The sequence below is a fragment of the Elgaria multicarinata genome, chromosome 1, assembly GCF_023053635.1.
Source record: "Elgaria multicarinata webbii isolate HBS135686 ecotype San Diego chromosome 1, rElgMul1.1.pri, whole genome shotgun sequence".
In the NCBI taxonomy this organism is placed as follows: Eukaryota; Metazoa; Chordata; class Lepidosauria; order Squamata; family Anguidae; genus Elgaria; species Elgaria multicarinata.
Genome location: NC_086171.1, coordinates 68,313,350 through 68,429,180, shown reverse-complemented (window position 1 = coordinate 68,429,180; position 115,831 = coordinate 68,313,350). Strand labels below are relative to the sequence as shown.

General features: G+C 43.4%; 1 protein-coding gene across 1 annotated transcript; it reads left to right on the top strand.

The window, feature by feature from the left end:
• The first annotated feature begins 12,390 nt into the window (after window positions 1-12,390).
• Window positions 12,391-79,782, top strand: NPSR1 (neuropeptide S receptor 1). The gene is made up of 10 exons (XM_063123543.1): window positions 12,391-12,420; window positions 12,934-13,188; window positions 27,421-27,553; window positions 61,455-61,558; window positions 63,423-63,516; window positions 64,943-65,144; window positions 65,728-65,804; window positions 67,539-67,628; window positions 74,180-74,360; window positions 79,695-79,782. Exons 1-10 carry the CDS (start codon window positions 12,391-12,393, stop codon window positions 79,780-79,782), a joined length of 1,254 nt encoding a protein of 417 aa, XP_062979613.1.
• The last annotated feature ends 36,049 nt before the right edge of the window (window positions 79,783-115,831 follow it).

The following is a 115,831-nucleotide window of genomic DNA, read 5'->3' as shown; positions in this document are numbered from 1 at the left end:
TCAAAGTGGTATCATCTGCATATCTGAGATTGTTAATGTTTCTTCCTGCGATTTTAACTCCAGCCTTGGATTCGTCAAGCCCAGCACGTCGCATGATGTGTTCTGCATACAAGTTGAATAGGTAAGGTGAAAGTATACAACCCTGCTGTACTCCTTTCCCAATCTTAAACCAGTCCGTTGTTCCGTGGTCTGTTCTTACCGTTGCTGCTTGGTCGCTATACAGATTCCTCAGGAGGCAGACAAGATGACTTGGTATCCCCATACCACCAAGAACTTGCCACAGTTTGTTATGATCAGCATAAAGAGCCCCCCCACCCCACCCCCAGACGTAGCTATGTACTTTACAACTAGATGTTGTAAGACTAACCCATGGCCCACTGTAGACGCTCGCCCCTGAATCTGGCCTGCTCATCATTAATAATATTTTCCTGTTCCAGCCAATTCTGCAGTTTTTCCAATAAATGGCTACCATACAGCTTACTGATAATATTTAGTAAGCTAATGGGTCTATAATTTGCAGGATCAGATCTTTTCCCTTTTTTGTAGATTGGAATAATGATGGCAAGTCCCAGTCTTCTGGAATACATGCTGAGTGGTCAATACTTGTAAATAATGCCGCCAGCACGGGAGCCCACAAATCTATATTGGATTTCAATACTTCAGCTGGAATATTATCATTCCCTGGTGCCTTGCCGACTTTAAGTTTGGAAATAAGATTCTTAATTTCCACAGCAGTTACAGGAGGCCATCCAGGGAAGTTGCATATATTATCCCATTTGATCTGATGCCCATTTTGCCCTATTGCATATATGGTGCTAAAGTGAGATTCCCAGGAGCTCACAGGAATATGATATTCCATACTGGCTGAAGAGTTTGGCCACCCCCTAGCAACCATCTTTCAAAAAGTAGCTGCATCCTTTTCCCTGGATGCTTTTATTAAATTCCTCCAGGACTCTTTCTGACCTTGGCTCTTTTTCACCTTAATTAATTTTTTATATCTCTTCTTCAACTCAAACCATTCTGAAAGTATTGTTAGTAAAAAAAAAAAAAAAATCCCTGTATGCGCTATATTTTTCAACCAGAGCTTGTTTCATGATAATGCATTCCTTGTCAAATCAATGTTTAGACTTGCTAAAAGGGGTGTATTTTCTAGCCAAGCGCTTTTGATTCAAGCAACTTTGTAAAGCCAGACGCAGCTCTTGAAACGTTTCAAAAACAGTTTCTATGGAATTTGCTGACAGCAGAACATTGTGTTGGCGAAGACAATTATCTGAATAGAATAGCACTTTTACATTATTTTCCAGCTTCAGTGACCATCTAATACGAGAGGCTCTTATTTCAACCTCTCCATTTAACATTGGCTTTTGTTATGTACAAGTCATTTGAATGCCACAATGTAAGAATAGAACCAAGGGGAGGTGATCAATTTCAATACATTTTTCTACAGTACAACTAGCTCAAGCTTTGATCACACTGTGTCCATATCTAGATGGAGCTTTATCCTGGGGCGAACCCCGGGATTGTCCCTGTGCATCCACATGATGCACAGGGGATCCCAAGATCAGGGAGGGATGATCCCTCCCTTGCCCCAGGATCTCACCCTCCCCTTTGGCCCCAGTTTTTCCGCAGTCCGGGGCTGAGCTTGAGATCGTGGAATGTGTGGCTGGGTACCACAGGTTGACCAGGCTCTGTGCGATTCCTCACGTGGAGCCAGGAACGCTGTGCCCATCAGGGGTAGTGTGGGGGTAGTGGGGGAAGGGATTTAAATTTTAAAAATTACCTTTTACGCACGAGCGTTTGTGTGCTGCTGCTCCTTTAAAAAATTTAAAATGGTGGGCGTGACACCTCTCCTTCTGAGGTCGTCGCGCATCGCGTGTAAACAGAGGAGTTATATTGCGTTAAACACAATGCGAGATATTCCCTCCTCCATCGCGGGATAAAAGGTAGGTCTAGCTAAGGCCTGTGTCTCCAGTGATAACAACGTACGGCAACTTCTGAAGCCTATAAACGTATTTCGCTACCTTTGGTTTATGGAATCACGAAGCAGCAAGCCTGATTCTGAGGGTGATAATGAAAATGACATCACCAAAGTGTTTGAGCATCTGTCACAGACCCTGGTGTGTCTTTCTGCTGTGCGTCTCTTGAGTTTTCTGTCAAAAACCTCTCTACCTGATGTGCTTTTTATGAGCAGGTGTTCCAAAAACCTGGAACACCATCAGAAGAACTGTTCGTTAAATGCAGCAATGTGCTGAATGCCAAGAAGTTAAATGAGTGTTTTCATGATCAAGCAGAGTACTTGAACATACAGCATTACCTCTAATTATTTTATTTTCAACAAGGAGATATTAAAGGTGGCTGCACTTTAGAAAGCAAAGTCATATTATAAAGCAATACTGAACTCGTTCTCTGAGTGTGGGTTGTTTTGTAGCCAAAACCAGCCCATCTACAAGGAAGTGGGAGGTTTCAGCCGGCTCAGGAGACCCAAAAGGCATAGAAAACCTAAGAACTTTGCGAATGACTGACAATTCTGAGTCACAGAGGCAATGCTCAGAAATTCAAAGTTTAGTACATTACAAGGAAATGGGGAGAAACATCAAAAGGTAGGCCGCAATCCATGCTGGCTCCAGGTTTTGTGGGACTCTTGGGAAAGATACCCTCAGCAGAGGGCCTCCCTCAGTGAGTCGACCTACTGCCCACCATAGTCACCAGCTGCTATTTCTCTTTATCCTCTTTCTCACCATTTTTACCAGTTGTTTGCTTGGCAGGCAGCAAGCCAGTGAGCAAGCAGGCAATTTCATCTTGTGCTGTTGCTCTTCCTCACTATCCCCATTGTGAGAGGCAGGTAAACAAGCAGGTAACAATGGTGAAGAGAACAAGCAACTCAGAGGGCTGTGGTCAGTGTGCCCCTGCTAGGATGTGGGCCTTTGGCAGGTGCCTGAGCATGCCTACCCTTGATCCTGGTGCTGGCCACAATTCCTTGGAGTATTGTGGTTGGCGCACATGAGTGGCCTAACCTTTGACTGATGGTTTTTCTCCCTCCCTCCCCTTTCTAGATGTCTGGTTTGCTGCTTGCTGTAATTTCATGCTAGGACAATGGTACAAGTTTGCAGATATAAATGAATGCAGGGCTAGTCCAAAACATTTTGCTGCTTGAAGAAGAGAAGCATCTGGCCTGCATAGGGTGACCATATGAAAAGGAGGACAGGGCCCCTGTATCTTTAACAGTTGCATAGAAAAGGGAATTTCAGCAGGTGTCATTTGTATATATGGAGAACCTGGTGAAATTCCCTCTTCATCACCACAGTTAAAGCTGCAGGTGCCCTGCCCTCTTTTAAATCTGGTCACTCTAGTATAGCTCCTGCACTTTTAACTGTTGTGTTCTCCGTATATACAAATGACACCTGCTGAAATTCCCTTTTCTATGCAGCTGTTAAAGATACAGGAGCCCTGTCCTCCTTTTCATATGGTCACCCTAGGCCTGCAGGACCTACCACTGGTTCCCCATCTGGCCTGCAGAGGCCATTAATACTCTTGATCTGAACCAGGTACCCACGTAGCACTTTATTGGCTTTAGGTGACATCTGTCTTTGGAAGACACTGGTCTTTTCTTTTTGGAATTCACTGAATTTGATATATTGGGCAAAATGCATAAAATAATAATAATAATAATAATAATAATAATAATAATAATAATTTCAGCTGTGTATTTTCAGACTTACGGTTTCCGGCGTTATGAGCAGCAGCGTCTTCCAAGAGCTCCGTGTCTATTCTGATTATTTTTTGTTTGTGGTTTTGTCCTTGAGGAGAGTTTTCAAGATGAGTCTTATTATCTTTACCTCCTCCAGTGGACACTCAAGTTTCTTCTTTGAACTTCTGATCTGTTCGCCCACAAACCTTGGATTCTTTCCTCCTGGTTTGTCGCTGTAGAACCGGCACTGACATTGAAACCAACAGCAGCATCCAAATGTGAGTCTACCTCTCAACTCAAGGAGTTTGTTTGCTGTTTGCTTCTCAAGGAGTTTGTTTGCTGTTTGCTGTTCCACCTCTGCCGTGTTGTTTGACTCCAGCCATATCAGGCTGCTGGGTTGCTCTCCTTTGTGGGTGGTGATGGTGGCCTGTTGTTTTCTCCTTGAATCTCCACCTACATAGTTTATTGTCCAGAGACCAAGCTGCAGATTTATTCTTCTGGAAGCCATGTTGCCAATATATACTTTCTTCTGAATCTGTGTGGGTCAGCCTCCGGCTCCTCCAGTGCAAGTTAGCAGCGCCTGGGACAGAATGGGTGGGATTTCGTAGCCTTCCTCTTGCTAGATTTTCTCTCTTGGAAAAGCCTCTACAGCTAAGGGAAGAGGGAAGAGAACCAAGCCAAGGATTGTGCCTTAAACCTGTTAAGGAGTCTCTTTACACTCCAGTTATTAGAGGAAAGAATAATTACCAAAGGCTTTATCTTGGCAGAAGGAAGTGGGAGATAAGCTGAGATCTGTCTGACTGTCTAAGGGGAAGAAGAGTGGCCACTTGTGGTTCCAGCATTTACTATTACTCCTTCCATTCCAGCCGTCAGAGATAAGTACTGAACTGATAGAATTCCCACAGAGGCAAGAAACAGTCCGCATACTTGTTGGGCAGCTGTGCCTGTTTGTAAAGGTGGATATAAGGTCCTTACACTCTCAGAAATGTACTAATAGTAATCCTTGAAAATTATAATTTAATTTAAGAACTCCCAGAGAGTTTACTCATCTTAAGTTTCATATCAATTAGGGTTTTTGGGGGGTGGGTGGGGTTATTTTATATGACATATTTTTAATTTTAGAATTTTGTGAGCCTACCTGTTTTAAGATTTATTTATCATCATCATCATCATCATCATCATCATCATCATCATCGCTTTTACTCTTAGGGTCTATTTATATGCTATATCTTTAATTTAGAATTTTAGTGAGGTTGTTGCTTCAAGGTTTATAAAATTGTTGTTCCCCCTGCCTTTAATTCTTGGAGTTTATTTTACATGCTGCTTTTTTCTTTTTAATTTAATTTAAGTTGCTTTGGTAACTTTGTATACTATTAATATACTACCCTATATCATCGTAGTAATAGTATATTTATCACTCGGGCCCAGCTTCAGAAAGCTTCAAGCAAAAAATCACTACCCAACTTAGTTCAGAAATCAATATTGGACTCCGTGACTCTGTGGTAGGAGAAATAGATTTAGTAGAAAATTAGTATTGGATGGATCAAGGAACTGCAGATTTACTCTCAAATTAAAATTTTGGATCATTAAATGATGTCTGTGGAGAGCTAATAGCAGGAGACACCATCTTTCAGGAGGGAGATCCATCCACATACTCTTTAATGAGTTTCCAGCAGCCGTAGACATACAAACCACCTCATATAAAGAAACATTAAATACCCTCAGAAAGAAACTAGGTAAAGTTGATCCAGTAGAGATACAGAGACTGAAACCACTACACTGTGTGGTTTATTAAGGGACCAATGCTTTTTATCTAAGCAAACAGCAGAGAAACTATTTCATGAAATGGATGTGCTGCAACAGGAGGTTTCGGGCCTGAAAGCCATTATTGGAACACTGGTTGGGTTAGTAGAGCTCAGGATTTTGACAGTGGCACCCCAGGCGGGCTTGCTGACCCAAGGAAGGGAGAATCGACCACCATGTTAAGGGCAAGTCAAAGGGTGATAAGCTGTCTACAGATTCAGTATTTAAAGTATTAAATTATCTCTCAAGATTGGAAAACCAACTCAGAAACATGTCCTCACTCTAGCCAAATTGAGCATGAGGCTAGATTTGATAGCTCCGTTTTCATCCTTAATCTCACCTTCATCTGATCCAAGGCTGTTGCTAATTGATGAGTACTCTGACTTTGCCCCTGACATCGCCCAAGTGAAAGACAGTAGTACTCTGTTAAATTCTACACAATTAGGCCCGGATCTTATAGATAGATCAATCATTGGATATTTCATGGCAGTCCTCTCCCCTTCCAGTTGAGAGTGCTGGGCAATCAGTTGCATCCCAAACCATAGAGAATAGGGGGATAAAATCTATTTTGAAAAATGGCTCTCTTTGGGAGAGAATTTCAGATCATCTGCGGGTCATTATACACAACTGGCCAGTTAAGAAACTTGGGGGGATAATAAGATCAGAGCAAGAACTCTTAGCAGGAATTCAGTCCATCCTGGGGGCATCCCTGGATTTAGAAAGCGACAAGCATTGTAAATGCCTGTCACAAAATGGGAAAAGAGGTAGTATTGAACTAACTTTTTTGGATTCAGACACACAGAGCAAATTTTGGTCCTTACTGTACATGTTCATTGATAGAGAGCTATTGTTTGAAGTAAAACAACCCCAAAATGAACGATGTATTTTAAATGTGAATTCCACACTACCTTTACAAGAGAGGGGAAGAGAAACGCAGCTTAGAGATGGTAATTGGGGTGGCAGGAGTTGGGAGAATCATAGGCCTTAGCTAGACCTATCTGAAAGTCTGGGGGAGAGGAGAGGAGACTTCGCATTGTGAATAATGCGAGATCTCACCCCTGTTTACACGTAAGGCCGACGACCTCAGGAAGAGAGGTGTTGCGCCCGTTATTTTTTTTAAAGTGACAGGAGCGCAGGAGTGCTCGAGCGACTGACGGTAAGTTTTCTTTAAAAAAAAATTGATTTCCCCCGCTCCCCCCACCCTACCCCCGATGGGCGCAGCTCCCGGCTCCACGCGAGTAATTGTGTGGAGCCCTGGTAAACCTGCAGAAATGGGCCAAAGGGTAGGGCTGTATCCCGGGACAAGGGAGGGATGATCCCTCCCTGATCCCGGGATCCCCTGTGTGTCATGTGGACGCACAGGGACGATCCCGGGTATCACCCCAGGATATAGCCAGGAAATATAAGACCCCTCTGTTTATTAACTACCCAAACAATATTCAAATACATCACCATAGAAATGATAGGAAGAACAAACACCCTAGCTCTAACATAAGATATGGGATATATCCCAATAGACTAGAGGATCAAAATCCCCATTTCACAAACAAACCACTTCATAGAGATTGGACAGACCTTCACAGGCCAACGGCTGAAGAAAATACTAGACTTTGGGGGCAATTATAAAAGAACAAATTTCAAAAACCCAGAGACCTGCAAATCATTTTGTAGACATCAGTACTGACTAGGTACCAACCAGAAAGGGCTGGGTATAATTTCCTGGAACCTGGCAGGCTGGGGAAACAAATTGGTGGATAAGGAATTTGTTAGAATGCTCCAACAATATGATATAGTCTGCTTGCAAGAGACATGGTGCTGTGAACACAATCCATCATACCTCCAGGGCTATACATGATTTAGTCAGCCATCCATAAAGAAATGTTAAAAAGGCCGAGGAATTGGGTTTTTTAGTAACCTTTATTTCAATATAATTGGCAGGAGAACCCCAGATGGTGGACTTTGGACTACAAAATAACTACCATTTACCCCTACAAATTAAAATTGAAGATGGAAATATCCTTTTTTTGGTATCTAGATATTTGATCCTTCCTGTGCTTTTGTATTAAAAGTGAATTCTGGGACAGGATGGGGGCAGAGAATTCTGAAAGCATCCCCACCCACCCACACACACTTAGGGTAGCTTTTTGTGAATCGCCAACAAATTTGCACAAAATTTGCATGTGCTAGTTGATATGTATATATGCAAATTAAGAAAGTATCATCATCATTATCATCATCTAAATAGATGTATAGTACATCACAGGTGTATGTGTGCCTGCTCAGTCTGCTGCGCTATTGATGGGCAACTTGTGGTTCCTTACCTTTATACCAGGCTAGACAAACAGAGGACACCTTCAAAATAGAGGTGTATCTTCTGTCCTTGAATGGGGCCTGCAATTCAGTATAAACTAACTTAAAACGAAATCACAAAACTTAACGGGTGTTGAGATTAAACAGCAAAGGAACAAATTCAAAGGTTTGAAACTTTGAAGAACTTTTAAAAAGTTAAACAATAATATTTCAGTGTTAGTTTAGGAATGTGCTTGTGTGAGGTGACCTGGGACAGCAACAGGCCTTGGGGCCTACCTGCCTCATCTACTCCCAGCATAAATGCTGCGGAGGTGGTAACTTGGACAAACCTACTTCCTTTGGCTTATTGTCTGATGCGATTGGAGTGGGGGAGCTAAGAATGGTACAGGGGTTTCAGGGTGGGGGTGCCCAGAGAGAGAAATAAGGTTTCTCTCTTGAATTGCATCCAAAGTAATTTAGTTACATCCACTGATAAAGACTGGATGACAGGTAAGTAGGGCTCAATTGGATGCACTTTCAAGTAAACATACAAAGGATTGTGCTGTGTGTTTTGTACGTATTTTGCTCATGGCAATCATTTTGATTTACAGACTCATGTCTGGTCTGAGACATTTTGCTGCCTGAGATGGCAGCAAATGGCACCCCTATGCACAAGTTAAGGTGCATTGCCAAGTATCCATGGCCAATACGTTATTTTGGTTCCTAAGGCAGAAAATCCCACAAGCACTACTCTCTGGAAGTAAACCCCCTGCCCCCAATAATAATGAATTAAATGACAATTGGTTGCCTTTTCATGACACCGCAAATCAGCTGCCTTTGGCAGCTGCCTCACCCTACGTTATGATAGAGTTGGTACAAATCGTTGACTGCTCTGTCTCACATCTTCCTTCCAATGTCTGGTTTTCCAATGCGAACTCATCTAATTTGGATTGTAAATCATTGTAGTTGCACTGAAAATACATAATAAAGGAGCTAATGGAATTCTAGGTTTCCATTCTCAAGAACAGGATGCTTTTGAATATAAAAGACTGCTTTAAAAGACAAGTGAAGCAAAGATGAGTAATTAATCCATATTTTACAACCTAGAACCAGTTAAAATGATTAACCCAGTTAAGTTAAGGTGCTTCAGTTCCATTTATTTCAGAGAGTTTTAGATTAGACTGCCTGAAGTCAATAAATGGATTGCAGTTCTTTTCTTAGTTAACTGGACAGATTGGGCAATATTGTAAGGGCACATGAATGCATTCCCGGTGGTCCTAATTTACAATAGAAAGTCAGCCATGTGTCCTAATTCACTGTAGAAAGTCCCCTATTTTAATGGCTGTCCAGTCCAAACCCAATCTAAAGGTCACCTGGTCATGGTCTTCTGCACTATAGTGAGATGTATTATATTTCTGCTTTAATTATAGAAGTCATTTCTACATTTGATCTATACATGAACAATAGCGTCCTCTTTTGCCCCCTTTTATGGTGACACATTTCCTTTTCTCAGTGATATTTAAGGGGTCTCCACACATTGCATGTTAAATTAAATTAAATTAACCATATACATCTGCTTTTTTTTATTTCTGACTGAAAATGCAGTTAAATATTTGATGCCAGGCATAAATTGAAAAAAATATATGAATTGCACCCAGAGAAATGCTTCTGAAGATGATCTTAGCAATTGGGCAGGGGCATACAGGGGAAGGCACTCCTTCAAGTACTGTAAGGGCATTTTCAGATGGGGCGGGATCGCATTTCCCTACCATCACTTTGCCTCCTGTTTCTGTCCCACAACAGGGACGAGCAGCTTCCTCTTTCTTCACACGGGAAGAAAGAGGAAGCAATTAGTGACCACATGGCCCACTCAGTGGGTGTTTTTGTAGCACAGCTTCTCCTGCACACAGAGGAAATGGCGGCAATTATTGTCAAGTCCAAGAAGAAAGGATTTTCCGGGTAGCATTTCGTAGCGGAAAAAACTACAGAAGAAGCAGGAGATGTGCAGGATGATTGCTGCATCATCAAAATGATCCGTGAGTGGCCAGTCATGAGCGTGCAATAAAACTCTCATCTGAAGACATTCTTAGAGTGCAATCCTATCCATGTTTACAAAAAAAGCCCTAAAACTCCCTAAACATTAATTGTATTATTGTATTATTCAGCTAAGTGTTGAATGTGCAATATTAGCCAGCCAGTGTTGCACACTACTGGGTCACACCGATCCCTGCATCCTAAAATAGTTCAAAATGCTATTGCCAGACTCTTGTGTGGTGTTTCTTCTGCATTGGTTGCCTATTTAGTTCAGGGTTCAATTTAAAGTACTGGTATTAGCCATTAAAGCCCTAAATGGTTTAGGACCAGATTACATAAAAAAAATCACCTGCTCCTATAGATTGGACTCAAAGACCCTGCTCTCTGTCCTGTCACAAGAGGCAGGGCCTTCTCAGTGGTGATGCTACAATTTACTCAAACTGGTTTTTGATAAGTGACCTGGTGTTTTTATGATATATATTTTTGTTGGCGTTTTAATATTGCTGCTTTTTGATATTTTAATTGTTACGTTTTTAATTGCTTGGTTTGTTTGTTTTTACCATGTTATATTCCCTTTTTATTGTAAGACCCTTGGGTTATTGCTAACAGAAAAGTGGGATACATATAATAAAATCAAATAAAAATAAAACCTAAAGATTACATGTGTTGGAGCCCCCAGCACACAAAACCCTGAATGGACAGGGAATTGGCTTTTCCAACTGTCTGCAGCCAGGAGGAAATCACATAAGCCAGCAACACATAGGCCCAGTTCTGATTAGGAATAAGCAAATCAGTGTTTCATATGTCGTAAGCCCATTTGCGTGTACTCTAAGATAAGTCTGTTTCATCCAATTTCTGCATCAATCTGCAATTTTAAGAAGAAAAGCACATGGTCCATTTATCTTCGTACACAATTTCCCCTAACACACACATTTTGTATGAAATCTTCCTCCAATATAACATTTTATATGCACATGAAATATATGTATTTTTGTATACACCTTGCTCTAATATGTACATTCTCATATGCAATGTTTGAGCCAAGAACAAAATTCAGAGAAACACACAATCAAAAGGAAAACTGCCTTCCAGTCTACATATGAGTCTGGGAAATGCAAATTATCACTTTTCCTAAAAATGCAGACTGTAGGAAATGAAAGGGTTAATTGAGTTTTAAGATGCCCTTTGTGCTTTCTGTAGACCCTGCAAGAAGAAGTAGCTGATTCACACATCCCAGAGAGATGTGGAATGGCAGGGAAGGGGGATGGGACTAGGTAAAGGTATCCTGTTTAGAAATGTATCCCACTCCTCTCGTACACAGGTTGTGTAAATGTATCCCACCCCCTTTATCCCACCCCTTTTCTGTTTGTTGTCAGCTGACCTCATGTGAATAAAAGTTGTGTGCAAGCTCTGATCAGGGTCCGACCCTGTTCGAGTCGCACCTCAGTATACTGATACGTGGTGTCTTCTGCAGTGTTTTCTACGCTCGTCTTTCGTACCTAAGGTCAGGGACAAGAACCTGCCATATTTCTAACACAGACCAAATGAACGTCTCTCCCAACCCTAGTACAAAACCAGTGGCTCTCCCCGCTACCAGCACAAGGATGCAGGTTCATCAGGAGCTCGTGGACAGCAGCACTCCTCTGGAGGCACCATTTGCAAAAACTGGCATTTCCAGGGGTCCCTGAAATGAGGCTGCTGCAATCCTGTGAATCATAGTGGCTGCAGAGTGCTGTGAGGACTTGAAGCATTCACCTAACGTTACTCCAATTGGGAAAGCAGTTCAAATGTTTTTACCTTGCGACATGCAGTTTGATCATCAAAATATTGTGCAATCAGGAAAAGTATTTCAACTACTTTTGGGGGTGGGTGGGGGAAATGCCATGCCTTTCCCAAAGGAAAGAAAATGGTATACTTCAAAATTCTCGCAGCCATGCCAAAACTGAAGACTTTGACCTTCTGCTATTGCCTTAGCTTTCAAACCATTTTTGACTGGGGCTTTTGGACCTTTGAGAAGGTGCAGTGGAGATGCCAATGTGGGTGAGTGAAACTGAACCAATCAAAGGAGCGGATGAGTCTGAGTAGAATAGATTTCTCTGGCAGGTGGGTGGCCTTCTTTCTTGATCTATGGCTGTGGAGCGCTTGTATGGAGGAAATGTGCTGGGTTAGTCCAAGTAGGAATAGCATGTAAAGGAGAACTGATAGACTGCGCTGGGTAGAGGACAAATGGATGATGTAATTGGCTTGATATTGATATGTACAAATTCTAAATGACAAAGAACTTTGGCCGGGTCACCTGGAGGCCAAGGGAGGGGTGAAGCAGAGGTCAGAAAGGTAGTTCTATTCTAGTATTATTATGCACCAAGTCTGAATGACAAAGAGTCCTGGCTGAATCACCCCAAGGGGAAAGGAAGGTCAGACCTTGGTCAGCTGTTCACATCCGAGGACAAAGGGGGTATGAAATAAAGGTACCACCTGGAAGGGGGCGGGCAAAATGAAACTAGGAAAAAAGTTTATAGCTGAGAACCCACCTCAAATGGCTAGTCTTGTTTTTGCCAAAGCATGCAGAGAGAACCATGGCAGAAGGGGCAAGGCCCTACCTGCAAGTAGGTAGCATCAGTTAAGATTTTATTGTTTTATACGTTACTGGGTTTTTAATGCTATGCATGTTTTCAAGTTACTCTTAACTATTCTTCCCATGTATTTACCCTACCCTTAGTCTTAATACAGTCCTCTGCTTCACAATCTGTGAGCCCTCTTTGTCTTGGCTTGGGTCCGTGCTAAATCGGGTGTTAACAGGTCACAGGAAAACCTGCTCAATCTTTACACTGCACACTTCTGTTTGGCTAGCTGCGACGCATGCTGCCCCCCACCCCCACGAGCATCTGAAATAGCCGTGCTCTTTTGCAAAGAAGCTTTGCCAGTTGACCCCTTAGATGGGCGGCGATCTAGCACTCGCACGGGTACAAAGACGACGCGGCTTATTGGCTCCAGATGCTGAAGAGAAACACCTGGACAGCAAGTTCTGTTGGCAATCAGAGTTCTTTGGGGGAGCGGGGGAAGGCTTTCCAGCTGGGATGGTGCCACTCAGTTGCTTTGAAGCCTGATGCCTCCGGTAGCCAGCGGTGGAGCAGCCTGCACCACCGTGCTTCTCCGAAGAGAGCTTGGCTGCACCGAACTGTCACAAGGAGAACTGGAGCAGTTCACAAAGGAGCAAGAAAGCCATGCAAGCCGGGGTCGCGGCAGCCAGCAGGAGTTCCAATGGCAGCGGCACAGACAGTTCCGACGTTGCTCTCGGTGTTTGCACAGAAGCCATGACTTTTGCTGAAGTGTTGGAGGAAGAGGATTGGGAATCCTTTTATTATTCCTTCAAGGTGTGTAACGCTAAGCTTCCTCGCTGCCGCGTGCCTTTGTATGTTCCTTCGGCTTGGCAGGCAAGCAAAAGGTCACTGGGGAGAAACGGAAAGCTTTTCTCTTTGAATTGACAGCTGGTTGGGTGAGTGGGGAGTTGGGGGGGGGGGTGTTCCCTTCATGATTTGTTTCAGCAGGGACTTCCAGGCAAGAGTGTCAGTTTCTCAGCTGCTGCTTAGTGTCAATGTATGGGAGGAAATTACAGCTTTCAGCAGAAAGTACGGAAATGTTCTTTGTATGTTCTGAGGAGTGTGTGTGTGTGTGTGTGTGTAAAAAAATAGGCAAGTCGTTTTCCTCCCTTTGGCAACAATCTTTCAGTTGATTTTTCTAGCTCAGTAGCAACAAACCCAAACCCACGGATCCCTGGGCTGAAATTTAAATGATTAGCTTGTCTTATCTTTCCATGTAACTGTCATTGTTCATTCCTTTTGCACTTCATGCCTCTCCGACCATTGCTCCTCTCCATTCCCCCACCGCTAGCAACCGTACGTATCTATGCCAGTCAATTTAGCATCATGAATTGATTTTATTTAAAGCATTTTTACCTTGTTCACTAGCAAAAAAAAAAAAAAGGGCTCCCAGAACAGTTTACAAATATCAGTAGAAGGACAGTCTTAGGGTGACAGCCAAAGGACATGACACGCAAGGAAAAAGGGCTGAGAAAGGAAGAAGAAATAAGCATGGTCTGAAGGCACATGAGAGAAGGGGATACCTCCTGGGAACCACATGTAGCCACCTTGAGTTCTACAATGGAAGAAAGGTGGGAAATAAATAAATAAATAAATAAATATAAATACAAATACATTAATAATAAACAACAGCCGGCACCAGTTTTTGAAGTTACTGCTCTTGTAACCATGGAAGGATTGCTGGTTAGGTGTCAGTTGTAGAGAGCTAAAGACAGATGGTCTCTTGGTAGAGGTGATAGAAAAGGTGCTTCTTTTTTCTTCTTCTCCTGTTACTTCATGCATCTGACCAAGTGGACTTTGCTCCACAAAGGCATATGCAATTTATTTATTTATTTTTAAAAAGTTTATATTTTATCTTTTTCTATTTATTATTTTTAATTTATATTTTTAGGCATTTCAAGACTCTTTTTCTCACTCCTTACATTTCTGTGTAAAGTGTCATATATGTTGATGAAACTATAGAACCATCCCCTGCTCAATGTGTGCGCGCACACACACACACACACACACACACACACACACACCATACTTGACTGTAGTTCCATACCAATTTACTTGGGATTAAGCCCCATTGAACTGAATGGAACTTAGTAGACATGTATAAGGTGTATGTATGTGACATGTTAGCAATGTGCAGCTGAGTTGTGTTGAATGAAAAGAAGTGTTGCCTCTTGGCTATTTGCTTTCCTGTGAGTTTAATTGGTAGTTCTAAAGCTTCTTGAGCTCTAGTTCTTAAGATGTCATGAGAAAAGAAGTTCTGTGAAGGCAAACGATTCAATTCAGTTTTCTCCGTGGGGGGGTGCTTTGCTGTTTTCATGACTTAGCAGGCGAAGGAGGGAAAGGTGGGAATGCAATCACCTGGGCCATTGTTAGTTCACAATGTGAAGTGATGGGCGTTTAATTTGGGGCAATGTGTATCGGCAGGCAGGCAGGCTGCTTCCATTCATTCAAATGCACTCTCGAAAAAGTGAAGATGGAAAAATGTATTTCCTCCCTGTGTGGAAGTGGCATGGATGCTAACAAAACAAGGCCGTTTCTACACCAGCCTTCCCCTCCCCCCCCCCCCGGATCATCCCTGTGCATTCAAATGACACACAGGGGATCCCGGAAGCAGGCAGGGATGATCCCTCCATTTTCCTGGGATAATCCTTAGGTGTAGAAAGGGCCCAAGTTAACATCAGTTTCCATGCATCAGGCATGCCTGCTGGCTCTTTAGCATGCAAGCAGAATGGGTTCCTGGAAAAGGCAGATGTCTTTCTCCCAGGGTACACCCACGTAATAGGCAGAGCCCTAGTAATAGGAGGAAGAAAGTCCATCAAGTCCAGCATTCTGCTTCTCCCATGGCCAACCAGAAGCCTCAGAGAAGCTCACTAGAAGGGCATAAAGGCAGTAGCCCTTCCACACTTACTCCCCAGCATACTGTCTCCGAATATCGAAGATTGCTCTGGAGACTGCACAGGATACATGTAATAAGTGAAAACTGTAGGTTAAATGTAAATATGTGAAATGAAACCCATGTGGCCACTTCTATTAGCATTAGGGTTTGAAGTGGAGAAACTTTATGAGTGTAGGTATGCGCTTACTTTTCCCTCTAACCTGTTGTTTTCCCACTGCAGCTCTCCCCAGCTGCTTCTCTTCCGTCCTCTCCATGGGTTTGAGACACACGTTTACCTTTGCAAACACATCTCTGTAACATGGGGAGCAGGGGGCATCTGATGAGAAGTTGCAGAGAAACCTTAGGGGTGGGAGAAGGGTTAAGTACACCTGACTCCACTCCAAATCACCCCTCCCAAAACTGCTTGTCCCTAATAGATGTGCTCCATGTACATTGATGGTGCTATATAAATAAATAATAATAATAATAATAATAATAATAATCGTCAGGGTTTTGTCATAAACATTGGCATCTAAATGTTGTTACTCCCCATAGCTGAATCCCTGGTGTGCCTGCATTGTAGGTATCAGGTGTGCTGCAGGTAGATATCTAATTTCCCAAATAAGTATATGTAGATGTGCTTTCAGACAATGCAGAGTGGAGTGCAGTGAAAATAGACACAAACACACTGGGCACAACCTATTTAATGGTAAGCACATTTAAATCTGGTTGGCTCCACATGTATTTATTACGTTTATATGGTGATTTCCCCCCCCCTCCGTAAGGAATTCAAGGCGGTGTACACAATCCTCCTCCTCTCCATTTCTATCCTCACAACAACAACCCTTTGAAGTAGGTTGGGCTGAGAGCCTGTGACTGGCCCAAAGTCACCCAGTGAGCTTTCATGGCTGAATGGGGATTAGAACCCGGGTCTCCCGGGTCCCAGTCCAACACTCTAGCTACTACACCACACTGGCTCTTTAGAGTAAACCCATTGAAACTGATGGGACAAGTTAGTCATGACTAAGTTAAGTCCCGTTGATTTCAGTGGTTCTACTTGTATGACTTCATCTGGATCCAAGCCATTCCCTTCCCCACTTAAATATAAGGGATTTAAAAGCAGAGCTGGCCCTCCCATAAAGCAGGGTGGACACCTCGCTTCAGGTGGTGCTCTGCCCCTGTCAGGAAGGCCTGCCACTTCCCCTGGCATGTGCTCTGAAGAGCCCTGCCAGCTGCTCACCCAATGTAGCAAATGCCATAGTGAGAGAGTGGTGAGCAGGGTTCTCTGGGGCAGCTGCCCACCCTCTGTTTGGTTCTGAGCAAAATAGAGGGCAGGCAGCTGCTCTCAGCCAGCCAACCTCTGGCTCACGCTGAGAATCCTCTCAGCACAAGCCAGAGGGCAGGCAGGTAGAGCTGCATTGGCCAGAGGAAGTGGCTGTTGAAGTTCTTCAGAGAAGCAGGTAGGCCCAAATGCCAGGCTCTGAGAGGGTTTTTTCCACAGAGCCAGGCATTGTGGGAAGGGATTTCCCAGGAGATTGCCTCTACCGTGGCTCTCTGAAGAACCAGGTGATTTTACAGTGAGCACAGCTCTTCAGAGAGCAGTAGCAGTGGTGGGAATGGGTGGGTAAAGAGGAGGTATGGTGGGGGAGATGGGGTGGGGGACTGGGAATTTCAGTGGGGAGAGGGCAGAGGTGGAGGTGTGTGCAATGCTGTCCTGCCTCAGGCACTGGCCCTGTTTAAGAGGTCTTAAATTTGTCTAGATTGTGCCTATAAGGTGGGAACACATCCCTTTCAAGTTAAAGGAACTTACCTCCACACAATGGGCACAAGCCCATCATCTGTTGTGGATGTATGCTGCTCCATAGCCTTGAGGTATGAGTAACTGTGTGCAGGATTAGAGGAAATTGGATCTCTCAGCCACACCCTTCTCCCCTGTGGGTGGAAGGAAGAGATATACCTGCTCTCCTTTTGTATCTGGTCAAGAGAGCAGGGCTCCTGCAGCTTTAACTGTTGTGATGAAGAGGGAGTTTCACCAGGTGCTGCAATGACACCTGCTGAAATTCCCTTTTCTCTTCAACTATTAAAGGTACAGAAGCCTGTCCTCCTTTCCATATGGTCACCCTACTCTTACTGGATGAAGCAGCGAGTGTTTTCTCACTGCCTAATCCAGTCACATTTTAAAAATGGAAATCAGATTCCAATTTTGTCTGAAATCCCACTGTATGAAAGAGCACAAATGAATTTTCCAGTGGAACGACATTTTAAAGTCAGCTGTGCTGTAAAGCATCATGGCATTGCTTCCCTCACAATAGGGGTGTGTGTTTCTGAGGTGTGGGCCACTTCCCATGGTTTTCTACTGGATTGTTAGTAACTGAAAATATATATCAAGGGCAACCCATTCTTGCCTTTCTAGTATCAGCATTTGCTAGATGAGAGCAATCTCAAGAAAGGGTTCAGCATACATGTGGTGACTGCTAGCTAATCTTAGCAATTAAAAAGAAATACCCAGGCAGGTTGTACTCCTTAACAACAGAGAAACTCAGTCTAATCGCAAAGCACTACGACATCAGATAAAGAAAAACAAATACAAATTTCTAATGTAACAATGGGCTTGATGGTGCCATGCAGAGCGTCAAGCTGGAATCCATGCAACGCATCAAGCTGGAATCTACTTCAGTTCTTTGACATATCTAATTTGGGCAAGTGTAAAAATATTATCCAGTCATGACTACTTTTATTGCCTAGGATAACAGATGGGAAGCACCATTTTACAATTTGGACTTAAGGCAGGGCAAGACTTCAGTGAGTTGGCACTGATTCAAATCCAAATTCTTCCATTAAAGAAGATCAAAACATCTTATTTATATATATATATTTATTTTATTACATTTTTATATTGCCCAATAGCTGAAGCTCTCTGGGCGGTTCACAAAAATTAAAACCATTAAGAACGTAATAAAACATCCAACAATCTAAAAACCCAAATACAAAATACAACATAAAAAGCACAACCAGGATAAAACCATACAGCAGAAATTGATATAGGATTAAAATACAGAATTAAAACAGCAAAGTTTAAATTTAGGAGTTAAAATACTGAGAAAATAAAAAGGTTTTCAGCTGGCGATGAAAAGAATACAGTGTAGGCGCCAGGCGGACCTCTCTGGGGAGCTCGTTCCACAGCTGGGGTGACACAACAGAGAAGGCCCTCCTCCTAGTAGCCACCTGCCTTACTTCCTTTGGCAGGGGCTCACAGAGAAGGACCCCTGTGGATGATCTTAATGTCTGGGCAGATACATATGGGAGGAGGTGTTCCTTCAAATAACCTGGCCCCAAGCCATTTAGGGCTTTGTATGTTAGTACCAGCACTTTAAATCGGGCCCAGATCTGAACTGGCAGCCAATGAAGTTGTAAAAGGACTGGCATGATGTGATCTCGCCGGCCAGTCCCTGTTAGTAAATGGGCTGCCCTGTTTTGTACCAGCTGAAGTTTCCGGACCGTTTTCAAAGGCAGCCCCACGTATAATGCATTGCAGTAATCCAAACGAGAGGTTATCAGAGCATGGATAACTGTAGCTAGGCTATCTCTGTCCAGATAAGGGCGTAGTTGGTACATCAGCCTAAGCTGATAAAAGGTGCTCTTTGCCACTGAGTTCACCTGTGCCTCAAGTGACAGTTCTGGATCGTCTCTCATCTCACACTATTCCCCCGCTCGTGCTCTTCGCTCCTCTGATGCCATGTTTCTCACCTGCCCAAGGGTCTCTACTTCCCTTGCACGACTTCGTCCATTTTCTTCCGCTGCCCCTTACGCCTGGAACGCTCTTCCAGAACATTTGAGAACTACAAGTTCAATAGCAGTTTTTAAAGCTCAGCTAAAAACTTTTCTTTTTTCTAAAGCTTTTAAAACTTGTTTTTGGTCTTACTTTTATACTGTTAGTTTTACCCTACCCTGTGCCTGTTTAGTGCATTCTCTTCCCTTCCTTATTGTTTTATTATGATTTTATTAGAATGTAAGCCTATGCGGCAGGGTCTTGCTATTTTATTGTTTTACTCTGTACAGCACCATGTACATTGATGGTGCTATATAAATAAATAAATAAATAAATAAATAAATAAATAAATAATAATGGATCCAAGAGCACCCACAAACTACGGACCCGATCCTTTAGGGAGAATGACTCGCCGGACAGATGAACCACCTGCTAACAATACCTCTGTCTTGTCTGGATTGAGTCTCAGTTTGTTAGCCCTCATCCAGTCCATTACCGTGCCCAAGCACTGGTTCAGAACAGCCACTGCCTCACCTGGGTTTGATGAAAAGGAGAGGTAGAGCTGGGTATCATCCACATATTGATGACACCTCAGACCACATCTCCGGATAACCTCCCCCAGTGGTTTCATGTATATGTTAAACAGCATAGGGGATAAAATAGAGCCCTGCGGAACCCCATGGCTTAGGAGCCACGGCACAGAGCAATAATCCCCCAGCACCACCTTCTGGAATCGGCCATCCAAGTAGAAGCGGAACCACTGCAACACAGAACCTCCAACTCCCATCTCAGACAACCTATCCAGAAGGATACCGTGGTTGATGGTATAGAAAGACGCTGAGAGGTCCAGGAGAACCAACAGGGTCGCACTCCCCCTGTCTCTCTCCCAACAAAGGTCATCCCACAGGGCGACCAAGGCAGTTTCCGTTCCAAAACCAGGCCTGAAACCCGATTGAAATGGATCTAGATAATCCGTTTCATTCAAGAGTGCCTGGAGTTGTCCTACAACCACCCGCTCAAGCACCTTGCCCAGGAAGGGGATGTTAGCCTCCGGCCTATAGTTTTTAGCATCTTCCCAGTTCAGGTTTGGCTTTTTCAGGAGTGGTCTGATTACCGCCTCTTTTAAAGAGGCCGGCACCACTCCCTCTCTCAAGGAGGCATTTACAACCTCCTGGACCCAGCCGGCGATCCCCTCCTTATTTGATGTAATAAGCCATGAAGGGCAAGGGTCAAGCACACAGGTGGTTGACTGGACTTGGCCAAGCACCTTGTCCACATTCTCAGGTCTCAATAACTGAAACTCATCCAATAAAACTGGCCCAGATGGTGAATATGAAGAATTTAATGTGCTAACATGGGGTGGGGGAAGTTTCAGTTACAAATGACCAAATAGGCACATGAGAACAAAAAATGTGGATGATCGGAGTATTTAACTGTGCAAGCCCTGTGGATGTGAATTGTATTTATGCATGAGCAGCCCTTGGGAACTACGGAGGCGAATTGCGTATCTCCTCACCCACTGTCCGATGCTCTGTGACTCATTTGCTGGGGGCCTGACATGCTTTTGAAATTCTGCTGACTATAATCCCCTTACAAGCAGGGAGCTTGGGATTTTGTGGCACTTCAGCCAAACCCAATAGAAAAGAAGTTTATGCTTTGGTAGATGGATCACAACCTTGCTATCCTCAGCGATGAGTCATGCTAAACAGCGGCATTTGTATTGACTGTAGTAGCACAGAAATCTAGCTAAACTGGAATGAACCTGGATTAGTGGCTACCATTCTGAACAATCCATCAATGAAATTAGAACTCCTCTAACGGGTTCCACAGGATTTGCCGTGTGTTCTCAGCCTGGATTGAAAGTAGGGTGACCATGTGGAAAGGAAGACAGGGCTCCTGTATCTTTAATTTCAGCAGGTGTTATTTGTATGCAAGCAGCAGCTGGTGAAATTCCCTCTATATCACAACAGCTAAAGCTGTAGGAGTCCTGCCTTCTTTTGTATCTGGTCACTACGGCAGGGCTCCTGCAGCTTTAACTGTTGTGATGAAGAGAGAATTTCACCAGGTGCTGCAGACATACAAATGACACCTGCTGAAATTAAAGTCTTCATCATCAGTGATTGGTTCAGCCTGCATACTTGTGTCACAGAAGCTAGCATTCGAGAGCCCTGAGACTGGAATTTGTGCACAGGATTAGATTACTCTACATACAGTCATGCTTCCATTGAAGGTAAAAAGATGGCAGACCATCACTGTATTTCAAGAATGCACATGGGGACCTGAAAAAACAACTCATTGGATTTAATACATTTGCATATGAATATGTGCACTTTAAAACCTACCACTGTGGGTCCTAGGGTGGCCAGGTATCCTATTTTAAAGAGGGCAGCCCTCTATTTTGGAGATTTGGCCTACTTGAAGGTGTCCTCTATTTGATGGACTGTCCTGTTCAAGTTTGGTTTACAGTCAAAGAACCATTAGAAGGGAGAGCAGAGGCCTTGATGTGTCCCAACAACAGTTAGCACCTAGACAGGAGACTGAGCATACATACAGGTCACCAAGTTACACTATGGACTTGTATTTCTTATTTAAATTAAGAACATAAGAAAAGCCTTGCTGGATCAGACCAAGGCTCCATCTAGCCTAGCATTCTGTTCACACAGTGGCCAACCAGCTGCCCATTGGAAAACCTAAAGCAGGACGTGGGTGCAACAGCACCCTCATACCCATGTTCCCCAGAAATATGCGGCAGGCAGACATTATACTTATTATTTCTAAATTTGCACCTGTACTTATAAATTTGCATATGTACTTGTTATGTAAATCTGTGACTGCTTCTGTCCTCTTCTTTGGTGATGCAATTCCCCCTTTTTTGGCTATGCGTAAGTGCTCAGCATAAGTCCAAATGAAGCCTATGCACACACCACTCTGTATGTGCTTAGCAAGCTCCCTCTCCTTTCCCTGGAAGAGAATTGGTGGCATCTACTGGGGAACTCTGAAACTTGAACCACGAACTTTCAGGTCCTAAGAGAGACACTGTTAACTCGGGGGGGGTGGGGTGGGGAGTGGCAAAGGCGTGGACTTTACATTGCTCCTGTGCCCTCTTTGGCTGTATCCCCCCCACACACACACACACAAAAGGCAGTGTCTTATTGGCTCAGCCCACTGTTACTCAAAAGAAAGAAAAACTCCATTGGGCTTCAGCCTCACGTTGCAGGCTGCTACAGGACATCCTTTCACCAATGAGCCAGGAGGAGGAGCTGCCACCTTCTGTCAGGCGGTTGTCTCAGAGCTCTCCTAGATGTGGGGTGGAGGGTGGAACTGGTCTTCACTGAATTCAATGGCAGTGCCACTGAATTCTAAGGCTAAGATGTAGTGAATAATTTAGGCCTAATCTACACCAACCAGGATATTCCACTATGACAGAGGTATGAAAGCAGGATATAAAAGGCAGGAGCCACACTACTGCTTTATAGCTGTATTGAAGTGCACTGACAACTGTTTATTTATATTTATTTATTTATTACATTTATATACCGCCCCATAGCCGAAGCTCTCTGGGCGGTTTACAAAAGTTAAAAACAGTGGACATTAAAAGTATACAGAATTTAAAACCATCAAAAACAACAGTATAAAAACAACAGTATCCATTTAAAAACAACAGTTCTGGGGTCAGAGAGCCATTGACATATACCATACACCGCTTTCATAGTGCTATATCCTGCTTGGTGTAGATTAGGCCCTAGTGTTATGTGTGTCCTTCTATGGTCACAGCAAATGAATATAGGTACCAAACATGTGGTAGGCAGGAAGTAAAACGTCTCTGGATTGACCAAGCTAGATATACCTAATGAAAGCTCGGCCTTCGGTTTTCCACTGGTCATCAGAGCAAAACTGTCTGGGCTGTTGCACTCAAGGATCCAGCTCTTGTTCCTGCCCAAGCTCTGTCTCACACTTTCAGGAATGGCTGGATGATATTCATGCCATCAGGCTCCCCCTGGCTCTGATAATAGCAGCAGCAGCAGCTGCTGCTGCTCCCCTCTTTGACAAGCCAGAAAGGAGAAAGCAGAAGTCTAGTATGAATGCCTATGGAGGATATGGATTCTGTGTTGAAAATCCAGCCTGAACCTCAGCAGGCAACCTTGGACATATCATTCTCTTTGAGAGCAAATGGCAATAATTATAACAATTTTGCTCATAGACTTATTAAACTGAGACTTGTAAAGGCCCGTGAGTACTACGAGAGCCATATAAATTGTTGCTATCATTTGAAGGATAGCTTGCAATAATAAAAGTTTCCGAGATCATAAATTATTCCCAACTGCCCCTTAATCTCCAGCAGTCAAAAATGAATTAGTGATGGCCATGTAATGATAGCCACCAAATTGGATGGTTTTAAAAGTTGACTAGACAAATTAATGGAGGATAAGGCTATCAATGGTTACTAGTCCTGATGGTTATATAAATGATTTCCAATATCAGAGGTAGAGTGCACAAGTGGCAATGCATTCATGTCCTTCCATGAGCATCTGACTGGCCGCTATGAAAAATAGGATGCTTGGTTAGACAGGCCTTTGGTCTAATCAAGTATGGCTCTTCATCTGTTCTTCATTATAATTGTTTGATTTCAGTATATAGCTGCAAACCCACCAGGGGACACTTACCCAATATTTCTATATGTTGGACATCTCCAGCAGTACCCTTGCGTTTGGAAAATTAATGCTTTGTTTTGAGGTATGGTGTGTGGAGTCCTTTTGATGAGTCCATTGAGTTTTTTATTTGTTGAGCAGACTTGAGAATATTTGATCTCACTGTTTGATTTGAAGATGATGATGATGATGATGATATTATTTTTAATTAGTGCTTTGTTTTGTATTATTGGTTTTATTTGTAAACCAGTTTGAGATTTGTTTATGATGGGTTGTATATTAAATAATAAATAAATAAAATAGCAGTAGTCTACTTCAGGCTTACAATAATGTAGGGTGACCATATGAAAAGGAGGACAGGGCTTCTGTATCTTTAACAGTTGCACAGAAAAGGGAATTTCAGCAGGTATCATTTGTATATATGGAGAACCTGGTGAAATTCCCTCTTCATCACAACAGTGAAAGCTGCAAGAGCTATACTAGAGTGATCAGATTTAAAAGAGAGCAGGGCACATGCAGCTTTCACTGTGGTGATGAAGAGGGAATTTCACCAGGTTCTTCATATATACAAATGACACCTGCTGAAATTCCCTTTTCAATACAACTGTTAAAGATACAGGAGCCCTGTCCTCCTTTTCATATGGTCACCCTAAATAATGGATCAAGTGTGGTGTAGTGGTTAGGCTACTGGACTTGGAGTGGAGAAACACAGGTCCTAATCCCCTGCCACTGAGCTCACTGGGCAACCTTGGGTCAGTCACTATCTCTCAGCTGAATCTACCTCACAGGAGTGTTGTGGGGAGATAGGGGGAGGCGGGGAGAAGAAGCAGGTTCACTACCTTGAGTTCCTTAGAAGAAAGGCAGGCTATAAATGTAGAAAATAAATAAATATAGCAATAAAGGCTATATTAAAAAAGATAAAAAAATAAGGGTCATTCAAATCACCAACATATTCAAATCACAAATGATTATTGTTGCTAGAAACTAGGCATGTGCTCCGCTCCGATTAGGAGCGGAGAAGCAGTAGCGGATTGGCCTGCTCCGCCTTACCCAGAGGCGGAGTAGAAGCGGACCGCGGACCCCTAGAAGCAAGGCGAAGAGAAGCGGCCATTTTTCGGAGCTCCTCTTTCAGGCGGACCGTTCCGGTCGCCATCTTGAAAACATTTCGCCATAGGATTGCATTGCGGGAAATAATCGTGAATAACTAGGTTGTTTTTGAAGCTATCGTTCTGGAAATTCTTGTGCACAGAGAGTTGTGGATGGGGGTCATTTTGAGACTACTCTCACCTCTCTGCGTTGTGCGGGTCACGTGCTAGAATTTTTTAAAAATCGGGTCAACAAACAGGGACAGCACGGCTCAAACGGCGGTTTTCGGCTTTTCGCCCATAGGATTGCATTGCGGGAAAGAATCGGGGATAACTGAGTTGTTTTTAAAGCTATCGTTCTGAAAATTCTTATGCTTAGACAGTCATGGATGGGGGTCATTTTGAGACTACTCTCATCTCTCTGCGTGGTGCGGGTCGTGCGCTAGAATTTTTTAAAAAATCGGCGGGAAAAATACCTTTTTCAAAGGGCTGAGGGGCAGAGTCAGCTCCCGGTCATGATGATCCCCAAGTTGGAGGAGGGCATAGGCAAAACAGGTAACTTGGGATTCTGGGAAACTTCTCTTTCTTCATCTGAACGGACTTTTCCTAGTGTTTTTTAACACAGTAGCCCCACCAAATGCACAAACACAACCTGAAATCATATACTAAGCCAAGAATAAGAGATAGAAACACAGCACTGCTACCCACCCTAACTTTGGGGAACAACTGAAAAGATGTGGTGCAAGGGGATGAGCTCCCCTAGGGCATCTCATTGTGGACGTGCCCCCACTCTCTCCTGCACTTGGAAGGCCATCAGAGCCTTCCAAAGAGAGTAAAACGGTGGAGCAATGCCTATCATGAGTCGAAGTGAGCGTTTACTTCTTAGTGGTGGAGCGATGCCTATCATGAGTTGAAGTGAGCGTTTACTTCTCAATCTCAGAGCTGTTGGTGAAGCAATGGCTTTCTTGAGCTGAACTGGCAGCTGCTTCCCCCTCCCCCAGGCACGTCCCCCTATTGCTGGTAAAAGACAGATATAGCCTTTTTAAAAAAATTCTTCTTGCTGTTTATTCAGCAACACTACTGCTTTTAATTCCACCCCTCCTTCGTTTATTTATTTATTTATTCCATTTTATATGCATTACTGGCTTATCCTTGGCTCACTTCCTTATGCCCCCAGAAATGCCAGCTGCATGCCTGCCTGCCTTCCCTCCCTCCTCCCCTGCCCACCTTGCAGAGGTGTTGTGTGTGTGTGGCTTTGACTCAGGGGAGAAGTCTCACTTGGAGTTTTGGAAGTTCCAAATTTAGCAGGTTTAAGCCCCGCCAAAAAACAGGGGATGATGGGACTGCCTTGAGTCTGGGCGTGCGTAGGTATCCCTGGATAAGCTTTCATGGTGGTGAGTTTGAGGGGTTTTTTTAACGTGCAAAATTGACGGAGCTATGGAAAGGGGTGTTGGATTTTCATAAATTCCCCAAAAATCAGGGGATGATGGGATTTGCTTGAAACTTGGCGTGCGTGTGGACACATGGATAAGCTGTCCTGGTGCTGAGTTTGAGGTTTTTAACGTGCAAATTGACGGAGCTATGGAAAGGGGTCTGAATGGGGTGCCTGATTTTCAAAAATTCCCCAAAAATCAGGGGATGATGGGATTGCCTTGAAACTTGGCGTCCATGGGGACACATGGATAAGCTTTCATGGTGACGAGTTTGAGGTTTCTAACATGCAAATTGACGGAGCTATGGAAACGGGTGTGAATGGGGTGCCTGATTTTCAAAAATTCCCCAAAAATCAGGGGATGATGGGATTGCCTTGAAACTTGGCGTGCGTGTGTATACCCCCATGAGGTGTCATGGTGCCAAACATGAGGTTTCTAACTTGAACAGAAAAAAAGTTGTTTACTTTTTTAGCTTTCAATGCAACCCTATGGGGGGGAAACGGAGCTCCGGATCCGGATCCGGAGCTCCGAGCGGAACGGAGCGGAAGTGGGCGGAGTGGGGGCGGGGCAGAGCGGGCTGCTCCGAAAATCGCGGATCCGCAAGTGAAGCGGAGCGGGGGGTCCGTGCACACCCATACTAGAAACCATTCTGTAATGTACAATATGGTTCATTTTGGTTTGAAATGACTGAGTGCATTTCAAATACACTTATTTCGGAGTAAGCCCCATTGAATGGTGCTTACTTTTGAGTAGACACGTTAGAATTTCACTGTGAGTGATAATACTCAGTTTCTGTAACTGGCTCAGGCCCTTTCTACACGTAAGGGCTATCCCAGGAAAATAGAGGGATCGTCCCTGCCTGCTCCTGGGATCCCCTGTGTGTCATTTGGATGCACAGGGATGATCCCAAGATGATTCCCGGGGTGGAAAAGGCAGGTGTAGAAACGGCCTCAGTGTGTGACACAACATATTTTCATTCATAATTTATGGTTTAGGGTTATAATTCAGTTCAAAAATTTGAATAGCAATTACAGCATCAAGTCTGAATGTGTCAAAATTCAGATTTTTTAACTTAAACAAAAAGTAATTTCATGGGCACGAATGCCTGAGCTACCTGTGTAATTCGCTAAACTACAGCTCAGGGTTTACCACAATTGGGTCCTTCCATTTACCTTGCTCTTTTCTTTCTCAACAGACAGAACAGCTTGTGACCCTTTGGATTTTATTTGTCGTAACAGTTGTTGGGAACGCCATTGTTTTGCTGTCCACCTGGAAGAGAAAGAGGCAATCCAGAATGACTTTTTTCGTTACTCAGCTAGCCATAACAGGTATACTTGTGTCAGAAGAGATGAGGGCTGGCTCATTTCTTTTTTCCTTACCAGCAAAAAATTGATGCTCAATGAAGAATTCAGCTAACATTGTGAAATAATTACACTTAGGATTGAATTGGTGGCAGCTGATGGCAGAAGCAACACTGTACAAATGTGCAGATAGTTAAAAGCTGGCAGACCTGGCACAGGCTGGTGATGACATCAGCCTGTGCTAGACATTGCTGGTTATTGATCAGCTATAGGCCCACACTGTGCTGTTTCTACTGCTTCTGCCTCCATTGCTACCTTACATGATGTCCACCAGTAAATGTATGGGGCTCTCTTCCCCTGGACATCACCGATTTCAAGTGAGTCTTGGAATCTTCTGCAGCTATGTAAAATTTCAATTATATCTTTGTCACCTATAAAACCACTGGATCTGGAAAAATGTCTACATGTGATTGTGCTATAGAGTATGCAGTATGCCATTTAAAGAGAAATCCTGTAGTGATAATTTTGAGAAACTTGGCTCTAATTTGGGATGCGTATGTTGTTTTCACATCATTTACTAATGCCTTTTCTGTGAGTCCTTACTCCATTCCCAGGTTTAGATATACTTTGAATAAACCCATTAATCAACAACACTGAAATTAGTAATGTTATGTCACGTGTTGTTGTACATGTACTGCTACAGTCCTAGGGCTCCATCTCACCTACTTTCCCCCCAGTTTGTCTCCACAATTTCTAGCTCCATTTCATTAGCGCATCAAGCTAATGGCCCCTTTCACATGGGTTTGTGGTATTGCGCTATACCAATGAAACCTCCCTTTCGCTTGTTTGCTCTTCCACTCCTTCCCGCCCTGCCCCTTCTCCTTCTGCCTCCAGTTCATTGGTTGTAACATTGTGATGGGCATGGGCTCCTTCCCCCTCCCCTCGCTCTGCCTTTGTTGTCTAGCGATTTACTGATTTAACGTTTCATTGGCTGGGCTCCATTTCTGCAGGCAACAAGAGTGGGGTTGGAGCAGTAAAAGTCCATTCAGCCGACTCAGCACAAGTCTGTGGGTTTGACACAGTGCTGGAGGAGGAGAACCGCTCCACCCATTGCTCAGCAAGCTCTCCCTTCAAAGCACACAAAGGAAATAGCGAGAGGATGGCACTACATGAGGACTGAAGGGTGCTTTAATTCCATTTGGGGGGAATAATCCAGGTGTTTGCAGGACAGGCACAGCGTTATCTGAGTGCCATGCTGCAAAACTGCAAAATAGGCATGGTGAGAGTGTGATAAAATGCTGGTGTGATGGAGCCCCTAATCATCCCCATTGCTTCGTGGAGCTGTTCAAAGACTGATATGGCATGTGACAAAAATGTTCAGCAGATGTAGTTAGCCTCAGTTTTAGTGGGCCCTTGGGCAAGAGATCCAGTGCCTCCCTCCAGGGCAAAAAAGTACCCCCTGCAGTGATTGGGTGCCACTCATTTTGTGATCTTAACCCACCCTTCCTGTTGGTCTTCCAAGCCCAGTCAAAGGTTGAGAAGAGTAGATTAAGAATTGTGCTGAGTCTTGGGCCGTAGCTAGACCTAAGGTTTATCCCAGGATCATCCCAGGTTTGTCCCTGCCTGAGCGCTGGATGCCCTGTGTGGCATTTAGATGAATAGGTTTGACCCCAGGACAATCCTGGGATAAACCTTAGGTCTAGCTACGGCCCTGGACTCTTGGTGAAATCTTCAAACAACCATGGGGCCCAGGCAGCCATGTGCACAGAAGATACCGAGTGCAGAGCAAGCCAGTGGGCTCTACAGAGTGTCTTCTCAATGGTTCCCTCCCAACTATGAGCTCCCCATTGACACCCGCCTGGCTCAGACACTGTCATCTTTTCAGCACAATGTAAAGTTCCCCTCTACTCCCAAGCATTTCATGGTATATGATGAGGCATCTATGTCTGCTGTTTTAGAACAGATCTATTAGGAAAAACATGGAGGCCCGGTTTGGGCTATCGTGAAGAAACAACTCCCCCACTTGAGAGAGATCTTCTTTAATAACCAAATTTTGTCCCATTAGCTGCCTTTAGATTAAATTGCCTTTCAGGCTCCAGAAGGAACTGATCTGTTCTCACATAGACGGAGAGCACAATATCTGTATAGATAACACACACATACACACAGAGGATCAAAACAGACACCCCTTAGGGCAGGGGTAGGCAAAGAGATGGCACCAATGTGCCCTGGACACCTTTTTTGGCATCTGCTAAAGTGCCCTACCCTTCCCACTTGCATGATGATGGGTACATGGGATGCTTGTGTGTGTTAAACAGGGATAGAATGGTGATCCATCGTGTGAGAGAGGAAAAGATTGGGTTTGGGGTATGAGCTGGCTGGCAGAGGGAATGGAGAAGGAAAATAGTTTATCTTCTGTGAAATAGGTTTCTGTGGGTTCCAAAAAACTGTGGGTTCAAAAGCATTGTTTAGTGTGTTGGGGATCAGAGCCCACTTCTGCTTTGTACTCGGTCTTTTGGGCAGATGATTTGTCCTTTGTGACCAGCTGTGCCTCCCATGACAACCATTTTGTGTTGGTGCTCAGGAGAGTTTCTCAAATTGCCAAATTTGCCCAAGTGCCCCCAAAAGTTGCCTACTCTTGCCTTAGGGGTATGGTTAGATGCTTTGGTGGTGCAGCTATAAGGTTATGATGAGCCCTTGCACCTCATTATTCACCACTGCATGCAAGTCAACATCACTTGCTGTCATAATCATGTGACGAATGTGAGCACAAACGGGTTAAATGAGGTAGACCTGCCATTCTGCATGGAAGAAAGCAGAATGTAATTTGGACTGATTAGTCCAAGTGATAGAAGGAAGGACAGGTTTGTATTTTTTTTAATACTGGCAACTCCTGACTGCTAATTTCCCATGAGTCATTCTTAATAAAAAATTGTTTTTATTATCCTAGCCATGCTGTTAATGCTCCACTTCGGCATTTTTCTTTCCCATTACAAACCTTATGCCTGCAGGAAGATAAACAACATTCTTGTCATATTGAATTATTCCTAGGAACATATTCATCTCGGTATCGATCAAAGCCATGCCTGTGTACAAATACGAAGGGGTGGGAATTAAAAGACAATCCCTCCTGAAAATTCGCAGTCTAGGGTTAGGATGCACAAAGAAGTAGATTCTACTTAATAGAACAAATCAAAAGGTGGACGAGATAAGGTTATACATAATAAAATGTGTTGTGCTCCCTTTCATTCTTCCCTTGAATATCTTACAAGAACATGATTAAAAGAAGAAATTTTCATTTTGAAAGTGAGCTTTCCTCCCATCTTATATAGAGCTCTAAAGATACTGTTGGTTAGAGGGAAATGTGCAAACTGACCTCATTGTACTAATGTCTGGAAGTGATGCAGCCACTGTAAGAAATTGGATATTACTTGCAAGTTGTGGCTTGTAACCTGGACTGGGAAACTTGCATCAATGTGAACTCCTTCCCAATGTTCATGCCAGCTTTATTCTGCCTCTGGAGACCTGTTTGAACCCCACCCTGCCCCAGGGGGAAGGCAAAGTAGGATAATTTTGTGTGTGCTATCCTAAACTTTACTTTGTGGAAGGAAAGGGGGAAAGAAATGTGGCAAATATAGGAACTACATGACACATGATAGATCAGGCAGTAGTCTCTCTTGCCAATTGATTTTCAAGTGGCTTGAATCTACAAAACAGTGCAATTTGGGGTGCCATATGGAAAGGAGGACAGGGCCCCTGTATCTTTAACAGTTGAATAGAAAGGGGAATTTCAGCAGGTGTCATTCGTATGCATGCCGCACCTGGTGAAATTCCCTCTTCATCACAACAGTAAAGTTGCAGGAGCTATACTAGAGTGACCAGATACAAAAGAGGGCAGGGCTCCTGCAGGTTTAACTGTTGTGATGAAGAGGGAGTTGCACTAGGTGCTGCATGCATACAAATGGGACCTTAGTCTTATTATTTTTAATAGACACACACACACACACGTGTTGTTTGGGTTGCAGTCTAATGTACAAGTGCTCTAATGTAAGTTCAACGATGCTTCCTTTATTTAACCGCTATAATTTCCAAATTACTTTACCATCCAACTCCGCAATTAACAAATATTATCTGCAAGCATTGCAGAGCTTGGCTGACATTCACTCTGCAGTGCACGAGATGGGTTTTTATAGTGATTTGTTCTCCCCCCTCCCTTTCCAACCAAAAAAAGGCTGTCTTTTCTTCTTCTTTTAAGACTATTCAAGCAATTTGTTTACAAGACTCACGATGATTTGAAAACAAAGCTTGCCACCACCAGACCAATTTAAATAATCTCTCGTCAGACACTTTTAATAGCAGCTTGCTTTTCATCATTGATTTGTAGATTATGGGATGCTTCATCACTTTGCTTTGTGACATGCCCAGAGCAAAGATGGGAGCATGTTACTATCCTCAAGGTGGAATCTGAATGACAAGCCATGAGGGAACAAAGACCGTCTTACTTTTTCTTTTCTTTTAAAGTCAATGTAACTTTTTAGATTAATTTCTGAATTCTCAAGTTATTCTTGATTTAAAGCCTTGGGACAAACAAGTGGAGAAAGACTACGAATGCTGCTTGTGCAAGCATTTGCACTGTTGGGAGACAGCAGTATTTTGGCCTCAGGGATGAATATTTGCCATGGAATAGACAAGTGATTCATGAGCCACACTCTAGCGAAAGATATTCAAGGCCTTTGCTAGACCACGGGTTAGCCCGGGTTGAACCCCGGGCTCGCCCCTGTGTGTTGAGATTATGCACAGGGGATCCCGGGCTCAGGCAGGGGTCAACTCTCCCTTGCCCCAGGGTAACAGGCTCCAGTTGTAACCCGGAATTTCCCACGGCCCCAGGCTGAGCCCAAGACCATGAGCGTGTAGACCGTTCCACCGCTTTTCCTGGCTACTGCAATTATTTGCGAGTAGCCGGGAGAAGAGGCGGATGGGGCACAGCGCTCCTCAAGAGCGCTGTGCCCATCGGGGCAGGGGGAGAGATTGTGGCCTGTGGGGGAGAGATCGCAGCCAGTGGGGAGATCGGGGCAGGGTGGGGGGAGCCGCAACATCATTTTTTTAAAAAAAATACCATTGCCGCTCGAGCATTCCTGCACAGCGGCCCCTTTAAATAAACAAACAAAAAAATAATGGTGGATGCGATGGGGCTTTCCTGCAGCCTGTCGTGTCTGACGTCTGGATTGGAGCGACGGCCTGCGCTACTTGTACTGCGGGCTCGCCCCTCCTCCTGCACGGATTCCCAGGTAGGTCTAGCAAAGGCCCAAGACAGAAAGAGATGTTGCTGATGCTATTCTGAGTTGCCGGATGTGCAACAGGATGCTACAAAGATGATAAACCTTCCTCAGCCAGAAAGCAGTGCTAGCCCTACCATTAGGCAAACTGAGGCAGTCATCTCAGGCAGCTGATTTTGGGGTGTCGTGAAAGATCGAGAAATTCTTCAGTTATTTTATTAAATTAATTAATTGAAATTAAAAAAAAAATATTGTTGTATTTTGACTGCCAGGAAATGACAGTCAATGACAACAACACTTTTAGGATTTTATGCCTTAACTTGACTGGTCTGAGGCACTATTACCTTGACTTGGGGGTACATGGGTGTGCACTTGCTGGTCTGCCTCAGGCAGCAAAATGTATTGGGCCAGCTCTGAGCAAGCTCCCTGCCTCCACTACAGCAGCTGAAGGAACATATATACATTGCTTTTCTGTGGCTTCATCCCCTACTGCCACAGTAATATATTGAGGTCAGAAAAGTGGAGCTTATTGCAGTCCTTTCAGCCAAGTGGCGATTGTTTGAGAATGGCCCTTCCAACATGATTCGGAGTTTCTGGCCTTGCCACAGGACTGTGGGACAAACCCATAGAAAAGCAGCTCTTGTATAACTGGGATAGCAAATGAAGGGGTTCAATGCCTAAATGTCTAGAACAATCTACTTTATATTGACTATTTTCCTGCCAGCAGCAGAAATTATATGGAGCAGGGGTGGCGAAACACACAGTGTAATGATATCAGGACATGGGGAAAGTAAGCTGTACTAGATGTTACAGAAGGGGAGGGTGAGCATGTAATGGGGCTGCAGCCTGTGGCTCTTGTTCAATTCCACCCTAAGTTTTCACTCCTGCCACTTTGATGCCTCAGGAAGTGCGAGGAGGAATGATATACTTTGGATAGCTAATATCAGGGATTGTACCACATGGAGAGAACCAGTTCTTTTACTGTTCTGAACCCCCAGTTGATTATAGTTTGTCATGCTGGCTATGTTAATAATCCTCTCAGGGCTTCACCCCACCCAGCTGAAATCCTGCATGCTTACCGGGGTTTTCTGCATCTGGTTTCCTTGTGGCATTACAATAGGCTTCTTTACACAGCGGACACATGATTCAAATTGAAAACTTCCTTTCTCGGCAATGTTCTATTTTGTTTCATTATACAGTGCCATGTAGTGGCTGTATTATAGCACAAAACCATCATTACACACTACCGATATCTCACATTAACATTTGTTATTGCCTTATCTCTGATCTTTTAAAAACTGGGATAAAGCTCAAAAAGCATGGGAGACACATTGGAGACTGCTGACATCATGTAAAGTACCTGCAAACTTCCATTAGTGACCAATCAGAAGGGCTGCAACGAGTGCTGTAACTGTGTTTGGCTAAACACAGTTGCAGAACCTCTTACAATTGGGTACCCTAATAAGCCAGGATTCCTGGTCATGTGGAGCAGTTTAAGCATGTTTAGCAAAATAAAATTTCACTGTCCTTGTACATCTCCCCTGTCAACATGTGGAGTGAAGGGGGCCGGAGCATCTCTGGCTGCTTCCACGGTTACAGTTAACCTCTCTTTGGTGAACCCATGAAGTAGGTTTGTATTGCTGAAACTTCCAGAACCATGACAATCTGTACCCTCACATTTGTTACTGAATTACAACTCAAATGGAATTTGGTGGCATCCCTAATTTGGAATGAAGTGACTAAGTGGATTTCATCCACAGTTTTGGCCTTTTAAAGAAATCCATTTAGAATAGCAGACAAGTTTAGAAAAAGTCTGGCTCAAGGAACTATACATTTTGGAAGACTGATTGCTGTTTACGTGGATTGTTCTGTACATATGCTCAGTGCATAGGTGCATACACTGAGCATAGGTCCAACTGGCACAGACCTCACGGGCAGGTGTACCATATAAAATCTGAAATAGCCAGAATTGCCACTCTTTATAAATTCTTCCACCATGTACTGTGATGCAGATGGGATGCTTTACTGTACCAGGTGTTATTACAATAAAAGATGTCCAGCCCCATCTTGCCAGCATAACCAAAATGCTCAAGACTGCTAGGAGTAAGGAGAGAAAGTGCTGTTACTAAATAGTAATGCTGATGTGCTGGGGAACCTTTGCATCCGTGTTGTGGTATAGCTCATGACAAATTAAAGTGGGGAAACATGGTGTACCTGAATGAAAGCAATCTAGGACCCATCAAGGAAAGATCAGCTGGAATTTGGATGTGACTGTTATGGAGGGGATAACCCCCACTTCTGCCAATTAATATGTGACTTCAACTGTGCATGGCAGTTAGAGATATATATTCCAGTAATTATGACACTGGGCATGTTCCAACCAAAGTGAAGCACTTTCAAATCCTATTCATACAATCATAGAATCATAGAAGAGTAGAGCTGGAAGGGGCCTATAAGGCCATCAAGTCCAACCCCCTGCTCAATGCAGAAATCCACCTTAAAGCATCCCAGACAGATGGTTGTCCAGCTGCCTCTTGAAGGCCTCTAGTGTGGGAGAGCCCACAACCTCCCTAGGTAACTGGTTCCACTGCTCTACAGTCAGGAAGTTTTTCCTGATGTCCAGATGGAATCTGGCTTACTGTAACTTGAGCCCATTATTCCGTGTCCTGCACTCTGGGAGGATTGAGAAGAGACCCTGGCCCTCCTCTGTGTAACAACCTTTCAAGTATTTGAAGAGTGCTATCATGTCTCCCCTCAATCTTCTCTTCTCCAGGCTAAATATACCCAGTTCTTTCAGTCTCTCTTCATAGGGCTTTGTTTCCAGACCCCTCCTCCTCCTCCTTGCCCTCTTGACTTCAATCAGTGAGAAATAAACATATGCTTAAGTCTTCTATAGAAATTAGTGGGATAAACTTTGTTGGATTGTGTCTATTGTGTTTATGATTAGTAGACATGCATTGCATTCCTGTGCATGTTTACTCAAACATATGTCTCAGGGTGCTCAATGGGGATTACTCCCTGTTAAGTGTGTTTAGGATTGCAGCCTTAGTTATTTTATGAGAAATCTAAGTAACAGAAAAATGTAAAAGATGTAAAAGCAACCCCATCTAATATTTGTAATTATTTCCTTTTATCCAGTAATTATGCAACAAATTCTACCATCATAAGTTTATGTTAAGGCTTATTAATTTTATGTCTTTTGCTTCAATTTTCCTTTAGAAAAGTTAATATAGTTATTTGATCTCCACCTCGTCATAAGAGATTTAATTTCAAGCTTGTGCCTTGAGTAATTTTCCATTTTCCATTTATGTCGAAATACTGACTACCTTGGGAGATGGTTTCAAAATTAACATTTTAATATTGGGTAAATTTCTTTAAAAGGATCCTAGATTAGTCCTGTCAACTTCTGCTTATCATCAAGGGACAGAAGAGAACAAATGAGAACTGCAAATTAAGAGTTATTAATCCTGTTTATCACATAGTGAGGTGATAAAGCTAAGTTACAATAATTAATTATAGAAAACCTGGCAGAGCTCTTTGCAAGTAAGAACTTAATAATCGTGTGATGAGGCTCAAAGTCCATGTTACAAAGAGGTCCATGAATCTTTATGCTGCACTGCCCCCACCCACCCACTCCTGCAAGTAAGAGTAGAAGAGGGATGGACAGAAAAGGCTGATTAACTCTGTCCTCTCTCATTCTTTTTAAAGCTGAAAACAATTCTCCCCTAAGCTGCTTTATCAGCCACGGACAGTGGGAGTGTGGTAGGGAGGGGAGGATGGTTTCTCTGTATCTTTTCTTCTGTGGATGAAAAATCAACTCATATGTGTGGAGTGGGAGTGGGGAAGAGTTAAGCAGCCTCTCCATGCCTGCTCTTTCCTCACTCAGACACAGTTTAAGAGGTGGGGAGGGATGCAGAATTATACATAATGTGTCATTTGCGCACAAGCCTTAAGGTAGAATGGCTGCAGATTCATTACTCACCAGAAGGGGGCAAAGATCAGGAAGTGGGGCTGATGGGAAATCCATGAGTAGATATGGGAGGTAGCAACCATTTCAGGGAGCAGATTTGGGGCTTCCAGGAAAGGGCACCAAACTGTCAATTATTTATTAACTAATGTATTTTACCGCTGGAGGGGGACATTTGGCTTTTTTGCCTAAGTTACCAAATGTCTCGGGCAACTTTTGTGGAAAAGACTTCTGGTTTTGATAGCATGAGGCCATGGGTGAGGGTGTGAGCAGGACTGCATTTTCAATAGGGGTGTGCACGGACCCCCCGCTCCACTTCACTTGCAGATCCGCCATTTTCCGGATCGGGCCGCTCCGCTCCGCCCCGCCCCCGCTCCGCCCACTTCCGCTCCGCTCCGCTCGGAGCTCCGGATCCGGATCGGAGCTCCGTTTCCCCCCCCATAGGCTTGCATTGAAAGCTAAAAAATTATACAACTTTTTTTCTGTTCAAGTTAGAAACCTCACGTTTGGCACCATGACACCTCATGGGGGTATACACACGCACGCCAAGTTTCAAAGCAATCCCATCATCCCCTGATTTTTGGGGAATTTTTGAAAATCGGGCACCCCATTCACACCCCTTTCCATAGCTCCGTCAATTTGCACGTTAGAAACCTCAAACACGCCACCATGAAAGCTTATCCAGGGATACATACGCACGCCGAGACTCAAGGCAGTCCCATCATCCCCTGTTTTTTTGGCGGGGCTTAAACCTGCAAAATTTGGAACTTCCAAAACTCCAAGTGAGCGCAGGAAGGACTTCTCCCCTGAGTCAAAGCCACACACACACAACATCCCTGCGAGGTGGGCAGGGGAGGAGGGAGGGAAGGCAGGCAGGCAGGCAGCAGACATTTCTGGGGGCATAAGGAAGTGAGCCAAGGATAAGCCAGTAATGCATATAAAATGGAATAAATCAATAAATAAACAAAGGAGGGGTGGAATTAAAAGCAGCAGTGTTGCTGAATAAACAGCAAGAAGATTTTTTTAAAAAAGGCTATATCTGTCTTTTACCAGCAATAGGGGGACGTGCCCGGGGGAGGGGGAAGCAGCTGCCAGTTCAACTCAAGACAGCCACCAACAGCTCTGAGATTAAGAAGTAAACGCTCACTTCAACTCATAACAGGCATCGCTCCACCACTAAGAAGTAAACGCACACTTCGACTCATAATAGGCATTGCTCCACCGTTTTACTCTCTTTGGAAGGCTCTAATGGCCTTCCAGTGCAGGAGAGAGTGGGGGCACGTCCACGATGAGATGCCCTAGGGGAGCTCATCCCCTTGCACCACATCTTTTCAGTTGTTCCCCAAAGTTACGGTGGGTAGCAGTGCTGTGTTTCTATCTCTTATTCTTGGCTTAGTATATGATTTCAGGTTGTGTTTGTGCATTTGGTGGGGCTACTGTTTTAAAAAACACTGGGAAAAGCCCGTTCAGATGAAGAAAGAGAAGTTTCCCAGAATCCCAAGTTACCCGTTTTGCCTATGCCCTCCTCTAACTTTGGGATCATGTGATCATGACCGGGAGCTGACTCTGCCCCTCAGCCCTTTGAAAAAGGTATTTTTCCCGCCGATTTTTAAAAAACTTCTAGCGCGCGACCCGCACGACGCAGAAAGTTGAGAGTAGTCTCAAAATGACCCCCATCCACGACTCTCTGTGCACAAGAATTTTCAGAACGATAGCTTAAAAACCAACCCAGTTATGCCCGATTCTTTCCCGCAATGCAATCCTATGGGCGAAAAGCCGAAAACGCCGTTTGAGCCGCGCGGTTGACCCGATTTTCAAAAAAATATAGCACGCGACCCGCACGACGCAGAGAGGTGAGAGTGGTCTCAAAATGACCCCCATCCACGACTCTCTGAGCACAAGAATTTCCAGAACGATAGCTTCAAAAACAACCTAGTTATCCACGATTATTTCCCGCAATGCAATCCTATGGCGAAATGTTTTCAAGATGGCGACCGGAGTGCTCCGCCTGAACTAGGAGCTCTGAAAAATGGTCGCTTCTCTTCGCCTTGCTTCTAGGGGTCCGTGGTCCGCTCCTACTCCGCCTCTGGGTAAGGCGGAGCAGGCCAATCCTCTACTGCTTCTACGCTCCTAATCGGAGCGGATCACACCCCTAATTTTCAACACCTCTCCCTTCATCTGACCAGGTTTCAGTTATACAGGCGAGGTCAGCAAGTTCTCTCTGGTTAGAGCTGTTCCATGAGCTGATCTGGCATTTACTAGTCACACTTTAAGGGTCAAAAAGACTGCAGTTAAGTCACGAGAGTTACAGAGCCCAGAGAATGGGCCCAAAGCGGGGGCTACTACCTGGAAATAGCCTCACCTGGAAATAGCGCCGCCTGCAGTGGGTAGCCCTAGTGTGTGGACCTTCTCCTAGTGACACTGTGCACACTCCTCGGCTGCCTCTTAGGTCTCTAGCTAGCCCTCACTTCAGCAGCAATGAGAAGGACAGGGGGCAAAGAAACAATATCAGTGGAGGCTGGTGGCCACATTGTTAGTGGGGCCGTGAATCCTCTCAGGGTTTCAGTCAGAATCAGTCAGAACTCTAAAGGAACTATCCAAGGTGCAAGTTCTCTTAGGCCCTTTCCAAAACTTCCAGCATTCCGGGAGGGAGGGGAGAGGATCTCGCAATATTCTGATTGCGAGATCCTCCCCTTTGTCCAGGTATGAATGCAACATCCTGGGAGGGAGGGGGGATGTCACGCCAGCCATTTTTTAAAATTTATTTTTACAGAAGATGAGCACTCTTGTGCTCCAATGAAAAGTAAGTTTTTCTTTTTTGTTTTTGTTTTTTTAAAAACCCGATCACGCTCCCCCCACCCCCAATGGCATGGAGCACCTGAAGAACTCTGTGCCCACCTCTTCGTATTTAATAGTGAGGAGGCAGGACGAAGCTGGGACGGACACCCACACACCTCCCACGATCTCGGGATGATCCTGAGACTGCGGGAAGTATCGGGTTTTCCCAGGATTTATCCCTGAGAAAACCTGCACTCGTACCCCCCCCCTTACCCCCAGGAGTCATTTGGATGCACAGGGACTCAGCCGTGACCAGCCCAGATTTTCAGGCTGGTGTAGAAACGGCCTTAGAATTCTGACTGGTTCTGACTGAAACCCAAAGCAGATTCCCAGTCCCACTGTCATCGGAGCCAGCAGTAAAGCATCTTTGGCCAGATCTATACTTTCTGTCAAATCATTTCCAATGTGGAATAAAAAGCAGGATTTTTGTTGTTTATTCGTTCAGTCATTTCCGACTCTTCATGACTTCATGGACCAGCCCACGCCAGAGCTTTCTGTCGGCTGTCGCCACCCCCAGCTTCCCCAAGGTCAAGTCTGTCACCTCCAGAATATCATCCATCCATCCATCTTGCCCTTGGTCGGCCCCTCTTCCTTTTGCCCTCCACTTTCCCTAGCATCAGCCTCTTCTCCAGAGTATCCTGTCTTCTCATTATGTGGCCAAAGTACTTCAGTTTTGCCTTTAATACCATTCCCTCAAGTGAGCAGTCTGGCTTTATTTCCTGGAGTATGGACTGGTTTGATCTTCTTGCAGTCCAAGGCACTCTCAGAATTTTCCTCCAACACCACAGTTCAAAAGCATCTATCTTCCTTCGCTCAGCTTTCCTTATGGTCCAGCTCTCGCAGCCATAGGTTACTACGGGGAATACCATTGCTTTAACTATGCGGACCTTTGTTGTCAGTGTGTTGTCTCTGCTCTTAACTATTTTATCAAGATTTGTCATTGCTCTCCTCCCAAGAAGTAAACGTCTTCTGATTTCCTGGCTGCAGTCAGCGTCTGCAGTAATCTTTGCGCCCAGAAATACAAAGTCTGTCATTGCCTCCACGTTTTCTCCCTCTATTTGCCAGTTATCAATCAAGTTGGTTGCCATAACACTATAAAAATGGTATATGGAATGTGGATTGTGCCTCAACAGTTTTCAGTGCACTTCAACACCGCTATAAAGCAATTGTGTAGATCTAGCCTCAGATAGATCCTTTAGAGTTGTGACTGAAAGCCAGAGCAGATTCACTAGCCCACTGACACTTGGAGACACCAGCCTCCACTGGACAAAATAACAAACAAAAATCCTTCCCCTCACTATCTGTTATTTCTGCTTCCACAGCAGCTTGCTGCTGCTGCTGTTCTTGAACAAAATTGTTGTTTGAATGCCTCTTATTGAAAAAAGGCCACTTCGAAATGATCCCAACACTTAAGCATAACTTTTAAAGGTTGTATTTTACAGCTTGAAGTGTAAGTTTTTTTCTTTTATAAATAAGTCTAGTGATGTGGAGTTTAAAATGTTGCCCTCCCACAAGTAGCTTCAGGAATACCCTTCAAAACATGTTCAGTGTTCAAGATAACTGCTATACCTCAGGTGAACATGAGAGAGAGAGAGAGAGAGAGACAAAATGAACATTTACAGGAAATGATTGCTCTTAAAACCATTTCAAAAGTTTGTGTAGGCTGTCTCTTTATATAGGCTTTTATTCTCTCAGCAAAAAAGGCTTTTCTTTGCAAACTTCGCAGTTTGTTCGCAGCGGCATGGATAAAAATGACCTGGTTCATGATCAAAATACTTATTTTCCTTCTCTCAAAATGTGTTGGTTGTTTTGTCTGAAGAGGAACTGACAAATTTGCCATGACATTTTCTATTGCTTTAAATGTGTGTGTGTGTGTGTGTGTGTGTGTGTAGCAACTTTTGTGTCAAGCCGCTTTCCATGAACGTTGTGCCATGCAGAGGTCATGCTAAGGCAGTCTCTGTGTGGCAGTTGTTCCCTGAAAGGTCATACGCCATTCTGCATTCAAAAATCCTCATTATTCGTTTGCAAGCTTTCGGTTGCTTTTCATTTAAGACTCCAGCTGAGTTCTTTTCAATTTCTGCTTCTTCTGGAACACTGTTCTTCACTCAAGGAAACTTTTTAACACAATCCCGAGATACAGATTTCATAATGCAAGCTCTCAGGCCCTTTTTGAGAAGTTCACACTTACATGTTTGATTTTGTCGAATGAAAATGAGGCAACTGGTTATCAGAGCAGCTCCCAATGTGAAGTTAAAAGAGCGCTGGGATTCTGATGTACAATGAAGTGGGGTGCTGATGTATGTATTCCATGTAACATAGATGGACATCTGCCACTGATACAGTACTATGGGTTGGGGGAGAAGAACCCAGTTCACTTGGGACATGTTCCCACACTTTGTGTAAGACCCAAAGCCTGTCTCATTCTGTACGTGCAAAATGATTTCCTACTTTGCTGCTGGAGAGAAACCCTTTTGTTCCTGAGGTCTATGTCAATATTTTTAATACCTCCTGAACTCCCAATCTCTTCAGCTCTTCACCCCCTCAGGCTTCCCCATCTATCCTTCCTTCAGGTCCCCCACCCCACCCAGAGAGGCCCTCGGCTGAGGGAGTTTTCAGACAGAGGGCTCTTAGGATCACCAGTCAGAAGCCACTGTGTAGATTTCCATCTTTTCTTTCTTAACTGATTTTCCATGGTAAGAAAAAAGGTGGAAGACGTGATTACAAGATGAAGGAAACATCTGCACACACACACACCCATAAAAAGCTGTGAATGGCAGAGCGATGGCACTATAAAAGCCTCATGTAGAAGCCCTCTGACTCTTCTTCCTTTAGTCATCCTGCTTCAGGGGACCCTGTCTCTTAGGCTTCCTGATCCCTCTTCCCATTCAGCTTAAGCCACCAATTTACCTGACTAATTATAATGCTTCTGTACCTTCTTCCTGCCAATAACATACATCTCTTCCTGTTTCTAGATACCATGTGGGATTTTTCCTAAAGTTGACCTATTTGTGAATGTTTTGGTTGGTGATCGTTTCCCCTGAGAAATTCGAATGTTCGCAAACATTCCCTGATATTAGACTAGCCAAGCCAATGACTGGAACAAGTTCATTTTTGCATGTAGATCTAAGCTCTAGCTAGGATTCCTGACTCTATGGGAGGGACAAAGGCCAGTATTAGAGGACATGTTTTGCTTGTTGGAGATTCCAGGTTCAATCCCTGGCACCTCCATTAAGAAGTAATAGATAGCAGGTAAGGTGAAAGACATCCATAGGGAGAGGCGGGTAACAATTATTATTATTATTATTATTATTATTATTATTATTATTATTATTATTATTATTATTATTATATGCCTGAGGATCTGGAGAGCTAGTCCTGCCAGTCAGAGATATACATAGTCTGATCTGGTTTAATATGGTTTCCTGTGTATCTACACTAGGGATGTGCTCCGCTTCTCCTCCAACCGAAAAAGCAGGAGCGGAGCGGGGGGCTTCGCCTACCCTTAAGGCGGAGGCGAAGAGGATTGGGGGGCCGGCGGATCGAGGCGAAGAGGATTGCCTCAATCTGGAGCTTCACCTGAAGATAAGTGGGGGGGAGGGGACTAATCTGGCGCTGCCGGCACCGCCATCCATGCGGCAGCGGCGGCGGCAGCACCAGGTAAGGGAGCAGGGAGGAGGGACGCTTACCTTCCTCTGTCGCCGGCTTCAATTGAGGCCCTGGTTGAAGCTGGAAGTGAAGGCCGAGGCCTCTTCCGGCTTCAACCGGGGCCTCAATTGAATCCCGCGATGGAGGAAGGTAAGGGGGCGGGGTGGGTGGGTGGGTGGTTTCTCTGGCGCTGCCGCTGTCGATATAGTGACGGCGGCGAAGCCGAATCTCGCGCCGCGGAGCGGAGCGGGAGACGGGTGGAGCAGCGCGAAGAGGATCGGGCCTGATCCGGATTTTCCGGATCAGGCCACGAAGCGGACTGGGGGGTCCGTGCACACCTCTAATCTACACTGCTCTTTCCTATGTATCTTTACACTACCTCCTCCAAAGACGGATCCGAATTGGGTCAGGGGAGCTGTGGATCGAGGCGAAGTGGTTTGCCTCCATCCGGAGCTCCGATCGCAGGTAAGTGGGGGAGGAGCTCACCCGCCGCTGCTGCTGCAGTCCATGCGGCGATGGCGGTGGATCAAGGTAAGGGGGCAGGAGGAAGGGGGGCTTACCTGTGTCCAGTGCAGTCTGGCGCAGCCTTCAACTGAGGCCTGGGCCTCAGTTGAAGCCTGCGCTGGACCGCGACAGAGGCAGGTAAGTGGGGAGGGGGAATTAACTGGCTGCGCTGCCACAGTCCATGCAGCGACGGTGGCAGAGCCAGGTAAGGGGGCAGGGGGGCTTGTTCAGCCCCCATTTTGTCCCCCCTTCCCCACTTACCTGCCTCCACCGCCTGCCACGGAGGCAAGTAAGTAGGGAAGGGGGCCCAAAATCTCAAACTGCCCCTCCGGATCTCACTCCGCAGAGCGGAGCGGGGGAGGGTCGGATCGAACCAAAGTGGTTTGGGCCTGATTCAAAAGTTCCGGATCGGGCCACAAAGCAGTTCAGGGGTCCATGCACAGCCCTAGTAGTGTCAACTATTGGGGCCCAGGAAACACTCCATATACAGTTTTCAAGGTTTTCAAAGACATCATTCCAGAAGCACGACTCACAGTTCTTATAATTTTTCTTTCTTTTTTTCTGTATAGAACTTTGCACTTTCTAGTGTGCTGAAGTTCTTCAATTTGTATGTCATCAATCACTTAACTGGAAAGCTCTTCTATAAAGTAACTTAGGCTTAGAGCTAGAGGCAATGGAAAACAAAAGCAAAGAAGGCAAAACACATTTAATTGCTGTTTTTAACAGCTCTGACTGAAACATCTTTTCCGTTTTTACAGTAAGAAACAACAGAAATGTTAACTGAGTCAAAAATATTACAACATCAGACAAGAGATCCAAAGTCACAATAAAAACTGTTATAAATGGGGGGGGGAATCACACACTTCCGTTATTAGAGCATTATTATTATTAAAAAAAAAAAAAGGTAAACCAGAAATGAATACTTGTTGAATCAAAAAGAGTTGAATGGTAGGGTCCTTATTTATGTAGGTAATAAATGGAAAGCATTGGTTTTATGAATTAATCTGAGTTAATAAATCCAACAGGGGCCCTGAACTGATGGATTAATCTTTTCATTAGTTCCAGGTTTCCCCATTAATTTTACTGTTGATGTTCTTCCATTTTATCTTCCCACGAAGACCAGTTTTAAAATAACGACCCCCAAAAGGATATTTGCTCAGCTAAATTAACATGGCCTCCCATTTTTATTCTACCAGGTTTTGCTGAGAATGCGTCAGTACTGTGTTATTCTTCAACAAAACATATGTAAAGAGGAGTGTTTCATAATGATACTGAAAACAAAGGATCTATAATGGTAAAAAGGCAGTATTTCTGTAAGCTGGTTTAACCTGTTCTTAGAAATTTGGATATATAAGATTGCACTTGAAGAAGGAACCTACTGTTCTGAAATAGCTGCAATAAATTTTCATTACTGGCACTTTTGAGAACTAGTTTCTCTTTTCACATTTTTCTTGTTTTGGTCCTTCCCTTTTGTTTTTTGTTGGCCAGGTTGAGCAAACTGCTCTATTAGAGAGCTGGAAAAATATGATATCTGTGCCTGCATGAGAACAAACCCACCTTTTGACCTCCCAAATCACCCTTTGCAGAAAGTTGGGACTGACCTTTTCCACCTTGGTAGCACATCCTTCCTTCTGATGATTTACTATTTTTCAAAATGTATTGAAGTTACTGAGCTGTCCAGTATATTTGTGTAGTTATTGACATAATGAAGCTAATTTTTATTCAGTTTGGAATCCCTGAGCATTTAATATTGGATAATGTGCCCCAATTTCTTCCTGACCTCTTTGGGAGGTTTAGCAAAGGACTATAGATTTCAGCACGTTACTTCCATCCCACTGTTCCCCAGAGCAACGGAGAAGCAAAGTCTGCAATAGAATCATAGAATAGCAGAGTTGGAAGGGGCCTACAAGGCCATCGAGTCCAACCCACCTGCTCTTTAAGGGGGCATCTACACCAAGCAGGATATTCCACTATGAAAGCAGTTTGAAAGCAGTATGTAAAAGACAGGAGCCACACGACTGCTTTATAGAGGTATTGAAGTGCACTGACAATTGTTGGGGCTCATCACACAGACCATATACCACTTTCATACCACTTTCATAGTGTTATATCTTGCTTGGTGTAGATGTGTCATGGGCCCCAACAGTTGTCAGTGCACTTCAGTACCACTATAAAGCAGTAGTGTAAATCCTGCAGCACACTACAACACCACTATAAAGCAGTAGTGTGGCTCCTGCCTTTAATATACTACTTTCATACCACTTTCATAGTGAAATATCCTGCTTGGTGTAGATGAGCCCTAAGGATGCTTCTACCTGGTGCTATATATAAATTGAAAGGCCTTCTGCAGCTATTACTGTCCTTTATTTTATTTTTGTGGCTAAGAATAAAGACTAAAGAAACACAGGGAAAATGAAGAAGAGTTACAAATGAAGACCTTGTCATTTGACTTCATCAGAACAGCCCCCCCCCCCCAGCCACACACACACTAGTCATGAATGAGGTGATAATGCAATACAAGCCTGAATGCTGAATTCAATTTTGGAGAAGCTCTTGGGGGCTGTACTCTAGTAGTGGGCAGGGACAGAGGAAAAACAGGTCAGGTTAAAGGAAAAAGGAGGAATGGCAAAATATAAAAAAATGCTAGCATTTTCCAGCTAAAAGTTCTTACGAAGTAAGTTTAAAGGCATTTCAGCCTTTAATAGGGAGAAATCCACACTAAAAGATTGACAGTTGGGGTAAAGGAGAAAGGGGCATTCCACGTCTTCTGACACACACCTCCCAGTTGTCCTGGAGAAGCAGGGACATAGGTTTCCTGGACATTTTAATAAAAGCACCCCAAACTGAACAAATCCGGAGATTTCCAGCCATATGGCCCTCTAGGCATGGACATCTGAGGAATCCCAGAAGCCAGATTGGGATGCCAGTCCAGCCGGCTTTGGCCTGAAGTTCTGCACCCCTACTTTTGATCCCTCCTTTGGTTTGAGAGCTCCACCCCTTAGCTGGCAACCAATATACAATCACAAAAAGAGCTCTACGTTTTTTTTTCATTGCAGCAAGATGTTTTCCTTTCTTCAATGCCTTCTCATTGAACTACTAATCAATGCTAGCTTGTTGTGACTTATAACATCATCAATTGGTTTGTTTCTTTCCATCAGCCATTCTTTTCTGTACACTCTGAATTGATTTGAGTCAGTTTTCTACATGTTTTTTAAGTGTCTCGACACCAGAAGGATTTGTGATTTGCTTGGTGTGGAGAACAAGCAAGTTTCCACTCTCTTTTTCAAATGGCTTGTCAAGCTTTCACCACAAATATGAAAGGTGGGTTTCCTGCTGCTGCACCAAGGGATAGTTCCAGTCACGTTTTTGAGGTCTTCGGAGCTCCATCACTATATATTCATATATTTGGTGGCATAGAAATGAAATGAACAACAACAACATGATGATGAAGCCCTCCAAATACCACTAGGAACTCATCTTCTCCATGCCTCTCAGACCATTTCCTCTAGATCGGTTTAGCAATAGCTAAAGGCCAGAACTGGTGCTTGTCCTAGGTTAAATAACACCCTGTGGCCCTGTTCTGAACAGGGCCATTGGATCATTGCTATGTGGTACATGCACATAGAGAGACATGGTGAAGAGGGCTCTTATGCAGAGGAAGGGAAAGCCTCCATGCTGTCATTTGAGCACCATGTTTAATAAAATGTCAACATTTAATGACAGGATGACTTTGTCGTTATCAGCTTCCCAATCAAAAGAAACATGCCTAATTAAAAATGCCCCACGTGTGCATAGAGTTATAAATTCATTTGCCTCAATATCTGAAAACAAACTCTTGGTATTAGTCTTTGTGTAATCTCTTGTGCTTTTATTTCAAAATACACAGTTCTTATGAAAAATTGAACTATGCCACTGCACCAGAAGCTCTGCATTTGCTGGACTCAAGCAGAGTCAAACTGCGTTGCTCAATCCTAATTAGAACCAGCTCTAGGAAACGATGGAGGCAGCTTCAGGGAGCTGTTATCACCTGTTGTTCATTGCACATTCTCTCGGCTACCATAAAATAGCTGTCTGCTTGGATTAGAAGGAACAATTGCCAGGTTGCCTCTACTGATTCAAGCCACTTAGCCCCAATACTTCAGAGTTTCCCAACAGATTGGAATCCGTAATGAGCATCGAGCCTATTAATTGGTACACTATAGTGGAAGAAGGTCAGTGACCTTTAATACCAAGCATTAGCTCTGTCCATGCAATTTCCTACTAGATCAGCCACACAGACAGCCGCCCTAATAATATTGCCATGACTTCAGAAGATTTGCTTAATTACCTTAACCAACACAAAAGGCTTGTTGCATCTCATGACTGATTGCAAATGGAAATTAATGTGTGTGTCCTTCATTTTACTCAGCGGTAATGAACGGGCCTGATAAGTAAATCTGCTCCTAGTTTCACATTATCAGTCATTTTCATGATTGCACGAGTGTTACAGATAACCTTTAATATATGGTCTATGCACGGAGAATGTCTCTTGAATCTCATACAAGGAATATCTGCATATCACAGACTCACAAGCCCTGGTGGAGATCGAGAAAAACTACGAAAGGATTCATTGGGCATGTCTAGACCATACAGTGTAGAGGGAGGGAGGTGGGATGATCCCGGACTTACATGCTTGGTCAGGGGAGAGGTGGTGGGACCAAGGGCTATATTGGAATGGTGCAAAAAGGGGAGAATCGAGTTCTCAAGATGCTGAACTTTTATTTATTTTTATATTAGGTTTTTCTATATTAGGTTGAGTCGCCACTAATAATCTGTGAAAGACATTTTGTCGTTAAGAAGAACTCTGCAGACTACTTCCTACAACCCCCTGAGGAAGGCCTAGCAAAAATACAGGCTGAAACGTGTCAGGCTTCTCAACCTAATATAAAAAAATAAAAAGTTCAGCATCTTGAGAACTTGTTTCTCCCCCTTTTGTGCACCTTTCTTGGTTGCTTCTCTCCTCCTGTTTTTGCTTTTGGGCTATATTGGAACCAGGGCAGGGCCGGTGCTACCATAGAGACCACTCAGGCGGCCATCTGGAGCGCCAAGCTAAGAGGGGCACCGGGCACAGTGCAGAACTCACGCGCGTTGGCTGTGAGCCGGGCTAGCCCGAGGATTCAGCTGGGCCTGGGCAGGCGAGATGGCGCCCCGCGCCTGCCCAGCCGAAGTGAAGCCAGGGACGCTGGGGTGGGGGTGGGGCGGCTCCATGTTTGGAATTCCGGAACGTGCCCAGAAGAGAGAGAGAATGTATAGGTGAATGGGGTGCATAGTAGGGGTGTGCACGGACCCCCCCGCTCCGCTTCTCTTCTAGATCTGCGATTTGTGGATCGGGCCACTTCGCTCTGCCCCCGCTCCGCCCATGTCCGCTCCGCTCCGCTGCGGATCCGGATCGGAGCTCCGTTTCCCCCCCCCCCATAGGCTTGCATTCAGCTAAAAAAGTATACAACTTTTTTCTGTGAAAGTTAGAAACCTCAAGTTTGGCACCATGACACCTCATGGAGGTATACACATGCATGCCAAGACTCAAGGCAATCCCATCATCCCCAGATTTTTGGGGAATTTATGAAAATCCAACACCCCATTCACACCCCTTTCGATAGCTCTGTCAATGTGCACGTTAAAAACCTCAAACTCGCCACCATGATAGCTTATCCAGGAATACACACGCACGCCCAGACTCAAGGCAGTCCCATCATCCCCTGATTTTTGGGGAATTTATGAAAATCCAACACCCCATTCACACCCCTTTTGATAGCTCCGTCAATGTGCATGTTAGAAACCTCAAACTCACCACCATGACAGCTCATCCAGGGATACACACGCATGCCAAGACTCAAGGCAGTCCCATCATCCCCTGATTTTTGGGGAATTTATGAAAATCCAACACCCCATTCACACCCCTTTTGATAGCTCCGTCAATGTGCATGTTAGAAACCTCAAACTCACCACCATGACAGCTCATCCAGGGATACACACGCATGCCAAGACTCAAGGCAGTCCCATCATCCCCTGATTTTTGGGGAATTTATGAAAATCCAACACCCCATTCACACCCCTTTTGATAGCTCCGTCAATGTGCATGTTAGAAACCTCAAACTCGCCACCATGACAGCTTATCCAGGGATACACACGCAAGCCAAGACTCAAGGCAGTCCCATCATCCCCTGATTTTGGGGGAATTTATGAAAATCCAACACCCCATTCACACCCCTTTCGATAGCTCCGTCAATTTGCATGTTAGATACCTCAAACTCACCACCATGATAGCTTATCCAGGGATACACACGCATGCACAGACTCAAGGCAGTCCCATCATCCCCTGATTTTTGGGGAATTTATGAAAATCCAACACCCCATTCACACCCCTTTCGATAGCTCCGTCAATTTGCACGTTAGAAACCTCAAACTCACCACCATGATAGCTTATCCAGGGATACACACGCACGCCCAGACTCAAGGCAGTCCCATCATCCCCTGATCTTTGGGGAATTTATGAAAATCCAACACCCCATTTGCAGACGTGGACTGTTCTCTGACATTTGGACAGATAAAAAAAAGGGAAGTGGGCACACTCACAGATGCCATCTAGACCCACAATCATGCCAAGGTACAAGGCAATCCCATCATCCCCTGTTTTTTGGCGGGGCTTAAACCTGTAAAATTTGGAACTTCCAAAACTCCAAGTGAGCGCAGGAAGGACTTCTCCCCTGAGTCAAAGCCAGACACACACAACCTCCCTGCGAGGCGGGCAGGGGAGGAGGGAGTTAAGGCAGGCAGGCAGCAGACATTTCTGGGGGCATAAGGAAGTGAGCCAAGGATAAGCCAGTAATGCATATAAAATGGAATAAATAAATAAATAAATAAATAAATAAACAAACGAAGGAGGGGTGGAATTAAAAGCAGCAGTGTTGCTGAATAAACAACAAGAAGAACTTTTTTTAAAAGGCTATATCTGTCTTTTACCAGTAATAGGGGGACGTGCCCAGGGGAGGGGGAAGCAGCTGCCAATTTGACTGGTCTAGTGACCAGTCTTTTAAGAAGCAACGCTGTCAGTTCAACTCATGAAAGGTCCACTTTCATGAGTTGCTCCACCACAAGAGCTCTAAGGAGTAAAGCTCTCACTTCAACTCATGATAGGCATTGCTCCACCGGGTTACTCTCTTTGGAGGGCTCTGATGGCCCTCCAAGTACAGGAGAGAGTGAGGGCACGTCCACATGGCATGCCCTAGGGGAGCTCATCCCCTTGCACCACATCTTTTCAGTTGTTCCCCAAAGTTAGGGTGGGTAGCAGTACTCTCTTATTATTGGCTTAGTATATGATTTCAGGTTGTGTTTGTGCATTTGGTGGGGCTACTGTTTTAAAAAACACTGGGAAAAGTCCGTTCAGACTAAAAAAGAAGTTCCCAGAATCCCAAGTTACCCGTTTTGCCTATCCCCTCCTCCAACTTTGGGATCATGTGATCATGACCGGGAGTTGACTCTGCCCCTCAGCCCTTCGGAAAAGGTATTTTTCCTGCCGGTTTTTAAAAAAATTCTAGCACACGAACCGCACCACGCAGAGAGCTGAGAGTAGGCTCAAAATGACCCCCATCAATGACTCTCTAAGCACAAGAATTTTCAGAAAGATAGCTTCAAAAACATCACAGTTATCCCCCTTTCTTTTCCACAATGCAATCCTATGGGCGAAATGTTTCAAGATGGCGATCGGACCGGACCGCGGAAACCGGAGCGCTCCGAAAATGGGCGCTTCTCTTCGCCTTGCTTCTAGGGGTCCATGGTCCGCTTCCACTCCGCCTCTGGACAAGGCGGAGCAGGCCAATTCGCTCCTGCTTCTACGCTTTTAATCGGAGCGGAGCACATGCCTAGTGCATAGGGTCTTTGAGTGAATGCATGTGTTCATGCGTGTGTTTGTTTGGAGTGAGTGATGCTGAGCGTGTGTGTGCACGCGTGTGTGAGTTGGGGGGGATGATTTGGAGGTGATATTCCTATTAAATAATGCATTTTAGACCCATAGACGTTCCTTTCCAATTTGTTTGCTATAATTGGCATGACGTATTTCTTGCACTTTAAAATAAATTTGGCAGTTTCACGTTTTGTGCTTCTTATTTTTTCCAGGAAACATATGTTCTTAAAAATCAAAATTGGCATTTTTGGGGTGGGGTGGGGTGAAAGTAGCTCACCTTGCCTAGGGCGCAAAATAGTCTGGCACTGGCCCTGATTGGAACCCCAGGTGGGCAAGATTTGAGCCACAGGCTTGAGGTTCAACACCCCTGCTGTAGAGCATGTTTTTAGGCTGGCCTTTTCTCTCGCATGCTACTTTTTAAGTATGTTAAGAGTGCTTGTATTGTTTCATTGAACAGGGGGATGCACTCAAATGTGTCCCGTCCCACACAGACATGCCTGCATTCTAAAGCGGTGTTGTCCTAGGAAACTTACTAACAGCCACTAGAATACTAATACCTGCAAACTGGGGGGAAATGAAACTCCCTGCAATTGACGATTGGATTATTAAATTATGGGAAATAATATACATGGTCAAATTAAACAACATAGGCTAGATCTACACTACTGCTTTAGAGCAGTATTTAAGTGCACTGATCACTCTTGGGGCACATTACACATTGCATATGCCACTTTCATGGTGTTATTTTCTGCTTTTTATTCCACGTTATCTGAAATTACCACAACAAATACCATTGTGTGTCCTGCTAGGTATAAATTCGCCAGAGGGGTATGGTGTTACCATGATGGAATCACAACGATTTGACACAAGGTGTAGATCTGGCCACAGTAAGGGTTAGAGAGGGAAGACAAGAAAATAAGAGATGTATAGGAAAGTGGACCTTATTTGTAACATATTGGTGTAACAAGAATTAAGAGACTGTGCAACCTCTTGTGTTGTTAGGAACCTTGTGATGCTTGTTGGATTTGTTAGCCAATTTGTTTATATTCTCTGCTGTTAAATTGTTGATAATAGTTTGGTCCACTTATCTGTTTGTACACTTCTGTAAGTATTGTAAATAATTAAATAAATAAAAAGAACAGGGGGAACAGTGTCCCGCCCCATGCCTGCAGTCTGAAGTGGTGCTGTCCTAGGAGGCTTGTACCATGTGGTATGTCTGATCATGTTGAATGGCTCTTCTTATTCCATGCCAGTTCTCTTGCTGCTGGAAGACATGTTGAGAAGGAGAGGTAGAGACAAGATTGTAACTTGACATCCTCTGTGCTCTGACATCACTCTGAGTCCAAATCTGTGACAATCTGATGTATTCTTTGTGCCACAGCAAATGCACCTCAAATAGGTCACATAACATCGGCTCCTTATGCTCCGCACAGGTTTGCCACAAAAGTCTGACTTTCCGTTACCTGAACAAATACCATAGATTTAACTTTTTTTAAAAAAAAAAAAAAATCCTTTCAATAGGTGTGTATTGTTCTTCCTGTCAATATGTGAGAATGAAATTGTCAAATACGAAGCATAAAATTCAAGCTGTGATGATTGGAAGATATTACTCTTTCTGAATTAGTTTGTTGTCAGGGCTGAGTGAAAAATGAGACAAACTCTTTCAGTGTGCTACAACATTTATTTAAAATGAACTCTTTCAGCAAACATTTAATCTAGTTAAGCTTTTTTGCTAGGGTGATGAGAGAATGTGAAAACTACTAAAACTTAAATCAAGTGTACTTTATTTAATCTCTAGCCAGTTCCTATGTTTAACTAAATTTGAGAAATCCTGCAAAATATTAATGTCTGAATAAGTCAACTGTATTTATCTACTTCTTTTTGCTCTGGAATATGTAATAGAAACCATGAAGCAAACCTGGCTCCACTTTTATCTACTACTGTAGAGTTTATATATGCCATGTGAATGGAAAAACAGCCTTGGTTCTTACTGATCATGTGAAAGCTACAGTAGAAATAGGGCTGTGCTTTGCATTCAGCCGAATTTTGAATCCCAAACTAATTTGGGAGCTGTCTGAATTGAAGCGGGACTCCTCCGAAATGGGCCAAATCTGAAGATTTGGGATTCGGTGAGACATAGGGCTTTGCTAGATGAGGGGTTAGCCCGGGCTGATACCTGGGATCACCCCTGTGCATCCTGAAGATGCACAGGGGATCCTGGATTTAGGCAGGGGTCAACCCTCTCTTGCCCTGGGGTAATGGGCCCCAATTGTAGCCCCGTATTTTCGCAGTCCCGGGCTGAGCCTGGGACTACGGAAGGTCTAGCCCGTTCTGCAGCTTTCTCCAGCTACGCAGCTTACTCGCGTGTAACCGGGAGAAGCCGTGCACGGAGCAGGGGGAGAGATCGGGGCCGGGGGGGAGATCAGGGAAACCTTTTTTTAAAAAAACCTTACCTTTGGCACTCCTGCACACCCGGCCCTTTAAAAATAAAAAATTGCGGATTCGACAGGGCTTTCCTTTAGCCCGTCGCATCTGACGTGTGGATTAGAGTGACAGCCCACGGTAGCTGCAGTGCGGGCTCGCCCCTCCTCCCGGCCGGACTTTCAGGTAGGTCTAGCAAAGGCCACAGAGACTGTGGCAGGATCTACACTACTGCTTTAAAATGGTTTATAACAGTAGTGACAACTGTTGGGGCCCAGGACACACTGAAATATACAGTTTTCAAACCGTTTTCAAAGTGTCATAGCCTGCTTGATGTAGATCTGGACAAAGTCTCCAAGAAAACAACAGAGAGGGCAGAAAGAGATGTAGTTTTTTGAATGGCAATTCCAACCTCTAATCACAGTGAATAGTTTTACCAGGGCTCACCAATCCAAGGCCGTTTCTACCCCTGCCTTTTTTCCAGGGATCGACCCAGGATCATCCCTGTGCATCCAAATGACACACGGGGATCCCAGGAGCAGGCAGGGATGATCCCTCCATTTTCATGGTATAATCCTTAGGTGTAGAAAGGGCCCAAGTGGTGTTGAAGTAATCTATCGCAGGACTGATCCAGTGTTCAGTGCTCACTGCTAGTTTTTTCTCTCCCAGGAGCAAAAACATTACAAGAGGTTTGGCAGAGTCTGTGATGCCTGAAAAGGTGTTGCATTGGGCGCTTGCTTTGAAAATGCTGGACGTTCAGCTCCTTCTGCCTTTGCCACTGTACGTTCTATATCCATTATCCACCCATGTCCAATTGTACTTTCTGTGATTTTGGTGCCAATTGAGCAGAAAACAAAGAAATGTCTTACACTGTTTTGCATGCATAAGTTCCTAGCCCCTGCACCCATCTTTCTGAAAATGTGCAGGTCTCTTGACTAGGGACATCTCTACTATGTTTGCCATTTCCACACAAATTGCACCCCCCCACACACACCAGAAAACCCATGGCGGGAGTTGATCCTTTCCCAAAATTTGAACACTCCCCTTCCAAAAACAACAAAACTGCACCTATCCTTTTAAAAATTTTCAGATTTCTTAACTAGGGCCACCTCTCTGTTGTATGTCATTTTCAAGAATTGTCTATAAAAACATAGGGCAATAAATGCATCCTTCTTTGGAAATTCCCAAACTATAAAGGCTGCACTTGCACTCAAGTTCCTTCTCCTATTCATCTGAAATATGTCGGGCTTGTTCCCAAAGAGGGAACAAGCAAATTTCCCTGAAAATTTCATTCAGTTCTGCCAAGAACTAAAAACATTATTGGCAGCTCACTTTATTAAAATTAAAAATGTCAATGTGTAAAGGCATGCAGTACAAACACACTTGCACCTATTTGTTTGGAATTTGGCAGGCATTATCCCCTCCTAAAGCAGTAGTATGCCTGTGATGCCAATTCCATCCATGGGTAAAAGGCAATAGCCATTTGTTTTTTTTTAGTGATAGTCACAATTCGGATTTCTGAGTTGAAAGTTAGATCCAAAGTGAAATGGGTATGGCTGGCTGGGGAATGCCGGGAGTTGCAGGTCTTTTTTCTGGCTAAACATGCATAGAATTGCACCCCTAGATCATTTTCATGTGTATTGCTGGTCACCCAATTCTGTACTTCTGATTTTGAATTTTTTTTAATCTAAATGTAGGACTTCACATTTACTTCTGTTGAATTTCATTTTGCTGGATTTAGTACAATGTTCCAGCCTGTCAAGATCCTTTGGAATTTTGATTCTATCTACCATGGTATAAGCTCTCCTCTCTAGTTTCATGTCACCTGCAATTTTGATAAGCATCCTCTCTTCATCCTCATCCAAGTCATTTACAGAAAAATTGAACAGAGCTTTATGACACTCCACTCAAGACCTCCTTCCAGGTTGATGCAGAACCATTAATGGACACTCTGGCATGGGTGTCCAATGAGCTGTCCATCCTATATTTTACGATCTTGTCAACAAAGATAACATGGGAGACCTAGGCCTTAGCTAGACCTACTATTTTGGGGGAAATTCTGGAGCAGCTTCTGGTGAAGAAGCAATGGTGGGCTGAAGCTCCGTGAAGCTTCATGCCAAACGGGGAGACAAAATGACCTGATTGACGGCTAGAAGGACTTCTCAGCCGAGCAAAATTCTCTAGATCAAAGGGAATAGCAGGGAAACCAAACAAACACAGCTTGCTGGCTGTCTTACGTGAGGTTTATTTTGTCGGACAATTATTTGCTGACAAAAAAACTGCGAAGCAAAGCTGGGAGCGTGCAGTGCTTGGGAATCATCTTCCATGTTCGTTTTGAAGATCTTGATCTCTGTGAAGTTTCAAGATGCAAAGTCCGTCGGCATTCACCACTGACAACAACAATTTATCATGAAATACAACTTTGAAAGTCAGTGATATATGAGACAATCTCTTTTCTCTGAGTTAAGAACAAAAGGGAAAGTAAAGTAAATTACCGAAAGGAACCCATTTTTTATTTTTAAAGAGACCAGAGTGCATGAGCGCTCATGCGCAAAAGGTAAGTACTTTTTTAAAAATAATTATTTTTGATAACAACATTGTTACATGTTTTTGCCGGGGAGAATATTAGAAGAACATTTTATTTTTGTGGTTTTTGTTTGTTCGTTTTTGCTTTGTTTTTTGCTTTGTAATGTCTTTTATTTATTGGTGTTTGGAAATAATAAAAAGATTAAACCATAAAAAATAATTATTTCCCCCACTACACAACTGATTGGCGCAGAGCTCCTGAGGAGCATTGTGCCCCATGTGTGGGGCCCGGCTCCTTGCAAGGAACCGCAAGGAGCCGGGACAAATGGCGGTGCCCGGCCACAGCCCAAGACCATGGAAAAACCGAGCTAAAGGATAGGGCTAGATCCCGGGGCAAGGGAGGGATCATCCCTCCCTGACCTCGGGATCCCCTGTGCGTCATGTGGACACACAGGGACAATCCCAGGGATCACCCTGGGATTTCGCCCCATCTAGCTAAGGCCCTAGTCAAATGCTTTCCTAAAACAGGAATATACACTATCAAAAAAAAAAAAAAAAAAAAAAAAGTGGGGGGAAGGATGAGATAAGGTTGGTTTGGCATTACATACTTTTCATAAACCCATGCTGGCGCCTTGTTATCAATGCAGTCATTTCTAGATGCTCACAGACCAACAACTTAATAACACTTCTAGACTTTTGCCTTGTATCAGCATCATGCGGAAAAGTCTCTCTTTCTTGGATCCAGCTCCTCCTTTGAAGATAGAGACATCTGCCTGTCTCCAGCCTTTCAGCACTGCATCCGTGCTCCAAGAATTCTCAAAGATTACAGACAGCATCTCTGCATTAATGCCTGCAAGCTCCTTCAGCATCCTGGGATGTAATCCATCTGGCCTTGGAGACTTTGCAGTATTTGTGATAGGCCCATTCCTTGAGCCAGGCAAGGATTTCTGAATGACCAGGATTAAGCACAGATCGTCCATCCCAGGATTTATATTAGACTGGCAAGGCAAAGGCCAAAGTCTACCTGGAGCAGTCTGCAAGGAAGGAACCCTAAAACAAACTAATCTCTTAAGTTTGTGTGGAACCAGATTCCTACTTCACGCCCCTGGACTCAACAGACTTGAACACACTTAAAGTAGCTAGGTGTTCTCTCTCAATCTCCTTACCTATCCTGGCCTGTGAATCCCTCTTCGTATAATTTCATTCTCCTATTCCCAAGTCAAACACAGTCCCCCTTATTGGACAAGGCAAAATAGGAGTTGGGTTTGTTACAGTTTAATTTATCAGATCCCCAGGATTTAGTCTTGAGATACGCGATGCCTTCTTCTGCTGAGTATGCTATATAAAAAATAACATGTCAGCAAATGACTATCCTGAACATAATTATATTTAGTCAGAGAGCAGCTGTATTCTTAAACATATCCCTGGAGATATCATAAATGTGTTTAATGCCTTAAAAATAAAAATAGCCAATGGAATATAAAAATGGTCCTTGCTAGGCAACTCTGATTTTGTAACAGCAAGCTGGAAAAAAAGGAACAGCATGATGGCAAATGCCTTACTTAGCTCCTAGGGAGGCTTCTGAGAAAGGATCATGCAGCTCCCTTTACCTTAGGGTAAAGTGACTGTAAGGAACAAAGCATCACTCACGGTGCACTGAAATAACTTGCATAATGAATTCTTTTGTTGCTGTTGAATGTGTTGGGAACATCAAATCTTATTAGCTCCGTGTTTCTGGAATCCTCCTGCAAGGTTCCATTGGATTTCAATTAGAAGTGAAGCCAGAGACATGCTGGAATGGAAGGTCTTGTGGTTATATGCTGTTAATGTATCAAAAATGGGAACACCAAGTTATCGCCCTAGATGGATTCATGGGATTTGGAGCAAGGATCTTCGCAAGAGTTTTACCTGAGGACTAAGCTTGATGCAACTAGTGGGGGTGGAGGAGATAAATGAGCTCCAAACTAGTTTCAGGTGAGGTCAGAGCAGCTTGGATGACATAGCTGATTTGCTCCAAGGTCCTTCACTGCTCCCTTTTTCTCAAGGTACCACCTACTTGTATGACAACTAGGGAAACAGCCATCTCTGCTGATGCTTGTGGACTACCTCACCAGAGATGTGGCCAGTGCTAACCTTGCCATTATTTCAGTGCTGGGTCAAAGCTTCTCTGTTTGTCTGGACAGTTTAAGTTGGTATGTCTGACTGGCTATACTTTTACTGACTTTGAATGTTGTTTTATCATTGTTTTTATTACATATTTATTATTCACCACCCAGATCAGTTTTGATGAAGGGCTGCTTATAAATATCCGAATGAAATGAAATAAATGAAATATGAAAGGGATCAGCAGCCTGGTAAGAATATGGACTGGGCCATAACCAAAATAAATAAATCAGAACATTGATCTTACAACAAAAGCCACATGCACACCCAAAGCTTGAGGAATTGGTGTTTTCAAACTATCAGGGGAAAATGTTACATTTTAAGGAAGGAAATCTAGATAGGTTTTAAGAGAGTATACAAAGCCCTGCTGTAAAACAGAAAGAGTGCACAGGACGGGCTGTCGTTCTAAGCAGAATTTTTGTCTTCACTACGTTGTGAACTGAGGACTTTGTCGCTGAACTCGCTTTTTGTGAGAGGATAAAAATAACTTCCATTTGGAATGAGCTGGCTGCTTCAGAGGTTTAAAATTAAAGCTAAGTTCTTGTAGTAACTGCCAATGCCCTATATAATATGTAACACCACTAACTTAATGGAGTTACTATGGTGATTGTTGGAACTTAGCCGATTAAGTAGGTCCGTACATAAATGCATCTCTATGGCACAGTATTAAGTGTGTATTTCATTATAGATACTCCTCCCCCCACCTTTTTTTTAAAAATCACAATACAAGTGCCTATTTTTTCCTCCAACATGAGGCTAGCAACTTTTGAGGGAAGGACAGTTGTTTTAATTAGGAAAATAATATGGGGGAAAGAGTTTAATATCCTCTCCCCTTGATTTCATTCTACCAAGCCAGTCCCCAACTCTGCACCTGCCTTTCAGTATAAAACTCCACAAACACTGGAGGATCCAATCACAATTGCAATCATTTATTATATCTAGCCTTTCAGGATACAAAATCTTCCAAGGCAGCTTACAAGTAACATCAAAATACATAGGCAGTCCAGATGGAGCAGGTTGTGATGTCTTCTTTGCCAGACTCCTCTCTCCTATTTGTACCTCCTCCATACCTGGGGAAAGCTAGTATGTTAGGAAGAAAATATTCTAGCATATTACCTTTCCATATTAAGGGAATCTTTAAAAAAGAAGTAGGGGGAACATCCAGACACATGGTTTTCCAATCTGCCTTCTGAAGTGGAAACAGTACCAGGAGGCAATTTCTCTGAATGAATACTCTAATGTACATCCAGTGAGGCAGTATGACTATCACCAGCAGTCTTTCATGATGTATGGCAAACCACTTTCTGAAACTCAAGAAACTAGATTGCAACCACCCAGAGAGCTCCGGCTATTGGGCGGTATAGAAATAAATAAATAAATAAATAAATAAATAAATAAATGCAGTATTGGGGTTGGGTGGGTGAAGAGTTGCTCTTCCAACAATATATGGAACTCCCACTTGGCATGCATCACGCCTTGGTCACAGCTTAAAGAGCTTATGGAGTGGAACAGACTGCACCACATCAGTGCCCACTATGCCATGAGTACGCAGTTGGAGGGAGGTGGCAGGCTATGCAGTGCATAAGACCTATGCTGTTCCAGCAAGTCTCTGGTCTGAGACTGAGGCTTTTAAGCCTGAATTCCCTGAGCCCCACCAAGGCTCAGCTGCAAGTCATCAGAGGTATTCTGGAAGAGGTCCTACTCCTGTGGAAGGCCTTGCTCATGACTTGCCCTTTACTCCTGAGGAGTCTTTGGGCTCTCAGTTGTGAGCTTTCTAGTGAAAAGCCACCTGCACCTTTTGGGGCTGGCACTCTTTGGAGTTGGGTGGTTTCCTCAGCCTTCTTCTATGATTCCATGGGTGAGGTAATTTAATCAGGAGCCCCAACCTTGGGTGAGTGCTTCAAGGACCACCTTTACTGAAGAGCCTGATGTGGCTTCTTTGGTGGTGTGAGAGGTGCCTACAGGTCTCCTGTAGTTGGAGACTTCTTGGCCTGAGCCTGTCAGGAGTGCTGCACCCATCGGGGCTAGGGTGGGGGGTGGGGAGCGGGGAAGTCAATTTTTTTAAAAAAAAACTTACCTTGAGTCACTTGAGGGCTCGTGTGCTGCTGGCCCTTTGAAAATAAAAAAATGGTCGGCGTGACGCCTCTCTTCTTGCGGTTGTTGCACCTTACATGTAAATGGGGGTGAGATCTCGCGTTATTCACAACGCGAGGTCTCCCCTCCTCTCCCCCGGACTTTACAGTAGGTCTAGCTAAGGCCTGAGCAGGCACACAAGTCACCTGTTACTGCTTTTCCCAGGTACGTAATCTATTTCTGTAGCTATTATATCTATAGTTGCATATATGTTTGCCTATATAAATGTTATGCAAATCTGTGTCCTCTTTTTCAGCAGTGCCTAAGGAGTGACCCTATTCTGTAGCCTTCTGAAACAATCGCTATTTGGGATAGCAGCCCTCTCATCTCTCTATAATTTCAGCACTTCTGATATCAGAGGCCTGTGGCAGCCTCTCCCACCTGCTCACCATGCTTGTGGGGCGGGGCGGGATGGGAGCACATAATGAAGAAATAGATTGGTGTCTCCGACAGCATTTTAGCAATCACATATTTGTGTTCCTCTGTAATGCTGTCTTTTTATATTTTTAATAGATTGCTTTACAGGCCTTATAAATATTATGACGGATATAATTTGGCGCTTCACTGGAGATTTCATGGCCCCTGATCTTGTCTGTCGAATTGTTCGCTATTTGCAGGTATGAGAATGTCTTTCTGAGTATCTTGATTTTATAACATTTTATCTATTCTTTAACACACTTTTATACTCTGTGTATAACTTTTGTGTATGTAATTGGCTAAAACCTGTGTTTGGTTCCCTTCAATAAATTGATGGATATTAATTAACTAAGAGCCTGCCTGTTGTGAAAAATCTAAATCCCTGCCTGTCAGGGGTGGGGTGTTAGGAAGTAGAAAGAGTGCAGCACATAAAAAAGCATGCATGAAGCATTACATCATTACATTATTTAGTTTTTCAGAATGGAAACACACAATGCAGCAAGGTTAAGCTCTACCGGTTGATTTTATGTTCATTGATTGATCTGCCTTGCACTAGTTATATTTGTTCAGAAATGTGCATTGAGAAAAGAAAAGCATATAACTCCCATCTGCAGGATACATATTAAACATAAGCAACTTCATAATATTTTTTCCTGAAGGTAGATCTTGGGCAATGTAAACTCCTTAAATCAGAGTACATGGATTTAATGGATAATTTACATTGGCATACCACTCTTTCTTCAAGGAACTTAGGGCATTGGGCATGAGGGTTATTCCATTTTAACTTCACAACAATCCTGTGAGGTTAGGCTGATAAACAGAGGCTGGCCCAATGGTACCCAGTGAGCTTTCTAGATGAGCAGGGATTTCAGTCAGTCTCCTCTGTACAGAACTGACTCTCTATCCAAAACTGTTCTCTTCATTCTTGCACTCCAGATGTCAATGTTTACATCAACATACCTGGCTGCAATGCTAGCAAAGAGTCACTGCTCCATCGGGATAATCTATGTTGTTCTATGGATCGAACTCTTCTAAGCAATGCCATGCTAATGCAGCCTTCCCCAACCTGGTATCCTCCAGATGTTTTGGACTGAAACCCTCAGCCCCAATCTGGATGGTGAATGGTCAGGTAGTATGGGAGTTCTGGTCCAAAACATCTGAAGGCTACCAGATTGTGGAAGGCTGTGACTAATATGACAAGTATTACATTGCTTTGGTAATCCTAACAAAGACAGGAAAATGCTAGTTTGGGCTGCACTAATAGAGGCATAGCTTCCAAATTGCATGAGGTACTGGTTCCCCTCTATTTGGCACTGGTTAGGCCTCATCTTGAGTACTGCATCCAGTTCTGGGCACCACCAAGAGGGATGTAGACAAGCTGGAGGGGTTCAGAGAAGGGCAACAAGGATGATCAGGGGTCTGGAAACAAAGCCCTATGAGGAGAGACTGAAAGAACTGGGCATATTTAGCCTGGAGAAGAGAAGGCTGATGGGAGACATGATAGCACTCTTCAAATACTTGAAAGGTTGTCACACAGAGGAGGGCCAGGAACTCTTCTCGATCATCCCAGGGTGCAGGACATGGAATAATGGGCTGAAGTTACAGGAAGTTAGATTCCATCTGAACATCAGAAAAAACTTCCTGACTGTTAGAGCAGTACGACAATGGAATCAGTTACCTAGGGAGTTTGTGGGCTCTCCCACACTAGAGGCATACAAGAGGCAGCTGGACAACCATCTGTCTGGGATGCTTTAAGGTGGATCCCTGCATTGAGTAGGGGGTTGGACTCGATGGCCTTATAGGCACCTTCCAACTCTACTATTCTATGATTCTGTGATTCATATGTGGCTCATGAGTGGACATGGCAGTGGAGGCTAGTGGCTCCCATGTCAGTGGGGAGGTGAATCCATTTGGGTTTCAGTCAGTACCAGTCAGAAGTCTAAAGGACAGAAGCATCTTGTATAGCTCCTTTAGAGTTCTGACTGGTTCTGACATCAGAGCCACCTGCCTCCATTGAACATTCCCTCCCTGTGACAAAAAATGGCTTCTTTCTTTCTGCTCTAGGTTGTGCTCTTGTATGCCTCGACCTACGTTCTGGTGTCACTGAGCATAGACAGATATCACGCCATCGTGTATCCCATGAAGTTCTTTCAAGGTGGTAAGAGATTTTTGATCCCTCCTCCTGCATTGCTTCCACAGTTTCTCCTCAACCCCCTGAACAACCCTGTTTTAATAGATAACTTTTCAGTGCATGCAAATGATCTTTTTGCTATTAATAATGAACCACCCTCCTTTATGAATTCCTGTTCTTGGGTACATTTCAGCCTCCCTTGCCATTTCTCAAGCAGTAGCAGTGTTGGCCTTTGGCCTTTTACAATAATTATTACATTAATGTCAAATGATACTCGGCTTCCAGACAATATTGAAGATCGTCCATGTCTTTTACCATCGTGAGAAAAAACAATTAGGAATCCAAATTTCCCTTGTGGAAATCCTGCAACGTCTGCGGTGAATTCAAAGTTTTAATTAGTTCAATCATGTCGTTTTAAGTGGAGCAGCAGTTCCATTCATGTCTATTACATTATTCATAGGACAGATGGGACCTGCAACAAAATGGTGCAGGGTGGAATGTTCCTGCTCAGGGTGCCAGTCAACCAGCCATGCACAATACTCTGTTCCAAGGCTTGTCCGGAGGATGCCACATGCTGATGCCCGACCCGGACAGAGCTCTTGCTTACCTCTGCTACCTGAAATCCTTTTAAGTCAAGTTCACCTCTACCTTCCTCTGTAAGAGAGGAAGGAGATGCTGATGCAGCAAACCAGGAGACTCTCACAGATGGCTGAAACACATTTAGTAGTAGTAAATGCCAGGTGTATAAGGTTCTGCGTTCCTCACAAATTGTGAACAAACCTAGCTACTGCCCTTAAAAGAGTCCTATATTGAAACTTCTTTCATACCTCCAAATAAGACGCTGTTGTACTTCCTTTCGGCAGGCACAACAGCCACTTCAGCGAACTAGTCCACCCCATGCTGCAATGTCATGTAGAAGCCATCCTGTAGGAGAAAAGCAATGTGCATAGGTGGAATTAATGCTATTCAGGAAATTCAGCTATTCAGGACAGGCCTGGGCAAAGCAGTCATTTCCAGAGTTTGAACCAGGGGCCTTCTGCCAGAAAAACCTACTGTTCTCCTACCAAAACAAAGCCAGCCAATGTGTGTTTTTGCATTCCTTTTAGTAGTAACTGAGCTTCCGTTTGCTCTTGGTTGGGATGGGACGGGATGGGATGAATTACATCTCAGCTGTTGTGCCTGATCTTTCTTTATCAAAAATCTAAAACAACAACACCCCCCCCCACTGAAAGCACAATGAGCCGGCAGTGTTTGACACAGCCTCTCAATTATCCTTGACAATAAGATATTTGGTAAACAATCCCTAATTATTTTTAATTCTAAAATTGAACACAGTAAGTCAATCTTATTCCATAAAGTGTCCCTCTGCACTGTGACAATCCTTCTCTCGCACTCTCCCCTACCCCATTCCTTGGAATAAGCTGACAAGACCTTGCTCTTCTTTCCTGAACAGAAAGGCAGGCCAAAATTCTCATTGTGGTTGCCTGGGGCCTCTCCTTCCTGTTTTCAATCCCAACCCTCATCATATTCGGGAAGCGGAAACTGCCCAATGGGGAAGTGCAGTGTTGGGCCGTTTGGCCGGATGACTCTTACTGGATCCCCTACATGACCACAGTTGCCTTTCTGGTATATTTTATTCCTCTGATTATTATCAGGTAAGAATCGTACGCTCATCATTCACACACACACTTATCCATTTCAGATGTGGGCGTGGGTCACATACCCATGTGAGAGTCCCCATTCAATTTGTTGGAAGGAACCGATCTGCAGGAGCAAAGATATAAGTGTGCAGATTGTCCCCCTCCATTGAAATGAAAAGGAAAGCTGCTTGACAAGTGCTTGAGGATTTTGTTCAGCCTGCATTCTGAAGCACTTGGACCTGTTCCATTCTTTGCGATTAATGTGCAGATCATATGAAAGCAGTATATAAAAGGCAGGAGCCACACCAAGCAGGAAACAGCACTATGAAAGCAGTATATGGTATGTGTCAGTGGGCCCAAACAGTTGTCAGTATACTTCAATACCGCTATAAAGCTGTAGTGTAGATCCTGCCTTTTATATACTGCTTTCATACAGCTTTCAGAGTGGAATATCCTTGGTGTAGATGAGCCCTAAGTCTAGCCCCAACCCAAAATATGCATAATAGTGGCAAACTGGCAGAGAAATACAGTTACAGCTCTTGAGTTCATGCCATCCGAAGTCTCACTAACTTGTTGCTGTTTCTTTTCCCATTTGCAGTGTTATTTACTTCATTGTGATTCGGACAATTTGGGTTAAAAGTAAAGCCCATGCTGTGATTATATCCAACTGTTCTGGTACGTAATTTGGAGGAACACTTCCAAGCATTAATGCTCATGGCCTTAAAGGGATCTTTATACAATGATCACAGAGAGAATTAAAATGCCCACAGTTAATCAATTCTGCATGAGATTAGAACGTAATTGCCAAATGCTATAAAACATGTGATTGCCAGGTTGGATCTCATTCATTTTACCTGGAAGTAATAGCAGAAAACAGCCATTTAGCAATGTATGATATAATAGTGTGTTGGCAGGGGGAGGGGAGAACAGGACAGGCCGTAATTCTGGGTGTGAGGCTGAGGATACTGCAAGTACCGTATTTCTTCGATTCTAAGACGCCATCGATTCTAAGGCGCACCCCATTTTTAGAGATGTTAATTTGGGGGTAAAAGGGCATCTTAGAATCAAAGAACTACTTCCCTCACCGCCCAGCCAACCTCCTCCCCCCCTCCGCGCTTTCTTCTAATGGTTGTGTCCTTTTCTTTTTTCCCTCTGTGAGAGAAGAAACTGCCATTTGCGCGGGAAGAAGGGGGGGCATTGAAACAAAGAGTAAACTTAACTCTCCAGTCCCGCTCTTTACTTGTCTCTGCACCAGGGGACGACGACACGCGAGTAAGTCCCATGGAAATCGATGGGACTTACGAATAAATTTGCCTAACAAAAAACCAGGCGCTTACCCAACCAGCTCCTCGCTCGCATGGCTCAAGGCTGCTGCAGGAGCTTCCTCTTTTCCTCTTACCATATTGCTTCGATTCTAAGACGCCATCGATTCTAAGACGCAGTCCATTTTTAGAGCTGTTAATTTAGGGGGAAAAGTGCGTCTTAGAATCGAAGAAATATGGTACATATTTCCACTTCAGAAATGCTGAAAGGAATGTTATAGCAGTAATTATTGCATATTTCCATTTTAATATTAATATTGACAATTTATTTGATTAATCTGTATTTGAAAATTTAGAAGCAAGGTTTTTCTCTTTCTGGTATAAAGCTGTCTCAGTCAAAGGTGATAGATTGGTGTACCTCAGCAGAGAATATGTATTTTTGATGAATAATGCCATGGCAATTAGGATAAGAACATGCTTTGATCATTCATTTTCTGTTTATTGTATACTGTAGAAACTCTGTGTGTGTGTTGTATGCATAAGTTGAAATATTTTTTAAAAAAATATGCACCTCCAATTTCCCTTCAAAATGCAAAACATAGGCATTCATTTACCCAGAATAAGAAAACAGGGCAGTTGAAGTGTACAATGTACAAAACTCACTGGATATGTCCAGGAAAAGTGTAGGAAGAACTTTTCCCTTTTTTAAAAAATAAATGTTTTTTGCTTAGAGCTCAGCAAAATTAGCACAACTGCCGTGTATATATAATACTCAAAAATATTTTTTGCCAAGATTTACAGGGAAACAGGCCAGCTCTGACTGTTCATGGTACTGAATTAAAGCTGGTGCCTCTTTTTCCTGACAGAAAACTTCTCATTTTTAACAGCCGTATGGCAGACAGGTACAACATAGTTCTCTCCATGCCGAGAACAATTGTACCTACTGAATTTTGTTAATACAGATGGGTGAGGATTTTGTTTCAGTTCGTTCCTGATAATAATTTTCCAAAATTTGTAAATTTCTTCATATAGAGGGCAGAAATAACTTGAGATTTACAGAATTAAAATGCAGAAGAAAGCAAAACTAACAGATTTTCCCATCCCTAGTTATGCCTCTGTAATTGTTTTGCTTTTCTTCTCTTTGCAGATGACAAATTCTGTGTCAGCTATACCCATCGAGGACTCATATCAAAGGCAAAAATCAAGGCTATCAAGTACAGTGTGGTAATAATCCTTGGTAAGTGACCAGATATGCCAGTTACAGTGCAATCCTGTGCATGTTTAGGCAAAAAACAGTCCAACAACTCCCAGCATTCCCCGGCTTGCCAAAGGTGCAATCCTGGCAGCCACTGAGCAGGAAGAAAGAGGGACGAGGGAGAGAGTTAAAAGGGGGTGTCAGAAAAAGAGTGTGAGAGAAAGGAGAATGGCAGGGGAAAGAGGATGACAGGGGAAAGGGGGGCAGAGAGAGAGTGGGCCCACTCATTGCTGGTTCATGGCTCCTGACGTATTAGCTTAAGAGAATCCACACTCTTAAGCTTAAAAAGATTCCACGCTCCTGTGCTAGAGAATGTTGTACAACTCTTGGGACTGTGCCTTAGAGCAACTTGTCTCATGGCAATTTACCTAATTTGCTTCCTTATTCTGATGCTGCAATGTAGCATGCAAAACCAATATAACTGTAACAAAAAAAGTTTTAAGTGTATTTAAGTCTAATACTCTAAAATATTTTTCCATACAAGCCTAACCATACCACAAAATGATCTTCGCTTGCTAATGAATGAGGTTTCTTCAAACAATGCACAAGGTCTTATTATTAAAAACTATTGTATCCTGACCATCTCTCAAAGATTATATCTGCTATGGCAGAAGCAGATAATAGCCTGGTTCAGACATAACATTCCTGGCTTAATAAACCATGGTTTAATCAAGCCAGGTAGGAGCATCAAGTCAGGGCACTCCCCCCTCTCCTGACTTCCTCTCATTGCAAACCAGCTTTGGCACTTAAACCACAGTTAACCAGTATGATTGAAACAGGGGCTTAACATGCATTTACTAACCAGAATCCAAAACAGTCTGATCTTGATTTAAGATCCTGGTTAGTAAACTGACATTAACCACAGTTCCCCATTATAGATGAAAATAAAGAACAGTGGTTTAATTTAATCTGGTTTGTACTTTGTAGAGCTAAAGATGTAGGAGGAGGAGGGGAGACGAGAGAAAAGTGCCTAGTTCTGACACTCATTCCCAGTTTCCTAACTGTGGTTTAAAAAGATAGGATTGTTATGTAAAAGAAAAAAGAAAAGTCCATTATTTGTGAGAGGCAGAAGGTGAACCACATCATTCACCACCAGGAAAGTATGATTACTGTAGACTGGGAAGCTGGACACAAACAGCTTTCTATATCTCTCAGCATAGCAACTGCAGATCAGTTTACACAAACAGCAGGTAAAATGCGAAAACTGTTCCTGGACTATAACCTTCCAGAATGCAGGTAGGGGATTGCACAAATGAATGATCATCCATATAAAAAACTTACTGCACATTAAAAGAAAAAGACAAGCATAAAAGACTACTAGACAAGCAATCTGCTCCCAACATCTAGTTTTATAGATGCAGGGATGATTTGATGCCTTTGTTTCCCCCCTCTAAAAGATGTGATCTCCCCCCACCTGCAATTCGAAGATGTACTCTATAGGAACAATTTTACCATCGTATCTACCATTCGTGTGAACCAAACTTCACTCTCTGCTGGTGTCCTTCTGCACTTAAAATGCAAAGAAAGAGGAAGGCAAAAGGCGGAAAGATGCTACTACTGACTCTCAACTGGGGCAGCATCATGATGAATTCCATTTTGCTTGGCCTGATGTGCTGTTGATGAGCCATTTAAAGATCCATCCGACGAGCATTTTACTGCACGCTTGTTACTGAGCACTCACGGATTGCTCACATGACGTCGTCTGCCTCTCTCGCGTCTTCCGCCCCTTCTGGTCTTTGTTGCGCCACAAAACCCCCCAGAAAAAGTCCGGTTGCTGCTCTCTCCTACTGGACTGAATGGGCCTAATTACTTCCTGTTTTCAGGAAGTGATGTCGGAGCGATGACAGAGAAGCGACGGGAGCCGTGCATTTTGACCGAGATGTGATGGGGCTCTTACTCACGCAGCTGATGTCCCCTTCTGCAACAATGAGAACAACTTCCTATGTCAATATGCTCATAGATCAAAGCAATCAAGTCCTGTCCAATTTACAGTACTTTTTTTTTCCTGAAATAATAAACATGTGCTTATTTCACTGGGTTGTGGGGTCATATTTTTATGCTTTTTTCAAGTCCCTGAAATCTCTAATGCTTTTAGAAACCATCTGTGCAGCAATCAAAGACAGGCTGTGGCAAAGGGACACCACTGAGTAGGTATGATGCCCCCCTCCATCCAATCATGTATCAAATCACTTGTTGTTTTGCTATTTATTGGGTTGGTGTTTTTTTTTAAAGAAACCTTTCTACATCACTTACTCTACAAGGGCATCACACTCAGGACAGGTCATGGAAATTCATATAAACAACAACAAAACATGACAACGAAATCAGTTTTCAAAGCCGCAAACAGCAGTTTAAGAAACAATTTCAAATATAAGTGCTTTGACTAGAAGACGTAGATAGGCACAGTTTCAAACAGCAAAACTATAAAAGCCCCTGATGCATCTTTTGAGCTATTGCCTTGCTGTCTGAAACTGGGCCTGTCTACATCTTCTAGTCAAAGCATTTTTTATCTGAATCTGTTTCTTAATCTGCTTTTTGGAGCTTTTAAAATTGAGCTTGTCATCATGGTTTTTGTGGTTATAATGAACGTCTGGACCTGTCATGAGTCTCTTTTATGCTGTCTATGGGGGAATCTACACTACTGCCTTTAAAGCGCTTTAAAGCACTTTGAAAACGTTTTGAAAACTGTATATGCAGTGTGTCCTGGGCCCCAACAGTTGTCAAAACTGTTATAAAGCGCTTTAAAGCGCTTTAAAGCAGTAGTGTACATCCCTCCTAAGTTATGCTGAGCCAGGCCACTGATGCATCCAACTTAGTAACGTTGACACAGACTGGCAGCTGCTCTCCAGGGCTTCAGGTGGGAATTTTTCCCAGCTCTAGTTGGAGATGCTAAGACTGAACCTGCAATCTTTTGTCTGCAAAGTATGTGCTCTTCTAATGAACTATGGCCCATCCTTACCTATAGCAGCTTAAAACAACCTGGAGAAACATCCTGCCCACTCCAAAAAAGGAAGTTCAAATGGGAGGCCATGTGGCTGTTGGCTTACTGAGGCCATGCAGTGTAAAGCTATATATTGATCACATGTTGATGAAGGAACATGGACTTCACACAGGTACACTGGACAGTAGCAAAATGGTCATACTATGGATGCATTCCTGTTCTACAATTCCAGATTAAACCCTACATTTTCATTAGTTACTAATCATTAATTACCAATGTGCATCACTTCCGGTGCATAGCAGTAGGCATTGGATTAAGAAGCAATCTCGTTCAACCACTAACTACCTGCATATTGTCTTAGCTGAAAGCATTAGCTGAATTAGGGAGTGTGTAAATACTGCAATGCTAAAGGCTCTTCAACAAACAACCTGTGTGTATCTGCATTCAGGCATTGTGTCATTTGCCAATGTAAGCATTGCCAGACTTGCTAGTTAGGGTGAACATATATTAATCAAAATCCTTCAAATTTTCAATTGTTGTGACATGCTCTTTATATCAGTTGGGCTGTAATCTTATTTATTTATTACATTTATATACCGCCCCATAGATGAAGTTTTCTGAGCAGTTTACAATAGTTAAAAACAATGAACATTAAAAACAGATATACAAAATTTAAAACCAACAAAAGAATAAAAAACAATATCCATTTTAAATAACTATTCTAAACAACTAATTTTCTAGGCAGCTATGCCTGCTCCCCCTCCCCTTGCAAAAGACCCCTGCCCGAGACACTGGAAGGACCAGATCCCCCCTTCCACACACGCCCTTCCACTCCCTCCTCGTTGGGTGTCTCTGCAGTCCTGTACTCTGCACCCGCACAGGGGCACTCTTGCCCATTCATACATTGCAGGGCCCAAGAGGTGCTGGGGCCAACACGTGTGAAGGCAACCCTCACCCTCCTGATTTGTTGGGACTACCATCCCCCAGCATGCACGGGTGGGGGAGAGGAGAGGCCCAGATCCAGAGCACCCAGACTGCAAAGCCCCCGAGCCCCACCCCACTTCCAGAGGGTCTCCCCAGTCACCTGCCGCCGGCGCTGGAGCACAGCCCTTGCCCGCTTCTCTGGCTGCTGCATCCGCCGTGGCTCATCTAGGAGCAAATCCTAGGACTGCAGTGTTAACCACCTACTCAGTTTAAAACAAGCCCAACAAAAGCCTTTAAGTGGTCATTGACTTAGGCTGAAATCCTAAGCACTCTAGCCAGGGAGTGAGTCCCACTGGACTCCTTGGGACTTAGTTCTGAGGCTGCTGATTTTACATTTTGAAATGGGTTTGAGTCACCCTCCAAAGGCATTTCGAAATCCAAGTCTTTTGAATTAACTGGTTGGAAAGAACACACCCTGAACATACATGTTTGTTTGTTGCAAATGGCGGGGTCCCCAGCACGTGCTTTGTAGCAGAACTGGAATTTTAGCAAAGTACTATTTTGTATCTGAAGTGAGGCTCCATGATCTGCCACTACTCGACGGCTGGAGCACAACATTTCACCACACTTGCTGTTCCAGCCAGTGCTGTGCCGAAAATTTCTTCCACATTTTTTTCAACTGTTCTCATTCAATTAGATTTTTTTTAAAAAGAAATTGCTTTTGAAAAGAAATTCAGAGGGGAAGAAATTTTGGAGAACTTCTCACAGCTTTGGTTTAGGGTTCTTGTGCTTACCTTACTTATGAGGAAGCTAAGGAGTGTCTTTCATTGTACAATCATCTCTCTGGCACCTTTAGCTTCCTCAGCTTCCTACACTTCAATTATATAGTGGCCATCTTCCCTCTCTTCCCCCACAATGCTCTGCAATGATCTTACCTGCTAGGTATGGGACATTGTGGAGAATATAAAATGGGGGCCAGGCTGCTAACATAGTTACTGCTGTTGTGGCTTTCCTCCCCACTCCTCTGTGCTACAACACCTGCCAATGATGAGCCCTACTTGCGAGAAACTCTTGGAAAATTTCTCCCACCCCTAGAGAAATTTGGTGAAATTGTCTCCACCCGCAAATAGGATGGAGTATTTTGAGAGGCCATTTGCGCACAGCTCTAGTTCTAACCATTGGCTAGAGCACAGCATCATGAAAAAACATGCCGTCTCAGCTTGGCACCACGTTTCTTCGTGATATGGTGTCCTAATGCCTTGTCTATACCCCCTCCTATTCCCCACCCTACAACAGGCAGTTCATATGGAGAATCTTTGGATGCCTTCCCACCCACCAGGATCAGAAAGCACAGTACTCCTCTGTCTGCTGAAAAAGGCAACTCAGCGATTGTGGGCCCAACTTGTTGCATTGATTTACCAGGAAGCTAATTAAGTTCGTTATGACCAACTTGTGTTTCAATTATTTTAGTGGGTCTGCTCTAGATATGACTAAATGTGGGTCCTACCCTAAGATTGGTTTGGTGTTTTCCTGGAAGCTTTCCCCCAAAGTTCTTATGAGTTTCCCTTCACCCCTTTGTTCCTTTTTTTAAATCTGCATAGCCCCAGGCCTACAGAAGGAATGACCCCTGCTGGCCAAGATCTTTAATTTCCTTTTCTCTTATTTATACTTTAATATTCATTTTCTGTAGAGGCTACCAAAGGCGATGCTGAAGAATCCTTGGATTAGGTGTTGGAAATGATACTGATTTGATTAGACTGGCTGTTAACACACAGGGGTGGGGGGGGATGTATTAGAAAGTCCTCCCCGGCATTTGATCATGATTTAATTGAATACGTGTTTTGTGTTTAATGTGATTATATTGCTGTTGTTAAATGCTCTGTTTGCCTGGATTAGTCTGGAGGGATTGGCAATTTGATATTAATGGGTTTGTGCACCACACGTTTTCTTCTTAAAAGAGTCTCTTTGCAGATGGCTTGCACAAATGAGGCGGTTACAGTCGCAGCTTTCTGTTGCCACGGAACCTCGGGGATTTGCCACAGATGGATTATGAAAAAGAGAAGCTTATTTAGTTCCTTACAGCAAGGTCTGTAAGCAGATGTGAGAATGCCTTTGAGGTTCTCCGCTTAGAAAGCAAAATCCTTTCAGTATTTAATCATGGCAATCCATTAAAAGAGACTGTGGCCCTTTCTACACCTAAGGATTATCCCAGGAAAATGGAGGGATCGTGCCTGCCTGCTCCTGGGATCCCCTGTGTGTCATTTTGTATGCACAGGGATGATCCCGGGATGATCCCGGGGGGAAAGGCAGGTGTAGAAATGGCCTATGTTACAGATTAAAAACCGATGTCAACCTTAAACGTCAACGACATCTTTGTATAAATGTAGAGATGGATTGTTTGTTATATAAACACTGACAGTAGGATCATATGCAGGGTTAGACATGCGTAAGCCCATTGAAATTAGCAGGTTTGGGCACATCTCACTCTGTCTCGGATCAGGCTGCAAAGGATTACATCAGCATCTTCAGATTTAATAGTAATTCCCTTTTGAGTGAGAGAAAGGAGGTACTTTCACGAGCTGTCAAACTAATTTTGCTCATTTCTTCTAGAGTTCCTCATCCCATTAAACCTGAACACATTTCAAAGGTCTTCCTCAATTTCTTGCAGCGTTTGTGCTCTGCTGGAGTCCTTACTTTCTCTTTGATATCCTGGACAACTTCAACATCCTCCCCGACACCAAAGAACGCTCCTATGCAGCCGTGATTATTCAGAACCTGCCTGCTTTAAACAGCGCCATCAACCCCATCATATACTGCATCTTCAGCAACACCTTTTGCCATGCTTTCAGGTACCAGATGTTTGTGTCCCCCACCCCCGTGGCATATAAATAGGCAAAGTCCCACCAAATCAGAGTCGGGTGAGTGAGCCTGTTGAGACCTCTGCTGAGTATGTGTGATACAAGACATTGGGATGGAAGAGACAGGCAGGCAGAAAAAACTTCGAAGGGGATAAAAAGTTAAAGACAGTGAAAGAAGAGCTTCCACTAGAATTTGGAAGGAGAGAGAGCAGGGGATTTTGTTTGGTATGGGACAGTATTCAATAATGTGTGTGTGTGTGTGTGTGTGTCCCCATCTCACCTGCAGTTTGAAGTGATACAGCCAAGATACAGGATTATAATTTCATTTGCTGTTGAGAGAACTTGGCTTAAATTTCACATTTCATCCATTTTCCAAAGACAATAATAGAATTACTACTACTACTACTACTACAACAACAATTACAATTACAAATGGGCTTTTAAACTCTTGCCTAATCTTTGATTCATCCAGATCAATGGATCAATCAAAGGAGATATATAGGTCAAAGCAGGAGCATGGAGCATGTTTCCTATGAGGATGCATCTCAGGGCCAGCCCTACCATTAGGCATAGTGAGGTGGGGTTTCCGCAGGCTGCAGATGCTAGGAGGCACAGCAATGTCTTCGGGGAGAAAGCTGAATGTCAAACAGCCTGTTCTGTGTCCTCTAAGCTAACCTGCTGCCTTCAGGTGCATTGCAGGATGTTGTTCCATTGTCAATATTGAAGAAACAGTCTAATTGGCATTTATACATGGAACAGGAGAGTGCGCCATCTTATTCTTTACCTCAGGCAGCAAACTATCTTGGGCTGGCCTGTACAACTCATGATCATCAATGTACGGCAGTAAACTGGAGCCTGGATAAACCTCATCTCCCTGGGACTGCATGAACACTCAAGCATCTGGCAGGCCAGAAGACATGGCTGGCATTCTCAGTTTTATCTGGTGGGTCACCAGCTATATGGTGCAGATTAGGGGTGTGCACGGACCCCCCGCTCCGCTTCATTTCCAGATCCGCCATTTTCGGAGCGGCCCGCTTCGCCCCACCCCCGCTCTGCCCACTTCCGCTCCGCTCCGCTTTGAGCTCCGGATCCGGATCGGAGCTCCGTTTTTCCCCCCTATAGGGTTGCATTGAAAGCTAAAAAAGTATACAACTTTTTTTCTGTTCAAGTTAGAAACCTCATGTTTGGCACCATGACACCTCATGGACGTATACACATGCACACCAAGTTTCAAGGCAATCCCATCATCCCCTGATTTTTGGCGAATTTTTGAAAATAGGAGACCCCATTCACACCCCTTGAGATAGCTCCGTCAATTTGCATGTTAGAAACCTCAAACTCGGCACCAGGACAGCTTATCCATGTGTCCACATGGACGCCCAGACTCAAGGCAATCCCATCATCCCCTGATTTTTGGCACGGCTCTAACCTCTAACGCACCACCCATCACACCCCTTTTGATAGCTCCATCAATTTGCACGTTAGAAACCTCAAACTCGGCACCATGATAGCTTACCCATGTGTCCACATGGATGCCAAGTTTCAAGGCAATCCCATCATCCCCTGATTTTTGGGGAATTTTTGAAAATCGGGCACCCCATTCAGACCCCTTGGGATAGCTCCGTCAATTTGCATGTTAGAAACCTCAAACTCGGCACCATGACAGCTTATCCACGTGTCCACATGGCTGCCAAGTTTCAAGGCAATCCCATCATCCCCTGATTTTTGGGGAATTTATGAAAATCGGGCACCCCATTCAGACCCCTTGGGATAGCTCCGTCAATTTGCATGTTAGAAACCTCAAACTCGGCACCATGACAGCTTATCCATGTGTCCACATGGACGCCCAGACTCAAGGCAATCCCATCATCCCCTGATTTTTGGCGCGGCTTAAACTTTTTAACTCACCCCAAATCAAGTCCCATTCTACAACTACGTCAATTTGCATGTTAGAAACCTATCCTTTGGTCCCATGACAGCTTACCCATGTGTCCCCATGGACACCAAGTTTCAAGGCAATCCCATCATCCCCTGATGTTAGGGGAAGTTTTGAAAATCAGGCACTCCAGTATGTCAGGGATTTAAAGTTGCAATGCAGACAGCTCAATGGGGCCAGTTCCAAGGAAATCCCAACATGCCACGAGATAACCCTAAATCTTCTTGCACATTTGAAAAATGGATTATTGAACTTGATAAAGTCTAAGTGAGCGCAGGAAGGACTTCTCCCCTGAGTCAAAGCAAGACACATACACCATCCCTGCAAGGCGGGAAGGGAGGGAAGGCAGGCAGGCAGGCAGGCAGCATGCATTGTAGTGCCGCAAGGATGGTTTGAGCACTAACGCATAGCAAACCAACCCGTAAGCGGGCGCAAGGAGCAAGTGAGGTAAAGATGGCTGGTTGTTTCTTTCTAAGCCAGCAGTTACGCATTGAGGGGCACAGAGGAGGACGACTGGGAGCAAGCGTGCTGGAGGGTGCTGGGCACGAACCGCAAAGCCCATCTCCCAGGCACCAGGCGGGCAGAGAGGCGGGCAGAGCAGGCGAGGAGTCAGTCCTGGCAGATGCCCCACCACAGCAGCACCCTGGGGGAGGTGGGCAGGCAGGCAGGCAGGCAGGCAGGCAGGCAGGCTGCGGGCATTTCTTGGGGCACAAGGAAGTGAGGCAAGGATGGCTGGTTTCTAAGCCAGCACTGCAGTTAGTCACGCATTGCAAACGCAAACCATCCCAGTGAGTCGGTCACCGAGGAGGACAGGCTAGCAGAGGGGCAGGCAGAGTGACATGTCATAGATCTAGTATTGGGGAGGAGTCAGTCCCGGCAGATGCCCCACCACAGTAGCACCCTGGGTGGGCATTGGAAAACGCCATCTTGTGGGTCCATACTTCTCCCACCCCATGTCCTGCAGGGTTGCCTGCCTAACCCTTGTGGGGATGGGAGATGGAGAGCTTAGAGTGGCAGTGCCAGCAGCAGCAGCAGCAGCAGCCTTTGGCTTTCCCCTGGAACCAGTTGCCTTGCCCGCCTCTTTCCCCAGCAAGATCGCCTGGTGCTGCCTCTGAAGATGCATCTTCATGCTGCTGGTTCCATAATGCACTGTAGATGAACCCCTGCTTAGGCTGAGTTTGCAGTGGCGACAGACAGCAAAGCGGGGATCCGCTCCCACCTCAAAGTGGTCCCACATGATGCTTGTCTTTCGCTTCCGTGGTGACACCACCAATTGCCCGCCTGAGCTCTCTGGTGTTGCCACAGAAACAGGGGTGGCAGCGGAAGAGGGGTGGGATGAGACTGGGGAGAGAGCCTCGGCCTGCTGCTGCTCCTCCTCAGCCCCCACATCCTGGAGGACCACCGCCTCCTCCTCCTCCCCCTCCACTGTGCTGAGGACCTCGTCTAGGTCCATCAGCGGGCTCGTGGGCTCAAAGGATAATGAAGGAGTTGGGGATACTCCTCCTCCTCCTCCTCTAATGGCACTGCTGCCACGTGCCTCTTGCAAAGGGGCACTTTTCCCATTCCCACCCTCAAAAAGAGAATGCCGGGCACAAGTTGCAGAAGAGAGTGGCTCTGCCTGCTGCTTGTCCTGCTTCTGTTGCGGAGCAGCCAGCCAAGGAGTTGCCCGTTTGATTTTCACAGCAGGAGAGGCAGCCTGCTTACTGGTGCCAGCCTGAGCCTTGCTGCTTTCAGCACGCCTGCTCCCTCTTCTCATGATGACTAATAAAATATTAATACTACTAATAATATGTATAAGATACTACTAAGAATATGTATAAGAAGAATATAATATGTTTAAATGTAGGGAAATGGGACAAGAAGTGTGTATGCTATGCTGTATAAGAAGAATAAAATATTATACTACTAATAATATGTATGAGAATATACTAATATATATATATACTACTAAGAATATGTAAAAGAATATAATAATATGTTTAAGAATATTACTAATAAATGTAGGGAAATGGGACAAGAAGTGTGTGTATGCTTTCCCCAAAATGCTCAATCTGTGGCTGCCTGTTGCACTTCACAAAAGCAGCACACTCAGTCCAAGTTACACAGAGAAGAAAAAGAGAATAATTTTTTTTTTTGGTATTTTTTGGTATTTTTTTGTATATAGATAGAAGGAAACACAATCAGGATTTAAGAGAGGGGAGGGGGGAAAAGAACCAACCAAACACTACTACTAATATGTATAAGAAGAATAAAATATTAATACTAATAATAATATGTATGAGAATATACTAATATACTACTAAGAATATGTAAAAGAATATAATAATATGTTTAAGAATATTACTAATAAATGTAGGGAAATAGGACAAGAAGTGTGTGTATGCTTTCAAAAGAAAGCTTTCACAAAAGCAGAAGGAACACAGTCAGGCTTTAAGAAAGGGAAGGGGGGGGGACAACCAAACAAACAAACAAACACACACTCCAAAATTTAAAAGTAAAGTTTATATTAAATCAAAGTAAGGGAAAAACACAGGGCAAACTAAGCTAAAAGTCAGAAAGAAGCAAACAAACACACACGCGCCAAGCTAAATCTATCCTAATCTATCTCCAAAGTCCAAACACAGCAGCAGCACTAACTAACTAAGTCCTCTCTCCACGAATGCCAACCCACAAAGAGACACAAAGCAGAAAGCTCTCAGGGTGACTCTGGCTTAGTCCCGCCTCAAACGCTGGGATTGGAGGATGATGCTTCATGAGGTGATCAATTCTCATCAGGATTGGGAGTTGAATGTGCCTGTCATAGCTTCAAAAAAACAAACAAACCCCAAACCGTTTGTTGACCCGATTTTTAAAAAATTCTAGCACGTGAACCACAGGACGCAGAAAGTTGAGAGTAGTCTCAAAATGACCCCCATCCACGACTCTCTGTGCGCAAGAATTTCCAGAACGATAGCTTCAAAAACAACCTAGTTATCCGCGATTATTTCCCGCAATGCAATCCTATGGCGAAATGTTTTCAAGATGGCGATCGGAGCGCTCCGCCTGAACTAGGAGCTCCGAAAAATGGTCGCTTCTCTTCGCCTTGCTTCTAGGGGTCCGCAGCCCGCTTCTACTCCGCCTCTGAGTAAGGCGGAGCATGTCAATCCGCTACTGCTTCTCCGCTCCTAATCAGAGCGGAGCACATGCCTAGTGCAGATGTGATCCCATGAACTTCAAAGGAATGAAATGTGCTTAGGGGCAAATGTGAGAGACATAAATGACTCTGTGTGTGTGTGTGTGTGTATGGATGGAACACGTGCTCACCGCCCTTGTACTGTGGAATTATTATTATTATTATTATTATTATTATTATTATTATTATTATTATTATTATTATTATTATTCTCTAGGCAAAGAAGATCAGGCAATTTGGGAACTTTCAGAGAAAGAACAGAAGGGCAGGAGATGCAGGTTCTGTCCAAGCCAGAATATATTTAGAGACCACACGTGATTGCAGAGGTTGCATTGATTCTGAGGGCTGAAAGTAAAAACCTCATGCGAAGTCGATGTATTCTGGGAGGTAGGAATAGAAAAATCATTCAGGGTCCACTCGTGTGGTCAAGCTACATTCTGCCCATGCAGAAGCTGAATGTCTGAGTTGTCTCCCCAGTCTGCAGCTTCTCCTTGCTCTTTGGACACATTTAAGATATTGATTCGTGCAACATATCTCCATGTAAATAGTGTTTATCCAGATGAGAACATTCTATTTTTTAAAGGTGATATCAAATTTCTATATGGTACTGTACAGCGCATGTTATATAAGCTGCCACCTAAATTTTAAAGACAGTTTCCATGATGGAATGGGGATGGTCTATAAGAGCCTTCCCCAACCTCATGACTTCTAGATGTTTTGAACCTCAACTCCCATCAGCCCCGGCCATCATGACCAATGATTAAGAATGTGGGAAGCTGATGTCCAAAACAGCTGGAGGGCCACCAGGCTGAGAAAGGCTGGGGTAAATGAAAGGACTTTTCTCTCCTTTCAAAACATAGACCCTCCAGTGCCAGCCCATGTCAAAATATTTTAAATGATAACTGCAGCCCTATTTATAGATAGGGCTTGTCTACACCATCATGACCATCCATTTATCCTGGGATCATCCCTGCGCATCCAAATGACACACAGGGGATCCCAGGAGCAGGCAGGGACGATCCCTCGATTTGCCTGGGATAATCCTTAGGTGCAGAAAGGCCACACAGATCACTTTTGCAGATACATTTCACCAGAAAGCAAGGCTGCTGAATGTCTACCCATGCCAATATTGTGGGGCAGGAAGACCCAGCAGGAGTTAGAACCAAAGCAATTCTGATGGGTTACCAGCTGCTGACATGTTAGCACAGTGAGAACATGGCATTTATATCTTCACCATGCTCATCCCTAGACAGGTTCAGAACAAGGAGGGGGGAATGTCATTCCAATTCCTGACTTCAGCAGGAAGGCTTTTACGTTAACCTAAACAAGTTTATAACAATGGGGATTGACTACGTAACTGGACAATTGCTTCTGAACACGAAACAGCATACCTCTGGTATTATTTTCTGGAGTTTATATTTAGAGCTTGAAAGATGATGAAGTGAAGGGGGGAAAGAAAAGATTGGAATAAATGAACTAAATTACTACTTGGTGTAAAAAGTTGAATTGCCCGTGGAAAACTGTACGTTTAAAAATGTCATGCACCTAGACTGAATTCCAAAGCATGTGCAATTGCAGAAGATTTGTTTTGTGAAGATCCTAACACAAAGTTAAACTTGGTAAAGGCTATTGAAATCAGTGGACTTCAGCTGCCTTAACTTTGTGTTGGATTGTGGTTGTTTTCTTCCGTATCTACGTTCATATGATAGTATGAAGGTTTTTACAAATATTTATGGGGGCGCTGAAATTAGCAGACCCATTTATATGCTAGACTGGGCACAAAGAGAAGTTAGTATTTAATTCTACCCAGTAGAAAATTTGCCATTTACATTATACCAACATTTCAATTGCATTGCAAGCCAAAATGCCAGCTCAGCATCAAATTTGGTATATTGCATTGGCTCTGCTTTAGCTGTATCTCACCCTAGATGCTTACATGCTAGCACACCAAGTCTAAAGACAGGGCTGTTAGTGCCCTAAATAATATCAACTCTGACTTCTTACAGTCAAGGACAAAGCTACACATACATGTTTTCTTTCCCTGATGGTATTTTTTCTAAACGAAAAGCAGGAGCAAAAATAATAATGGGGGAAGTGGCAACTCATCTCTTTCCCTTCCTGTTGTTTGTCAGTTCACAATCACCGATGCTGGAAATATCCAATACATTCTTAACAGGGAACTTGTTGGGGCAAGCTACACAAAGTGTTGGTATTTAAAAGTATTATCACAGCACAGCAGCCGATCTAGTCCCCAGTACGTGTAGCTTCAACGTAACATTCTTCTGCGGAAATACTGTTAAATTCCCAGTACTTAGGAATTTGTCCTACTCTGTTTAAGATTTTAAATATCATGGAATGTATCTCTAAGCAACAAAACACGTGGATTTGTATCCAATGGGGTCTGGCGGGGAACCATTGGAGGAACAGTTTCCCCCCTCCCTCCTGCAGCCTCTGTACACCCCCTAAATCTGCTCTGAAGGGTTGGGGGATCCTCTGGAGCAGAGTAGGCGCATGCTCAGGGGTGGAGACGATGGAGAAGTCCTGGCATGCGAGTAGAAGTCTTGTTGCATGAGTGGCCCTCTGCTCGTGCAAGGTATGGATCCAACCCAAGGAGCATGCATTTTTCACTGCATGCATAAATGACAATCACATACCACTGTGCAGTTCCAAATTTTGCTTTTAAACCCCTCCCCCCCCGTGCCAGCTATTTGTGGTGGCCCACCAAAGTCCCAGTCAACCTGCCAAGTGTGTCCATTTGCTGACCAATGGCAACTGTACATAGAGGGCTTGTCAAGTCATTACACATGTGCTGCTGAGCATTGGTCCACTTGGCAGATCTTGGTAGATCTTGGCATGCCAGCAAGTTCGGTTCTTGCAAGTTCCGCTTTCTCTTCTCTTTCACTTCTAATTTGCCAACTGGTGAGAGGGGTTAGGGAAGGAGGCAGCACTTGGGGACAAGTGTGGCCCATATGTCTCCAGTTGCTGACTCCTAACCTAGCACTTTCAATATTGTTTAACTGAACTTCTTTGGGGAATCCACAGTTTTAAAGAACCTTGTTCAAAAAAATCAGTTTTGAAAACTATGGACGATAAAGCAATATGCTATCATCCAATAGTTATTCTTCCTATGGACACTTTGAGCTTTGATGTTACATTGTAAAGCACGCTGATGCCACTCTGAACTTGGGTCGTGTTTATAAAACTGTCCCTGCCATGGCTGACGCTTCAGTTCACAAAACAAATGCATGCTGTGTTGTTTTCATGAATTCCAGTCCGAGCTTTTGTCATACTGCTTTGCAAAGTTCCCAGTAGGAACAGATGTTTAAGTCACCATATTGACCTGGAACGTAATTATACTGATTCTATAAGCCCACATCCTACATACTTGTCTATATGATCGGGTGTACTATTTATTGCACCAGGCAAATATTAGGAGCCCACAGCAGCATACATAATCTTCCTCTTCTGCATTTTATCCTCACAACAACCTTGTGAGGTAGGTTAGGCTGAAAGTTAGTGACTGGTCCAAAGTCATCCAGTGAGCTTCATGGTTTCTTCAGTCACACTCCAATGTTCTAAGCACTACAACACACTGTCGCTGCAAAGCAGATAGTCACACTGCAATAATAATAATAATTTTTTAAAAGAAAAATATAGCACTTTATTACAAAGTGCTGTACATTAAATAAAGTAGATCAGCAGTTTACAATACAATAACTACATTAATCCATTTTACTCTACTAAATGCAAGTTTACAGCAGAAATAACACTTAGGTTACATTTAGCAAAGCAAGCTACTGAAAACATCCATTGTTATCAGGGGAAGAATATTTTACTGCACAAAGCCATCAACGTGGTTTCCTACAGACTGCATCTATTTATTTATTTATTTGCTTATTTTCATTTCTATACCACCCAATAGCCGAAGCTCTCTGGGCGGTTCACAGAAATTAAAACCATGAGGAGCATAATAAAACAACCAACAATTTAAAAAAACAAATACAAAATACAATATAAAAAGCATGACCAGGATAAAACCACACAGCAAAAATTGATATAGGTTAAAATATGAAATTAAAACAGAGTTAAAATTTAAGTTAAATTAGGTGTTAAAATACTGAGAAAATAAAAAGGTCTTCAGCTGGTGATGAAAGGAAAACCTTGTAGGCGCCAAGCGAACCTCTCTGGGGAGCTCATTCCACAGCCGGGGAGCCACAGCAGAGAAAGCCCTCCTCCTCTATTACATCCCCATAGTTGCTGCTTCCCCAAGCAAGAACTCATCCTTTGGAAAAGCATCAAACAATACCTGCTCTGCTTCCGTGACCCAGATGTCCAGTGCCACCCATATTGTTTCCAAAAAATGCTCCTTTTATTCTAGATAGTTATGTCACTCTTGTATATGCTTAAGAACCTCTGTATAGCTCCAAGCCCCATACAAATTATTTCCCTAGCTAGGACTATCTTAATCCCTGCCCTGGGGGGCTAGCGCATCAAAGCTTAAGGCAGGAAATATAGATGGCCCTGTCTTTTGGCCAAGGAGATATAAAGCATCTTGCCAGCCTCCATTTGGGCCATCCTGCCAGTTGGTCAATGCCTCAGCCTTCTTTCTTTCTTCCTTTCTTCCTTCCTTCCTTCCCCACCCAGCCACCCACCAGACATAAACACATCTGATAGGCTGGGAATCTTTATGCAAATCTTTATGTCAAATTATGTCATATCTGGGTGCCAGGGGCTCCAGCTAAGTGAGGAAGATTTCTCACAGCAGCACGGGCCCACAAGTCATCAAGGGATCCAGGAGGTTGGTGTCACACTTTGAAAAGTCTAGTATTCACCAAAGTTAATACATTTTCTTGCAGAAATAATACAGAAGTGTGATGGCAAACATACAAACTAAAAGGTTAAAATCACACACAAGAAAGTTACCAGTCTAAATTCATGAAAAATAAATCAATAAATCATATGATTAAACTTTTCAAGAGTTGGGGCCATGTTCAGATATAACAATAAGCCAGAGTTCCAAAGAATCCTGGCTTGTTGTTTAAGAGCAGTGTGCTCATGTGTGCTGACTAACTGCTCCCACTCGACTCGTCCTGCAAGTGGGACCAGCTAAACAAATTACAGATCCTATATACGTGATTTGTTTATTGTGACATCAGAACCAGGGTTTCTAGCTTGTCTGACCCTCAAACATCCCGGAGTCATAAGCCAACAGCAAACTATGGATTATGACTTTGGTTTGTTTGGTGAGAGGCAAGCCACAATTTCCAATTCAGATATCCTGTTAAACAAATCACAGATGGAGGGTCCATGGTTTGTTCGGCTGGTCCTGCTTGCCGGAGGTACTGTACACTGCTTGTTAGTGATAAATCAGGGTTCCGGAGAATCCTGGCTTATCATGACATCTGAGCACAGCCTCAGTTTCTCCCATCTAACACTATAGCAACAAGTAGAAGCCTCATAGAATATGTACAGCATATCCACCAACTGTGGATTGGCATCCCCCACGTTTTTGAACATGATATGCAAATACTGTTTAAAAAGAGCTACAATATGCAAACTATGCTCCTCCCAGTGGTCACCAGGAACAAAGGGAGGAGAATAGAGAGACTCACATGTCCTTGATCCACATGGCGAGTAGTATTCCACATTATAGTCAGGGTGGGAACATGTTGCCATGGAGGAAGCCATTTCTGGTGGCAATCCCATGTCAACTATAATGGCCCCATTCAGAAGGCACCTTAAACCACGGCTTTAACCATGGTGGTTAAGCCAGAAAGCCGGGCTGTGTTCAGAAGACATGGTGGTTATGCCAGAAAGCCTCATTCACCATGGTTAAAGCCATGGTTTAAGGTGTCTTCTGAACACAGCCTGACTTTCTGTCTTAACCACCGTGGTTAAAGCCATGGTTTAAAGGGCCATTGAACAGGGCCATTGTGTGTGACATCTCTCAGAATTCCCTTTCAGAGTTTCTCAGGGAAACCTCTTTCCATAGTATTTTCATACTTAAAAACAAATGACCTCAGTTGCCGGGCAAGTTATTTTAACATCCAGTGTTAACAATTCCATTGTAAAACCCCACCCAGTATTTTGCACATTTGTAGCCTCTCTTGTTTTGCTATCTATTGTTTGGTTGAATTTCAATCTCATTTTTATTTCTCTGGCTGTAATTCTTGTCTTTCTGTGTAAGATGAAATTGGTTGAAATTGTCTGTATGCCTTTTAAAAATTTAATAAATAAATAAATAAATCATTTCTAGCTATCTTGTCTTCTGCAAAATAAACCTACAAACCAAAGATTGCATAATCTGCCCAATATTTCCTTGGCACAAAATAAGAATCAAAACAAGCTACATGAAAGACAAACAACATAAAAGACCTGTTAATGAAAATACAAATGTGTTTTTTTATTGAAATAAAATGTCTCCTATAAGTAAAAATTGACAGGCACATGGCATTTCCAGTTTATATAAGCAGACATTTTAGACCATTCATGATTTGTGACTTATTTATAGTGTAACTTCCCCATTAAAGAAGAGAATGCTTTTTTTAAAGTACATGAAATTCCTTTTATATAAAACTTTACTTTTGGAGTAGCAAGTCAGATGGATGGTGCATCTCATTTGGATCTCGTGTTTGTCTGAATGTGGCTCTTGAATAAGGGTCTTGTTCAGGCAAGAAGGTGGGATATATGTGGGCCGTCACTCATGTAAAGAGTTTCTGCAGGACTCAGAGTGATAGTCCTCCTTGCCAATGGTATAGGTAGTCCCACTGAGAGCACTAGGATTTGAATTAAACCTGTTTTCACTGTGAGGGCCAAAGTAAATGCATGACTCAGTCATGTGCAGTTTCCCTACAATCTTTTCTTCTTTTACACAATGCAGCTGCAGATGTTCTATCAGTAGCAAAAAAGAAAGAAAAGAAAAGTATCAGGGGAGGGGCCTCATAATATCAGCCTCTGCGCTCCTCCTGTGCTCCTCTCTGATTAAAACAAAAACAAAATGGCGGCCGCAACGTTCTCTTCCTCCTGGGATGTCACGCATCGCATGTAGATGAGGGGGATAATCTCATGATCATAAAATCGCGAGATCATCCCCTCAACCCCCCTCATCTAGTCATGACCCATGAGTGCAACAGCACCGTCCCACCCATGTTCCCCAACAACTGGTGTACACAGGCTTATTGCCTCTGATACTGGAGTTAGCATATAGCCGTCAGAACTAATAGGCATTGATAGCTTTCTCTAATTTAGCTAACCCCTTTTTTAAAAGCCATCCAAATTGGTGGCCATCACTATGAGCTCCATCACACCAGCGATTTATCACATTCTTGCCATGCCTGGTATCTGGTTTTGCAGCGCGGTACTCACACGACATTGTCCCTGTCCTACACTCATCTCACCTCTTCCTCCCTTTTCCCATCTTATTTTGGAGCAGGGAAAGTCCACTTTTCCCTCCTTGCGCAATAAAACCACACCTCCGTCCCCGTGTAAAGCTGTCCTTGCGCTATTGGCACAACCCGATATTTTCATTGGGGGCATGTGTGTTGAAGGGCGGTCTCACCGATGAAAGAGGAAGGTGGGGCGGTTCTCCTCCAGCGCTCCATTTGAATTCCTTTCCTCAGTCCGTAGGATCGCTCAACTGGGAAATGGGAGGGAGCACAGGCACACGCACGCCCCGCGCAGCTCAAATGGCAGAAACAGGCACGACCGACAAAGCCCCAAATCGCCCATGCTGTCTCCCATTAAAAAACTCCTTTCCATTTATTGTATGGTTCCCCAAAGGCATCCATCACTGACTGCCAATTGCTAACCACAACAACCCTTCACTTATATTGTTTAATATGATCCTAGGGGAAAGCGTTGTGTGTTGTTTTTCTGTAATTGTGCAGTTTCAGGCTGCTGTGATTGCATACTGTTGTATTTGCACAGAAATAATAATTTTTTAAAAAAAGGTTTCCGCCCACCAGAAGCCAGTTTGTGAGCAGCTGGTGTAAGGAAAGATGCTGCATCCTGCACAACACAAAGGCCAGAAACGGGTGATAAACCCTACCACCACCAAAGCCCTTAAATGTTAGACTGAAAACTAGAATGAAATGGGGGAGTGTTCCCACGTCCATCACAATGCCCCTCACAGCCACTGCAGGGGGAAGAAGAAGGGAGGGGGTGGGGCGGGCACAAGAGAGGAGATTTCACTGGAATAGTAGGGTATTAGGAAGCGCAAGGTAGCACAGGTGAACAGATGCAGGAGCTGACATAGCGCAACAACGTGCACACGTGAAAGTGACCAGCGCTTGACACGCTACTCAAACGAAGGCGGATAATGTGGGGGCAAACCAGGACAAAAATGTAGTTTTAATGAAGCTCTATATCTCATGGAAGTGAAGTGAGAGTGCTACAGAAGCCTGAATCTTTTCCTACACATGAGCAAAAGAACTTTGGGTGCGGAGATATTTAGTGAGAAAACTGTCAGTAGTGAAAAGACCAAAAAAGCCCCTCCAACTTTGCTGGTCTTCCACTGCCCTATGTACCATTTACTGTGTCCCATTCCAGTAGTCTCACTTCAGACAGAATATTATAGAGTTGGGGAAAGTGCAGCAAAGGGAAACCCATACAAACAAAGGGCTGAAGCACTTTCTCCATGAGGTGAGGCTAATGTTTTCAGAGGAGGCAGATGTAGGTTTATAAAATGATGCATGGTGTGGGAAAGGGAATAGATAGATTCTCTCTCTCTCTCTTGTTCTCACAATACTAGAACTTAGGTTCACCCACTGGAATTGATTAGCAGTAGGAGGGACCGTTGTTCAGTGGTAGGGTTCAGGTTCAATCCCTAACATGTCCAGCTACAAAGAATCCTGCCTGAAATCCTGGAGGGCCGCTACCAGTCAGCATTGGCAATACTGGATTAGATGAACCAATCATCTGGCTGAGTATATGGCAGCTTCCTATGTTGTGAGTGGAGAAGGAAGCATGGAATAAAGACACTGACACCAGAGCTTGGGATAAACTAGGGCCTCTTTGTTTAACAACAAGGGAGATTCAACCCCTCCCTGGAACTGCAATGTGAAGTCCATACCAGCTGAAGGAGATAAAAGGCTTTCAACATTCAGGCTACACAACTCAAAGTACTTCCTCACGGAAGGGGCTTCTTCAGATTAAAGGGAAATCATGTTTGCTTACTGGTGCTTTGTGAACCGCCCAGAGAGCTCCGGCTATTGGGCGGTATAGAAATGTAATAAATAAATAAATAAATAAAGAGTGTGGGAATCAATATGTCCTAATCTCAGGCTACTTGCCTGGTTTACGGGCGAGCCACTCTCTTAAGCCAGGAATCGGGTAACCCAGCCCCTTTCTTATACGACACTTTGAGAGTGTGGGGAAACCGCCCCACGTCATCCCCTCGCAGAGCTGTAAAACCCTGAGTAGATGAGGCAGGAGGATCTCCAAAAGCATACCATATCCAGACACGTGAGCCATGAAACTCGCGAGGAGCAGAAGCTCTGGATATGACAATCACCTAAAAGGTGCCAGAGTGGTCACCATCCCTATTCTGGGATAGCAAATTCCTGCACATCCTGCTGACAAATTGACTTATTTATCCATCCACCATGTAAAACCTCAAGTATGGAGTAGGCAAAAACCTTCACACAACTTGTGGAAAGGAAAAAAATTCCTACTCAGCCCTCCCCCCAAAGGGAGCGACTGGCTAAGTCCCATACTAGAAGAGGGAGGGAGGGTGGAAGCCGAAAAGACCAGAGAGGCCAAGATCGGGGCAGGACCAGCCTTTATAGGCTCGGCCTTGCCCCTGCCTCACATGGCCCACATGTGCCTACAACATGGGGCCTTTATTCTCCTCCTCCCCATCACAACTGCTGTTTCTCCCCTTCATGCCATGCCGGCGGAGGGGGATAAAAGACTTTCAACATTCAGGCTACACTACTCAAAGTACTTCCTCACAGAAGGGACTTCTTTAGATTAAAGGGAAATCATGTTTGCTTACTGGTACTTTGCTGCCTGCTTCTCTTCCGCAATTGTAATGAGTTGAATTACACAGAAGAGAGGGGTGACCATGTGGTCTGTAATTGCAAATTTTGGTGCTCATAATATTGAATGGGACAGCGCCCCCTAGTGGTTGTTTTGTAGTGCATCTGTCCCAGCACACGGAAGGAAATCCCGAGATATTTCAGAAGAATCGGGATATCCAAGTTTGTTTTTTTAGTTTTTTAAAACTAGAATAACCAGGGAAAGGAGTAGGAGACATGCAGGTGGTTTACAACGTCATCAAAACGACCCACGAAAGTCTGTGAGTGGCTAGTCATGAACGTGCCTTATTTCGATTGTGTGAAGAAGCCCAAGATGGGGATGGCAACTAGCTTTAGAAGGGGATTAGACAAGTCAGTGGATAGGCCAATCAATGGCTATTAATTGTAAGAGGAACACGTTCATATTCAGAGGAAATATGCCAAGACTTTGAGGAGCAACAGTGGCGTCCTGCTTGTGGGCTCCTCAGAGGCAACAGGATGGTGAACTAAGCAGGTCTTTGGTCTGATGCAGCCCAGCTAGTCTTGTGTTTTTGTGGAGATTGCAGGCCTCTGTGGCTGCATTTTTTAAAAGTAGAAAACATTGCAGAAAAACTTGTATGCTCCTGAATGATACTTGAACGATACTTTAGAGTTCCAGGTTAGTTGAAGCTGAGAAGAGGAGCACTTGAGGTTTTGTTTGTTTCTTTGTCCCTGAGGAAAACTGCATAATGAAGAACACATTCTGCCAGATGAACCTGATGTTTGAACTTCAGTGAAAAGCAGAGGCCCTTTACGACTGAATTAATATGGAGTCATCAACAAGTAGTTTACCATTTGAAAGCATAGGTCTAATGCCTTCACCATGTCATTGCCACACAAACCACTTCAGCAACACCACAGGCCGGCACACCTGACAACTTAAACTTGATGGTTTCTTCTGCTATTAAGATCTTGAACTATAACTTCACAGAGCTGGGCCTGAACTCATACATAAAGAGGTGATTGAGTTGCCATCATTACCGTACCATTACGGATTTAACTAAAATACCCTCCTTTCCATTCCTACAACCCCTATGGTAACCTATATCCTTAGAATCAGGAGACTCCTGCTGAATGAGGCAAAATGTGGCATGTGGGAAGACAGGGGGATCCCAAAAATTGGTGGAGGGACGTTCATGAGTAGAGCCCTTCTTCTCAAGAAAGGCAGATCTTGGATCCAACCCTTAGTATTTCTTGAAGGGGTCTTCAAACTCTGCCGACAAGTTTCTGCCCAGAAAACAACTACATGCCTGGGCTTTCCCTTCAAAAACTGGAATAAGTTTATATTATAAATAACAGGATCAGAATATTTTGGGTGGACCAGGTATATGAACACAACCTAGTATAAGAACAACACCATCAAAAATTCATATGCTCATGGAAAAATCAACGTTCAACCCCCAGTTCCACAGAATCACTTTCCAACCTTCTCCTTCAACTGCCCAACTTAATTGACCTAACTACTCATTGTCTCCCCTGCATTCCTCCCTGTCTCCCTGGTATTCAGCAATGTTCACTCCCATTCCACCTCCTCCCTACTGGTCACGTCCATTTAAGGTTCATTACAATTTGGGATATTATTTCTGGTTGTACCAGAGCATCACTGGGTATATCTCATGCTTTCCTGTCTCATGGTGAATATTTGGATCTTGAACGCTTTATGAAGAGAACAATGGATTGATTTGAGATTCAAGACAATGGGACTTCAGTTAGTCAATGAGTTTACTCTATGTATAACTAAATCTGCATCCACCCCAACATGAACCAGCTACAAAAGTTGAAGACCACCTCACAAGACACTCTAGGTGCATTCTTAATGACATGAGCTAACCAGTTCTCATGAGAGACTCTCTAGCTTCTTATGGCTGGATGCCTTTCTGGTCTGACCTCCAGTTGCTTTTCAAATTTGAATACAATGTTAATGGAGCAAACAATGCTTGCAAAGCATCTACCCCACCCACAGAAAAGTTCAAATTTAAAGGGTCTTTCTGAAAGCAACTGAACCGGAAATGGTTGCTTTTTCTTTAAAAAGAAAATTAATAACTTAACAATGTCATAATACATTTACTCATACTAGAGCTAGATTTGCAGCTCAATCTGATGCATGCTTATTTAGAAATAAGTTCCATTAAGTTCAGTGGGGCTTACTCACTTATAAGTGAATACAGGATTGCAGCCACAGTCATACTTCAAGTACACCGATTAAAATCAGTGGGATTAAAGTTAGTCATGAGTAACTTACATGCCACTGATTTCAATGGCTCTAGTTTGACTACAAGCATCATCAGATGAGTGTTTCATCACACACTCATTACTCCCCACTTATGGATGTTCGTGGGTCCTTTTGAGGATGACATCTACCTCCCACGTGTCTCCCTCTCTTTCTTTCCTTCTTTCTGTTACAAAATAGACCCCTTTAAATCCGATTTAAAACAAAAACAAAAACAAATAGAATGTGCTGCCATTTCCTGCTGTATGCGGGAAAAGCAGCGCAATAAAAACAACCACTGAACGGGCCACGTGATCATTGTTTACTTCCTCTCTCTTCCCCTGTGTGAAGAAAGAGGAAGGATCATAGGACATCAGCGGGGAGGAAAGTGACAGTAGGGAAAACAGATCCATCCCCCAAGTAATGAATAACAGACCAATTCACTGAGAAAGTATTGACGACATCCAAGGCAAAACATAGCACCCTTGTGTGGTATCTCCAGTATTCGAGGCAGTAGGCCTGTGTGCACCAGTTGCTGGGGAACATGGGTGGGAGGGTGCTGTTGCACCACGTCTTGCTTGTTCATCCCTGGCCGATGGCTGGTTGGCCACCGTGTGAACAGAGTGCTGGACTAGGTGAACCCTTGGTCTGATCCAGCAGGGCTCTTCTTATGTTCTTATATCACCTGAATACCGATTCATAAAATAAACAAATACCTTCATATTTATAACCCTATTCAGTTGTGAAAAATTCTCTGATTAATCACAACGCTTTAAAATGTTCTTCAAATGCCTAAGAAATAATTCCAAGTAAGTAACCTAGTGCTTTTAACAGCATTTCCCTCACCTTTGATACCATACTCATTATGCCTTAGTATAAGTAGTTCTGTCAGATGTTCTGCTTCTCTGTTTGAAGAGAGTTTTGCAGCCCATCTGCTTCTGAATGGCAAAAAGTTCACTAAAATCACAGCTCGAGAGAGGATAATCATTAGCGTCACGCACTTCTCATTCTATCTGAGCTTACGCACATTTCAAGATCATGGCCACAAGCCATTTGTTTAAATCAATGAATGGTTGTATATTCCAATGGAACGTCTGAAGCAGTGTGAGTAATATTTGCCTCAAATGTCTTTGCATCTTGCAAGACTCCACCACCAACCTGTATCCTCTCACAGGATGCTACATGATGGTGCTATATAAATAATAATAATAATAATAATAATAATAATAATAATAATAATAATAATAATCTGTCCCCACGAGAACAATCCTCAGAGTTCAGTCCAACTTGGCTCAGATTAGGGTTAGAATGCCCACTCTCTAGAATTCCTTGAGATCCCAATGATATAGGGAGGTATACAAATATATTATCATAGAATCATAGAAGAGTAGAGTTGGAAGGGGCCTATAAGGCCATCGAGTCCAATCCCCTGCTCAATGCAGGAATCCACCTCAAAGGATACCTGACAGATGGTTGTCCAGCTACCTCTTTAATGCCTCTAGTGTGGGAGAGTCCACAACCTCCCTAGGTAACTGGTTCCATTATCGTACTGCTCTAACAGTCAGGAAATCTTCCTGATGTCCAGCCGGAATCTGGCTTCCTGTAACTTGAGCCCATTATTCCGTGTCTTGCACTCTGGGAGGATCGAGAAGAGATCCTGGCCCTACCAAGACTGCAGAACATGTGGGTGGGTGTTGCGCCGTCGTGGGTTGCCGGGAGCCGGGCATGGGGCACAGAGCTTCTCTAGAGCTCTGTGCCCATTGGGGGTGGGGTGAGGGGAGCAGGATTTTAAAAAAAATATACTTACATTTTGCGATCAAGCACGCCTGCGCTCCTTCTCCTTTAAAGAAAAAACCAAAATGGCGGGCGTGACATCCTCTTCCTCCTAGGATGTTGCACGCCACATGTAGACAGAGGGGAAGTTCTCACAGAAACCATATTGCAAGATCCTCCCTCCTCCAACACGCTAGACCCATAGGTCTAGCCATGGCCTTAGTCAAGCTTCAAGGAAAATCATTGATTTCATAGTGTGACTAAATCTGGAACCAACTCCAACACTATACTGTTTCTATATGAATTTGTATCCAAATTTAGTCCTAGTTAGGATAGATCCATGAAAAGTATTTAAGTTAGAGTTGTTATTTCAGGCAGAAGTTTTCCCTCTCCTATCTGGAGATGCTGGGGATTGAACCTGTGACCTTCTGCATGCAAACCAGGTGCCCTAACACTGAGCGATAGCCCCTCCCTGCACAATGATGTGCAATCACCATTTCCCAGAAAAAAGTCTAATTTCAGCTTAGTTGCATCTATTGGCAATGATGGGCAGAAGTCAGTGAATACAATTGCGACCCAAAGCAGATAATACCCTGTAGCTAGGAAACTCTGTGGCCATCATAAGCATTTCGTAGCTATTGTTCTGTTTTATTTTTCTCAGCTGATCACCTGTTGACATTTACTGTGTGGACTTACTTCATCCCCAGCTTTATCATTCTGTATGACAAGTACATGAAAAAGAATAATTCACATCTAACCATGGGGCAGCTGTGTCTCAGTGGAATTATTTTTGAATGAATCAAAAATAGCGTGTCGCTGGTTCTTCTGCCTGCTCAGTTGTGAAGACAGATAAGTTTCAAGGTTTTGACAATTAATTGCTTGCCCAAGATATCAAGGTGCTATGGCAACTTCTGCTTGAGTTTTAACTGGAAACACTTGCTTATACCTCCTGTTTGTCCTAGAAGTCAATTCCACTGACACTGCTGCAGTGCAGAATAAATTTTTATTCCATTAGGGTTTTCTCCACCTCAAAACCCAAAATGCACAGAACAAGGGAACATTACCAGTGGTGCACACAAAGCACAAATAAAGTATTTTGGTTTCGCAAAAAGGAATGGAAAGGGCAAGAATGCTATTATACTACAAAAGTTCCAAAGCACTTTGTGAGCATACGTTAGGAATAGGCGCAAAACCCAAAATGTGTTTGAATGGGGCAGTGGGATTGTCACCTATCACTAAAACAAATCAGGATCAAACCATGGTTTCAATACTGGTTTGTTAACCAGCTGTGCTTAGAGCAAGCCACAGTTTCCAAAATTTAGACATAATGGGAAACCACTGTTTGGACTAACCTTCCTCCACTTACATTCAAAGGAGGAGGAAAGCAGAGGCCCAAGACTTCCTGTGGCACATTCTCATGGTTTGTTTAGAAATATGAACTGATCTGCTGCCTCTCAAACCACAAGTCCTAGAGTTTCCTGTACAGAGAAAAAGTTTCCTCCTTTCTCTGTTCTATAGGATCAACAGTTCATTGTTCAGACTGCCTGTTCTGTTCTAACGCTACTACTGATTGGCTCCAGCAAATCCCATAAACGCTAGACACTGCATATAGATACGGACAAGTAGGGCCTGCAACAAAATGTTGCAGTATGGAGGACCTCTTTTCAGGGTTCCAGCCAGCCATGCTCTCTTCCACAACATTCCATCTCCCTGTCCCCAGTTTTCCACCACCCCCACCCCAACATAGTCAGTTGTCATGGAGAACATCAACGGACAACATCTGTCGAGGGCCCACTGACCAGCGGCCCCTAGAGCTGCCCCTCTGCTTTCCCATTGCAACCGGCTTGCTTACCTTCTTGTTTACTTGCCTCTCGCTCTGGCCCAGACAACAGAGGTGGTGAGAAGGAGATGCCACGATGGCCTACTTGCTCCCTGGCTCTCTGCCTTTTTCCCTGCCAAGCAAGCAAGTGCTAGCAATGATGAGAAAGAAGGGGAGGAGCAACGGCAGCTGGTGACCATGGTGGTGAGAAGGGAGGCTCACTGAGGGAGGCTCTCTTGCCCCAAAGCCCTTAAAAACCTGGAGCTGGCATGGAGTCACTCAGCATTTCACGCCCACTGTGCATGTTCAGTCCTCATTATACTGCTTGGGAGTCTCCCCCTGAGGATTCTCCCCACTCAAAGCCTTTCTTGTATTTCTTCCAGCCTTGGGGTTTCCCCAAGCCTGCTGATACCTCTACATTGTGTGCAGATGATGCCATTTTCACTACATAAGGACCAGCACTCAGAGAATGACTTTGCTCTTAATATACAGGATAGGAATAGTGAACATCTTCAAGCATGATCTACAATTAAGCCTCATTTTGCCTCCTCATAATTATGGATTTGTAGCCCAAGCTGGCCCCACTATTCTCTGGGCTGGTGTCAAGGGTAAACTTAGTCCGGCACCAGCTGAGGGCCCACAATCTATCAGGGGCCCGCTGACAAGAGTCCATGGTGTTGCTGGCCGGTGCCAGACTATTTTGCACCCTAGGCAAGGCAAGCTACTTGCACGCACACACACCCAAAATTGCCAACTTCGATTTTTTAAGAGCAGATGTTTTGTGGGGGCAAAAATGCACAAAACTTGAAACTGCTAAATTTATTTTAAATTGCAAGAATAAGTAATAACCAATTTTTGATTATCTTTCGCAAATACAAAAGAAAATATTTTGGCACACAAATCATTTTGAACTAAAGGGCACTTGGTATAATGCATACCTCCGCCATTGGTAACACAACATTAAAACAGCTAATTTGTATAAAACTGTGACCCTTAAAGGTCAGTACTGTGCCCCTCTGCGGTCTGCGCCCTAGGCGGCTGCCTAGTTGGCCTAATGGTAGCACCAAGCTACCTGCTTGTCTGTCTGCTTCTCGCTCTGGCCCAAACAGTGGTGATGGTGACAGGAAGTAGGCCAATGCCTACTTTCTTTCTGACTGTCAAGCAAGCCAGCGGTAGAAAAGAAGAGGAAGAGGCACAATGGCAGCTAGTGAGAATGGCAGTGAGAAGGTAGAGTCACTGGGGGAAGGGGGCCATGAGGATGTCTTGACCATGAGCCCCCTCAAACCTGGAGGTGTTATTGTCCCTAGACCTCCAATGCTTGAGCCATCTGTTCAACTTCACAGCAGCCTCATTGGCTTGAGACAAGTGGAATAGCCCTCCACCAAGTGTGGTGCTTTACTTAGGGTGACCATATGGAAAGGAGGACACGGCTTCCGTGTCTTTAACAGTTGTATAGAAAAGGGAATTTCAGCAGGTGTCATTTGTAAGCATGCAGCACCTGGTGAAATTCCCTCATCACAACAGTTAAAGCTGCTTGAGTTATACTAGAGTGACCAGATACAAAAGAAGGCAGGGCTCCTGCAGCTTTTAACTGTTGTGATGAGGAGGGAATTTCACCAACTTCTGCATACTTACAAATGACACCTGCTGAAATTCCCTTTTCTATACAGCTGTTAAAGATACAGGAGCCCTGTCCTCCTTTCCATATGGTCACCCTAGCGTTGCTTCTTTTTTCAGCAGGAGTAACATGTATGGAGCCTGGAATTCTGCATTGCTCATGCAGAGCAGGATTGCCACTCAAAGCCACTAATAAGCCTTTGGTTCATCCTCCATCAAAACACTTTCTGAAAATACTTTGTTTCTGTAGACCCAACCAAGGAAAAAGCCAACAAGATGGTCAATCAATACATACTTGCCATTTGAATTTGATGTGTATGGTAGGGTGACCCTATGAAAAGGAAGATAGGGCTCCTGTATCTTTAACAGTTGTATTGAAAAGGAAATTTCAGCAGATGTCATTTGTATATATGGAGAACCTGGTGAAATTTCCTCTTCATCACCACAGTTAAAGCTGCAGGTGCCCTGCCCTCTTTTAAATCTGGTCACTAGTATAGCTCTTGCAGCTTTAACCGTTGTGATAAAGAGGGAATTTCACCAGGTTCTCCATATATACAAATGACATCCGCTGAATTTCCTTTTTCTATGCAACTATTAAAGATACAGGAGCCCTGTCCTCCTTTTCATATGGTCTACCTAGTATATGGAGGCTACTGGACACAGGACAGAAAATTGCACAATTTGATTTCTCTGCCTGACACACAACTGCTACAGACGTATGGTGTCTGGTGGGAAATTTCTGACTTGCAGAATGATAATTGCTCCTAATTATATAGATAGATGGATAGATAGATAGATAGATAGATAGATAGATAGATAGATAGATAGATAGATAGACGAGTTCCTGCTGGTCTGGGATCAATATGGCAGAAACTGTCTATTACAAACTAAAGTTGAACAAGAAACCCAGATAACGTCCCTTAATTGAACCACAATGTAATTGATTTGCTACAACATATGATTAAAAATTCGATTGCTTAAATAAGCAGTCAGTGATAATTTTGGGATTATGATTATACAAATGTCAACACTGCTCACATTCATAAAATATTTATTCTTTTCCCCCAGCAGTAACAGAATAATTACTGATGGTTAATTATAATCCCCCCGCCCCATCTCCACCAACTGCACTAGTTGCAGATAGTTAGTTTAATTTAGCTTTGGAATTATTTTGCCGGCATTTACCTTCATCCACTGTTTCACCTTGTTGCCAATTAACCTTTCCACTATTTAGATGTCATATATTCCAGGTGTCTTGGTGAGAGGAGCCTTTGCAGGTATAAAAGGTAAAAAATGATCGGGAGGAAGAAGAGATTAGAAATGCTGGAAATATGAGTTTATATTGATTTGGGGGGAGGCGGAGCATTGGTTTTCAGGACTTGAAATATCCCCTGGAGAAGCTGCAAAGTTAACTTAAAGTTGAAGAATGCCCAGACTGTTCATATTAAGCAGTTGTTTATTAAAAATTGAAGAAAATGTTGGTTTTTCATGACAATAGAATGGGCTGGGGTTCATTTTAACCATACAACCTATATACTGCTTACACTGCATCATTTGAGGAGACAAATGACTGAATTCTTCACCCAGCTAATTCAGAGTTCTTGTGCTAAGCCAATTTACTCCAATTGATTTCATTGGGACCTTACAGGGTAAAAGAAAAAGAAAAAGCACACCCAATATTTTGGTTTAATTGGGTTGGGGATCAGGGGGAAAAGACCGCAGTCAAATCATATATTTTCTTCTCCCCCCCTTTTTTTTTTATTAGCAGGGATGAGGCATCATTTGCCAGATTCCTCAGAATGTCTTGTTTTCTCGGAGCTTAGCTGCATTCTTCACAGTAGCTGAGGGGAACTGAATTTCCCCAGCAACAATATACTGTTCCTTGTAATGTGGGGTGATTTGGTCTTGACAAAGCAATTAAGACTCAGGCCTTAGCTAGACCTAAGGTTTATCCCAGGGTTGTCCCTGACTGCTCCCGGGATCCCCTGTGTGTCATTTACATGAATAGGGATGACCCCAGGACAATCCCGGGATAAACCTTAGGTCTAGCTAAGGCCACATTGGGCCTTTCCAGACAACACGCCAAACCATAGCTAGGCCGCTAACCCCTTTGCAGCAAATGGATAGTGAGCATGTTTAAACTGTGGTTAGGAATGGTTCACATGACACACTAAGCCATAATGTTTAGCTCAAAATGGTTAATCACCATGGCTTAGCATGTCGTCTGAACAGGATCACAAGCTTTATAAAAGACTTCCTGGGAGCAGATGACAACTCCTAGAATGGGTTTGTTGATAGATAACACAGCTGCCTGCAATTTTGGACTCCCCTTGAGATGTGGCTATGGGGGCTGTCATGAGAAGCACCTCCACCAGCATTTGCCACTACTCCACTGTACCAGGTGCAGCTTTTCTTCCTGTCTCATAACAAACGTCAACTTCTCCCTCCTCACTGGCTTGGGAGTCCTTTGGATCACATCTCTCTGATTTTTCCTCATTGTGCAAGCACGCTGGGAAGCCCAGGAGGAGGGATGTGTGTTTATTTGTGTCCCTCAATTAACCTCTGTCTAAATAGCATATCATTTCATAGTATCCCACAATCTAAATGACCAGTTTTCGCAAGTGGTAACTTCTGTAAACATGAACAAGGGTCACTGGGAACTTTGAATATTTTTTGCACTACCTCAATTAAATAAACCTATCCACCTGCCCAAACCCATCTCTCTCTCTCTCTCTCTCTGGTTAAATTACAACAGAACAAATGTGGCCTGCCTAGAAGAGAGTTTGCATTCACTTTTTGATTAAAGTGGCACCAAGGAAATTCCACACTGGTTTGGCTTTCGTAATTGCAGGACGAGATGAATATTGTCACTGTCACTAGAAGTATATTTCCTCTACCCCACCCCCAAACAGAGTCAAGGTTAGTGGATATGTGAGAACGGTGAAGCAGGCATTATTTGGAAATGACACTACAAGACCGGGGAGAGAAATTAGAACTAATGTGATCATGAAAAGTTTTGAGCAGGAATAGAATAGAATATTTATTTCTTACCTGCCTCTTCCTCTGGATCAAGGCAGGGAACAACATTAAATACAAAATCACCATAAAATACATAAAACTGATGAAAAACATATAAAACTGATACAATATTAAAATAACAGTCAAGTATCTTAAAATTCGTCTGGGTAGGCCTGCCGGAAGAAATCAGTCTTCATAGCCTTCTTGAATTTGAAAAGACTATTAAGTTGACAAATCTCTCCTGGCAGGCTATTCCACAGTCTGGGAGCGGCAGAAGAAAAGGTCCTAACAGTTGTCAGCCTACAGTTTTGGCTGACTGTAGTAAATTCTTCCGAGAGGACCTGAGTATGCGGGGCGGATTGTATGGGGGAAGGTTCCCTACCATTATCATGGTCCCCTACCATTAAAACAAACTTTTGGGGCTTTTAGATTTTTGACCCAGTGTGGCCCAGTGAGAAAGCCAGTTGATTAATCCATGACATAGACTTGGGGCATCTTCTTTCAATTCCCCAGAGTGACCCCAACATACTTGCTATTGAAACAGAGCTAGGCAACCTGGTGCCCTCCAGTTGTTTTAGAGAATGGCTTCTCATACGTCCAGCATGGCCAATGAACATGGAGTTGAAGCCCAAAACATCTGAAGAGTGCCAGATACCTAACCATGCTCTCGATCATTGTGGGAAATTAAAACAGCATCCCTTCAACCTGCTTTATGGCACTCCACAGGGCAGTGATGGGCTCTGCCTGGGTCCTGGCAGATAATATGCGAATCAGCTTTAGTGGGGGAAAGGGGGCTGGAGATGAATTTATTGTAGTGTGTGGCACCAAAAAGTTAAGCGAATGAAGCAAGCATATAAAATCTGAGAGGTCGATTGGAATAATGCCTAGCTCTCTGTGGCCAGAAAGAAAGTGGACAACAACAACCCATTAATAATATAAGAAGAGCCCTGCTGGATCAGACCAAGAGTCCATCTAGTCCAGCACTCTGTTCTCACAGTGGCCAAACAGTTGTTGACCAGGGACCAACAAAGCTGGACATGGTGCAACAGCACCCTCTCACCCATGTTCCTCATGGTATTAAAGTTTTCTGTCTCTGATACTGGAGGTAGCTCATAGCCATCTGGAATAGTAGCCATTGATAGCCTTCTCCTCCAGAAATTTAATCAACCCCTTTTTAAAGCCATCTAAATTGGTAGCCATCTCTACATCTGGTGGTAGTGAATTCCAAAGTTAACTATGCAATATGTGAAGAAGTACTTCCTTTTATCCATCTTGAACTCCCACCAATCAGCATCATGGGATGACCCCTGGGTTCAAGTATTATGGGAGAGGAAGAAAAATGTCTCCCTATCTACATTCTCCACTCCATGCACAATTTTGTGCACCTCTATCATGTCTCCTTTGACCCTCTTTTCCCCCAAACTGAACAATCCCAGATGTTGCAACCTTCCCTCATAGGGGAGATGCTCCAGCCCCTTAATCATTTTAGTTGCCCTTTTCTGCACTTTTTCCAGCTCTGATGTGCTACGTTGCACTGGTAGTTTATTGTCCACTTGTAACTGGAAAAGGTACTAGCATGACCTGTGCAAACAGAGTTGGAAGTGTTCCATGAACATCTAATTCAGTCACCAGGTACTAAAATGGTAGGTTTCATATATTGTATTTTATATTATGGTTTTATACTGTTGTTTTATATTTTGAATGGTTTTAATTTTTGTGAACCGCCCAGAGAGCTCCGGCTATTGGGCGGTATAGAAATGTAATAAATAAATAAATAAATAAATAAATAAATAAAAATATATAAAAGAACTCCATGCAGACTCTTTCTTATTTATTTATTTATTTATTTATTTATTTATTACATTTCTATACCGCCCAATAGCCGGAGCTCTCTGGGCGGTTCTCTTGCCTACTCACTGCTTGAAATTGTCACATTGAGAACATTGCACTTTAAATCAACCTATTCCATCGTGCTTTATACAGTCCTCTTCATATTTTACCTACAGCCACCTTTGTTAGAAGAGAGGGAGGGCAATCATTTCCCCTCCTTTTAAATAATGGAATGTGTTCAGCTCTCAGCAGATTTCAAGAACCTGCAGAGACTTTCAAAGGCATGTCTCTAACATTCCCATTGGTTTTCAGGAGTTCAGGGGGGGGGGAAATACATTCCATTTTGAATTTTGCAATCATTACCAGCGTCTCAGTCACTCACATTTCTTCCTCTCTGTAGTAGTGACGATAAGAATGGTGGTGTAACGTACTGGCATCCTGGGAGGGAAGATTCTCTTACCAGATCGTAGCTGCCTGCTTTTCAGTTTGCATGCTTGAAGTGTTACAGCAATATTTAGTTTATTTCCATAATCTAAATCTCACGTTCAACATATGTTGAACAAAACACATATGTGATCCCATCTGGATCCTTAGGTCCTGCTGCCATTGAAAATTTCTAACAGTGGGGGGAGAATTTTATGCAATATTCATTAACTTTCTCCTTGCTTGTTCACATGGGCCAATCTTGTGCCAGGGACACCCAGAATGGTGAACTGTTCCCAGCTATCTACGGCAGCAGTAATTTGTCTCTCTGTGGGAAGAGAAATGAAGAGAAAGAGATGCCATTCTGTTTCTCATCTTTGCAATGCCTATCTTTGAGTGTCATCAGACAAGCGTTTTATTGCATGCTCATTACTGGCCACTTACAGATGTTTGCAAGTCCTTATGATGACGCCATCCGTTTCCTGTGCGTGCCCCACTCCTTCTGCCCTATTTTCCGTGACAAAATAAGACCAGAAAAATCCAGAGTTTTTATATTGAAGCAAAACTTGCCACTATTTCCTGCTGTGTGCAGGAAAAGCAGCACAATAAAAATGCCCACTGAATGGGCCATGTGGACAAAGCTGTTTGTCCCAATTGTGGGACAGAAAAGCAATGGTAAGGAAATGCAATTCCACCTCCATCCCTCCGTCTGATAATACTCTTAGATAGCTGAATTTGGGTAATAATCACATTTACTTTTTAAAGCAAGGGCACTGAACTTCAGACCTGGAGTCCCAATCCAACCTGCCTGGGGTCCCGATCCAGTTCTCTGGGTTTTCCCAGAAGGCCATGCCCTCCTTTCCCATGTTACCAGATGGTTCTTGCTTCTCCTCCCCTGGACTGACTATAATTTGGTAGTTTCCTGGCTTTTGTGGGGGGGGGGGGGTTGCACATTCAAAGAGTTTGAGATATCTCTCCCAAGACTGAGTTACTGGCAGGAAGAGTTGTAAGCTTGTAAGCTAAAATATACTGGCATTTTTCACATTTTAGCCCCTATCCCCCAAGCCCCACCCATCACTGGAATGCGGGCCCCAAAAGCTAAAAGAACTTCAACACCCCTATCGTAAAGCAGACCAGATACAAAAGAGGGCAGGGCTCCTGCAGCTTTAACTGTTGTGATGAAGAGGGAATTTCACCAGGTGCTGCATACATACAAATGTCACCTTCTGAAATTCCCTTTTCTGTACAGCTGTTCAAGATACAGGAGCCCGGTCCTTCTTTCCATATGGTCACCCTATCTACAATTACAACACCATGCATTTGTTCATGGTACTTGATCAAGCACTCATCAAAATGGTGGCCACTGTATTCATTAGCATGTCCACCCCACCTCTACCCCCAAGCCCACCCTGAAAGCAGCAATAGCATTTTGAATATATATATATATATATATATATATATATATATATATATATATATATAGCACAGCAATGCTTCACAAACAAAAGAGAGGCTAGTGTTGATCCTGCTTGGATGTGGGTAGCCTGCTGCATGCATTGCTGATCTAGATACAGTGGTGGCCAAAATTGTGGACAGTTTTTGAAATTTTCATGTTTTGCAACTTTGCATGCTTATAGAAAATGTTCTGTTTCATGAAATTCAGATGTTTATCAATTGAAAGAGAATTTAATGCTGAATTCAATACAAAAAACAGAATGCAAATATCTGTAGTACAAAACAAGTTATGCTTACTTTAGTCTAAATACAAACACAGGTGTGATTGAGTGAAGAAGTGGATTGGAACTGCAAACTAGGGGTGTGCACGGACCCCCCGCTCCGCTTCACTTGCAGATCCACCATTTTCCGGATCGGGCCGCTCCGCCCCGCCCCCGCTCCGCCCACTTCCGCTCCGCTCCGCTCGGAGCTCCGGATCCGGATCCGGAGCTCCGTTTCCCCCCCCCATAGGCTTGCATTGAAAGCTAAAAAAGTATACAACTTTTTTTCTGTTCAAGTTAGAAACCTCACGTTTGGCACCATGACACCTCATGGGGGTATACACATGCACGCCAAGTTTCAAAGCAATCCCATCATCCCCTGATTTTTGGGGAATTTTTGAAAATCGGGCACCCCATTCACACCCCTTTCCATAGCTCTGTCAATTTGCACGTTAGAAACCTCAAACACGCCACCATGAAAGCTTATCCAGGGATACATATGCACGCCGAGACTCAAGGCAGTCCCATCATCCCCTGATTTTTGGGGAATTTATGAAAATTCAACACCCCTTTCCATAGCTCCGTCAATTTTGCACGTTAAAAAAAAACCTCAACTCACCACCATGACAGCTTATCCAGGGATACATACGCACGCCGAGACTCAAGGCAGTCCCATCATCCCCTGTTTTTTGGCGGGGCTTAAACCTGCAAAATTTGGAACTTCCAAAACTCCAAGTGAGCGCAGGAAGGACTTCTCCCCTGAGTCAAAGCCACACACACACAACATCCCTGCGAGGTGGGCAGGGGAGGAGGGAGGGAAGGCAGGCAGGCATGCAGCTGGCATTTCTGGGGGCATAAGGAAGTGAGCCAAGGATAAGCCAGTAATGCATATAAAATGGAATAAATCAATAAATAAACAAAGGAGGGGTGGAATTAAAAGCAGCAGTGTTGCTCAATAAACAGCAAGAAGAATTTTTTTAAAAAGGCTATATCTGTCTTTTACCAGCAATAGGGGGACGTGCCCGGGGGAGGGGGAAGCAGCTGCCAGTTCAACTCAAGACAGCCACCAACAGCTCTGAGATTAAGAAGTAAACGCTCACTTCAACTCATAACAGGCATTGCTCCACCACTAAAAAGTGAACATTCACTTCAACTCATGATAGGCATTGCTCCACCGTTTTACTCTCTTTGGAAGGCTCTAATGGCCTTCCAGTGCAGGAGAGAGTGGGGGCACGTCCACGATGAGATGCCCTAGGGGAGCTCATCCCCTTGCACCACATCTTTTCAGTTGTTCCCCAAAGTTAGGGTGGGGAGCAGTGCTGTGTTTCTATCTCTTATTCTTGGCTTAGTATATGATTTCAGGTTGTGTTTGTGCATTTGGTGGGGCTACTGTTTTAAAAAACACTGGGAAAAGCCCATTCAGATGAAGAAAGAGAGGTTTCCCAGAATTCCAAGTTACCCGTTTTGCCTATGCCCTCCTCTAACTTTGGGATCATGTGATCATGACCGGGAGCTGACTCTGCCCCTCAGCCCTTTGAAAAAGGTATTTTTCCCGCCGATTTTTAAAAAACTTCTAGCGCACGACCCGCACGACGCAGAAAGTTGAGAGTAGTCTCAAAATGACCCCCATCCACGACTCTCTGTGCACAAGAATTTTCAGAACGATAGCTTAAAAACCAACCCAGTTATGCCCGGTTCTTTCCTTCAATGCAATCCTATGGGCGAAAAGCGGAAAACGCCGTTTGAGCCGCGCGGTTGACCCGATTTTCAAACAAATATAGCACGCGACCCGCACGACGCAGAGAGGTGAGAGTGGTATCAAAATGACCCCCATCCACGACTCTCTGAGCACAAGAATTTCCAGAACGATAGCTTCAAAAAGAACCTAGTTATCCGCGATTATTTGCCGCAATGCAATCCTATGGCGAAATGTTTTCAAGATGGCAACCGGAGCGCTCCGCCTGAACTAGGAGCTCCGAAAAATGGTCGCTTCTCTTCGCCTTGCTTCTAGGGGTCCGCAGTCCGCTCCTACTCCGCCTCTGGGTAAGGCGGAGCAGGCCAATCCGCTACTGCTTCTACGCTCCTAATCGGAGCGTTTTTTTTTAACGCTTGAGGTTTTTTTTTAACGTGCAAAATTCACGGAGCTATGGAAAGGGGTGTTGAATTTTCATAAATTTCCCAAAAATCAGGGGATGATGGGACTGCCTTGAGTCTCGGCGTGCGTATGTATCCCTGGATAAGCTTTCATGGTGGCGTGTTTGAGGTTTCTAACGTGCAAATTGACGGAGCTATGGAAAGGGGTGTGAATGGGGTGCCCGATTTTCAAAAATTCCCCAAAAATCAGGGGATGATGGGATTGCTTTGAAACTTGGCGTGCATGTGTATACCCCCATGAGGTGTCATGGTGCCAAACGTGAGGTTTCTAACTTGAACAGAAAAAAAGTTGTATAATTTTTTAGCTTTCAATGCAAGCCTATGGGGGGGGGGGGTAAAACGGAGCTCCGGATCCGGAGCTCTGAGCGGAGCGGAGCGGAAGTGGGCGGAGCGGGGGCGGGGCGGAGTGGCCCGATCCGGAAAATGGCGGATCTGCAAGTGAAGCGGAGAGGGAGGTCCGTGCACACCCCTAAAATAAATATTTGAATTTCATGAAACTGAACATTTTCTATAAGCAATGCAAAGTTGCAAAACATGAAAATTTTGAAAAGTGTCCACAGTTTTGGCCACCACTGTACATCCACATCTGCAATGTGGTGTCATTCTGAGCCTGTGACTACAGCTGGGTTTTATTTATTTACTAGCTGTACCCTGCCACGCGTTGCTGTGGCTCAGTCTGGTTAAATTGAAAAGAAAGAAAAGACAAAGCGGATGTTTCTAATATGTTTAATTTCACAATGCTTGTGGATATGCAATATTTTTAGTTGTTCCATTGTCTGTGTAGATATAGAGATTGTCTGGTTTGCCGACTCTAGAACACGCAACATATAATTGTCCATGTGAGAAGCAATCTGTGTCTAGATCTAAACCGCACAGTTCTAAAGATTGGCCCTGAGCTTTGTTGATGGTGATTGCAAACACCAATAGAATTGGGAATTGCAATCTCTTAAATTGAAATGGCATATCTGTTGGAATCATAGGAATGCGAGGAATGAGGACATCTTCACCGTTGAAAGGTCCTGTCAAGATTCATAGAATCATAGAATCATAGAATAGCAGAGTTGGAAGGGGCCTACAAGGCCATCGAGTCCAACCCCCTGCTCAATGCAGGAATCCACCCTAAAGCATCCCTGACAGATGGTTGTCCAGCTGCCTCTTGAAGGCCTCTAGTGTGGGAGTGCCCACAACCTCCCTAGGTAACTGATTCCACCGTCGCACTGCTCTAACAGTTAGGAAGTTTTTCCTGATGTCCAGCCGGAATCTGGCTTCCTTTAACTTGAGCCCGTTATTCCGTGTCCTGCACTCTGGGAGGATCGAGAAGAGATCCTGGCCCTCCTCTGTGTGGGAACCTTTCAAATATTTGAAGAGTGCTATCATATCTCCCCTCAATCTTCTCTTCTCCAGGCTAAACATGCCCAGTTCTTTCAGTCTCTCTTCATAGGGCTTTGTTTCTAAACCTCTGATCATCCTGGTTGCCCTCTTCTGAACACGCTCCAGCTTGTCTGCGTCCTTCTTGAATTGTGGAGCCCAGAACTGGACACAATACTCTAGATGAGGCCTAACCAGGGCCGAATAGAGAGGAACCAGTACCTCACGTGATTTGGAAGCTATACTTCTATTAATGCAGCCCAAAATAGCATTGGCCTTTCTTGCAGCCATATCGCACTGTTGGCTCATATTCAGCTTGTGATCTACAACAATTCCAAGATCTTTCTCGTTTGTAGTATTGCTGAGCCAAGTGTCCCCCATCTTGTAACTGTGCATTTGGTTTCTATTCCCTAAATGTAGAACTTGGCATTTATCCCTATTAAATTTCATTCTGTTGTTTTCAGCCCAGCACTCCAGCCTATCAAGATCACTTTGAAGTTTGTTTCTGTCTTCCAGGGTATTAGCTATCCCACCCAATTTTGTGTCATCTGCAAATTTGATCAGCGTTCCCTGCACCTCCTTGTCCAAATCATTAATAAAAATGTTGAAGAGCACTGGGTCCAGGACTGAGCCCTGTGGCACCCCACTCGTTGCCTCTCCCCAGTTTGAGAAGGTTCCATTGATAAGTACTCTTTGAGTCCGATTCTGTAGCCAGCTGTGGATCCACCTAATAGTTGTTCCATCTAGCCCACTTTTAGCTAGTTTGTTAATCAGAATGTCATGTGGTACTTTGTCAAAAGCTTTGCTGAAGTCAAGATATATGACATCCACAGCATTCCCACAGTCCACAAGGGAGGTTATCCTATCAAAAAATGAGATCAAATTAGTCTGACAGGATTTGTTCCTGACAAATCCATGTTGGCTTCTAATAATCACTGCATTGATTGTCCCTTCTATGACGTTGCTCAGTAATTTTTTTACTGCAAGCCGCGTGCCATTGCAAAGTTTTGTGAGAGAACATGCAAATAGGAGAGGAGGCAGAGGCAGTGGATTGGCCTACTGTTTGGTTTTTTAAAAAGGATGTTTTTACGGTGAGGAGGTTAGTGGAAACTCCTGGCAGTTACCTTTCTTCAGAACGTGTAACTGTCACAGGTGTGACATCTATATTCACTCAGCCAATTGTGAGAGAACATGCAAATAGGAGAGGAGGCAGAGGCAGTGGATTGGCCTGCTGTTTGGTTTTTTAAAAAGGATGTTTTTATGGTGAGGAAGTTAGTGGAAACTCCTGGCAGTTACCTTTCTTCAGAACATGTAACTGTCACAGGTGTGACATCTATATTCACTCAGCCAATTGTGAGAGAACATGCAAATAGGAGAGGAGGCAGAGGCAGTGGATTGGCCTACTGGTTGGCGATGTCACAATGACCTATAAGAGCAAATAGGAGAGAACATGCAAATAGGAGAGAAGGCAGAGGCAGTGGATTGGACTACTGGTTGGCGATGTCACAATGACCTATAAGAGCAAATAGGAGAGAACATGCAAATAGGAGAGGAGGCAGAGGCAGTGGATTGGCCTACTGGTTGGCGATGTCACAATGATCAGCAGGACTGGTTTTTAGGAGGCCTATTTCTTCGATTTTAAGACAAACTTTTGACCCCATATAGAATATAGTTACATAACAACGCTCGCGTATTTGAATGCAATGTTGTGTCAAAATTTCAAAGCAATGGGTGAAGAACTTTCAGAGATATAACGTCTGTTTCGAACGAACATTTACATTTTTATTTATATAGATTGCATTTCTATACCGCCCAATAGCCAAAGCTCTCTGGATTGACATCATTGTTCTGTTTGTCATTCTTTCCCAGACCCAGGGCCTCTTTTATTAGTCTCCAAAATTCCATAGATACGTGTGTCCATTACATAAACCTTTGGAAAACCAATCCTGAAACTTACCTAGCTGATTTAAAACACATTATACAAAACAAGAGTCCTTGGTTGAATTTTTAAATTAGGTCCTAGTACAATAACTTTCTTTAGCTGCTACTGCTGGGTTCTCTCTCTCTAACTCTGTAAGGAACAAGCTGTAAGTTTATGCACTTTAATTGTTTATTATTTTGCTCAAAATCTCTTCTGTAGACATGTTGAAACAGGAGGTAATAAAGCTGCTAAGCTGGTTGATGAACCCACTCAAACAGCTGGACTTTCTGCTTGGCAGAATGGCAAGCCATAATTGAAACACTCAGCAAAGATTTGGAAACAAATGCCGGTCGCATGGTGAGGTCTTTGGAAATGACAAATGCATGATCGGATTTTTGTGATGGGATTCCATGCCCCCCCCATGCACCTTGGAAAAGAATGCTCCAATTAATCGTCTACTGTTTTTCAAGAGAAATACTGGGCCATGAAGCCCCAGAGGTCTAAAGGTACATGGTACAGTTCAATGGAGCCAATGTGGGTGGTGGTTAGAATGCTAGACTAGGGTCAGGAAGACCTGGGTACAAATCCCCAACCAGCCATGAGAGTTCACTGTGTGTTCCTAGCCAAGCCATGATCTCTCAGGGCCAAAGTATGTGTGATGTCAATTGTGTAATTACATTTTTTTTTAGCAAACTTTTAATTTAATTAGCTCCCACTGCCACCAGATCAATAGCAGTCTGTGAGGTGTGTGGAGAAGGGTTAAATCCCTCCTACCTCCTAAATCCTGCTCAGCCTGCCCCACAGTGTTTATTTACATTTTTAAAAAATGTAAATGAATTGAAATGGTTCAGTGTTTGGCCCTTGGCCTTGCCTATCTCACAGGGTTGTTGGGAGCATAAAATGAAAATGACTGCAGGGTTTTTTCGGGGGGTGGGGAAGAAGGTACAGTACACAATACTTTATGCTTGTAATTCACACTCACAGCATGTGCTGCTACAACACACCTGTGTGCATTCTCTTTGGGTGCATTTTGCTGCTTGGCATAACTTTCCATGACATTTAGGAGCCTGCACAGCAGTGTAGAAGATCCTTGGAATTGTACAGCAAAAAAGTGGGTTTTTCTTGTTGTTTCGGAGGGAGTGGGGAAATGGTGGTGACCATAGTGACGGCCACTTCTGGCGATGCTCTTGTTGCCATGGACTTTCTTGTTATTCATGTAAACGTTATTTTATAAAACTATTTTAGTTCGTAAAGTGTAACATTTGAGGAGACCACAAAATCACTGCCTTAGGCAATAGAACTATGCGATAGCCTGGATGCATTCTGCCACTTGCACGTTTTGCTCAGAAAATAGCCTTCCCCACGGGCTGGAGTTGAAACTTTTGTCATATTTGATATAGTACATCTGTGCAGTCAAAGCATGTTTGAGATAGAATGCAGTTGGGGGCGGAGCTTGACAGCCATGAAGCTGGTAAGAGTTTCTTAGAGTTCTCACCGGCTATGCCGGAAAAGTCAATTATCTCTTTTAAAAGGGCATAAATCTTAAATGAGTATGTTGGAAAAAGACTATAAATATTATCTGTTGGTGTTGTTGACATTTGCGAAGTGGAAATGAGATAAGAAGTGTGAAAATTGATGCGGTCTTGGCTGTGGGACAGCGTCTCACGGACTGGAAAGTGAAAGTAAGCTGTCTGTGTGCCGGGACTGTGAAAGCTGCTTGTTATAGTAATGAGATTTCACAGCGAGTGTTGACTTGATTATGGTGAATCTCATTCTTTATTTGAGAAGAATAAGTTGTTAATCACCGGAATTACAATAAGATAAAAGCACCCGGGCAGGATTGATAGACTGTGTTGACTATGGAGAGATAAAAATAGCCCGGACAAGGAGGAGAGCCATGACGTTAAGAAACAGATTTATGCCCTATGTCGAGTACAAAGAAAAAAATTAAAACCGAATGTGCAAAAGTATTTTGGTCGAGGAAAAAACCCAGTAACCACAACCTCCCACGCCTGGAGAACTTGGCTTCGGAAGAAGTGCAGGGAGAGACAGAGAAAGCAGTGGCAGATTTTAAAATGGCGGAAGGTGGCAAGGCACCAGTTGGCAAGGAGCCAGCCACCATGGCTGAAATTAAAAGCTTTATATTAGAAAACAATGAAAGTATCTTCAAGAAAATAGATCAACAGGCAGAGAGATCAGATAAGCAATTGGCAGTGCTGGCTGAGAAAATTGCCCAGAACGTTTAAAGTATAAAAGAATTGGAAGCAGGAGCAAATTTGATGGAGAAAAGACAGGACCTTTTGGAAGAAACCTCTAATGTGCAATTCCAGGACCATGAATTAAGGCTGATCCAATTAGAAGACCAGAATTGTCGTTCATCGATATGCGTTAAACATCTTATTCAAGCACCAGGAGAAAACTTAAGAGATATAATCCTGCAATGGTTCAAAGATATGATGCCTGATTTGGAAATAGAGGACTGCGATTTCGACAGAATTCATAGAGTGGGGGGGCAAAATTATAAAGGAGCTAGTAGAGACATTCTGGTGAAATTTGGCAATTATTATAAGAAAGAGCAAGTTATGAAGAAATTGAGATCCATGGCCCTGCTACAATATAAGGGTAAACCAGTGCAAATTTACAACGATCTTTCTCAGCACACACTTAATTGGAGATGCAGTGTCAAGCAGATAACGGAAATATTAGTGAAAAAAACAATTAAATATGCATGGGGATATCCTGTATTCTTAAGATTTACATATGGTGGGGGGAGCACAGAGTAACCTCTTTGGATCAGGGTAAAGAGCTGCTGAAGAGCTTGGGTCTGTATGATGATGCAACTTTGGCTGGAACAGGCGGGGGAGAAGTGAGGCTGGGGCATCTGGGATATAATAGAACTGATAAATGCATTCTGAGATAATTGTTGATGGAATTGTTAAAGTATAGAGACCTTGCCGGCCAGGCGAAGCGCTGCCTCCCCCCTAAGAAGATGGCCGGAGTGATAGATTTGCGGGAATATGAAGGGGGAAGAGGTGGGGGTGGGGTGGGGGGAAGGGGGGGTGGAGCGGGTTGGAGGAGAATTGAGGGTGTTTTTTTATTATGGTGTTTGTATTTTTATGTATGTGAATTTGAGTTACAGAGCACAAGGGATCGGAAGAGGCATCAAAAGGGTGATTATGGATAAAAAAATAAAAGTATCAACACTCAATGTTAAAGGTTTGGGGGCAGTCGTGAAAAGGAGGAGAATAGAACAAATGTTAAATAAAGAAGGATCTGACATAATTATGTTGCAAGAAACACATCAGGGCTTCGATAATGTAAATCAGATAAAAACAAAGTGGTCAGTTTATTATGAAAAGTCATTGGGGACTTCAAAAAAAAATGGTGTGGCTACTTTGATCTCAAAAAAAGTGGGTTTACATTAGAAACTATAAAAAAGGATGACAATGGTAGATTCCTTATGATAAAAGGTCAAATGGAAGGTAAAGTATATACACTAGTTAATGTTTACGCCCCAAATGAGAGACATAGAGAGTTTTTTATAAAATTATTTAAAGAAATAGAAGAATTCAAGGAGGGGTATGTTATCTTAGCTGGGGATTTTAATATGGTTATGGACAATAGATGGGACAGGTAAAACCCCACTAACGTTGAAAAGAGAAATAATCTCACTATACTGAATAAATTAGTAAAAGAAAATGACTATGTGGATTGTTGGCGTTTACTTAATGGGGCTAAGCCTGGGTTCTCATATTACTCCCCAGTTCATCATACATACTCCAGGATAGATCATATATTTGTCTCAAAAGACTTTACAACTAAGATTTGTAAAATGGAAATGGGGGTAATAAAGGTAACAGATCATGCATTGTTAAGTTTAGAATTTACAGTTAAGAAGAATTACAAAGAAGCGTATAGGTGGAAAATGAACACAAAAATATTGAAATATAATAAAGTGGTAGAAAAAATTCAGAGGGAATTGTCAGAGTCCTGGGGAATTAATGAAAAGGGAGGAACAGCAGGGTCAGTGGTTTGGGACACCATGAAGGCTGTAGCAAGAGGAATTTGTATTAGAGAAATGTGTAACTTAAGAAGACAACAGTATGCAGAGCAGGAGAAGTTAGAGATAGATATTAGGAGTTTGGAGGAAGAATATTGGCAGGGTAAAAACAAATACAAATTAATAGAAATACAAGCTAAGAAAAAACAATTAGAAAATTTAAATTTAAAGGAAGTTCAGAAAAATTTAATATATATGAAAAGGGAGTATTTTGAAAATAGCAATAGAAATTCTAGATTGCTTGCCAGACTCACACAAAAAGAAAAAGCGAGAAATGGGATAGGAGCATTGAAGGATAATCAAGGGAATTATTGTCATTCAATGAAGGATAAAATAAAAAAAATTCAAAAATTTAACAGGAATTATATAAGGGTAAAGATATTCAAAAAAAGAAGGTGGAGGATTATATAGGAAGGTATATAAAGAAGGGAATAAAAATAGAGCATAAAGAGCTAATGGAGAAGGTAATAACTCAAAGAGAAGTTGAAGATGTAATCGATAATCTGAAAGTGGGTAAATCACTGGGAGCAGATGGCTTAGGATCAGAATATTATAAGGTCTTTAAAGGGTTTTTAGTTCCGAAATTACTGAAACTTTATAATGCTATATCACAAGGAGAGAAGATACCAGAATCATGGGAACATTCATTGATAATATTAATTCCAAAACCAGATAAAGACTTGACTATCCCTGACTCATATAGACCCATCTCATTAATAAATCAAGATGCTAAAAAAATTTCATCTATTTTGGCGAAACGGTTAAATAAATTTATATCTGAATATATAGGAGAAGACCAATGTGGATTTGTGGCGGGGAGGCAGATGCATAGTTTAGTGGGAAGAGTTTTAAATGCAATACATGTGATAAAAAAATCTAAGATCAAGGCAGGAATTTTGGCATTGGATATTTTCAAGGCTTTTGATTGTGTGAGCTGGCAGGCATTAAAGATTATTCTAGATAAAATGGGATTTGGAAATAAATTTAAAACCATAATAGAACAGTTATATTCCCAAAATACAGCTGTAGTGGTGGTAAACGACGGACTCACCGATAAGATACGACTAGCCAGAGGTACAAGACAAGGATGTCCGCTCTCGCCGGTCCTGTTTGTAATGGTTATGGAAGTATTGGCGAACGCAATAAGAGATGACGGAGAGATAGAAGGAATTGGTGATGTAAGAAAAATAAAAGTGAATATGTTTGCAAACGAAACCCTATTGACTATTAAGAATCCAATAAGAAAAATAGATAGAATTAAACAACAATTGAGAGAATTTGAAGAGGCTACTGGATTAAGAATAAATTGGTCCAAATTAGAGATGATTTTGTTTAATTATACTAAGAAGGAAGAAAAGGAATGGGAACGAAAGGGAATAGAAATGAGAGTTAAGGAACAGATTAGATATTTGGGAATTAAAATTACAAAAAACTTAGATAATTTAGAAAAGGAGAATTTAACGAGGTTAAAAAAAGAGGTTTTAGCAAAATTGGAAAAATATAAAAGATTAAATTTATCCTGGTTTGGAAGGATAGCATTAATAAAAATGAAAATTTTAGCAAAGATTAATTTTGTGTTTAGGATGTTACCAATAAAAATTTCAGAATCAGAGATAAAAAGTTGGCAAAATATTATAAACAAATATTGTAACGGAGATAAGAAAGCGAGGGTAAATAAGAGTAAATGGTATTTAAGCCAAAAAAGGGAGGAATGGGTCTCCCAAATATAAAATTATATTATGTAGCAAATAGGTTAAGACACATCGTAGAAGCAATTATAGGAATAGGAGATTTAGATTGGATGGAGGATAAAACTACAAGTAATGTAGAGATGAGATTGGAAAATGTTTTTTTTAAGGAAGGAGGGAGAAAATGGGTGGAAAGTATAGATAATCCACTCCTGAGGTCTCAATGGGAAATTTGGAGTAAATGTAAAGGGGAGCTGCTTCCGAGCAACTCTCCTTTGTCACCGGTAATAATGTTAAAGAATTTCCCGGAGGAACTGAAGGGTAGATTAAGTAAAATATTAAAAGAGAAAAATAAAATGAAATTAAAGGATTGGTTAAGAGAAATAAATACAAGAGAAGATATGGAAGAGCTTTTAAAGGAGAAAAAATTAACTTGGTTAGAGTATAGGCAATTAGAACAGTGGAATAAAAAGTGGATTAGAGAAAATAGAGTTTGTAGAGAAATGACGAAGTTTGAGGAATTAATAGTTAATAGTTAAGGGAAAAATGTAAGGGAGGAAGTTTAGCATTAAAAGGGTTAATGAGTGAAATACATAAAATATTGCTAGAGGAAGGGCTAATGGATAGTGCAGGAAAATTGGTATGGGAGACAGACTTGAAGGTACAAATAGGACGACAGAGCTGGGAGGGACTTTGGAAACAAA

Excerpts from the sequence above, each read along its gene's own strand:
- NPSR1 (XM_063123543.1), top strand. The coding sequence starts at position 12,391 with ATGGCAGAAGGGGCAAGGCCCTACCTGCAA. Across the intron at positions 65,145-65,727 it reads ATTCCTCTGATTATTATCAG|TGTTATTTACTTCATTGTGA; the intron begins GTAAGAATCGTA and ends TCCCATTTGCAG. Across the intron at positions 65,805-67,538 it reads GATTATATCCAACTGTTCTG|ATGACAAATTCTGTGTCAGC; the intron begins GTACGTAATTTG and ends TTCTCTTTGCAG.